The sequence below is a fragment of the Microchirus variegatus genome (genome assembly GCF_963457635.1).
Source record: "Microchirus variegatus genome assembly, chromosome: 4".
Classification (NCBI taxonomy): Eukaryota; Metazoa; Chordata; class Actinopteri; order Pleuronectiformes; family Soleidae; genus Microchirus; species Microchirus variegatus.
In genome coordinates, this window is record NC_139805.1 from 26,517,240 (window position 1) to 26,661,418 (window position 144,179).

The 144,179-nt window shown below is 40.4% G+C and overlaps 5 protein-coding genes across 5 annotated transcripts; 4 read left to right on the plus strand and 1 right to left on the minus strand.

The window, feature by feature from the left end:
- Positions 1-7,495: 7,495 nt before the first annotated feature.
- Positions 7,496-78,742, minus strand: tgfbr3 (transforming growth factor, beta receptor III; the record flags this gene model as incomplete). The annotated part of the gene is made up of 15 exons (XM_083888261.1): positions 7,496-7,718; positions 11,674-11,781; positions 17,243-17,369; positions 18,927-19,223; positions 20,814-20,999; positions 21,434-21,577; positions 23,485-23,640; positions 24,245-24,534; positions 25,033-25,222; positions 28,232-28,379; positions 28,732-28,894; positions 31,444-31,627; positions 43,136-43,273; positions 57,110-57,297; positions 78,682-78,742. 15 exons carry the CDS (start codon positions 78,740-78,742, stop codon positions 7,600-7,602), a joined length of 2,499 nt encoding a protein of 832 aa, XP_083744387.1. The 3' UTR covers positions 7,496-7,599.
- Positions 78,743-87,290: 8,548 nt separating this feature from the next.
- brdt (bromodomain, testis-specific) lies at positions 87,291-105,915 on the plus strand (the record flags this gene model as incomplete). The annotated part of the gene is made up of 18 exons (XM_083888262.1): positions 87,291-87,312; positions 89,047-89,317; positions 89,417-89,554; positions 92,116-92,254; positions 97,890-98,011; positions 98,771-99,121; positions 99,214-99,342; positions 100,157-100,357; positions 101,105-101,289; positions 101,394-101,671; positions 101,781-101,891; positions 101,985-102,110; positions 102,882-102,952; positions 103,672-103,732; positions 103,833-103,945; positions 104,350-104,543; positions 105,541-105,763; positions 105,850-105,915. Exons 2-18 carry the CDS (start codon positions 89,126-89,128, stop codon positions 105,913-105,915), a joined length of 2,700 nt encoding a protein of 899 aa, XP_083744388.1. The 5' UTR covers positions 87,291-87,312; positions 89,047-89,125.
- A 2,844-nt stretch (positions 105,916-108,759) lies between these two features.
- On the plus strand, positions 108,760-117,516 carry ephx4 (epoxide hydrolase 4; the record flags this gene model as incomplete). Its single annotated transcript, XM_083888145.1, has 7 exons — positions 108,760-109,002; positions 110,945-111,030; positions 113,573-113,730; positions 113,837-113,965; positions 114,840-114,943; positions 115,932-116,080; positions 117,276-117,516. 7 exons carry the CDS (start codon positions 108,760-108,762, stop codon positions 117,514-117,516), a joined length of 1,110 nt encoding a protein of 369 aa, XP_083744271.1.
- A 2,616-nt stretch (positions 117,517-120,132) lies between these two features.
- btbd8 (BTB domain containing 8) lies at positions 120,133-139,922 on the plus strand (the record flags this gene model as incomplete). Its single annotated transcript, XM_083888263.1, has 18 exons — positions 120,133-120,236; positions 120,423-120,602; positions 122,013-122,140; positions 122,617-122,734; positions 123,812-123,901; positions 124,461-124,541; positions 124,629-124,725; positions 124,932-125,020; positions 126,524-126,626; positions 127,862-128,044; positions 128,126-128,299; positions 129,832-129,961; positions 130,768-130,829; positions 132,534-133,077; positions 134,028-134,115; positions 134,429-134,544; positions 134,627-136,405; positions 139,435-139,922. 18 exons carry the CDS (start codon positions 120,133-120,135, stop codon positions 139,920-139,922), a joined length of 4,554 nt encoding a protein of 1,517 aa, XP_083744389.1.
- A 1,763-nt stretch (positions 139,923-141,685) lies between these two features.
- Positions 141,686-144,042, plus strand: cUnh1orf146 (chromosome Un C1orf146 homolog; the record flags this gene model as incomplete). Its single annotated transcript, XM_083888264.1, has 5 exons — positions 141,686-141,733; positions 141,971-142,064; positions 142,613-142,784; positions 142,901-142,979; positions 143,929-144,042. 5 exons carry the CDS (start codon positions 141,686-141,688, stop codon positions 144,040-144,042), a joined length of 507 nt encoding a protein of 168 aa, XP_083744390.1.
- Between the last annotated feature and the right edge of the window lie 137 nt (positions 144,043-144,179).

A 144,179-nucleotide genomic window follows, 5' to 3' on the forward strand; every position in this document is an offset into this window, starting at 1 on the left:
AGTTTGTTATGATTGAGGTTTTTTAATTATCAACTGTGTCATTTTAAGCTACAGAGGATGTTCCCCCTTTTTTTAAAAAAACTTTCCAAAATGGAACCACTTTACTATTTTCCAGCTCTAGTTAAAAGGCCTGATGCACACACACACACATGCAGCACCCATGTGCCACAATCAAAACACAGTGTGCGAGTCAGCGAAATGAGAGCGTTTTATGGAATCTGGCAGCGATATGAAACAAAGTGCAGTTATATTTTGGTGCAGCGGAGGAACCAGCTGTGATGTGAGGCTAAAGTTAGCATAGCTCGGTCAAAGGCTGCAGTTTGAGCCCAGATGGAGAAGAAGGGGAAGAGGTACCCTACGTTCATCAGGTTACCATGAAGTTTACATTCAAAACGTGCTGGTTTATTTTCAGCAGTGGGAATTAAAGTATTGAGGGAAATGTGTTTGTTAGCCAGAGGGAATTTAAAGTAAATGTCCTGATGGAAAGACTTGGAATGGTCCAGAATAAAAAAAATAAAGTAGATTACACACAAGCTATCTCCTAAAAGTTGCTAGAAGTCGCTAAAGTCATCACTTGTGTATGTAATAGTCATGGACGCTGAAAGAGAGATGAATAACACAGTGACAAACCATCCTATAACATGTTTAGAATACAAATTAACTTTCTTCTGTTGATTTTTCGTCACAATTTGACTATAAGTCACAGTAAAACGATGAATACTCGCTAAATATAGCGACAAAGTCGCTTAGTTGGCAACACTAAAAACAAAAGTACACAGCACAGCCGTCTTGTTTTTGTTTTTGAAACCAGATACCATATTTGGATCAAAAAGGTGGAGCTTACTTCAAGGGTAAAGACAGGTAGCCACTACACTTCAAACTTTTAGCTACTTTACTGTTAAAAATCAGCCAGCTAGTTAGCATTAGCCTAAGCTGTGTATCTTCAGTGTAGCTCCTTACCATTTCCGAGGTCAGGAAGGCTCTCTGGACTAAATTAATAAAACTTTAATTAATTAAACTTATAGCTACTTTACTGGTTAGCATTAGGCTAAGTGTAGCTCCTTACCATTTCCGAGGTCAGGAAGGCTCTCTGGACTTGGATTTCCATCTCCGACAGTTGGAGCAGCCTCAGCAACAATAACAAGGGATTCCAAGATGGCTGCCGCTATATAAACAAATCAGTCGTATACAACAAAGAGCATTGTTATCGACTGGTGTTGCTGACAATGGCTAACAATGTGTTTGCTCGCCAACTCCACTGGAATGTGAACAACCTCATTCTTACTGTGTTGTTTAATTTAGACATGTGTGGAGATATCAATCATAGCCACACCATAAAGAATCTGCTGCTTTATGGTCCATTTGTTCCCGGTGGTTGGGAACTTACACTCCGCAGAAATTGACATTATAAATCAAGTAAGAAGTAAGTTCCTTTTCTTACAGTCTTCTACAGAGAGTCACTCCCTGATAGACTTGAATCCTTTATGATCAGACTATGGTTCAGATTCAGTTAATGCGTATGAACAAACACTACATAGAGACAGACTCACAGGCCGCTGCATTATATTACTGTTGTTTTTAATTACCACCAAACTGTGTGATAGGTGTGACTGTATTTTTTAACTGACTCATTGCAACACGATATGCAAGATTTGCTTTCTTATGATTCAGTAAAAAAAAAAAAAAAAAAAAAAAGTTTTAAATGTGTTTTCTTGGTGTGCAAACTGCAGGACACGACGTCGACGCGCTGTTATTCTTCCAGCTGCGTTGCATTTATTTGCGCTGAGACAGGAAGAGCTGCTGTGAGGGGAGAGTTACATGAACGTCTCCCAGAAAAGTCCCAGAGCATCTCAGCTTAACTTAATTCAAGTAATCGCGTTTAGGAATAAAGGTCTGGTCTAAATTATCGCGGCTCTCCTCCTCAGCTCCAGTGTTGGGAATGCTGGCCCAAAATTGGAAGAAGTCGGTCTTTGTTACGCATTATTGTGTGAGGTAAGTGCAATCACTGACTAACTGCGTCAGCTGCAAAACAACAAATGTGTGTTCCAGAGACCCACAGTGAGCGGAAAAGCTGTAAATGAAATTGGGAAAGTATTGGCCCAGTCCCTTTGTCTAAATTTTTCTTACCCCGAACAATACCTCTGCAAACTGAGCGAGGGACAGTTTAAAGAACTTGATAAATCAACACATAAGCAGATGCAACATGTTTTTGCCAGACATTCAAAATGACACGGTGAAAAAACACCCCACAGTTGTCAGCTATTGTAATATAACTGTTGTGGGCTGTGTCTTCACAGCACTGGAGGGCCAGTTTATGATTAAACTTCAAACAACAGACGAGTCTCATCAAAGTCTCAAAGAGATTTCGACAAAAACAAGGCGGAAAAGGCCATGAAGTGGGTCACAAGGATTTGAACCCGTCACCCTAAACCTGAGCTGGCACAATGAGACACCACTGCCCTTTGAGCCTCGTTTCTCTCCAACTATAATCACAGAGGTTTCCAGTCGTCTCCAGGGAGCGCTAATCAAAAACAAAGATGGAGGAAGGGGGGGGGGGGGGTCGAACTGGTGGGTTCCACTCGTCTCAGTGGTCTCCATCCAGAGGCCCACATGGTCCGTATCACGTATGAGCTCAGAAGTCGTGACTTCACTGCGGTGGAAGCCGAGGCCAACACGTCGTTACGTCGCAGCTCATTGTTGTAAGCCAGACCTCCTCAATACTGTACAGGAGGTCTGTGAATGCACCGCGGGCCTCACACGAGAAGAGAGAGAGAGAGAGAGAGAGAGAGGTGGGAAACTTCACACACAAAAAAGCTCAACAAGGAAAGGTATGGAAATTTATTTGACATAATTGGGTATAGAAATATGAAAAATATCATGCATATTTACAGTGTATAAAAACAAAAACAAAAAACACAGGAAACAAAAGAACAAAATCAAAGTTTTACACATTACATCGATCCCACGATCAGACGCTTCCATGTTATTGCTCAGAGAGAGAGAGGGGGAGGAATTAAATGTGGACTAAAAAATCACAACATTGCAGTTTATCTTTAAAGGGAAAGTTCAGGGTTTTTTTCTTCAGTGGTGGCCTTTAACGTGCTGTTTTGGCCTTGTAATACTGAAAAACTAAAGAGTATATTTTGAATATTAACTCAGCTCTCAGACTGCCTTTTTCTTACAAAATCACAATATTTACAGTGCCTAACAAATTTGTAGGGATATAAGTTCAAATGTTTGGCAATAAAATTGGTGATTATCACATTGTAATGTTATTATCAGATTAAATTACCATCATTATCACTACAATATTACCCTATTGTTACTGTACTGTAATGTAAAATGTTACTTTTTTATTATTTTTTGAAATTTTATTCAATTCACGTTCATTAAATTGCAATCGCAGCGTCCAATCACATCAGATCGCGTGTTATTGCGTCAAAATTGGCGGTGAATTGCACCGTTTTGTGATCCACTTCCAGTTCTCTGTACTCGGAAAACCACCCCAAACTATCTCTTTAAAGTTCACACAAACAGTTACACAAACACACAAATTTACACATTCATATAGACAAAAACATGAGGTAGTCACATGGTTTTAAAAAAAAATAAAATAAAAAAAATACAATCAATGACCGGTTGAATGGATGTGTGCTCTGATAAAAGCGTTGTATGGTGATGCAGCGTCATCACTTCCTGTCTTTTACCCGCAGCTATGAGAGACGGCAGGGCGGAGCATTTTACCAGCATGCAGTGGGGGTGACTTTCAATAAATGGTCTAAAATGTTTCCGACGGCCCGAGAAAACAAAAGAAGATCTGATGTTGCTCAAAAAAATCCAAGTGGTTCTGATAAACGTTAATAAAAAAAAAAAAAAAAGATTTCTCAAGTGTTTGTTGTTTCCAAAAACTAAATTAAGAGAATGTTGGATTTCCTCCCAGTCCGTCTGAACACTTTTATTGCTTCATCCTCTTTGGATTTGATTTAAGCGTTGATATCAATTTTTGTCGTTTTATTGTTGCAATTTGAATGATGGCATTATTTAAAAAGACAATTGCTGGTTTGGGAATCTGTGGATTTGTTTAAAAAAAACATGTCATTGCTGCTGGTAAAAGATAGAAAGTTGATATTTAACACTGAAATAAACCTACATCATTAGCACAAATGAGTTGGAAATGTAATATATTGTTTAATGGCTGATACAAAATGTATTTATTTACTTCATGTGAAAACATGATTTATAGAAAACAGTTGACTTCATGTAACAGACGTTATTGCAAAGTGGCAAATTTAAGTATTTCTTCAATGTACAGAAGAAATGAGCATATTTTGATGACATAAACGTCTTGGTGGTATTTTTTGATTAAGATTTCATTTTAAAATTTTGACCTTTATTAGCCAGTATAACAAAAATGTATTTGATTACTTATAAAAGTGCCATTATATATATATATATATATATATATAATATATATGCCACAAAGCCTTTATGAATAATCCACAATAACTCATCACTATGAGCACATCCACAATTCACAGTACTGACACACAAGTTTAAGTGACAATAAAATTCTCTATATATTTCAAAATATAATTTTATACACACATATATAGTATGTAGTATATATGTAAATATATATATACTCTGTTCCCTCTGTAGAAAGCTTTGTACATGTTTACATACGAAAAGAGAAAAAAAGCTTTGAGATCGCATACATTCAGTTTTTCTTGTTAAATCTCTCTCTCTCTCTCTCTCTCTCTCACACACACACACACACACACACACACACACACACACTCTTGTACTTGCTGCATACTGAGGACCGGGTAAAAGTGCTGACAAAGTGAGGACCAGCATTTCCACTTTATAAATCAACACAATTACAAATATCTACTTCATGAATGACATCAACAAATAACTATTTGGTGCAGTACCATAAAATGTCTGCAGGTGGAGCCCCAGAGCAAAAAGTATGTGAAACACCAGGGCTGGAAAACGGGTTTTTGTTCTAAATTGAGGACCGCTCTTAAAAACTGATACATGTTTACAACCTAAGGCAGTGATTTGAATGAAAACAAAGTGAGGACCGGCCAGAATGTCCCCACTTCGTAAAAATGTCCTCACTCTGTTGGTTAAAAACCCTCACTGGTCCTCAGTATGCTGCGAGTACAAGAACACACACACACACACACACACACACACACACAATAAAGGAAGGCACTTCAGCAAGAACATTCATGCTGATCAGAGATGGTGGGGGGTGTCGCGGAAGAACGTCTGAAAAATGTTTCAGCTGAAGCTTATTCAACGCTGTCAGTGCCAAGATTCATACACAAAAGCAGGTAGAGCTACACAAAGACAAACACAAACACTGCTCTGTCTGAGAGGCTACAATTAGCTGAATACTCAGTGGATCATTTCAGTTATACTATATCAAAGGATAATGGGTAAATTATCAAATAGAAGGATTTCAACTTTTACAATTAACTGTTAAATGATCAACACAACAAAATCGCTAACAAAAAAAATAGCATTTAGTGGCAGCCCAGCTGTAAAGGGACAGACAAGAAAGAACCATGATTAAAAATGTGTTTTCTAAAATTACATCACCTTGTTTGACGTGGTGAAAAACTTGAACTTTACACGATCCACGAGTCCAAACGTACAAAACCCTAATGTTCACCCTGGTTTCGTTTTCATGACACTTTGAGATTATTTACAGTATTTACACAGATATTATGTACACATCTCAAAAAGAACAGTTGTGGTATATTATTTGCTTTTTTTTCGAAGATCAAAACCACTCTCACATCTGTGTCAAGTGCAGCGCTAGGACTGGTGTCGATTAGCCTTAGCGTTGTTTGCGGGGGAAACTAAAACATGAAAAGAAACATCACCAAACTAATGTTTTTCACTTCTCTGCTCACGCGGAAATTAAACACAGGAAACATCACGTGTAAATTATAGTTCCTCACTGGTGCTGCTTATTATAAAAGTAAAAAAAACTGTTTGAAGAAAGTAAAATGCATTTAGAATGATGCTGTCAGGGACATATGTGAATATTAGCGTATTCTATGTCGTCGCACTCGAGTAAAGTGTGATCCAGTTTTCAGAGAACTTCACAAGACAGGTTATTCATGGGCTAGCTTGTTAGCTTGCGGAGTCCAGAGGCAGCAATAGACAGGAAGTTAGCAAAAAAAAAAAAAACAATGACCCAAAGACACCATTGCTGTATGCACATTTAACTACTTTCAAATTTTAAGATGAAAATTTGACAACTAAGTTTTGTTCTGCTAATGCTAATGCTAAGCTACACCAATCACCTACTGTATTGAGCGCTGTACTTAACACACAGATGTGAGAGAGGTAAAATCTTGGATTAAAAAAAAATCCTATTCTAATTTCCCAAACTTTTCTATTATTAATAAAAAAGTATGTAATAAAAGTTAACCCACAATGCCCCTGTGGAGTTGTGTAACACCGATAAACTTGAGCGTCGGCTGCTCATTTACGGAAACAAACAGAAAGCTCTGGTGTATATGAGTTACTATGAAATGTGACATCACATCAGCATCACTTTCACATATTTTTTTCATTCACATTTTTTGGCAATTACTCTTCTCTATACATTAAAACACAGACACAATGTGGCATCTTTTACGAAACCTCGGTTCATACTGCACTTTTATCCCCATGCTAAATAGTGGTTGCTTTGCTAATTTTGTCATAAAGAGTGTCGTTAGAGTGCAACAAAGGGATTACATATACGTATTAGGGCTGCAACAACTCATCAATGATTAAAATAGTTGGCAACTCATTTAATAATCGATTAGTTGGGTCTATGTTATTACACGTACAGTTGCTATCCGCTAATGTGGGGCAGCTAACCAGAGCCGTGACAGTAAGCACCAGATTAATCGACTATCAAAATAGTTGCAGCCCTAATACATTGTCTCACACATATATATATATATATATATACATATATATATGTATATGCATATACACAAAGTTTATGTAAAGACAAAGGTGGATGTACATTTCGCTTTAGTTGCACAGAGTGACACACATCGGGGAAAATCCGGTCCAGAAGTCCAGGTGAAGACGTAGAAAGCAAGTCCTGGTGTCTTCTACGAGTGTGGACGTCACGTTGTACGTGAAGCTGTTTCTGTCTCACTTCGCAATGAGTACAGTTAGCTTTAGCATTAGCCCCAGGATGCGTGTTTTAGTCATGCGAGAATCGGGACTACCGTGCAGCAGTCGACATGTGCTCGCTAATACTGACATCACTCGCTAATGCTCAGCCTCAATAAAACTGTGTGAGGTCAGAGCTACGGTTTGTGATGTGGTCAGAAAAACACAGCATTGGATTCGAAGGAAATGCCAATGAAATGCCTGGTTCTGCTGGCTATTATTTTAAGTTGTTCTTCTTTTTATAATAACTTTATATTATATATATATTTATCTATATATATGTATATTTTTTTTACCGCCTTCTGACCATGTCCCCAAAATAAAATCCTTTCACGGAAGGAAAAAGAACAAACCGGTCCATGTGAACCCGCCAGGCCCTTCCAGTGTGGCGGACGTGTTCCTGGGTTACGCCGTGCTGCTGCTGGAGCACGGCGTGCTTTGAGTGCTGCCGATACTGTGAGCCGCGCTGCTGTTCTCAGAGATGGGTTGAGACTTCTGGACCGGCTGTTTACCGCCTTTCTCACCTAGACAAGGAGCAGGAGAAGGAGAGAAAAGTAAGAAAATGAGAAATGACTTTGGAGCCACAAATTGCTCTTCTCTGATTTATGCAATTTATGCGTTGGCAAATTCCATTATCACGTTCATTTTCCGTGCTAATTTTTCTTTATTTTGATAACGGATGGATTTATTGAATATAAATGTTGTCTTACTGGGAGGAAATGGAGGTGATCAATCCGTCTGTTTAAATAAATCTAATAAACTGGCATATGTACTACAGAGTTTGTGTGGATGGAGATGTTTTTCATTTTCAAAAGACAAAAGAAAAAGATCATTTCCATTTCGTTCTGTTTCCATGTGGCGAGGAACTAAAATGCAGTCTCCAACACTTAGAAAAAAAGTGCTAACTAGAACCATATGAGGTTCTTCGGCTTGTCCTCATAGGAGAACCCTTTTTGGCTCCAGGTAGAACCTTTTTATAAAAGTTCCACCTGGAACCCTTTTGGAGGGTTCTACCAAGAACCCTTTTAAAACCCTTTATGCAGGAAAGGGGTTTTAAAGGGTTCTCTGGATTAAAAATGGTTTTACTGGAACCATTAGTGTTACCAAGAACCCTTTCTTCGGGAAAGGGTTTTTCAGAAGCAAATGGTTCCAGGTAGAACCTCAGCCCTCGTAGAAGGACCCTTTTGGAACCCTTATTTCTAAGAGTGTACTAACTTTTCCAAACTCTCTATAATGCTGGCGTATGGTGGACAGGATTCAAATCTGTCGTGTGGAAATTGCCTGGATGAGTCTGGATGCTCCATTGATCATCTGTTCTTTTACATTTTGAAAGAAAAATACTTCTGTTTGCTCCGACTGTCATTACTCGCCATAAATCTAGCGATGCAGTCGACATAAAAAAAACGCTTCTTCACTCACAGAACCCGTGCAGATTGATTCATTCTCCTTCGAGTAAAAACAAATGTGCACAAAATAACTCTTGGGCTGCATCTGACTGAACTTTTATCATCTTTGTGTGTAATCTGATGCAGGTTCACAGCGTTTCCATCCACCGAGACCCTAAAGATGTCACCTCAGAAACAACCAGTCACATCCGCCTGACAGATGCGATTTCAGACAAAACGAGACGGAGTTGATTTTTATCCATTATCTGGAATCAATTATCCTGACTGAAGTCGAACAAACACAACAAAGGACCTTGTGAATGGAGCTCCTAACAACTGTGTGCTTTATTGGTCATCGAGTACATTTTGTAATTTTGCTCTGCAGAAGTAAAAGTGCTTGTATTTGTTTTCTCTGATAAACAATGGGCAGTTATTGAAATGAGGCCCAGTCTGCGATTAATTCAGGTTTTTGGCAGTTATTACTGCAGCCTGTTTCTTCTTTGATTCATAGCCTCTTTGGAGCTCGCACACTTCAAATAAACTGTGTCAGATAAAGAATTGTTTTCCATTTTTCGATCCATATTTTATTGCGTGCAGGAACTAGAGTGTGTGTACAATATGTATGAGTGCTTGAATATACTGTATGATAAGCATATGTGTCCACAGGCGAGCCTGCGTGATCCCACTCCCTCTTCGGGGCCCCACAATTCTGCTAATGTTTACCAGAGCTGAGCTGCCAGCACTCTCTTTCCCCTCAAAGCATCCAGATCTTTTTTTCAAAACAAAGGGACTTGGATTCACCTCATTGGTCTGAGGAAATAGAAATTCCCTGGTCCAGTATTATCTTTCTAGATAGCAGAGATAACGGCTGCTCCCATCGTCACAGGGACATGCTCAAAAACACACAAACTGTGTCCAGTCATGGTAAGAAAGAGACGTCTCACTCTGAGACAATTTGACTGGTCCTCTCGAAGGAGAAAACAAACTTAGAACGCAGATTCTCAGAATCACAGTCAACACTTTGAGTTTTTTTCACTCACAGCCGATGACAGTTTTCAGTCTCAGCTTACATGGAGACAGAGATGTGGAGGGAAATGTGCTGATGCTGTGTGGACGGATTTGTTTCAAATAACATTACCAGCGCTGCCCATTAGGGTTGTAAAAGAAATCTAGTTCCAACAACTATGACATTACAGGCTTTTCCACATACACAGATGTAACATTATTTATTAATACTCATAATATTAGTCAGGTAAGGTTGACCTAGCTACTGTAACAGCTAAGCTAACAGGTGAGTCAGTGGATTTCTTTGTTACTTTGCCTTATATGGTATAGAACCTGATACACGCCCACCCGCGTTGAGTCTGATGTGCTTCTAGGCTGTTTTGTTTGAACTTAAACAGATATTTAAAGCTTTCTTTTTGGATTAAAAGTGACACTGATACCAGTGCAGGGGCTTACCAATACCAATACTTATTAATACTTATTATCGATGCTACTCTTGATAATTAAGGGTAAAAAACATAATCCGCAGAATCAGTGTTTCTGTTTTTTATCATAAACTACTGACCTGATTACCATGAAGGGACTATACAAGATAATACCAGTACAATAATATATTCAATCCGCAAACATCAGCCTCTTTTTGGCTCTTTTAAGTTAACACCGTCATCATCCGAGTACTTACTAAACAATACTGCTAACCCAACTGCCTGGTTGCTGACATGGCAGCTGTATGTGATCTCACTATTGTTTCATGTGTGATCCCACATATGTTTGGATTTCAGAGAAGACAGACAAGGTTGGATTTTTTTTCCCTCTTTCTTTTACATGTTATTTCACAGCTAAGCAGAGCAGAAGTGACTTCATCTCTGGCAGAATGTCAGACCTATTGTACACGTCAAGATAACGAACAAAATGCCAAATAATGCTGTAGGTTATGGGGTGTTTAAGCATTTATAACTCTAATTACCTTATATGGAATTCATTTTGTGTAAAGGACACACACAAGTAATACAGATTACATGTGTATTTGTTCTCAAGAGGCCAAACCCCATTGTGAGATCCTGAGGGAATAAACCCAAATCTGTTTTTGTGTTTTGATCACTGTACACAGAAATAAAATACAGCTTGAACTGATATTTTTGGTAGTTGTTTGGGGGTGGCTGTTTTTACATTCTTGGGGTTTACATAGAACCGCCAGTGTTGCCATTTAGGGTAAATTCGGATAAACAAGCCCCTCCAAAGTTACCCTACACTACACGCATAAACAGAAACATGTGCTTGAATTAACTCATCGTGGTTATGTGCACTTTAATCATAACTTGGTCTCTATATATATTCACTTTGACACTGAATATAACGGGAAATGTTTTTCACTGTTGATAATGTTGTTTCTGTTATGATAAGAGCCTATATGCCATCTAAACTCACATATATCAGGGAGAGTGATTTACTACACCAACCGTCAAACACTAATGAAATGTGACTCTGTCTCAAGCTGTTAGATTAAACAATCTCATTGTTGTGTTTAAACTGAAAACTTGACTTTTAAACACCACTACATTTATTAAAGCTGTCCAGGGAGAGCACATCAACTCCAGGGCTACAGGTCAGTGGCATAGTAGATGATCAGTCAACCCTAAGGCCAAACAGAACAGGGCAGCTCTGTGTAGCAGTGAACTCATTGGACTGCTGGGAACGCATTTCCTCTCAGGGGTCGGCAGGCTAGGGATGAGGGGAAAGTCTTGGCATCTAATGGACGGATTGTGTGTCTTTTCCTCTCAGCGCCCGCTACACCCAACAAGGGGGATTTCCAGCTCGTCTCCAGCCATTGTACTGAGAATATTCGCTGACCACTCCGCAGCCCCCAAAAACATTCAAAGGCAGGAAAGAGAAGAGCTTTCGCTGCTGACCAACAGGATATATTTACAGTAAAGGAGTGAATATGTTATTGTGAGCTGACCTCTGTCAGCAACAGGATGTTTGGCAATCTCAAACGGCACATTTCTGGCACTGAGGCGCTCGACGCATTCCTGCTCATTTTATCTTTTCATTAATGCATGAAAAGGTGAGCAGCAGGTAAAAGACCTACCTGTGTGAGAGTAGATAAACCATAGGGCTCCGGTCAACAGAGCGCCGATGATGAAGGCAGCAAAAGCGATTCCCACCACTGTTGGAGTGTCCAGCACGTACATCGTGTCTGTGAAGAAATAAACAGCACACATTTAAATACATGTTAATGGATATGGATTCCAGCAGTTGTTAAAATTCAAAATTCAATAAATAAAGAAGACAACATGAATAGACGTGTAAATAAAGTGTGTGTATAATCTAGAATTTTGTTATGCTTATATATTTTAATGACTTTAATAAACAGTAACAGGGTAATGTCAGGAAATCAGATTGTTTTAATATTCAAGATCCAGTTTATCATGTAAATTATATGTTTTTTCCCCAACAGGAGTCTTCACTTGTCTCTAGCCTATTAGCTTTTTAGATAATGTTAGGCTATCAAGCCTGACCCACGTTTTAAACTTTAGTTAGCTCCTGTTACCAAACAACAAAAACGCTAATTCACAGAGACAGTAGCTCACCACTCTGCTACCTAGTAAAATGCTGCTACCTACATCGCTGGCTAACTAGCTAAACTAGCTAAACTAGCTGCTATCTTATCTGGTCACCAAGATTGGATTTTCTTCGAAATAACGAAGCTAACAGCAGGTAACAGACACATTTACAGTTAACTCGAAAAAATGTTAGTGACAGTTAGTGATGTTTTTAAATCTGTGAATAACAAATGCACAGGAAGTCTTCAGCTAGCTGGTAGCTTATTAGCGCAATGTGTGGCTATAAGTGAGATGTTAAGGATTGACTCCAATGTCACTGCACTGATATTTTTAATAATCTGCTTAAGGTTAAGTTCTAATTTGTCAGTTTGTACTATAGTATACAGTATATTTAAATGTATTCAATTATTTCATGTCCTATTGTACAGTATATCAAATACATCTTAATATACATTATGCATAATGCCACTAACCTGCAGGATCCGGTGGTGTTTGGGGAACTTTGTTTGTGGGAGGAACTGTAAAATGGAATGGGAAAAAAGGATGTTAACATCACATATGAGAAGTAATCAGTTCTTTAAAAAAAAAAAATTAACAACACATGTTCAGACTGGGCTGGTCAGCCAGAGGCCACAGGATCAATGATTTGGAGAAATTGCATTGAGATGATAAGAAATCCTCTGGAATGTGAAACAAGAACATGAACACGAGGAAAAGCAACTCGTCTTTAGCCAGCAGCCTTCTTAGGGATGAACCTAGAGATGCTGGCTAGCTAAGTTCTGCACTCAAGCCATCTGGAATGGCTTCAAAAGTGAAATTAACCGTAATGATGACTTAACAAACAACACAATGGCGCTTGTGTATGGGCGAACTCGAGAAGCAGGCCTGGTACACGTCCAAGAGTCTGGCACAATGGGTGCTATTCTTGGACACGACACCGACAGGTCATCAGAGAATACTTTAATTTCAGAGGGGACGATAGCCAGAGGACGTACTCTCTGAAGGCCACCCTCCACCTCCATTCCTCCAGTCCACTGCTATCTACTATGAGTTGTTAGACTAAGAATAAAGAGAATGACCAGAAATGCACACTAAAATAAAATATACAACTCCGCTCTAAGAACGTCTGTGAGTATCAAGCTGAAAAACATGATGTACCTTTTCAAATAATGCCTTGATGTCTATGGGGAACAATATGCTCCTGGGCCTCTGTCAGGTACTGAGTTATGTTCCCTGCTTTTAACAGAACCAGGCAGGGCTCCAGAAGTTTAACTCATGCCTTGTGTTTGCAGCTTTAAGCTGCAGCCAGCCGAAGGTGGACGAGCACTGATATCTGTGCGAATGTCACTTTGTTTACGTCAGTTCGCCTGCTGCGCAGTGAAAGAGCGGTCCCTCTGCTTAATGACTTGTTTTGGATCAAACTCTGAAACCAGTGACATCACTTCAACAGGACTCTGGACAGTGATATTTCAAACCACAGCCATAGTTCAAAACTGTAGGCTCAGGTCCACGAGGCCATGAACATCACATACTGTACTGTGGAACAGATAATACACAGAACTCAGATGTTATTCTTATCTTCAGTGCAAACACATGTCGAAGCACAAGTTTAAATAAATATGTTTTGAGTTTTACACAGCGATGCATACTTTTACTCCAATATGCATGCATCTGCCTTAATCCAGATCTACTGCTTTGCATTGCTTAACACCTTTGAAAATCATTTGTGACATTTTTTGACAAATCACACACCATTTTTAATATATGCTCCAGAGAAAGTGTTCCTTTGTCACCATGTAACCACATAAGTCACTATTAGTTTACATTGTGTCATGCTAACTGGTACAATCAGCTTGTTAATTTGTATCTTGAAAGGTTTATATGGAGTTGTTGATAAAATTGAGGAGAAAGAGATTCTGAAATCTGTCTAAATATAAAAAATGCAACACTTAAATCAGTCTTTGTCTTGCTACTTAAACCTCTTTTGACATTTCTGTTGATTCTGTTGGGTATCTCGTGACGATTTTGAGTTGCTGATGACTAAGAAATAACACATTCTTGCTCCATACGCATACACTTGTTCCTGAAAGTGATGATGTTTTGCTCTTCAGGCCTTTTTCAATATCAGAAACACTGTGACTGGCACTCATTTTGAATAAAGGTCACTCCTCCGAGTCAGTTGACTCGTGCAGGCAATCACAATTAGCAATTAGACAATTACGCAATTAGCTTTCCGCTGTTGGGAGGGAGCAATCAAGTCCAGGCTAATTTGACAGTTTTAACATACATAGAACAGAATATACCAATACAAATTATATATATATTTATTTATACTTTATATTGGAAGTGCCAGTCAAAACACATTTTGTTTGTTAAAGTCTCAAATCTTTGAAGATCTAGTGTAAATTTTAAGTTGCTCTATCAAAATTCTGAAAATAATTTTACTTTGAATTTAAGGTCATTTAAATCACTCAAAACAGTAAATATTAGATACAGACTTTTCCAGACTGTAACGTCTGCCAAAGTCATTTTCTGGTGAGGTACTTTTACTCCAGTGCAGTTTTCCAGTGTGCCATAAATGACTGGTTTTATGTAATTATTTGAAAAAAAAAAAAAAGCTATGTGACACACATCCAAAGAATACAGCAGCACATGTGGAGCAAAGAGATATTTATGACAGAAAAATCAGCTACTTAAGATAAGATAAGCAATCTGAAGTGCAAACACATTCATTTTCACAGTATAGTTTATATGCTGCAGCCTGTCCAGTGTCTTTAATGAAATATCTGATATTTAAGGCTCCTTCTTGCATAACTCTCTGCAGACTTAAAGTAAGTACTACATCCACACGCCAGACTCTCAAATAAATGATACCGTTAAACTTTTCCTCAATGTTACCCGGGAAAAGAGGGATAAAATTTATGACGTGAGGCAGTAATTCTACTTTTGATGGCAGGGCTTTCAGTCTGTTATTTTTTTCCATGCACCAAGTTGGCCACAAGTGGCCTCCTTTGATTTGTAGGTGGACTTAATTTTTTTGGGATGCAGTCCATGACAAAACTGCAGCCCCTGAAAAGGCTGCTTGTTTTGTTTGCAGTCGTACCATAAGCAATGCCCTTGTGTCACAGGGAACTTTGAAACTTTGCTCATTGCATATCTGTGTTTACTTATTTTCCGACCATGGAAAATAAACCTGCGGCACTGGCATAGCGGCGTGCCAATGCATCCTGCTGCCCACTTATTCATTCACTCATTACAGCAAATGTTAGGTTCTCTTTACCAGTATCCTCGCCAGTGACTTCTTCTCCAACTTCAACACTGGCATCTCTGTGCTAAAATCTGACTGCATACATTTACGTGAGACAGCAGCTCTGCCCAGTGGTAAAAAAAAAACACACCAAAAGACCATTAAAATGTCATAAATACACCCATTTCTGTTCAAAATGTTCCTGTTGAGTTGAGACAAAATCAAACCAGAGCCCAAGTGATATCAGATGTTTGCGGCTCGTACCAGTAAAATAAGCCATGTAACTTTTATCAAAGCTCCACCCCCAAAACACAGGAAGTCATTGTCTGTGGTAGAAATAATGTGGGTGTTGTCTTTGATTTAGCATTGTACGCCTCTGTGAGAGCCTGCACAGGGAGGCAATATCAAAAACTTTGGTACTCCGGGTGATTTTTCGTTAGCCAAAATTCAGTTTGGACTTTTTGTTCTGTTTTTCTTTAACATTGGGTTTTCTGTTCCTTGTTTCTAGTTTTATTTTTGTAGTTTTTCCTTTTATTTTCTAACCCGTCTTGCCTCCTGCTTCCTCACTGCCTCGTCCTAATGTTTCACCGCTGTTTGATTACCCCTGCCTCAGTGCTCGAAGTGGGCCAGTACTTTCCGGTACACAGCACCAGCACTTCTTAATGTCACTATGGAGGACAGTATAACAAAAGGACACCAAATAAAATGGACTGCGAGCTAAACGCACACAGAGACAAATGAAATCCTTTCATGCCAGAATTAATGGTCTGTGAAAGTTCTCAGTCATCCAGGTCGTAGTCGTCTTCAGTCAGAACTGAAGAACCCTCTTGAATGAGAGGTGAAACGTCTTCATACTTAAGCCGACAGCTAACTGCAGAACTAATCGCAAAACACTTCTCAAATGTGCCAAACAATCGAAAAAATTGGATTTCAATATGTTCTTACTTGTGCACCGATACGATAAATCTGCCTCTGACCATGCTGATGTTTATGGTTTGGACTCTCGCTCACACACTGACTAAAATGACGCGAGGCGTATAACATCCATGAGTCAGTGAAGTTGACTCAGGCTAACCACACTTGTTGGTCTCTTGTTGGTGTCATTACTCAGAGGGGACATTTCGCTGGGAAATCTCTGGCCGTCCACTGGAGTTGGGGCATTTATGATATCACCTCCTTTTAGGTTTAGATCATAATCAGTAAAATGTGGCGGTGGTGACCTAAGACTCCCCCCCCAAGATACGATGAGTGTAAGTATGAATAAATGAGGAAAGAGAACTAGTGCTGATGGAGGGATGGAGCCTTTAGGTTTCTGGCTTGACTCCCAAAGCCAATGGGAGAGTGCCACCACACCCCTCACTCATGCACACACTCCTCACTGCTCTAGTGGAAAGTGGAGGCCACAGTGAAGGTCTTAAGTGAAAACAACTGGAGCTCGATGCTCTTTTTCCACCACCTCCTCGGCACAGCCCGGTCCAGAGCAGCAGAACTGGGCCTCAGCGTTCACCCACTCCCCCCTCTCACTGCTGTCAACAACACGCCGGTATACATACAAACATTATATACACCCAAACATGCACACGCTTGTGTACAGATGTTCAATGTAAACACACACGCACTAAATGTGCACACATACTTAATGACAACCAGATGTGGGGAAGTAAATGTGCAATGCTTTGTGGTTTGGTTGTAATCTCCAAGTGCTGGACAGAGGTTTCTCTGGCTCGTTCGCCCTCAGACCGCTTTCTCTCTTTCCTCCGGGCTCCTTGTCACACTCTCTTTACTCAAAGCTCATTGCATAAGCTCTAATTTGGTGTAATGTGCATTTTTCTTTTCCTCTCACTAACCTGTTAGGCCTGGTCCACCAGAGTTGTCAACCACGACCAGCGGCTTGGTGCATGGCTTGCTGTTCATCATCATCAGGAGGATGTTTTCCACACTGAGAGAATCGCAAGAATCTCTGGGTTGTAAACACTGTGTGAACAAAAGGAGAGAATGAAGATCTTAAACCTGTCAAGTTACAATGTTAAGTGTACAAATCTGTATTGTCTGTGTACTGATTGTTTGACAGCCCTTGCCCTGCTCACTGAAAAACATGGCTTCCAGCAGCAATTTTATCTATTTAACCAAAGTTTAAACTCATAAATCCTTCGACGCACTCACTGCTTGTATTAGGTAAATAAATACAAACAAAAGCACACAATCACAGAATAACACAATTAACTGATTCACTGGTGGAGGCCAAAGCAGATCAACAACTACTGTATGCGTTGATGTGGAAAACTTACTGTATATCTAGGGAGTTTGATACAGGAAGTGAGCAGATTACTGTTTAACCACACGATCTCGCAATGAACATAATAAGATATCGTAGACTGAGGCAGGCGCGATTCTGTTGCCTCAGTGTCTCAGAATTGTTCTCGTGGTGGAGGGCAGGCACAGAAGACCTCATAATCAACCAACCAAACTTTGGTTTCCCTTCTAAAACTGCATAGTAAAAAAATGTACCCTCTACAATTTACTACACATTTCTGAACTTCGAGTAAATCTCTTCCGTCATACCTGACGAAAAGTATGGAAATGAAATAAATTACCCACTTATTAGCTTAAACTCCACTCTGATCCTTATCATATCACAACAATTAGCTCCACAATCACAATTCAGCCTCGAGCAAACGCTGCAAAAACTACTGTTTCAAGTAAAAAAGAAAGTAGAGGAAATAACGTTGTATGAGTTGGACGGATAACAGAGTAAGAGAAAAATGAATATAATGGCAAAAAGCGAAGCTTATTATTTTTTTCCCTGTAGCTGGATATTTGGCAGACTTTGAATAGATAACATCTTTCGTTGTTAGCTTTGGGTGCAGACTCAGTGCTGTCCAGAGTAAAAGGTGCTGCACTATGACATTAACCTCTGCTGACACTGTACAGCCCTGGAGATCCTGCAGCTGCTTTAATTGGCATGTATTATAATACTTTTTTTATATCATTTGATATTGATATATATCACAATATCAAGCTAAGGCTGGGTGATATGGCTTATAAATAATAATAACTCGTAAAGCTGTATACGGGTTGTTTCTCAATGACAACACAATGTAAATGCACCCTAAAATATCTACTTTAGCTTAAAATACAGTTCATACCTTTCATTTCAGATAATACCTATTTCATTTTTTTAGCTTTTTAATGTTAAATGAAGGACATTCACGTGTGTCAGAAACAATGAAATCGCCTATTATATGGTCAAATTCTGCTATAACACAAACAATTAGGCTTTTTTAAATATATTATTTTTGATTCCATGTATTTTTTTAATCAAAAGAAATATAGTATTTAATGTAAAATATTTAGTGTATTTCAATGATTTATTCAATGTAATAAATGTGATTATAGTCAATGCAACAGCTTTTTAAACCAGGAAAAGTCATCACAGACGACCAAAAAAATCTAAAATGATATCTTGTCTCAGGTCACGATATAAATATAATACTATGCAAAAGAGTAAAAGTGATTTTTTTTTTTTTTTACCGGCGGCAGTCTCTGGTTGCTGTGGACGCCCTTGGAGCACAGCGTCATCTCACAGTGCAGGAAAAGCAGCGACATGTTCAGTTTTGAGTTGAAGGTGAAGCTGAAGCTTTTCTTCTCCGCCTGAGTGTTGTGAGGAGCAGGGAAATCCATCGGATCGTAGATGGTGACGGACTCGTCTGTGGAGCACACCGTCTCGATTAGACTATAATCTGAGGGTACGCTGGGCTTGGAGTTAGGAGAAATGAAGCAGGATATGATGGTGAAGCCCAGATCAGGATCAGAAGTGGCTGATGTGACCTGAAGAAAAGGAGAGAGAAAGAGAAAAACATGTTTTATTCAATAAATAATTCTCATGAAAAGCCAAAAACAGGTGTCATGAATGAATTATACCTCATTTTTTGCATTTATTAAATGTCCAATGTGTAAAATTTTGGTGAAATTTGTTAAGATTTGTTAGAGATTACATATGGTAGAAATTAAAGATGCAATAATTGCACTTATATGTAAATATAAAGTCAGGAATACACCCAAATTAATGATGATAATAACAGTTTAACGTCAATCGTAATTTCTAAATTTGTTAGAATCTAGTGTGTCTGCAAACCACATCAGTGAGCACCGCTCTCACACTGACACAACACATTTCTTAGTAGTATTTAAGTTCCAGTTAGGCTGGTAGTATTATTTTTCCATGCATAACCACAAGACGAGCCCTCGACTTATTATTCCTCCTCTTTCCAGCTTTTGGGTCGTCAGTGATGGAATCCTCATTAAAGTTTTTAGCCAGAGTGGAAAAACACACACATTAGAATAATGTTTCATTAAAGCAGATTAAGGCTTATTATGTACAATAAGATTTAGGTTTGATTGTTGATGACAACATGTGTGCACAAGTGGTGAAGGGGAACAAAAAGCTGACTCAATGAGCATCAAAGTGCACTTGTGCCTCTTTTGGCCACGGCCTCAGGTCAGGTCTCAGCACAGTGTGAGTTCTGGTGTGAGGGAGGCTCACGCCAGAGCTGCTCACACAAGAAATGTCTTTGTAATCTGCTGGCTCTGTGTCCACACTGTCACTGTCAGCGTCTCCTGCTGATATCATCATAAATCATGTCTTCAAAGGAGCCCGGAGCACGAGTCTTTGCCGTCTCTTGCACGACCTCCATCAATTGCACAGACACATAGAAACACACGATACGATTAATGCCAAAGCAATGACAGCGAGTGTTAGCTTTGTTAGCCCCAGCTAGACTAAATACAAATTGACCTTCGCCGATGGCGCACTAGGAGATGACGGCAGGGAGAGCTCAGAGTCAGACAGAGCACAAAAAGGATCGTTTTTGCCGATCAGGTCAAAGAAAACAGATTCAAAGAAGCATACTGCATAAAAGTGATAGTTCATGTTTTTTCAAGAGTGGTTGTGTAAGGTACGGAGACAAAATCAGTGCTGAGACAGGGAGGTTTACGACTGATTTTAGCCACAAATCCAAAGACTCGACGATTAAAATCTAAACCTGCTAAAGCCTATGCTAACTTAAGAATGTGTTCACTGCTTTATCTCGCTGTTTGACAGCCTTTTTCGACTGGAGACGTACGTTTGTAAACAGCGCAATCGCTACACAACACTGCATTTTTAGCTTGCAAGATCAGAGGAGATCTGAACGAAAGGTTTTTAAACCTTGAAGTCACAAAATAATACACTTTTAACCTAACTGGTAGATACAGAATTGTATCAACAACTCCTGTGCGGCATGATGTACCCATTAGAAAAAGGCTCTTTAATGGTGAGATAAAGTGGCAATTATTCTCAAAACATTGCAGGCATTAGTGACAGAGATTTTATTGGATAAGACTTTGAACAAATGTGTGTAAGAAATCCAAAAGGCGTACCTCCACAAAGACTTGCTGATTATGTGAGACGGTGTAAAAGGTCTGACGTGAGGGGATGTTGGACGGCAGCGTGTTGTACAACTCCATACTGAACGTCACGTTGTTGACTGGCTGCCTGGACGGTCCCGGTACAAACTTGGGAAGGATTTCTGTGGTTTCCTGGTTCTTTTTGTATGTGCAATTAAACTAGGAGGGGAGAAAAACAAAGCCAACACAAATATCAGCAGGGTTCTGACATTAGATTCCACCGCTAAGCACTCCGTACATGACTGAGTCGACTTCACAAACAGGAAAGATACTGAATAAACAAGATCAATAAGTGGGAGACAAGCAACATATGACACTGAGGAAAATAAGTCAGGAGAGAATGAGAAGACTATGGAGAAATATATCAAATTGGAAAATGTCAGATCGAGTTCATGAAACAGACATCATGGAAACAAGGGGAGATTTCAGCAGCCAGATTTGTTTTTTTACAAGCACCAAGGGACACTGGGGTTTCTTCCAACTGTGCATGATTTAAAACATGATTTAGATGATCATTCGTCAGTGGTCAACTTTCACCCTGTGAGTGCAGAGAGAAAGAGAAGAGAAGCCCAATCACAGGTTCACTGTCTTACCACGATGACAGACTGGTGCTCTGCGGGCTCAGTAAACGTCCTCTCCACTGGATCCCTGGGGAACTGAATGTCTCCAGATTCCAGATCCAAATAATCCAGAGGGCCACCACTCCCATCCTTCGTCTCAGCGTGACTTATCAGAACCTGCGGTTTACACAGTCTGTTACTCGCAAAACATAAGCCACTGCAGCTAGAAAACATTCATAAATAATAATCATGCCCTTACATTTCTACATTTAAACAGATCCAGCTGCACACAGTGTTGCTTCATTCAGGCAGAGATTTGCACGACAGGGAAGTGTGGTCACCGAAATAGTGGTCTCTAAAATAACCACTGATTACGACTTCAAATGTGGGAATGTTTTGAAGATTCACCATATTAGAGTCAGAGATTAGTATGTATGTTGAGGTAGATTTTCAGTGACACTAAGTCTGAGCCAAGCTTGTTTTTAGCGCCACTGCCAGAACACATTCTCTGTGAAATGTGGGGAACTAGACAATGGAAACGTATCAATTCAAACTAGAGGTCAGAGGTCATCCCTGCGCCTGAGAGTTAACACAAAAGATGGCCTTGGACATGTTCCCTACTCATCAATCTGAATACGTAGTGCTCCAGATTTCTCCCGACAAAAGATTTCACAAGGTCGGCGAGGAAGTGATTAATCTCTGCTCATTAGAACAAACATGCTGAATGAATGCATTCCATTATAATGAAGAAAACCATGCCTGTCAGATGTGAATGTTGAATGCCATAAAAGCACCAGTGTAAACAACAAAGTTGAACAGAAATGTTGTTCCTCACTTTCCCCCTTTTGCATTCACTTTTCATGTAACTACAAAACTGGAGCAACAGTGCATATTTGTCAGGGGTTTTTTTTCCATTCATTCTCATAGGAGGATAAAACAGTTTTTGGACATAATAGTGGAAATAGAGTAAAGATTTCCCTTTTGCAGCTCCTCATGGACATTTAGGTAATTTGAGGACACACTGTCAACCTCTGTAGTAAGATAGTGACTGAAGAGCTGTCAAAAATAACATACATGTATACTCTTGATACAAGATGTCACTGTTTTAACAAGCTCACGTAGCTTTGGTTGTGCGCTGTTCTACTCTAAAACAAAATAAGCCAGCGTTCATTTTGTAACTGTAAGTTAGCTTAGCTTCCCGACATCTAGTGGGAAACTGTGTTCACTTTCTGTAAACTAGGATAACTAGCGTCTACTTTTCAACTACAAAAATGTAGACAGTTAGCATAGTTTATGGGAGGTCAACAGGTATGGAGTGAGCCATTTAGCATTGCTTACTTAGCTTACTGTGAACACTGTTCCCACTAGACATTAGGAAGCTAGGTTCACTTGCCTCCGTTTTCTAGGTTAAGGTGTTTCTACATAGAAAGTAGAATGTAGTTAGCCTGGCTTTCTAGCACAGACTGTTGTCCAATAGGTTTAATGAAGCTTTCATTTCCGAGGTGAATGTGTTTCCAACTGGAGACTTTAGCTTACCCAAGCTTGTTCATATACTGGCAACTTATATATTGTTCCCTCTAGGTGTTAGGTAGGCTCACGAGCCTCCATTTTCAGGGTCAAGGTGTTTCCAGTTGATAAACGGAAGCTTGTAAGGCAAGCTTGCTAACATAAACACGCTTTCCGTATTGGTATGAATAAGCAAAGCTAACTAGTATCCATTTTCTGAGCAAAGGTGTTTCTAGTTGGAAACCAGAAGGTAGTTAGCCTAACTTGCTAACACAAAAACAATTTTCAACTTGGTGTAAGGAAGCTAGGCTAGGGTTAGTCTAGTTAGCCTAGCTTGCTAACACAATTACTGTTTCACTCTAGTTGTCAGGATGTTAAACTACTGTCTGTTTCCTGAGAACAGGTGTTTCCAATAAGTGATCTGTGGCCATGTTTACAGTGTTTAAAAGCTCTGACCATTGCCACAGTGAGGAAAGTAGCAGTAAAAATAAATAAAACTTTTAATTTTTATTGTAGCTACACTTTGGAAATTGATGACCTGTTTTAAACCACATTGTAATAACAGCTATTATACTCACAGAGTTGATGTAAAGGGCCATTGGGCCTCCCTGCATGGGATAAACTGTGGTCCGACAGCCAGTCAGAGTAGTTTCCAGCGTGTAGTGGGTGGCATTGACTGTTGCTTTGCATTCTGGGTCTTGGAGCGTGAGGTTTGCATGAATAAATCCATTCGCCTGAGGAAACATCAAAAAATGCCAACACTGGATGAAGATCAAAAGCAAATTCCTATATTAACTCATTTCAAAAATAGGGTGTGTGTTTTTTTTTTTTGTTTTTTTTTTAAGAAATGAAACTTGGTTGTGTGAGACTTGAAGTTCCCAGGAATAAACAAGTCCCACAAGGTGGTCTAGCTCCAGCCCGAGCTTCCCCTAATTACAGTCTATGCCAGTTTCCATTCTGTGATGTGGGCTGACTGAGCTGTCTCGGAGTGCAGATGCCAAATGTTGGGAACAGTCCTACTTGCTTCAATGTCAGCCTGTGTATACCACAACACAACATTTCTTTTTCAATAACCTCACAACATAGGTGTTTACAGTGTACTTTCCTTTTCTAATCACAGTGTGAATTACTCATTTATTCAGCTTTATCAATTATTAATTATCTGGTAATTAATTGGCTCTCTTGGCTTTTGGCAGCCCATAGGAAATGAGCTGGATGGTTGTCGGTTTCATTTCCAGGAAAGGTCAAGGGCTGGGGTGCCACTAAGAAAATTACATAACCGCCTTTGCTCCCTGGGTGAAGATAAGTGTGATCGAAATAATCATGCTGTCCACTCACAAGCAATTTCCCTCTGTCCACAGTGACCACCATCCTCGTGTCCTCACACTGCACACTGAGGCCAACGTTCAGGACTCCATGATGCTCCTCGGGCTCCTCGTTCTCCCAGGGCCGGTCATCGGCGGAGGACGGGGGCAGCTGCAGGAAGGGCAAGCCTTCAGCAGCAGGCAGCGGGAGGAGGAAGGGGAAGCCTGTGCGTCGTGAAGCAGTGCCCGGCCCAGGATGAGGACTGGAGTCGCGCAGAATGGAGAACTCTGGGGGAAACATACTCTCCAGAGGATCCACTTCATCTGCAAGTCACACAAGGTGAAAGCCTCATGAGGCTCACTTTATAGGCAGGCGACTATGACTATAAAACCATCAATTTCATGCTAGTTTCTTTAGATGAGAGTTAAATGTACATGTGTTGTATTGGTAAAACATCTACTTCAAAATTAAAGGTCTAATATGCAAGATTCAGTGTGAAAAGACATCAGGATGTATTGTGTAAATACACTGTATAGTCATGTCAGGGCCTGTTTTGATGGCTGGTCCAGCTGATGCATTTGAAGACCCCTTAGAAATGCTAAATGTAAACATAAAGTAGCCTGGGTGCAACAGTTGTTAGATGGCATTACTAGATACAAGAAAACTACAAACATCTGATTGGTTGTATCTAGCATCCCTTTTGCAAAAAATTGCAAAAGCAATTGAATACTGAATACTGGACGTTTAACCAAACAATTTAGCTGAATGTATCCACATATATAACCCAAACAGATCATTCACACGCTGTTATTTCCAATTACCTGGCTCTCTGAGCCGGATGTTGAAGTTATTGGCTACCGGAGTGCTGGTGTATGACGTGACTGGACTGTAACCCTGCTCCTCTGCCCACTTGATCAAGGCCTGTGGCCCTGATGGTAAGTGCTGCTTGGGGTTTTTTGACACCTGCATCATCCTCTCTGTATTGGAGTTCACACTCACAGTGTCAGAGGCCTGTGGACAAGAGAGAATACACAACACCTTTTAATTTGTCTCTGAAAAATAAAGTGCGTTTATAGAACAAGTTCACTCCTCAAGAAGGAGCTCAGACACAAAAGACGATGAGTTACTGCTCGGGACCTGTCACAGATATTCAGGTTCAAGTCCAGCCCTGCATGTATCCATGACTCACATGTTTGAGCGTGATGAGGTAATGGGCGTGTCACAGCTCGATTAATCCTGACAAACGAACATGTTACTTTTGCTATTTAATCCCATCTTCTCCCGCTTCCTAATCCTCCTCTTGCGAGGGAGTGCTGATACTCTTTTTTAAGTGTCTCTGACGGGAGCGGGGCCTCATTTTTACAAGCCGCCATGTCACCAAGCAGTGGTCAAATACTGTGCTGTATTTTAGAACGCTATTAAGATTAAGATTAAGAACCCTTTAAGTCAATAAGAAATTCAATTCTGCAGTGAGTTAGTGAACACACACAGCACACAGTGAGGTGGAGAACATGCTAACCCAGCGCAGTGAGCTGCCATGCCAGTGAGCGGCGCTCGGGGAGCAGTGAGGGGGATAAGTGCCTTGCTCAACAGCACTTCAGCTGCGGACTGGTCGGGGATTGAACCGGCTACCTTCCGGTCTCCAGCTCAAAGCCCTAACCACTAGGCCACAGCTGCCCCAATCACAACGTGTATCACAACGTGTCTAGTTTATTTGGAATAATTTGTTTATCACAGATGACGGATCATCTTGAGCTCAATGGTGATTGGACAAATGTGGACAAATCATAATCATAAATCATTGAGACAGCAATGTAAGGGTCAATAGATAACATGATGGGACAATGGACTCAAATGACTAACTGTTTTTAAACTGTAATAAATAATCTTAAATTGAGTTACAGTTGTACTGACATCCTTCCTATTGTGCACCTCTATCTGAACTGTTCAACCATCCGTCTATGTTGTTCTGTGGGTTTTCACAGACTTCACGTTTGCATTACACCGACTTACTGTACAGCTGTGAGCAGGCAGCTGAACAAACACACTGGCAAAATGCAGAGTCATGGCTCAGCTGCCCCTGTTAAGAGTATCACCATTACACACGAAGGAAACCCAGGGCCTCCCCACACACCTCAGCTGAAATCGGTCGAGGTTCTACATGTTCACACAAGAGAAAGGGTCAGTTAAAGACTAAAAACCAGAAGTCACCAGACTCAGCACAAGTGAAATGGTATTTTTTCTTTCCATTCTTGGTTTAAAATGACATTCCTGGAGCATATTAAAGTGGCTGGAAAGCTGCCAATTTCCCTGTCCAGATGATCTACAGCTATGCTGTATTTCCTACATTTACATAGGTGTCGTATTCTCATGGATTCTAAAGGTCCTAAGAGACTTGAGCAACATTTATGAAGATTTAATACCAACACTGTATACTAATACTCAGAGTTTTAAACTATTTTTTCTAAGTAAAGGCCCCTCTGATGCGTTTTTGTCTTGAATGTGTGGCTCGGACAGAAGGTCATGTCAGATCGAAGCGCAACACAATGCCTGAGGAGAGTGCTGCTCATAATTCACATTACGGTGACAGCTCGAGACTTGTGCTGACCCCCACACAAATCCCTCCCAACAATAGCGGGGGCGTTCTGATTTGAGGCTGATACGAACAGATTATTTGGCCAAATTATCCTGTAGTGTAAGGTAGAGGTCAACCAATTAAACATTTTATCGGATAAAGCAGAATAGACAGGACTGTGTTGTCCACCAATGTGGAAATAAGATGGGGGATAGTCATAAAAACAAGAAGTATAAATAAGAGACGGTTGTAAAAGACCCCCCCCCCCCTCCATCTTTCAGTGAAGAGTCGAGGCAAAGATTTCTGAGATTTACCAATGATTTGGTTGCTGTTGACATAATTTTAGAGAGCTTGTTTTTGTTTTTGCAGCTGAAGTGGCCATACCAGGCAGGAGAGTGAAAAGTAAGGATACTTTCAACAAGGGATTTGTACACCAGTTCTAAGATGTCTTTTCCAACACTGGGGCCCCTGAGCTTTCTCACCAAGTGAAATCCTGCCCGTTTTTACCACCTGCTTGGTCATTGACACATTTATTTGCAGCCGACTTGTCTGACACCATGATTCCAGGACTTTGATTTGTGCAAAGTAGTCTGCATCAACAGCTGGGTAATATCCCTGGAGGGACCCAAATGTCCTATTTTGAATTGGTTCACATATGACATTTTACAATCTATCCACTCTACAAAGGCCTCTACAGGCATAGTTGCTACTGCCTAGCCTAGCACAAACATGACTATATTTGCTAATGGGTAATTTTCAACTGTTGCTACATAACTAGCCCATGAGACCTAGTGCAATTAATGCAGGATCCGCAGTGTGAGTTTAGAGGAGCAGCTACAAGATGCATACAATGACCAGCGGAAACAAACACACACTTAACAAACACTTGCTGCCACCTTGTGGTAATATAAATACTTCTAATTACGTATTCATTAGCTCTTGGAGAGATATACACTTGATAAATAAAATACTGCTCAGGTTTGTGTCTTTTTAATACTGTCATGAATATTGATACTGCAAAGTCTTCTCAAGATACTACTATATTTTCACCATTAAGATATCAAACGTTGATTTATATATTTATTTTTTTAATCACTTAAGATTCAAAAATCTTCTATGACTACTGTGTGCTATAGTAGTGATAGTGCCAAAAATATGCGATGGCCTTGCTGCTCCAGCCCCAGCGAACACGATGACAGTCCCTGGAGCTGCTGTGATTACATTTTCACAGCTCTTCCTAAACCGCTCATGCAGCAGGGACCTGGGCAGCAATTCAACACATTGGGGAGTGAGAAATTCTCAAGGCCAGCGGTGCAAAGCCGACAACATTTCTGTCTGTGACACGACTCGTAAGCTACAGTGAGGTGTGATAATACTATCAAACTTCAGCGGAGAAGGCACAAAAAAGGGAAAAGCTTTTCTATGTTGTGATATCGCAATCTCACCACTACTTCCAGCTTGCCAATCAAACGGTGGGCTTTGATGACCCAGTTGACTGCCTTGGTGCACTTGAGCAGCAAGACAACGTCGCGATGCAGAACGCCGTCCTCCTCCAGAGGCCGTAGATCCACAATGACATCCACCTGGAAGGCGCTGCAGAAAAAGGAGAGAGAAGAAGAAGAAGAATCTCTCCGTGATTGTGTTGACAATACATTATCACGCCTGCAGTGTCTGGCCAACTAATTAAAAAGATGGACATCTTCCCAGACGAAGAAAACAGACATATGCACAACAGAACGCATGGAACTGGTGCTCTGAGATTCAGCTTAGCTATCAACATGTTTATGCACTTCTTTCTGGTTTGCACAATAATCCCTCCACTGGGGGAGATATATGAATGCTCATTAGCGGAAAAATATGGTGAAACTAGTGTGGGTCAGATGGCCTCTACTGCATCTCGAGGATGCAATATTAAGCGTGTGATGAGATAATTCAGGATGCTCACCTGCTGGAGTTGGGGGCCTGGAGCTCGATGATGTGGATCTCTTCGTCTTTGTCGAGACCAGACAGGACGCAGCCCTTCGATGGCTGTGGCTCCACGTAGCCGCCGAGGTAGTTCAAAGACAGGAAACTGGTGTCAATCTTGCAGGTGTCAGAGAATACTGGATCTGAAACGGTGACAGCGGTGTTTGTGTTAGTGGTCGAGGTTTCTCTGCAAGGCTACTCCGATCTCCTTGGGGAGAAATAAAGGAGTCCTGTTACCCCACCACTGCTGAGGGGGGTCAAGGTTCGAGGTCAGATGCAGAGCAGCCCCAGAGCTGCTTCTGGGGGGATTTCAGGGTCGTGCTTACACAGACGTCAGTTTGGTGGATGTGTCCTCTGACAGAAATGAAGAACTGCTTCCCTGCAGCTGGTATTCCCATTGTAGCTCATTCAAAATTGCAATTCAAACGAGGGCGACAGGGATTAACTATGAAACTACTAGTAATACTTATACACAGAATTCAGATAATAAAAGATAAATCTATTTCCAGACCCATTTAATGTCAAGTCTCTTATTAAACAATAAGGTTTCTTATTAAACAACCTGTTTGTGTCATTTCCGCGCGCTGCGAAGCCGAGCGACATGAAAAGTAGACGCTTGCCTGAAGAATTCCTCAGAACTTGGCAGATGAGATCGATCAAAAAATGCAGAGACTTTGGATCTTCAGTAATGGGATTTGCAGGTAAGGTAAGGCATGTTGCTTTGTGGACGAAGCACAACTATGTCCCAATTTTGGCATCCCCAATCGCAATCCTTTTTTTTGTTGAATTTCTGCATATCTGAATCTCCCTCTGATACTATATTTGCTGCGTTAGCTGAGTAAACAGTTAATTTACTGGTCAACACCGCTCACACGCTCACACCTACAGTCACTTTAGTGTAGGGGTCTCAAACTCGCGGGCCGTGGGCCATGTGAGGCCCCCCAGTCGATATCTTGTGGCCCTAAACTGATTTTTAAGTTTAAGGCGGCCCAAACTTTTCACAATATTAAATTCAACATTTAAGCCTGCCGGGTGTTTTCATTCAATTCTACAAGGCTATAATGTTATTTTGAATAATGTTTTGCTTCTGTTTTTGTTATTTTCATATTCATTTTGCATCATTAATTATGTTTTTGTTTTTTTTAAACTATATATAAAAAACACTTTTACTTTGAAATGGTGTGCAATATCATCCTAAATATTTTTTTAAATGCAACAACATGATGGATTATCGAGATATCATTTTATTTTCTAATCACTTTTTTCACTTGATGGCCCCCTCCTGACCAGACTAGAAGTTCAATGGTCATTTTGAGTTTGAGGGTCCAATTTACCTAATCCCCATATTGCATGTTTTTGGACTGTGGTAGGAAACCCGCAGAAAACCCCCCCACACACAGGGATGTAGAAAGGCCCTTGTTCCAACCTTCCAATCTCCTTGCTGCAAAGTCAAGGGCGCGAACCACTACACCAACCTTGTGGCCCCTATTTCCATAACAGAAAAACACCTTTTACCAGAATACCTCCAAGGTAACAGAACAAACATATTCCTAAACACATTCAGTAATATGTTCTGGTATTTCTTTTTTTTCTTCCAACTTTCACAACTCGTGAGTTTTTACCGTCAGAACAAACAAGAACATCTAAGCTCCTTCTCCAACACTTCAAGAAAACACAAGACAGATGCTTCCCTATTTGGTAAGCAGAGCCTTAGAGAGAGAGTGTAAACTGAAAGAGGCTGGCACCTTCCTCTGAGGAACTCTTGTGGCACTTTTAAGAGACGTGGAGTACGAGAACATGTCTATCTTCATGAAACGCCAGTGAAGAAAGGAAGCAGTGGAAATCTACAGCTCCCCACTCGAAGTAAACATCGTGGCACTCTGGGCTCGTGCCAAACCGCAGCCCCCTAATGACACGAGCCAAACGCTTGAAGGCTGAGCAACCACTCTCTCTGCTCTCCACAGCAACCAACAACATAGTGAGAGAACTTATCAGCGGGAGGAGTGGAGCCATCGTGTCTCTCTCCAGACATGATCTTTGCTTTATTTCCACACAGTGAAAGATGCTCATTAAAAACGCGTCCTGTCTGGGAGTTGATGTATTAGGGAAGATTGTGTTGGACATGCTCTCCGTTTGCTGTGTTGAGAATATACGCAAATGTACAAGAGTCAAATGAACATGATTTATTTTGTCTTTTTATACTGCTAACTTAAGTGTGATGAGTAAGAAGTTATTGCAATCTGATTTTGTTATCGTACTGTTGGAAATCACAAAGTTAGATGATTTCAATCCACTTAATTCTATTGGAAACATTCATCATCACCACATTTTCCTAGTTTTTCCTCCTTGTTTAACATGTCACGTTAATGCAGTAATAATTACCTGCATGTTTTACTGCTCTCACAACGTTTGACATAAATGTGACGCCGTGCTCCGCGTGTCTCCGGGCTACAGCTCAGAAATACCACAGACAGCCTGTTAAATAGTGTGAAAGGGTAAACGCCTGTTAGAGGAAGTAAATTCTTTAACCAGAGCTGTGCATGTAAACCTTGAGCTGGGGCTGAAACACAAAAGCTGAGTGAAGTCGAAGGAGCTGAAGGGGAGCCTGACGGGGTTATGCCTTCGGGGGGCCCACGTCGAGCTATGATGGGAGAATTTGAGGAATCTGGCAAACACACACACACACACACACCTTCGCCGACTTTGATGTAGATGTCCTGAGTCATCCTGAGCTCAGAGAAGGAGGTGACTGCACGGTTCTTCTTCTGGGCCCAGCTGAGGAGGTGCTCGTTGCCGTGGGGAAGAGTCTCCTTCTGGGTCTGGCAAGAGAGAGAGAAGTTTCCTGGCTGAAAGTGAACCTCGGAGCCCTCTGGGACCTTGAGGAGAAAAGAAAAAAAGCCGGGGCGTTAGAAGACAAACAAGCTATTATCTCATGCAATGTGGGGGTGTGAATATCAAAAGGAAGGAGATAATTGTGCGGTTTCTTCTGTTGAATGAGCATTTAAGCAGGAATAGACAACAATTTGGCTGGAAAAGTCCATTTAGGAGGGTTTAGTGTCAGAAACTGAATATACTATGCACAAGTATGTTTGGATCAGGGTTGATAGATAGATAGATAGATAGATAGATAGATAGATAGATAGATAGATAGATAGATAGATAGATAGATAGATAGATAGATAGATAGATAGATAGATAGATAGATAGATAGATAGATAGATAGATAGATAGATAGATAGATAGATAGATAGATAGATAGATAGATAGATAGATAGATAGATAGATAGATAGATAGATAGATAGAATAAGATGTTTATTTGTTCTTTAGGCGAGGGACTTGGATTATGGCTGGACATAATCTCATGCATAATTTCTGCATTTCACAGTTTGAAGCAGGAGCTTCCTGTGCAAAAAAAAAAGGGACAACCCTGCAAACATAAATCCAATGCCATAAACCAATGAAGGAGGAGGAAATTGCAGAGAGAGCGGGAGAGAGAGTTATGTGTTTACAGAGAGTGTTTACATCCTTTCTGGTATGTGAAGGCCACCGTAGGTCCTTGACTTGTTTGGGAGAGGGAGGAATGAGATCTGGACTTTTTTTTTTTTAATGACGTTAAAACTGATTGCACAGTGTAATAGTGATCAGAGAATGTGTGTGTGTGTGTGTGTGTGTGTGTGTGTGTGTGTGTGTGTGTGTGTGTGTGTGTGTGTGTGTGTGTGTGTGTCAAACTTGGCCACAGTAGCAAAAACAAAGGCAGACACATTGTGGTGTCGGTCACTCACACAGTGCTCGTGTACTGTACTTTTATAAAAACATATTAGTCATGGGTTTAGAAGACATTAAAGGATAGTTCAGGTTTTTTTTTCGAAGTGTGGTTATATGACGTAATTATGCAAATAAGCATCTGAGATCAATCTGACTGAGAAGTAGCAGGTGAGAAAAAAAAAGGCAGTTGAGAGCTTCGAGAAAACACAAAAAAAACAGATTTGAAGCCACTAAAACGAATACTTCACCGTTTTGCATTTAGCTTTGTTTTACTAGAATAATTTTGAAAATTGTGCTTCCCAACCTCAGTTTCCCCTGAGTCGAGTGATATCTTCATTTTTTTTTTTGTTATCTGCCCACCAGTGACAGTTGGTCCTGTTAGCGTTACTGTTAGCATTGGGAGGCACAATTATTTAAAAATACTACCCCTATTCGAGTAATACAAAGCTAAATTCAAGTATTCCTTTAACAAAATATGCACACCTTATAAAATCAATGTCAGCTAAAGCTAGCTATTATGTTCAGTCCTTTACCTTACTGTTACAGACATTTTCTGACAAGAAAGTGAACTTTGTGTCACTTTAGCATTTACTCCTCTGCACCAAAGTACATAAAGAAATTTTTGTTCTGATTTAGTGAGATGACACAAACACGGCAGCTTCAGCAGCTTCACTGTCCCCGTGAGCTAAATGAAGATAATGTATGCCTTATCTGACATTACTTCTATTCGGTTAACATTTGTTCAGTTGGTAAAAAATCAGTGCTTTCTGTCTCTGGCTGCTTCTCAGCTCAAGGCCAATACCTCACACAACCTTACCGCACACCTTACTATATCAGGTGTGCAGTAAGGTTCCTGGGATACGATTGCAGCGAATCCAGCTGTAAATTATGATAAACAGAAACATTCAAAGAAAAAAATCAGGGAGGAGGAGTCGCCGCCTCATGAAGTGCAGAGAAGTGCCGATTTGAATTTGACAGGGGAAACTGTCAGAGTCGTATTTAGAAAGGGAACGCCTCTTTGGGCGCTTCATGGAGCTTGGCCCCATATGCTTCATTTCACAGAGATAAACATTCACATGTGCTGAAAACCTACAACCTACAAGCAAGACGAGTCCAAGCACATAGTCTAGACGGTCTACCTCATTTTTATTTCCAGCCTTGTTTTCTCTCTCTCTCCTAAGGTATCCGTCCTATCTGTGTACAAGAGCTGAGACGTTACTGGCACAAATGAAATACTCTCCTTAATCCAGGAGGGATATGTGAGATCATTTCTACGTGATGATGTTATTAATTCTTTCTTGCATTGTAGAGGTTTTTTTTTAGGTATTTCAGACATAACTGCTGAAATCCCTTCTTGCACAACATCTGTCTGACCTCTGGATCGCTCTTTCCCCGATGTTCCTGGCATTGTCACCAGAGGCAGTAAAACACAGCGAGGCCAGCGGAGACGGACTCTGTCGAAGAATCCACGTCGATTTTATTTTTAGTGTGTTTGCTGTGATAAGGAGCAGCGGAGGAGCGTTGGCCTTGGCCGAGGAGGAGGAGGAGGAGGAGGAGGAGGAGGAGGAGGAAGGGGGGGTCTCTGTTCATGAATCCTTGCCAAGCTCAGCAGAGTTTATCAGTTTAATTGCGGGAATATGACTGTAATTAGTTGCGAAGAATTAGAGAGGAAAGCCTGAAAGCCAAATTAGCTCCAGGCCTCCCCGGGCACGAAAAACCTCAGGAATTTGAAACAGGGAAACAAGGAACCTACTCTACTACTTTAAAAAACAATTTCTCTTTCTGTCTCTCTGTCTATTCTTTTCCCAAAAAAGCCAAAACAACAAATTCTGCCACTGGCCTTAAATAGAATACATAAATATAAATACACTACTGAAAGCTATTTGCACAAGCTGTCAGTCTACTGTGACTTTTATTGCAAACACACACACAGACTAGTGAGTTTATAAGTGAAGAAAATGCTACTGTGATCGTGACAATGTGATTGAGTCGAATTACATAAAGTTTATTTTGAATACATTTTTAACATGCCTGCTAATAGACATCATTCTATCACTGCTGTAAATGCTCTCTCTCTCTTTCTCTCTCTCTCTATATATATATACACGTATATGTAATATATATATGTATATCTTGTTTTATTCTCTGTTTTATGCCAGAGTTACACATAAACGCTTATAAGACAAAGCAACACACTTGCAGGTCAAAGTGCATGTTCTGATGTATGATTAGTGGGCATTTTCTCTGGGTTTCATGGCAAAATTATGGAAAAAGGTAAAGGAGGAGAAGATATTATACATATTATATGAAGTATTTATCAATATAGTTTATTTTCAAAGCAGAAAATTACAAAAAAACCATCTATTTTGATAATCAATTAATCAGTTTTTTGTATAAAAGCCAATTATCTTTGGTTTATGAAGAGAGATTTTCTATTCTCTATATTGAAGTTTGGAGTTTTTTGAGACACGTGATGATTGAGGAAAATAATAACTTCTGCCTGACTAAAGAAACGAGAGCTGGTTCCTCGTGAAGTAACCTGTTTGTGTCATTCCCAACAAACTAACGTCATGTGCCGGGAAGTTGAGCTACAAGAAAACTGGATGTTACCTGAAGAATTCCACAGAAACTTGGCAGATGAGATCAAACGAGAAAAAAAAAAAAAAAAGCAGAGGAGACGTTAGCTTCATACCACAGGGACTGAAACTCTGGGCTTTTATGTGCGTAATGGCAGAAACTCATGCACATACTTCAGTAATGGCATTTGCAGGTAAGGCATGTTGCTTCAGCGACTCAAACTGAAAACGGTTGACTTTGATATAATATAAACAAGAGTAATCCTGCAGCATCAAAAACAGTTAACCTACAACATCCCCTGACCTTTTTACCCCATAACGCATCTGCACGTTATATCCATATGTGAAGTTATGAAAGTTAAAGGCACGCCAAATGTTTGAGATTAATTATCGCAGAGCTGTCATCCTCCGCTGCATTCTCACCGAGCAACACCCGGAGTCTGGAAAATCACAAATGAGAGGTGTTGCAAACGGAACAGAGGAGGCTGATGGAAAGGGAAGAAAGGGGGTTGAGCATGCAATAACTCTGTGTTGATATTAATGTGATAATAAATGCTAGTAGCTTCTCTCTGTTGGTTAGACGTACAGAGCTAATCAGGCCGCTTGCTGCAGACGTGCATGCGTTGCCACGAACTGGCACGCTCGGGCCGCGGACAAAACAATACCATATGTCTCTCTGCCGTTGCTGTCTCCAAATAAAAACCAATAGTGGCTTCCCCCTGGTTTCCATTAATAATAACGTTGGGGAGGAAAATGTGCAGGGAAAGAGCTAACGACAAAAAATCAGGAGTGAATAGGCAATGTTTGGCAAACAAACAATAGGCAGCTGAAGCCAAAAGAAAAAACTTGAGTGTGCTCTCATAAAACATTTGCTGCAGATCAAAACTTGATGCAACACAACCCTCCTGTCCACAAGTATATATACATTTGGCCACAAAGTCAACACAGCACACTCTCTGCACATGTGACTCGCTTTGAATCCTCGGCTGCGTCCCTTGGTAAAACAAAATTTGGCCCCATTTCAATCTTCACTATTTCATGTCATTTTTAGCCCCACAGTGATTCCGGGGCCTGCTGCTGCTGCTGCTGACTGACTGACAGGGAATACTGCAGAGAACATGTTTTACAACAAAAGTCTGGATTCTGGCATTTTTAAAAGCCGAGCAGGGTTCGAGTGGCCAACAGCAACAGAGTGAAAGAGCTTCTTCTATATGTCTCTGAAGCTTTTCCAGGCAGCCCATCTGTGTCCACCGAGCAGCGCTGACACTGCTGCAACCAGGAAACTGGCGGACTCCTGATTCACAGTCCAATTAGCCCCGGGGAAAAAAGGCCTCTCCGGTGGAAGGGCAGAGTGAGGAAGGTCTGGCACGGGCGTCTGTTCTGACGTGTTAGGACCCAATGCCAGTTCGTCTCCGCTTCACCTGAGGGGTGCCGCTCGCTCGTATAGTGTGGGAAGTTGGCAGCGCCGCCCTCTTCACAACTGTCGTCATAATACCTGTGCATACAGTAAATCTGTGGTCGATGCAAGGCTCTTTTCATTTAATTAAATGTTTGCTTCCCGTAACGATTGTCCCATCATAACATAGCAACCATAAAGACTTAGAGCAGGCCAAGCTTCAGGTTTCACCACATGCTGGCGCGCTGCACATAAGGCTGAAGAAACAAAGATACTCAGCACTTTGGTACGGTGCAGGGTGGTGGTGTCTTTTTTTTCAGCTTTTTGAAAGAGCAAAAAAGAAAGAACGTGTGAGGACACGCTCTTATTCGAGCGTGTTTACCGACTCCAGCTAAAGTGTTAAACGTTAGCACGTCCAGCTAACTAGCCTAACGTAATAACAAAGCATCCCTACTTAATAAGTGATCACAAAGTCTATTTTGAAATCAGAAATTGAGAATATTGGTGACGTAAGGGAAAATTCAGATGCCGTTTGGTTATTGTGACCACACCTCACAAGATTTTGAAGCGACGCATTTGACACGACAACATATCGCAAGCTCGTGCGACAGATTTTGATCACGTTCAGTGTGATCACGCAGCACATAGTTCACATGGTGTGCTTCAGGAAGTAAACACATTGAATTTGCATTTTAAAATAATAAAATATTTCAGTTGATTACTTATTGATAAATGCACACTTTTATTTTGAATCCCCCTGAAACAGTAAACCTAGCAGAGGCAACAACATCTTAAAGTTAAACTTAATAAGTGGGAGTCATTTAAAAAGGGATCATTTGCAATGTAGTTCCTCCAATATTCCTCCTCTGTCTTAATGATGTATAATAATTATGTCTTAAAGGTTCCATATGTAAGAATGAGGCCAAAAACGGTTACTACATTCAACTGGCATGTAACTGGCAACCCGTGGTTGCTCGGCAGCTGAGACTCTACTGACTGCAATGATTGGTAGATGGCGGTAGGTGGCGCCACATGTCAAAACATGATTTCAAAACATAAACATGATTTGCAGTCTGCAAAATATATTTTTTGATGCAAATATTTTGGCTGTACTGTTGTTGTTGGTGAGTTCAGTTTGTTATATGAACATTATTCCTGAGTCTCTGTGACATATTAGGAGGATTTTATGGCCGGTTACTTTAGATTTTTTACATAATGCACATTTAAAAGCTGTTTTTTTTTGTTATATGGTTCTATATGGATATATTTGTTCACCCCACAATGTGAATTCACCTCATAGCAGTAGCTACGTGCTACCTGCACACGGCTACAAGTAAATAAAGGTGTCTGAATGCTAAGTTCGTCGGAAAACACACTTAAACTAAATGCTTCCTTACCAGTGGTGATTGCTCTAAGACTGGACCTCTAAAATGTCATCAACTGTGTTGTATTTACATTTTCAATATTAAACTTGTACTAGAAAGCGTTTACAACACATCACAAGTTCACACTCAGAATCAGCTGTTTATCACGGATGACGGATCGTCTCATGTGATTTTTGTATTCCCGTAGCAGCCTCCACACTTGGAGCAGCAATGGAGCAAAAACACTAAAGTTATGATCTCTTGTGTTATTATTGGAACTGTTAGAATATATTTGGTTTTCTTTATTATAAAAAAATAGACATGGCAGGCTGCCACAGTGTCTGACATCAATGGAGAAAGTGAACCATGAGCAATTTTGTTCCAGGAACTGCACTGCAGTGCACTTGTAGAGTTACAAATCCGCACACTACAGGAACAAGTGTTTTGAGAACAGTTTCTTCACGTGTTACGACGGAAAAAGATCTCGGTATCTTAGCGCTTGGTGACGGTGAGAATGCTGGGTGTTGTTTTGAGTTTCGTGGCATGTTAAGTGTCACGTCACTGTGAAGAGAACCTGAGAGGAAGAGCGATGTCTGGAAATCCTCTGGGTCACAGCTTCGCTGCAGTCAGGCTGCTGGATAAGATACGACCAGAGGCTTCACTGATGTCATTCAAAAACAAAAATATTGAAAGCTGCAGGGTGTAACTTTTCTTCTTTTGTTTTTTTACTCCTTTCATCTTTCCTTATGTCCTTATGTTATAACCAATCAAAAACAAAGGAGAGACAGGTCTGATCCAGATAATAAGTCAGGGAACCAGGGTTCTAGCTAGCATCGAGATAGCAACAAACGCACAGCGACGCATCGTATTTCACGCCACACATGACATTTCTCACGCTGAGAGGTGATAAAACTTACCGCACATGAATTAGTCATCTATGAATCGATGCTGCATTCATACAGCTGTCTTGAATTAGTAACTGGCCAATCAGAAAATAGCATTTCTTGTTGCTGGGGAAAGACTGAAAACAGGCACAGGAATGAAATCACTTCCATTATATCACTTAATTTATGATAATAGGTGCTTATTAAAGCACCTATAAAGTTTTTCAAGGCCTCAAAATCTGCCTCAAACACTTAAAACACACAACACCATTGATAAATACACACACAGACAATGACCAATGCTGTTTAAGGGGACAATATGGAGCCAAAAATGGGTTTCTTTATTATACATAACATTATCTGCAAACCCTAACCCAAAAACCCAGGAGCTGCTGAGATGAAAATAACAATAATCATAATAATAAATACAATGAATTATCAGTAATGCTTCTTCCTCACAGCAGCTGTGACTGGTTCAGGAGCTTTTCTGATGATTGCTTACTGTATATTTTAAGTTGCAGACTACAGCTTTAACACCTAAATCAGCCCCAATGACAGCAGAGGCCTCCTTTTTTTTTATCACAGATAATAAGCTCTTTATCTCGCCTCGCCCTGTTTTAAAAACCTGGAGGACGAACAGAGAAAGTTCACTACACATTTTCTGAGATCAAGTCAGACGAATAGCTGAGCGTGTGAAGCTACTGCAAATGAATCTTAAAAGTCCACATTCCTCCACAACAGACCAACGTTGTATCACTTACTTCAAGAGTAAATTCACAGCAACATGTTGTTGCTGTGTTTTTTTTTTTGTTTTTCTCATTTCAGAATAAGAGGAGAAATCTGCGGCGTTCACAGCATCATTAGACACGCAGCAGCAGCAGTAGCCTCGGCCGTCACTGGTGCTTTTAATGACGGTCGTCAGCTGCTCTCCGTCTGCCGCCGCTGACAAGCGGACACATTTACTGTGACGCTGACCTGCTGGGCTTCGACAGAAACAGCCATCGCTCTGGCCACACGTTATCAAGACAGACGGGGGGGAAATACTGCACACGCACATCCGTCTGTTTAAAAAATGCATCACAGCTTGTTTTTCTCACTTGAGAACATTTCATTTAAGAAGGCTTTTTCGTTGTGTTGTGTTACTGTGAATGACATAATCCTATTGGCAACAGGAAATCACCTCCATGTATGGTGTTTAAACCGTCCTTGTGTTTGGTGTAATATGATGTAATTTGCAAGTTTTTCAAGTGTTCTTTATAAAGTTTACTAACTGTAATTCAAATTAACTTCATTAATTTCAGTGTTACCAAATAAGGCATTCTGTTAAAGACGGTCAGCCATTCCCTTTTGTCAGTATACTAATTTAAAGCTGCTGTGTGTAACTTTAGGAACAGAAGTAATGTAATGTTATTTGCGTGCTGTGTTCATCTTCTGAAAACAGGCTCTGACAAGCTATACTATCAGATCTGACAGGGAGCTTTGTTGTATACAGCAGCAGAGCAGGGGTGAGCTGGGACAACAAATAGCTTAATAAGAAGTGTTTTTTTTAACTTCACTTCTGAATCTTTTCATGGGTGTTTTCTTTCACTGCCAACTGTGTTGACATCAACCAAATCACTTCCTGTGTGCAGCTCGGAGAGTCGCGTGGAGCTGATTCACTACTGTATGAACTCGTTTTACGACAGATGTCAAAGTTTATATTTAAAAGTTGCGTGAAAGATTAGATCTGCTATCGTAAAGTACTGCTGGTCACATCAGACCATGTAAGGCTGCAGCAGTAAAACTCGCCGTATTAAATTGGCGAACGGCGAGATTTATTGTCCTCGACGCTGGCTTTTTCATTTGTAAGAAAATGAGAAAGGCTCTGTTTTTCTCCCCTTCACTCAAATGGTACTGTTCCTCTTTGTAGTTTTAATCATGTCAACAATATCAAAATAGCTCCATGGAAGTTTATATTAGTACCAGGGAACATGAGGGGGGGGAGGAGGAGGTGATGGGTACCTCCATGGAGTAGGAGCCAGCTCCCCTGGAGAGTCAGCCATATTTAGTTAAGGGCACCAGGGGGCCTCGCTGGGGAAAATTCATTTAAAAAAAAAAAAAAAGGAGGAAAAATGGCCCTGCTTCAATGCCCTCCTTCAAAGCCAGTACATCACATGAGAAAATCTCAGCAGAGTGAGGCCTGGGAGCCTTAGCTGAGGCTTAACTACAGTTTAGCACATTATGAAAACCTTACAGTACTTTATACAAAAGCTCTGAAGAGTCTTCTCTGTGTCTTCCCAGAGGTAATTATATCCAATTGTACACTAACGCCGTCTGTTATAAAGCAGGATCAGGTACACAAATTGTTTCCACATGCTCACCTTGCATTTTTCCCATTTGCAATGCTAAAATCCTTGCATTACGCAGAGGCTCATCTATACACACACACACACACACTTATACACTCAGATTACATAAAGAACTACATGTCCAGCTCACAGGTTCACTGTGATTCAGCCTTCAGAGTCTTAATCTGCCCTTTGACAAATGACTTTAATCATGCTGATGCTATATTAGCGATAATAGCTTCTGGATCAAGACTGATTGTGTTACAGAAAGGATTTTGTTAAACTACATAGTTGGAGGATGGGGTGCATTTTAATCATCGGTCACAGAATGAATAATTGTTCATTAAGAAATACAGAAAATCTATCTATCTATGTCTTTGTGTGACATTGGAAGCTAATGGAGCTGCTAATGCTATTTTTAAACATATACAGAGGCTATAAGAGTGTGCAATATACAGTGTCGTATATACTTTTTTTCAGCACAACCTAGGCAATCTGATTAAAAAATAAATAAATAAATGTAATTTTCATCAACTTCATAAACCCCCCCTGAACAAAAAGGAAATCAAAATGTTTCAAATAGGATTGAATTTGTTGAAATACGTCACAGTTCAAAGAGAAAAGAAAAACAGTCTAATTCATTAGAATTTATATCACTACTATGCTAACGTGATATAAAATGAATCATAACTTAGACTCAACATCACATAAGAAGACAGGAAAAAAACACAGTTTTTAAAGCATGAATATGTGACCTAATTGTCCATATAAGGACTAGTGGATTATTCCCACGGCAAATTACCATGGGTGAACCGTTAGCACTAAGGATTAAAAATGAATTTATCTTCATGGATTTTTTGGGATAATTCATGGAGCATTTTGTTGCAAATGATGTAAAAACTTGATTATAATCATTTTAAATGTCATGTTCTGCCATAGGAATAAATGATATGCATGAAAATGATAGTTTTGTGAGATAATCAGTTATAATTTAAGGTTTTTGCTCGGTCACACAGAGGATTTTGAGAATTGATGATATGTCAATAGACTTGAGACGATGCATGTTGCGATTTGTCGCTATAGAAATCATATATACATGATTGCTGCCGTTTACAGACACGCTTTAACAAAGCGATGCAGACTTGCTTAATTTTTTTCCCTCCTGTGCTGACTGGAAACAAGCTGCTCTAATTCAAATGATAAACAAAGCAGCTGAAAGTCCTCAGGATTTCGGCTAATCATCAGTAGGCGTTAGGAGTCGTCGACTCCCTTTTTTCAGCCCAAGCCTGGGCGGTTTGGTGTTTGTTACCACACATTCCCCGTCGTTAGGGCTCTCGCGGTTTACGGATACGCGCTGAGATATGTGAACAGCTGCCAAACTATCAACAGGAAGGTGGGGAGGAAGGGAATTAAGGAGGGATGTGGCTCTGTGGTCTACGGGCGAGTAAATAATGCTGATGAAGCACATTTTCACATTTAAAGATAAATACATTAGACGCCATGATGTGAGGGAGGGGAGCAGTTTTTGGCAAAATAAGAACAGTAAGGAACGAATAGTTCACTCAGACAAAATTATTAACAATACAATGATGATGTCACTGTAAAATAAGATTATAACACCTGTCAAAATAGTGCCGTGTAGCTATTAACATGAAAGCTGCAGTAGCTGGCGATAACGAATGGATGCTTTTCTCTGCAGTGTTTTGAAAATTGAATAATGCATTTTTACACAAAAACACCCTGATAGCTAAGAAAATACTATAAAGAAAACAAGGTCTTTTACCTTGCCTTTTACTCAGTGCTCTCATTTGAAACTTAAATACTGAGCCAAAAAGTGTCTTTGTCAACTTTGTGACAGTGTGCGTGTTCTGGCCACACCATACTTGCATCATGGGAAAGTTTGTGCCAGAGCAGGGAGAGGTCTCCCGTCACAAATTTTTACATTACTTGAAGTATTTTACTCAGCGGAGAAAGCCACTGAAGTGGTAGCAGGGCTTTTTGCCGGAGAGAGGAAATGAATACACCGTTTTAGGAAGTAGGATTTAAAGGCTTTTAGTAATGCTGGACTCACATGAAAGGTATGTTTGATGCCAGGGGCAAGGTTCTCCGTCTTGATCTTCCAGATGAGTGGTTGGGGGGAGTTAAGCACAAAGACCAGGGGCTTCTGGTGGCGCAGCAGAGACTGGATGGGCTTCAGATGCAGCTCCACCTAAGAGAGAGAGGGGGGGTGGAATAAATAAATAAATAAATAAAAAGTCACGTAATGGAAGAACAGTGCAAGTAACCGTCGGGGGAAACAACTGCATAAATGTCACTGAAAGATCACATGATGCTGTTTAAATATCAAAGCTCTGATTTTCTCATGTTTACCAGTGTAACAGAATCAGTTAATGATCAATACACCAGACTCCTCTGTTAATATTGACATTTTAGACATTTTAGACATTTCCCTGGTAGTTGTTGGAGATTAATCCATGTTTTTAAGGATTGTTAAGTCTTTTTAATGCCAGTAATTCTGTTTAGGTTATTTCTCCAATTCATTATGGCCCATTACTACTAGAGTTTTTATTTGTATTGCTTAACAAGAACAATATTTATCAGGCACGTGGTTTGCTGCGGCTGAGAAGCTGAAAGAAGAAGAAGAAGAATATCTATTAATAAGTATTGAAAATGTTTCACTCATGTTTTTGTGATAATCACTGACTTCTTGTTACATAATAACAGGACACCAAACCAAACGGACTGTGTGATTGAAGTTCAAATCATAATCTAAATAAACAATTTGGCAAAGAAAAATGTGAAACATAAATCCATTTTCTTTGTTATTGTAATCTTTAGATGTTGTGAAAACCACCAATATCTTCTGGTATCTTTTATTTACTGAGGATTTTCATAATTTGGCTTAGTAATACCGACTCATGGTCTGTGTGTAAGCACAAACGCGAGTCACTACACATATCACGGTGCAGATTGTTGGTCTTTATCAGGCATTTGTTTATGCTCTCACTTTGCTGATAAAGCCCACAAAGACGGCACGCTGTGTACTCCCTAAAAAAAAAAGAAAGGCCACTCGCCTTGCTCTGATACGAAGGATCTGAGCTTTCACACAGTGGAGTCTTTGTTAACGACAGAGAAAGTTAACATCTCTAAAGCGTGCAAGTATGCCTTTGGTTCTCAGGCTGCCATTAAAATAGATTTACACAGTCTGTTGGTGAAACAGGGGTAAACAAACTGAATGTTTTTGGGACTTTGTGTGTGTTTTGTTTTCACTGTTTGATGCATTTGAATTATTTGGGCCTTAAACCCAGTCGCCTGATTTAATTTAAAGGGTTACTTCGGGCTATGTCTGAAGTATGGTTGTACAATACTGACACAGTACTTTTTTTTTGTACCGCGCTGTCACAGGAAGAGACGTCCGGCACAAGAATCAATGCCGAACTGTAGATCAGTTAAAAGGACTTAAAGGTGCCATATGTAAGAATGTGGCCAAAAACAGTTACTACATTCAAATTCAAAATACCGAGGTCTTTCAGGTTTCGTTTTCTGACGTAACTGGCAACCCGCGACTCTACTGACTGCAATGATTGGTAGACGGCGGTAGGTGGCGCCACATGCCAAAACATGATTTCAAAACATAAACATGATTTGCAGTCTGCAAAATATTTTTTTTAATGCAAATATTTTGGCTGTACTGTTGTTGTTGTTGTTGTTGTTGTTGGTGAGTTCAGTATGTTATATGAACATTATTCCTGAGTCTCTGTCACATATTAGGAGGATTTTATGTATAGTTGCTTTAGATTTATTACATAATGCACCTTTAACAATCCTTAAAAACGTGGGTTAATCTCCAACAATTACCAGGGAAATGTCTAAAATCTCAATATTTAACACAGGAGTCTGGTGTATTTAGCGAAAGCACTGCTATCATCATAAACCACAAGTCACTCGTTTGTGTGTCGCATGCCAAACAAAGTCACAGCAGTTTCATGCAGCCGTGCCGTGATGACTCCGCCCCCTTTTGAGGAGGTAATGGAAAGACAACCTAAACCGTGCCGAGGCGAGCTGGGCCTTCGTCTGCTCTCGTTCCCAGGCTAATCATATTAGTGCCATATTGTGCCGTGTGCGTGTCAACAGTAAAATCCTGTAAATCACTAATTCAACCCACAAGGATTCACATTATTTGACACAACAGCTCTCTCCAATAACTTCACCAGTCACAGCTTGCGACCAAATTAAATTAGCTTTTTTAAAAGTGTTTACAATAGAAAGGAACATAGTGCTTCCACTGTCGCTAATAATTGGAACAAAAGATGCATAATTATAGTGATGGAGATGACAGTTCCATATTCAGAAAACTATAGAGGTTGTCCTGTACGAATCATATTGATATATCACAGTTGTAATAATAAAATAAACCACTTACAGAATGAAAAACCACTATATTTCCATGTGTTGTCAGTTTGAAACACTGAATATGTGTGCCAAATTTGAACAGATTCCCTTAATTCACAATTTCAAGACCAAAAGGTTGGTACGACTGATCATTCTTGCATCTAAACTGTTATTTTCATGAACATTCATGAAAATCCAAATTATATATGATACAACATTTCTGGAGTCTGTAAACACTATCAATGTCTTATAGCATTGCAGCAAATGGTGCAATATGATATATTATTCCTATTGTTTGTTGCCGCTACTATCCACTGTATTGTTTTTCGTCCTGTACAGCACTCGCTTGTTTTAAACACGCTCTATAAATAACATTTGAGTTGCGAATGTGCAAACGTTCCCATGGTTTACAGGAAGGTAAAATTCTGTAGCAACATTTCTCTGCAATCAAATCTTGTTCACTCACAATCACAGACTCTTAACAGTTTTGTCGTCGACAAACGTGCCGCAACACAACACAATTAAATATAGATTTCTGTATTCTGTGTAATGTGACAGGTTCAACGTCTTGTCACTGTGCTGCTGCTGCTGTGTGAAGCACCATCCGATGGAGTGATCACACAGCATCAGAGCCTAATTTTCAGAGTTTCACACGTGTTAAAGCCCTGAGGGACAGCATGACAGAAGAGACCGTTTAGTTCCCTGTGAATGTGATGAAAAGATAATCATTAAAACGTCCCACATGTGAGACGTGGAAGCGGAAGAATCGCTGAACACTCTTCAATGAGGTAAAGCGACGAGTGATCCAAAAAAACACATCAGAAACAGCCTTTTTTTTTGCCCCCAATCACCTCTTACAATTTCATTTTTACAGCCAAATCTCTAAAAAAAAGACGCATTCATCGCTCCTCTGAGAATCACGTCAACCGAGATAGAGTCATACCTGGCTCGGGGATTCTGAGGCCCCACGGCTTTGAGTGATGGAGGAGGGAGGCAGAGAAAGAGGAGAGTCGAAAAAGACGAGGAATTTTCAAAGCCCAGACGAAAACATTTCCAGAAGACGTGAGTCATCCGCAAACACACAAACAGAGAAGAAGACGAGCGGGAGCCAAAGAGAGGAAAACAGGCAAATATTAAAAGGACGGTTCAGAAGTGAGACTGTGTGAGGTGATGACACACACACACACACGGTGCTGCTGAAAACATATGGGGACACAAGGGAAAAACTATATTATATCATAAAAACTATACCTACTGACATCTACAATACATTTAAAATATTATCTGTCTGGAAAGTCTCCTGCAGCACACTACATTGACAAAATTAGTGCCCCAATTTTGAAGGAAGGATTTGAAGGAAGACACCAAAATAATCACAAAATAATACGTTTGAACTTTCTGATGTAGGCAACAGTGAAGCGAGATTAAGATTAAGATATACACTACCATTCAAAAGTTTGGGGTCACTTAGAAATGTCCTTATTTTTGAAGAAAAAGCTCTTTTTTTACAATGAATATAACATTAAATTAATCAGAAATACACTCTATACATTGTTAATGTGGTAAACGGCTATTGGATTATTAGAAAACCCTTGAAAACCCTCGTGCAATGATGTTAGCACAGCTGAAAACTGTTTTGCTGGTTCTTTGACGAAAGGGCAACATTATTATTTGGAATAAAAAGAATAAAAGTGTGACTTTTAATGGAAAACACAAAAAAGTTGTATAGGTGACCCCAAACTTTTGAACGGTAGTATAGTAGACTTAAGCTGAAGTAACTTTTACTAAGATCGATAAACTTCCAATGTGTGATATCCAATATTTCAGAAGGTTTACTGACAAAATTTTAATCTAACGACCCATAAGTGTGTTTGTATATCAGTGCTTTAAAATGAAAATGCCATATAATAATAACAATAATAGCTCTGACATACTTGAAGGCCACCATACTTCACTGATCAGTGCTCAGGTAAGCAGAGATAATGCCGTCTCACCATTAAATTTCACCACACTTCCAAAAAATAATTCCAAAACTATCCATTTAATGTCTTTTTCACGTAATAACACCGATCTAAATCAGTCAAACAGAAGCAGTTGATGTGGAACTGCCTTCACGAGGTTTGCCAACATCAGACCAGAGAGTGTGAAGAGAGACGAGGTGCAGAAACAACAGGCATCAAAGTGGAGGGGGGGGTGAACAGTGTACGTTTACAGTAGAGAGCGCACATTTGCCAGCAGCCATGGACGGAGGCTTGTCTAGACCTATCGCATTACTGAAATCAAACTCCACAAAGGGGACGACAGCTGTAGAGGGATAAGCAAAAGGCCCCATCACCGAGCATACCATTAGTGGTGGTAGCATGTGTAAACAATGGAAATGTAACCAAAAGAAAGAAAGAGAGAGAGAGAAATACAGCTTTGAAATCGGCCCAAAAAGATGAATCACACGTAGGATTTTTTTTTTTACTGCGGAACAAAACCACACGGTTAGAGTTAAATGGCTGTGACAGTGTACTTGTTATGGGTGACACCCTGTGTTTTCAAATGTGTTTCATAAACACTGTAAATGTGATGCTTGCCGCCCTGTAAGGGTGGGACAGAATCAGGGCTGCAGCAATGATTCAATTCATCGTTTTTTTAATGGAGGCATTAAATTAATCACCGGCTATTTTCTGATAATCAGTACTTTGAGTGTTTTAAAACTAGCTTTGTGATTTCCACCTAAACGTGAATATTTTGAGGTTTGAAAACCAAATTTTTTTTCTCAATTGTCTGCATTTTTTAGAGCAATCAGATCCTATATATTAAAGGTGCATTATGTGATAAATCTAAAGCAACTGGCCATAAAAATCCTCCTAATATGTCACAGAGACTCAGGAATAATGTTCATATAACAAACTGAACTCACCAACAACAACAGTACAGACAAAATATTTGCATTAAAAACAATATTTTGCAGACTGCAAATCATGTTTATGTTTTGAAATCATGACATCAAAACAAAACCTAAAAGTTAAAAAAAAAATTTTAGTCAAATTTTGAATTTGAATGTAGTAACCATATTTGGCCACATTCTTACATATGGCACCTTTAAGTACTGTATTAAGATATGATTGTTGGTCACTACTTTCTGCCAATTTGACTCACCAGTATCATGACTTCTTGACTCCCGATTGGCAAAAGAAGAAGGTAACTGATGTTTTCAAAACTAGACAAATCCAAACAGCAACATATATTGTCGTCCTGAGTCCAATATAAGATATAATTATCATTACTTCGGTGACAAATATAGATAGATTTTTAATGGATAGGTCAGCATGAAAGCATAAAAATGGGAAAGAGAAGGGGGAAGACACAATTTAAGAAAGAAATCTCAGTCAATGATATATCTTTCCAGGTATATCGAATCATTTCAGTGTGATGTATTCTAGACTGTGAGTTTCACAGCGATTCCCACCCTCAGCCTCATCCTGTACCGTGAGCAGGAGGGACAAGTTATCAGTGACCTGGCTCGGTATCAGCGCAGCTCAGTGTCCTTGCAGGAAAAGGGAGTTTCCTTTATTGATGGAGCTAATGAAGTGCCTGATGATCCCTACTGAGTCGGAGAAAAACCCAAAACATCCTTTAATTAACCAAAAAAAACGTAAGACTAATCTGATAATCTGAGGAGGGAAAGCATTCACCCTCCCAGGAAATAATAATCAACAAGGACAAGAAGGAAAACAGGGAGCTGTCTCACAATAACAAGTGGCTTGAATGATTTTAAATATGAGATTCAAGAGTCTTTAATATCCATTATATATTAAAATGTGAACATAAAATATAAAAAAATGACTGTGCAATTCAGTGAAAATATATATTCTTACAGGATTTAACAGACACTGTCACATGACCGCAGTCCTGGCTGCTCTTCATTGGCTCCCAGATCATTTTGGAATTGATTTTAATATTTTACTGATGAATTTTAAAGCCCATATGGATCTGGCCCCTAGCTACATTTCATATATAACAGATATTTGTTTCTGTTGGCTGTACATAATAAGAGTCTAAAACCACAATTTATAGGTTTGTTTAACTTTCACTCAAAATCAAAAATCAGTCTTTAATCATCTAACAATGATTAAAAAAGAAAAGGTTTAATTTGTTTGTTATTTGGCCATATCAACCCGCCCTATCCACTCCGCTTAGTACTTTAATTAGCTTTTTTTATTATAATAATAAAAAAAAGCTAATTAAAGTACTAAGCGATGCACGGGGGTTACCATGTGGAATGAGGCGAACGCTGAAAAACAAAGAATGCTGGGCTCAGAACAACAAAGTCATGGAGGACGCCGTACTGCCTGGGACCAATCAGGCTGCGTTATCTGATGTGTGTCTATGTACGTGTGTCTTGTCTGTCTGGATCTTGGTTCTTTCGGGATCACCGAGAGTGTAGAGAGAGAGAAGTGGAGCCGGGGCAGAGGGGGCTCTTATCAGTGCCACCCACATATTTAAGGAATGGTGGGGATGCCACCTGAACTGTGATGGTAATCAAGTGTGCAAGAACTCAGTCGGCAAGAAACCAGCCTGGAAATCATCAGAGAGAGACAGGGGCCTCAGGATAGAAATCTCAAGCAGGACATAGAAGAAAATAAGATGGTGAGGAGGATGAGGTCAGAAGGGCAAACGGTGATTATGTTGAATTTATTTTTCTACAGAGAATTTTATCAATATTCTGCATGTGCCACTTTTTCTCTTTAGCAGTAAATTGGATCACTTCGGTGTTTATAATAACTACTCATACACATACAATAATGAATGGCAAGGCAGACTTTATTCAATTATTACTAACTAACCCTATTGAAAAATATAAATCTACTGTAAAATGAATACTAATATACTATACTGTGGTGTAGTGTGCTCTACTGGAGCATGTTGTCGGTCACCACCACAACACACCCACCCTAGAGAATGGTGCTAGCAAGCTAATGCTAATCTACCAAACTTAAACTGAGAGTCTTGCAGAAGTAAAATACCACCAACATCGATCTTAGATGGTCTGTGTGGGTGTAAGAGAGAGGGAGATGAATGAATGGAACGATATGACGCGTCAGTGTCGTCGCACATCAGTCAAAGGAAACATTTATAGGAACATGAGCTGCAAGTGCGGCTCCTTGTTTTCCGTTGCTGTGTTCCATATACATAGGAAATCGGAAGTCGGAGCGGGGAGTGAGGTCACCTTTGATTCACCGCATTGCAAAGAAATTGCCATTGTTAGCAATAGCAGTTGATAACAACATTGGACAAAAACAGCATAGAAACATCCATCCATCCATTTTCTATCGCTTTATCCTCTACATGAGGGTCGTGGGGGTGTGATAGGCGGAGTCACAAACTGGACAACAATATATATTATTTATAACTGCATGAGAATGGAAAAAATGTGAACAGTGCTAGTATGTGTACGACTGAGTTACTGTTAAACAATTATGACAGACATGCTATTAACGGTAAGAGTAGCAGTGTTGGTATGGGCAGCCATCTTTTAATCCTAACTCGAGGTCTGCAACAATATGCAAATGTTCAATCTTTAGAGTTAATATTTCCAACAAATGAGTTAAATGGATGAAGGTCTTGCATCTCTGCCTGTATTATGCAGTGCATTCAGATCTATGGAGAAAGTTCAGCCCTGGTGTGCAGGTTTGTCTCGTGTGCGAGCTCGACTCATATCTGACACGGCTCTCACCAGCTGTTTGTTCCATGCTGAGCTCCTCCAGCTTGTCACTCACACAGTCAAAAGATATCTGCGAATTCCAGCTGATAAAACAATCCGCCGCTCTGCCTCACCCTGATTCAGAGCCAGTGGCTGTTTGATGTTTGCCTATGGTAAACTGATTAAAAGAAAGACGGCCGTTCAAAGATTATCGTCGGGCCCCTTTTTTGTTTATTTTCCACCCTATCACCAGACAGTTCGCCCAGACACATGCCTTCTGCTTCTTTGAGTTATTTTTTACTCAAAGATTTGAACTTGGGAACACAGAGTGTCTACCTCAATGCCAAGATCTTCATCAACAAATGTGAAGCGGTGGATGTTAGCAGGGTGCTAAAGCCTCCCCCCTCCCTTTCGTTCTCTTTGGCATGTGACAGACAATGAACATGTGGAAAAATGTTTAAACATGATACCTACACGGTCAAACCAGGGCAAGAGGAAAAGAAATCAGCACGCAGGGATGAGGTCATTGTTTTGGTCGAGCTTAAAGTGGCAAAACACCAACACGTTAAGGTCAATCGTCAACGTACGATTAGATATTTTGCCTCAAGGGTTTAATGTTTGGATGGAAAATTTGCTCAAAATATTGTACGTGGCACAGCTCACTATCAATGTAACTCTTGTCTGTTCTACTGCAGGTATCGCTCATTTTACTCAAATTGTAGAAGTTAAGAGTCTTTCAAACCTGGCCCGACTCACTTTGGAGACCCACATCGGTATCTTGATGAAAAGTCTGCTTCTGTTACTTTGATCAGGACGAGTGAAGCTGAAGAAATCATCTTCATTTTCAGACAAATGTGAAAAACACTGAAAAATGCCTCGTCCAGATACAGACACTGTCCATACTTGTCATCGTTTATGAAAGCAAACAGCCCACTGTCTGAAAGGACTGATGAGTAAAAAATCCAGAGTATGAAAAACAACTCTTAGTTTGATTTAAAAGATGTCATCATTGAACAATCAATCACATAAGTGAGGGAAAGTCACGCGCCTCAGCATGTACGAGCTCTAAATCTGAACGGAGAGGAATAAAAGCAATTTCATCCTGAATTCAACTTTGAAAGTGTCTGACTTTACGCTATCGTGACAACTTCAGACGATGATATAAACGAGTGATGTTATCATGGTGCAGCCGTACAACAATAAAAGCTGGATTCACTTTTCAGGCAGCTGTGCTTCAGTTTTTGTAAGGAAACACTTCATTTACACAATTATCGTGCTCTCGTGCTGATAGAAGAGTCACTGTTGCACAGCTGTTGTTCGCTGATCATTTAAATCAGCAGCACCTGTAGCAAAGAGAAGTGTTTCAAGGCAACTTTTATTTATTTATCCCTAATTTGTTTCGTTGTTTTGCTTCAAACACGAAGATGCTTCGCCGTCGTCTGAGCAAACGTGAACACATGGCTTTCACTCGACCCAAAATATTATTGTGGGTACTTGGAGCTGCCTGAATGAATGATTATCATACTTTCTCCTCCTGGCGTGTTATTCTACGGTGACTGCGAGCCCTTTAAATGCCATGTGCAGTCACTACTGAGGTGTTCTGTTGCACTTAATAACACAGCTTCAGCTTTTGCCGGGGGGGGGCGGGGGGGGGGATTGGCCGAGAGCCAAATGTGTGTATTCTGAGTGCAGGTCCAGCTGTAAATCTCTTTCTGCGGATAACCCTCGGTTAATACCCACACAGGCTGGGTTCACCGGCGCTGGCCGGAAACCATTCATTGCTCTCGCGTCTTTTACGCAACTTTAACATATGGTGGTGAAGGAGACTTGAAGCAGGCCTCACACGTCGCAGCTGCACGATCACCGTGTGTGTGTGCAGATGAATTTGAAATGGACCATGTGATCCCCCTTCATCCATATTAGTCCACACACAGACAGAAGCTGATTTATTCCCTCCCTATTATTGGGTCAGGGCTAAGAAGTCAGTGGTGCACATCGAGCTCAGCCACAGGCTCCTCCTGTTCAACAGGTCATCGCTCAGAAAGAGCCATATACAGTCTGTTCTGTGGCCCAGACACCACTTCCTCGACCATCAGCAGAGGTGAAGAGAAGTCAGGCGAAATCTACATAATCACACCAACTGACCAGGCACCTCCTCCTCCTCCTCCTACTGCTCCTTCTCTGCTGACTTAGAAAATAAGCAAATGAACCATGTGCCAAAGCAAACAGAAGAGGAAAAAAGACCCATTACTGTGAGTGAAATCCATTTGCATGTTTCCAAATCATAAGATAAAAACTGATTCAAATGCGCCCTCAATGGCAACTGTGGACGAAATATTCCAGTGTGAATATTTTAATATATATTTTAATTCCTCTAACTCAGCTTAATATATTATAGTCTTTTGAATTTGAATGCTTAGTTTGAATCTTGGTTATTAATTGGGTTAATAAAAATATATAAATCATTAATAAGATGTTATGTCACATTAGATACAAAGGCCAACAGTGATTTGATGCTTGCTAAATAGTGACCCTATATGGCCAACCTATAAATCCCTGAAATTAAACCATATTTAGGCATATATGTAGTGGTTATGAAGATTTATATGTGTCTAGGGATGTTAATCTACAAAATACCGTACTTTATACATTATAAACATTTATAAATCCTTAGTAATGGTGAAAGTGGCACACTTTTAAGCAGATAAGGGAGAAACCATATGGCTATATGAATGGCATGAGAAGTTTATCCAATTTCTATACGCTTATTGTATAGATATATATATTCCAACAATACTGATTTTATCACAAAGCCCCATTGTTCAGCAGAGTATTCCTTTAAGAGTCAGAGGTTCTGGGGTTTGGAACAAATGGTTTGTTTTCAGGAAGTAAGTTCAGAAAACCTTCCAAACCTCCTGGATCCCGACTTCACTTCCTTTCATTTTGATTCATAATTAAGGAAAAGGCCTCATGCTGTGGACTCACATTTGTCAAAGACAAAGAATAAAGGCGCAGCGCGGTGGTTCCTTCTGGGTGAGAGGAGCCTTGCCCATATCTGGCAGGGATCTTGAACCCCGCTTCGTTTCAAGCAGTAATTCATTTTTTTTCCCTACTGCATTATCACAGCTTCCTGTCACGAAAGATCATGGGCAGATTGTGTCAATGAAAGCGTCTGACGCACCGTGTGTTCTCAGACGCAGCCTAGGTGAAGGCTGATCACCGAGGAGAAGGACGAGGAGGAAGATGAGGCTCCTTGCGTACAAACAAGTCGTTCTGTGTCCTCCTCTCAGGTGGAAAAATCAAGGACTAAAGCTCGAGTGGGCACAGTGTCTGTGTCTTATTTGGGGGATTATATCACGATAAGAGCTCCTGCACGGTCATCTCGTCTCACCCAGAGCTGAAGTGACCTTTTGTAGCCAAGGCTGCAGACAAGGAACCAGACAGCTGGATTACTGCCTCCTCCTCCACATAAGTACTCAGATGACCATGGAGGTGAGGTTTGACTAAGAAAATAATTCATTTATGTGACGAGACAAAAACTCTCAACCTTATTGTTCTATAGTTAAAGGCCAAAGTACTTAAATAAGAAACTACTAAGGCCCTTTGTGTCCCTACACTCTTAGAAATAAAAGTGCTAAGTAGAACCATATAAGGTTCTTCGGCTTGTCCTCATGGGAGAACCCTTTTTGGCTCCAGGTAGAACCACCTGGGTTCCACTAAGAACCCTTTTAAAACCCTTTATTCAGGAAAGGGGTTTTAAAGGGATCTCTGGATCAAAATGGTTCTTACTGGAAACATTAGTGTTACCAAGAACCTTTGAAAACCCCTTTATTCGGGAAAGGGTTTTTCAGAAGCAAATGGTTCCAGGTAGAACCTCAGCCCTTGTAGAAGGACCCTTTTGGAACCCTTATTTCTAAGAGTGTACTTATTAAGTTAGAACTTAAGAGCCAGTATTTGCTTCATACCTGCAGAATTTTCTCCTGAGAGCAAGCAAGCTGCTGTCATTGCTTTAAAAGGTATTTAGAAGCAAAAACAAAGGAATCCTTACTGCATTCAACTCAGCGATGTGTTCCATATCTGGCCACTTAAAGACGGCTGATCTTATATAATGCTTGGAGCTTAGGAACGCACAAGACCATATTTTTCTTTTCTTTTTCTTATTCTTTCTATAAACAGGTGCAGACAAAACCTGATTTGACTGTGATTTTTGTGTGTGGATATTTCTGTGTCACCATAATCCAGCTTGACACAAGGATTATCTGTAGATGAAACACAGCAGAGCCCTCTTACTTGGAAGAGCACAGTGCACTCCTATGTTTTGATTTAAGAGCAGATAACGCGAAAAAACATCACTTTTGAAACCTTTGTGCGAAGGGAAGGAATGAGAACTGAAACCGCGTGTTAATTAAATAAATATCTTGTGTGTAAATTATAAGATAGGACTAAACTGTCTGAGGTACTACAGAGAAAGGGAAAGTACCTTCTTCCTTGTAATGCCAACTCACTGACACCCACTCTACACTATGTGTAACAGATCTTACATGTGATGTGGATTAATTGTTTACACCACGTATGAGTCACACATTAGTTACATTTACACAGACACCCACTGGCTAACCTAAAGGCCTTCAATTGCTGCTGAGTTTGAAAGAGGGATTTAAGTGAAATATATAAGGAATATAGAGATTCTAGAGCAGTTTGAGTCCAGTTGAACATTTCAATCCAATCTGGGTGTGCTAATCTGACTTTGAGGAATTCAGTTTAGTACAATTTCAGTCAGACTACAATATATATATTTACATGTATATTCAAAGTCAGGGTTTAGTTAGTAATCTGTTTTTTTCCTCCTAATCTCATATATACATACACTACTGTCCAAAAGTTTGGGGTCACTTAGAAATGTCCTTATTTTTGAAGGAAAAGCACTTTTTTTCAATTAATATAACATTAAATTAATCATAAATACACTCTATACATTGTTAATGTGGTAAACGACTATTCTAGCTACAAACGTCTGGTTTTTAATGGAATATGAACATAGGTATATAGAGCCCCATTTTCAGTGTTTTAATGGTACATTGTGTTTCTAATGTTTCTAGTGTGACTTTTAATGGAAAACACCCAAAAAATTGTATAGGTGAGCTCAAACTTTTGGGGAGTGTACGGTACTTTAAAATGACTTCATGGTACTTTCATCAGTTGTATTGTGGCATTTGTAACATCAAACACAAAACAATTGTTAAAATAAGTTAAACTTTTGGTGTAAAAAGAGGTCTAAAATCACTACTTCACATTAGAGTTAGCACAATAAGCAACTTCTTCCAGAACTAAAGAAGTTTCTTCTTGGAATGCCTTCAAAAAATGTCCAGCTGTCTGTATCTATACTTCTGAAGACACAATGACCTGGATGACAGAGAACATTCACAGACAATTGTCTTCTATAGTAATGACGAGTCCCCTGTTTCCCTGCTGATCCAGTATATTCACACATACTCTGCATGGATGTGTGATATATAGCACAGGCAATGTTTGAACCGACATCAGCAGCAGAATTTGCAACAGCAAGTCTGTACATGCTGCTCCTCACACTGCTGTGACTGACTGATGGGGTGAAGGGGAAACTCGGGACAGTTTAAAAACACAGACGCAGCGTATTTGACGGCCGTGGGCCCGTGATTCACCTTGAAAATATGGCGAACTGTGATGAGTCGGAGCCTTGAGACAGGACCGTGTAACACCTGAAGACAGGGAGTGGTTTCAAGAGCCAACGAGAGGATTTTAGCAGCAGTATCAAGAAATGTGCTGACAGAATTTTTTGGGGGGAAAAAAAGCACATAAACTTATCCATATGCTAGTGTTAGTTTTGTGACCCTGGCTCTCTATTTCTTGCTTTAAAATTGTTTTATTCTTAATTACAGTGGTAGAGAATAGTGAAGTTTTCTTTCACTGGAGGTGACTCACTTCTGCCAGGCTCTTGTCTGGTCCCTCCGCTGCGTGTCCTCTCAGGTTGATGATGTGGACCTCCTGCGGGAGGCTGGTGGTGCCTCTGCTTGCACAGCCTGACAGGGCAGTGAAGCTCTTCAGCGTGGCCTGCACCGGGTGTGTCATCCCCACTGGCAGCAGCTCACACGGACTGCGAGACAAAGGCCCTGTGGTGACGGGGAGGAAAAAAAAGAATCATGAAAATATTGAAAAGGAGGCAGAAGAGCGGTGTTCAAGCAGGGATGAGAGTGGAGTTTCATCTATATGAGGAAATGATCATTACCTCAGTTTATGTTTTCATCAGCTTATCAGGTTTATGTGTAAATTTACCGCACTCACAATTAAATATTTCCTCCAAGATCAAATTTGTTTATGACAAATCACTAATGGTGACATATTTTACAATGGATAGCAAGCAAAAGTCTAGTCTGCAACGGCACGAGGACGATCCGGTGTATTTGCAGCATGCAGAGCAACATGTCTGCACGACGTCCACCAAACTGTTCAAGTTCGAGCACATGTTGATGTGATGGAAAGTCCCACAATCTGAGCATGTGCCCTAACCACAACCATGAGCAGGAAATGGTTATCATCACCAGTGTTGTCCTAAAAAAACGTTTCAGAAAACAGGTACCTGAAGAAAACATCTGATATCACATCCACTGATACCAAGAATTGGATCAGCTAATGCTTATTTTTATACAAATGCACAAAGTCATTCATCTCTTTCTGTCAGTTTCCTGTAATGTAGGTTTGTAGGTCCCTCTAATACAGAGCCACTCATTTACATGTTTTTTTTCTACAAATCGTGGTATTCAATTTCCTGTTTTTTTCTAGTTCAGGGGTTTGTAAGTTTCCATTTTTCCAGACAGTGTTTATACGTTCAGACTGATTAGGTCTTAAAGATCAAATTCTATTAAAAAAATGTTTTCAAGAACTGTAATGATGATGGGAAAAATTGGTCAAACTCAATGTTTCCCATTAATCATCTCCACCGTGGCAAGGCGCCACTGTCTAAATTGCCCCCGCCACAATTTGAACCACAACCATGTATAAACAGTTCCCGTAATGACATAAAAGATCATAACTTGTGCCAAAATGAATTGTAAATTCATGTGCAGCTCCCTCAGGCTCACGTGTGGACAACTGTTATTGACGTATTGGCGATAAAGATGTATACATTAGGCATGGGCAAAAGTATTTGTTTATTTGCTTGGTTATCAAAAGTCAAGTTACGGTCACAATCACAACAATTGCATTTATAAAAACAAGTCTTTCTACTCCAATGAGGACTACAGAGGTTTCTTGAATGCATCTCATTCACTACTCCTGTTGGCTCAACACATTGTGAACCCTGCATTCCTGTCACTAGCTCTCATGAGCTGGAGTTTTGAATGTTAGTATATTTGACAAATAATCCAGGTGACTAATCAAATAGCATTTTTGCAAGAGATGCCCCTTCCTAGTATATACAGTATATAGCGTATACTCAGAATTGACACTTACTCTACTTGCTATGCTATTATATAGCATCTTATCATACTTTATCATAATTGATACATGTATGTATACTTCATACATGATCTGATACTTCTCTGTCCTCCTTCCAACAGAGCAGCTCTCGAGCAGCACGATTTCAGGACACTGAGGCCCAGGTCTCTGATCTGCCTCGACAACTTGACTTGACCATAGAATCTATGGTCAAGTAAATATTAGTAAATCTATTAGATTTACTAATATTTACTGCATTACAGGAACACGTCTACATCAGCTCTAGCATGAGTTTGGAACTTCCTATTCTTCAGCCACAAGCTCTCAGGTGGTTAACCTCAGAGCTGTGTGCGCAAACTTCCTTTCCATCTCATGTTTGTATGACCCACTTAAGACCTGCGTGTAGATACAAGTATGTATGTGAAATGGAGTCGTGGCCGCACAGACACAGCTGTGAGGTTGAAGTGATGCACCCAAAAACAGCACCTTTTTCTTTAGAAATGTGTGCACGCTAACAGAACTTCTGCGGCGGCGGGGTGGGGGGGGGGGGGTTTAGTGCCCGTCGAGGCCCCACACATCACGCTAAAGACACAGAGGTTGCCAATCGCAATCAGATGGAGCATTTGGAAACAATTAGCGAAAGACAGCTCGATAACAATGTTAAATTCTCCACGCCTGACTCAAAAAAACACGGTGCCTCAGCAGTATTTATTTATTTTTCTTTTGCCCAGAACACATAGCCATTGTTTTCACTTTCCACGCTGTCCAATAAGCCCGTGTTAGATCAGCACAAAGCCAGAGATCATGGCATGACTCCCTTTCTCCTTGTAGTGAGAGGAGCACAGATGTTTTATTGTTCCCATATTTGTCTTCTGAGCCCTTCACAGATGTCTCAACCTGGACTTTTCGCTGCTGCCTCTTATTGCCTGTTAAGTTTACTCCAAAACCCACAGATACCAACTCTGGATCTCCAAACCTCTGTCTAACTTTTTTAACTACTAAGCAGTTACCAACATGTTCATGATTCATTGCATAAACAGCTCCAAGTATTCTGCTGAATCATGCTTAACATGACTCAGTTTACATAATGCTGCTGCTTTTAATTTAAAGTTTTCTTTGTCTAATAAGAAATAGGACTGCATACTGGCATTAATATGACATTATGATCCAACACTGGGGTGACGATGTTATAAGGAACATATATTACCGTTCAAAAGTTTGGGGTCACTTAGAAATGTCCTTTTCCACTTTTTTTCAATGAATATATTAAATGAATCAGAAATACACTCTATACATTGTTAATGTGGTAAACAACTATTCTAGATGCAAATGAGTGGTTTTTAATGGAATATGTACATATGTGTATAGTGTTCTAATGGTACACTGTGTTTGCTAATCGCATTAGAAGGCTATTGGATGATTAGAAAACCCTTGAAAACCCTATGTTAGCACAGTTGAAAACAGTTTTGCTGGTTCTCTGACGAAAGTTGACGAAATTTTTTAGTATTATTTTAAATAAAAATCATTATTTCTAACTTTGTCAAAGCCTTGACTATATTTTCTATTAATTTTGCAACTCTTTTGATGAATAAAAGTGTGTTTTAATGGAAAACACAAAAAATGGTATAGGTGAGTCCCAACTTTTGAATGGTAGTTTCTAGTATGATTTTATTTCCCGTAATAGTCTATTATTAGATATATTGTCATAGTTAAGGATTTAATAAAACAAAAAACCACAGTCCAAATCGATACACAAGGTAAAAGAATCAATCGCACCATGATTTTCCTACTCCCCTAATTCAAACATGGCAGTGATTTCCCTGTACAGTGATAACAGCACAGTTTTTAATGGCAAAAACCTGTTGTGCATCACTATTTTGCCCCCCCTCCTCCCTTCCTCCCTCCCTTTCCTCCCATAGGACTGAGGCCTATTCCCCTCGCCGACCATGTCATCACTCCTCACTCCCACAAACAGGTCCGAGGGCACTGCGGCTCACTTTTTCCCCCCCTCACACATGGAGAATAACAAACAACTGCCTGACAAACAAAGAAAAACTTGGCTCTCTCTGGGAGGCTGCCAAAAGATTACTATATTCTCTGGCCAAAGACTTGATTTTCTAACTGGTTAAATATCCAACGGAGGAGGGAAAAAAAATAAAAGTTTACCACATGAAGAGAAGAGTAAGGCATTCGAAGTCTTGGCCAAACCTCATGTAATGTTAGTCATTTGTGTTCCCCTAAGAATTACTCCTGTAACTGTTTTTGTGACCTTTCCTCTAAGCCTTATTATGTTGGTTAAAGGATTTAAGGGAGACGTGTTCAATGACAAGATAAGAAGCAGACTGATGTGTCTTTGTTTTACTGCTCATCACAATAGTATATCTTTACTGATTTATACCACTTTTTTTATGGATGACTTCAGCAGAGAGTGACATCACATTGTTACTGAGCCTCTGTTTTAGTAGCCAGTCTAGCTGTTGTCTTTGAGTACCGTCTGTCACATTTGGACCCTGAATATCAGTGGTTTTCCAACTTTTCCCGGATATTCCAATAAGATGAAACATCACAATAGCCCAACATTACTTCTTTTAATGGTCTTTATGCATCTCTAAGGCTTTATATCCACGAAGAAACAGAACTTTCCCCCAATCCAATGTTCCGTAAACATGACATTGTTTCAAGAAATGACGTCTTCCACACAAAACCCGCCAAAACGACTCTAAACACTAAAGTGCATGCAGCCAGAATTGAGAAGAACATGGATTGTGCAGAAAAAGCATGTGCACTGTATACAAACGTTTTCTAAAAGATAAAGCTTTATTCCAACAAGTATACATTACAATACAATCATAGAAACAGAACAGACCATAGGCCAGGGAGATGAAAGACAACTCAACAAAGTTTTTATGACGACTGACCAGAAAGGACGCGCGTGACGTCATGTTTACGTGCCGCAACACCGTTAACGTTGACGCCGTTAATGCACGTTAACGCGCCCAGCACTAGTAGCCAAATAGCCAAACTATTTTAGCGATAGTTTGGCTATTAATTCACAACATCACCCTCTGTTAGCGACAGCCTCGCTAACTCGCTGTGTTACACAACCTATATTCACGAAGGTTTATTTGTCACGTGCTAAAGTGTACAAGTACAGCAGCAGCGAGATGACAATTGTGACAATTGCGTGTCGTGCAAAAGACGAATAAAAGCATGTATTTAGTAGCAGCCAGAATCACATATGGTAGTTTGAAGTATTTGTTTAGTTGTAAACTCTCTTGCTTTGTTGGTTTCTTAGAAAAGTATCTAAAGTACAGAAAATAATCACTGTGCCTTTCAACTACTTTCAAATAGGTTAATTAGAAACAGTGGATACGTTTTCCTTCCATTGCAAATTTAAGGATTTATATCTTTTTTTACTACCAGTTACGACCAGAACGTATTAAGTTTCACTGTAATAATCCACAATGTTTGTATGGAAAAACCTTCAAAACGATACCTAGCAACAGACAAAAGCTGTCACTGCTAAGTCAGTTATTTTATCAAGTTAAAACCAGCTGATGTCTAATCCGTCACATATGCCATTGCCATCAAGCCTACGACCTACGACGACCGAAGAGCAACGTTGGCCCTGATACAGCTTTGTGTCTTCTGTCACCTTGTCTGTCTCCTTTCCTTCTATCTTCCTCTCTCCTGTGGCCACCTCCTCTATTCCCTCGGTCACTGATGGAGGAGCACAGAGTGGGTCCTGTCCAGCTGCCACTAGTGCCGTTTCACTGGCCAGGCCAAAACGCCCACAGCACAGGAATGAGAGAAACTGTTGTTCACTATGCCAGAAAAACAAGTCCGGCCTGAGCCGACCAGACACTCCGCAGACTATACCACAGAACCCTTCCTCGGCGTGACGTATATATACGGCCAAAATCAGACGCTAAATCTGGTTTTCCAGCTGTAAGAGTAATCTATAAGATTTATTATAGAGTGCTGAAATGCTATAAAAGACATGAGCTAAAGCAGAGAGTGCAACCCCAACTGTATCAAATGATAAAATTTGCAAAAAAACAATGAGTTGAGTCCTTCTGAACAGTCTGCATGACTGCATTATTGCAGAACCCACAGTACCAAATTGCTGGATACAATTCCTGCACAAAAGAGGCTGCAAACAAACGTCTGAAACCACGAGAATGATCCATTACAATGTCGTTTTAGGACTTTCTTAAAAATGCAGAAAATAAAGTGGTTAGATGATTGATTTCCCCCAAAATCTGAACCATGAAATCCAATATAATGCATACAATATTGTGTAAAAAACGAATGGTCCTACACCATCAATCCAGCCAATCACAGCAAACTTACCCTGCAGATGACAGCAGTCGGTTTCAATATATACATAATTTTTTAGCATTCAATGCATTCACTGAGGTCAAGTCCTCATTGGGCTCTGTGTGTGTCCAGTTAAATCAGCTCCTGATGTGCCTCGCTGTGAGGTCAGGTCACATTCACGGCACATGACACCATACAAAAGTGCAATCTCCATCAACATCTGTTTCTCTATAGAAACGCTGGGCTCAAATTTGTGCCATAATGCCATGAGATTAAATACAAAGGAAACACCAGGTAATGTCAATCTCAATTCAAAATTAGCTTCAAACGCTCAAGCTGAGCTGTATAAATCAAAACTTGCGTGATGTGATGTCGGACAACTGGAGTCACGAGACTAGGTTTTCTACCAGTATTTCTACCGACCGAATAAACAGGAGAACGCTGGGTTTGCAGGGATTCTTTCAGTGATGGAGTTAAGTGAAATATGATGTTTTATTCTGAAAAGTAAACCGGATGTTTTATTTTACTACTTCCTCTCCCGCTCATGCCAAATTCTGTAGAATTTATGCGGGAATAGAAGGGCTGTGTATTCACTGTGACCTTCTGCAACTGAGCGGATTTGACGCACAGCCTTTACAGAAGAATAAACCTGAAACAATTAAAGTAATCGACAACTATTTTGATCATCGATTAAGCGGGTTTGAAACTTTTTTTCATTATCGGATCGCAAACACAACGCAACCGTTCCAAACCCACTGCAAAAATGGTCTAATTTGTTGTGAAAGGCAAAAATAAAACAATTTATTTAGATGAACATATTATCTTCAAACACTATAGCCAACACCACACAGTCTTCAGTCCGTGTCTATTCAGTCACAACTGTCATGGACATTAATTGCTATCGCTACAAGAAAGTCATAGTAGCAGGAAACGTCTCGTGGAAATCGAACATGCTTCTTTGCGTCTGCCATTTCAACTTTGCGGTGGGAATTTCTGATTCAATCGAGGGGAAACTCTGAAACCTGTGAACAAAGCGAATGTGAAGTAGACTGGGTACCGCCCACTGAACCTGTGGTCCAAACACACACACACAAAACTATGTGTTAGGATGTTTCTGTGTTGGGGCATTTTAACAAGCTGACATGCATACAATGACTTGAACAAATAATTAAAAGTATATGAGAAATGATTGAGTCAGCACAGATCATCCAATGATACTTGACATGAACAACATGGCCGCCATCAAACTCCAACAAACTCGAGAACCGTTTTCTGCACCTGACATCAGGCTGCGTTCGACAAGTTCTTCGCAAGCAACAGCTTTGACAAAAGAACGTCACAGGTGTAAAACCACATGTAACGAACGAGACAGTGATGTGGCTTTGCTTGTGAAAGTGAGAAAACAGCGGGAAACATACGAGGTGGAACAAAAAAAAGAAAAAATAACACAAGAGACTCAGTTCAGCTCAGATCACAGCTCTCACCCCTGCACAGAGAGAGTAGGTGGGCGCATGCAGGAAGATGAGTTCTTTTACACTTTCAACTCTGCAACTTATCATGATAACAATAATAAAGCGGGTCATATTTTGTTTGATAAAGCTAAGCTTGGAACGAGGCAGGAGATGACAGCAGCAGACGTACGCGTTGATGCGCGTGTGCTGATAGCAGATGAAATGTCAGTTTACATGTAGGAGTTGAATGGAGGTGGGAGTGCTGTAGCTGGCTTTCCATCAAGATCACATCTTTAAAACATGTTACTCATTATTATTATTCCGTTTATCATCATTATGTGTTTTCCATTTTGTCAGAAGTTGACCATATCCAATGTAATATTATATTATCAGCATTGGAATGTATCGTTCTGTGCAAACAACAGCATCAAAATAGAAGAAACAATACATATTCAGGATATTCAATATTAAAAGGTATATTTTTAGTTTTCTCATTCTGCAACGCAGATTGGAAAAACCCAGGTTTAACCTTTTCTTTCACCGTTTTTCATTTCAGACACAGGCTTTTAGCTAGCATAGCATCTGAGCGCCCTGTACTGAAAATAATAAGAAAGTAGATGCTCCCTACTTTTAGGCAGGACGCCCTATTTTTTCCTCCCGTACTCACCGACAACTTTGCTAAATGTGATCAAAATTCGCCGATTCAAGCCTTTGTTTTCCGATGAAATCTCGCGTAATCGCACTTAGCTCACGTCTCGCATTACATTGGACAATTATCCGTTATGCGGCGTAGATGAAAAGTTACAGAAAGCCTGATAAATATAGGAGTGATTCAAAGTTTTTTGGCTTCTTTGGTGGAAATAATAGTCACAAAAACGTCACAATGGGGCAAGAACTGTAGTGGGGAGTGGGGGGGGGCACATGACGAATCTGAAGAAAAACGGAGATCAAAATTTGTATGTTGGTTCCTTTGAATAATAGGAAGCCTTAACGTTTAAAAGGTGGATAAATGTTGGATGTTTGTGGAGAAAAGTGTGCTTAATTTCCACTACTGACATATTTACAGTTGAGAAATAATGTTGTAACAAAGACAAAAAATGTGCACTTCTATATCGAGGAAATTTCATGTAACGTGCATCATGTGAAGGTGGTAAGAAACAAAAATGGACTCCTTCTAAAAAAAATCCTATTTAAAATCCAACAATTAAATAGCAACCTTGGCATTTTGCTGATTCCATTGTTTTCCAATTGGGATTTGATTGTTCAGTCCAGTAGTTGTAGTATGCATCAATAGTTCCTGACACTGTGACTCATTTTACAATATAAGGATATGTTTTAACTGATTTCTTTTTCTCCCCATTTCCCCCGGTGTTTATTTTCTTCTTGTATGACTTTTTGGCGATTAGCACCCAAATATACACAAACTGTTTCACACAGAATGACCAGATCTGTACCACATGCTGGAGGAATGTACTTATAATCTGTGTAAAAACAGATATTGTCTATGTTCTTTTATGATTCTACTTTAAACAGCCTGACAGTGATAGTGTTGGAGCAATGTCAGGACGGAGTAAACACGGTAAATCCACATTAAAGACAAAAGAGACTGAATAAATAGTCACTGCTGATATATTTCAACAGTGTGAGTACACTGGACACTAAATAAACTTTGTTGGGAAGTTAAGCACTAATATTTATGTAATTTCCACCACTTCTTCCATTTCCAAAAGCATAAAATAGTCACGGTATAAAAAGAAATCAACTGATTACTGTAACTGCAGGATCCTCCCTTTGGTGTGTTTATCAAGAGTCACGTCGTCCCCTGCTGTTTTCCATAGAATAGTCTTGTTGTTTTTCCTGACTCAGGGAACACAGCCAAGATCTTGGGTACAGGAAGTGATGTCACCGTGTGTGCCAGTTAGGGACGAATCTGATATTCCCACAAAGCCATTTCCGTAGATAAACAAACAGAACCTTCCCTCGTGTGCGCGTACACATCCTCACATGTCAAGTTTCCCAGTGTCCTGCAGCAAACAGCTGATTACGCTTCATCAGTGGAGAGAAATATGAACACGAAAAACCAGCACTGTAACCCCGTCACATGAAAAGGAGGAGCAATAATGACGCTTAATGCATTCTGAATGCACGTCTCCAATAATGCAAAGACTACAATAATGCCACTTTAATTACAAAACACACAAAGTAGAACATAACCGCCTCTTCGTTTCAAATATCTGCTCCTTATCTCAGATATCCCTGTTCCCATATGAACCACAGGATTAAACAAATCCTCTGGTCTTTCCCCTTTTTCACTGCAGGGCACGATTCCCATGAACCGTGAACCACGCAAACTGCTTCAGGGAATGCAATATTCTGCCCACTTTTTGTTTTCCTAAGGGCTTTGGACTAAAAAATAACTAGTTGTTGACATTAAAGCGCAGCCCACTTGCCCATGACCCTTGAGCCACTACTACAGGAAGTGAGCAAAGCCTTTTCATAAGGGTAGTAGTAAGTTCATTCCACTGGCTTGCCCATGAAAAGGATTTATCTCCGGACTGTAAAATTGAAGGCATTAGAGGAAGACCCTGGAATGGGATGAAGGAAGGAGGACAAGGTTGAGCAACGACTCTGTTTGGGAAGTCGTAAACTCCAGGATACAAGACAACTGAAAAAAGCAGTTGACAGGCAGAAGTTTCAACGGATTATGTTTTATTTAAATGCTTTTTTATTTAAAATACGTCCAATTATGAATATGCAGGAGAAAGCAGAAGCAAACAAATCAAAACAAACAAGGAAAACAAGTTCATAATAACTAATTTATACAAGACTCTTATCTAAATGAATGGCGAGGAGCCATAACTTGTCTTTTTTTGGTGAGTGGGGCAAAACAAAGGTTTTGAATTATACTTTATACCAGGGGTGTCAAACCACTGCTGTGCTGAGGCACAGTGTATAGACAGAATATAGGAATATAATATATTTGCTAGCAATATTGATATATCATATATAATATTAAAGTGTGACATTAAATTACATATATTCAAGCTGTTTTAATTAAGGTCATCCTCGTCAGTATTTGCCAAATGTATTTCTCTGTTTTTGTGCGTCATAAATATGTTTTTATTGTGAAGTATACATCATTTTTATATCAAAACCAGCACTTTTACTTGAAATTCTATCTAATATCATCATCTATCATATCTTGTATTGCCCACTTGCTATTGAAAAGTTCGGTCCTTTAAACTTTTTTTTTTCTCTAGGGTCCTCTAGGCCCCCTCATTGGCCCCCAGGTCATTTGAGTTTGAGACCCCTGCTTTATACTGTTACTACACATTCATATGTATCGTGTGTTCACTACTAGCTATTACGGATCTAATGCTGCAAAATGCATTTGCCAGGAATGAAAGTTTGGACTTTTTCCCCCCAATTTATACTACAATTAATATTACAAACACAGTAAACAGCCATTGGATACCAGTGCTGAATTCAAGGTACAAGTACTACTATCTTTTTTATGTTCGTGATAGTGAATCTGATTATTGTTGCGTGGCAGTAGACACCTGATGATAAATCACAAGCATTAGTCAAAAAAAATAAAGAAATACATGGCAAATTACAAGCAGCAGATGAAGCCACGTGGAAGCAGACATGATGGAAGTGCACGGGCACATTCCTCTCTACCTCTGAAGGCAAACATATACGGTAAATTGGCAGCCTTTGATGAGGTGGATGACAGGGCTAATTCCCAGAGGAACACAAGAGCCACTGTGTGTAAAGTGAGACAGCTGGGAGACACTGAGATTGTGTGCATATAAAGAAAGACTTTACTGGCTGAGCTACCACTGGATGTCTTTACTGAAGGGTGCTGACATGTGCTGTCTGGACCTATGTTATCAATAGCGGTTATGAAACCATGATCCAATCCAAAAAGGAGCGCAGTGTAACGCAGAAACTGCTCCAGAATCAGCTGATATGTTACCTTCAGCAGGTAGCTGATTGCTCAGTCTCATCGCAGGTCATTAAGGACGATGTCAATGAAACAATTCCGCTAAAATTAGAGTTACATAGCTGTGTATTGTGTCAACACTGATCTCGAGTCTTTGCTCAGTGATGTGAGTCTCTCAGTCTCAGGTTCTGATAGTATATCTAGAAGTGATCCCACAACACTTGATCCAATCAGGATCATCAAATATTATAGAAATACTGAAGCCGCGAGACAATGATTTATTGCGGTAATTCAAAATTTACATATGTACACAAAGAAACAATGTTTCACAGACTGACCGGAGAACAATAAGGGAGCGATTTGAGCGTCGTTGATACGTGAAATACCATATGGTGTCAACACAGGGGCTTTTATTCTGAAAATAAACACTTAATATTAATGACAGGCGCTTTCATATTGACTTCCAGTCCCGCTCGGGTTAGAGTTAGTAGTACTAGTTGTGCAAAAAAAATACCAAACACGAGTTCTTCTTAAATAATCAGATTCAAATGAATTACAGTCTCATCCTGACCTGGAACCAGAACAAGTGAAGGCTTGACTGCTAATGACACAAAGACTTTAAGATGCTGCAGTGGCGCCGTCAGTGCACAGTTGCATTATGAGTGGTTTAGGGGGAAGTTTTTCACCGCAGATTGATCTTTAGCAAAGAATATTTATCAATCAGTAGTGCTTAGCAGTGCTAACAGGAGCAGAAACGCCTCTCCTGAGTAAACAAGGCAGAGGAGAACGACGTCTGTCCTGATGATTCAAGTGCAAATCACTCATCGATCACAGACACAAGCAAAAGCCCCCTGTCTCTGACAGAGGCTCGTGGGTGTTTGGAGAACTCGTACACTCACAAAGACTCAGTGGGAGACGCAGGGAGGCAGAGCCTGGTGTCTCTTGTCCTGTCACACTTGATGTCAGCTTCATTTAATGTGTGTAAGATTGTGCTGCCTCACCAGCTCCTGTCATCACAAAGCAATTTAATAACGTTCATATAGGAGTAATGAAAGTTCACAGTGGTGCAGAGGGCGGGGAATGATCTCTACTGAAGGACACTTTGAGCCCAGTGACTCTAGCTGCATGGAGGTTATAGAACATGTTGTAGCGCCACACACAACACTATGAATTAAGCCACAATTACTATTTATATCATCAATTAATTAGTTAATAATTTATTTTTCTTGATTCATAAAATGTCAGAAAATAGTCAAAACAGTTGCTCTGTGATCTGGCATCCTCATATTGTTTTTATCTGGTTTCGTTGGAGAACATTCACATTTAAGAAGCTGAAAAATCTAATAATTTATATTCAAGTAAAACAAATTGCTAATATTACAATCATTTTAAAAGAATATGAAGGATTTTTTAAAGTGAAAAAATTGTTTTCATCGTTATTATGACCTTGGAGATGAACTAGTTTTTAACTATTCATAGACTTTGGTTGTGCCCGCCTTCAGAAATGACGTGATTTGTCCCGAAAGATGCAGTACTCACATGAACAGTAGGGGCAGTGTGGGGGCCAGTACAGCCATTATCACATGTTGTTGATTTAAGTCCTGACATGTGATCGACTAAGTCACAACAAGCTAACGTCCACTCGTGTTGCCACGTTTCTTATTTGTAAAATGCATTTAGGTTGTCCTGTAGGATCTGCGTTCTGTAGAGTGCCCTCTTGTGGAACACTCCAGAAGTATTCATAGTGCTTTCGCAATGCACAGCAATAAAACATGTTTTAGTAAGTCATTTTTTTTAAATTTGCATTAATTGCAAAAACTGTGGTCATTAAATAATTATACTTTTACTTGCATTACTCTTGCACAAATCAACCCAACAATGACTTTGCATCTGAAGCAAATGCTAAGCAAACTGTAGGTTGTTTTGTTACTGCACACGTACAACTACTGTCCTCCATCTTTGATACAACATTGATATATTAGGCTTTCACGACATCAAGTTCAACTTTTTGACTCGAGCAACTAGAGTGAACAACTCAAATTTTGCACACAGGCTGTGCAACAACCAGCGCTGTTAACATTAAATCAATCTATTTGCATCATTGCACTGACTTTGTATTTGTTATGGGACAGTTTGAGATTCTGATGTTATGATAAACGTGTGCACAACTATCACATATTGCATTGATTTCAGTGTGAACACAATATTTGCACACTGTCTGCTTGGTTCTCGACGACCATGTATCATTTCTGATGTTCAAACAAGCAGGTAGCGCTGCAGTTGTTGAGCGTGGCAGTAAAAATGACAGACGACAGCTGAACAAATTTGACCCTAAAAGCTCATCACATCACACAGTCGCTACAGCATGGCTTCTCCACATCCCTTCTGCCAAGCACATTCTTCCCTTGATATCAATCAAAGAGCAGCCGCAGAAAGACGCCTTTGTTCCTGCGAGAAATTTCTGCAAAAACATCATCACTCAGATGTGATATCGGGAGCCTCTGAAAAGCAGCAGGTTGCCATCAACAGACAGCGCGCAGCGAAACAATGCTGGGCCTTTGTGCCAGAGTGTGTGCGAGCCCAGTGTGAAGGAGTCAGGAAGGTGGGAAAGGGCAAGGCATGTGGCGTTTTCACACAGGCTGGAGCGGAGGAAGGAGGGGGTGTTCTATTCCAGTGGACAGCTCGAGCTCTTCAGGGAAGAGAGCGCAAAGAATATGAGGAATGAAAGTGTCAAATGCCACACCACTGTATGTACAACCAAGGTCCGTAACTCGGCAGTTCCCAAAGATGGACAAGAGGATGGTCGGAAACTTAAAAGAAACATAAATAACTACTACGAATAGAAATAGTGTTAAGGGTACTCAGATAAGGATATGATGAATGATAAAGTACTGGCTTAGCACCAGTATCGCAACAAAAACAAATAAACAATACTCAATCGTAAGTGTGATCATATTTTTAAGGGTTTATAAGGGTAGGGATATTTTACTCTTTAAAGGGTAATACCTGCAATTCATTTTCTGAAGCTAGCCCAATGCCTGAGTTTGAAAAATGCCAAGACGTGGGCTGAGAGCTGAGGGAAGGAGCAGTGCAGGGGGATTGGTCTGGTCATGAAATCTGACACTGACGGAGCTACAGCTCTGATGTTTATAAAGGGGGGAGGAGCCTGGTACAATAAGCTGATTGCAACACTGATTGCAAATGGCAAAATTTTAAAATTGTTTGCCCAAAGAGGCAGTAGATAATGTTTTTATCACAACATTTCAATATACTAAATACACTAAACTGTGAAATTATGTACCTGGATCAACAAATACATTACTAGAAAGAGTGGTTTAGTTATAATAATCACAACTATCATCTCTATAACATTTGTTGCTCTGAAAAACAAGCGCTATACTCAAGCTCAGAGGAAAAAGGCCCAATCTCATCCCTGTTTTTGGACAGACAGACTGTTTTTCCAAAGGACAGCTCCAAAGTAGGGACGCGGCCTTTCAGCGAGACTGAGAGAGGGAAGGTGAGGCCTCAAGAGGGGCTGGCCTCGATGATCGACACCCACCTGGAAGCCTTGGCTCAGCATCCCATATTAGGCCTGTTTTTTAAGGCAAACTCCTGTTGTTGGCACCTTTATTCAAGTAATTAAAGAACTCCAGGTTCTAGTGAACTCACACGTCAGACAGTAAAATATAATTGCATTGGCTTGTTTTTGTTTTCCCCTTGCTTCGAAAGGTCAGCTGCACAGAGGGAGTACAGTTTTTTTTTTTATTACTATTACTCTCACTTTCTTCAATGAAGTCACACTGCATAACTCTTTTACTCCAGCTCTCCCCAGCTCCAGTGGCTTTTCTCCCTCTCTCTTTTTTTTCACTGTGGAACACAATGGAAAAGGCACGATCACCCCAGCTGTCTCTCATTACTGGCTCTGAGTGAAATTATTTATACGCCTGCTTACTGGAAATGTGCAGAGATAGAACGGAAAGGGGGATGGATTCGCTTTGGTTCTGCAGGTTTGCGTAAGCGTCCTCCTCATGAGGAGGCCGACATGAAAAGATGAGCCTGGACAATACGAGACCTGTCTGCCACAGTGGGATGGATTTTTTTTGCCTGACTATTATTTCCTGGTATCGTACCCTTGAGGCCAACACAGGTTGTTGATTAATAAACAACCCCAAATCAGGGAAAGCGTGTTCTCAGGAGGCCAAAAGCTCCTTTTTGGGACATTTTTCTAAATCTGAATGGTCTGTATTTACACATCCATACAGTGCTTGTCTGCTTAGACAGACTTGCATGTGTACATTTTAAACATTAACGCATATCTTGCTGTGAGTAATCGCGTCATTGCAAGTCATCATCAACACAATATTGTTGTAATGTCTTTCTCCTTTGTGTACACTGTTAACATAGATCCAGACAGTGAGTCGCCAATGCACACAAAAGTTAACAGTGTGTGGTGCTCTATGGGGATAAAAAACATATTTTACTTCCTGATTGTTGAAAAATGAATAAAATCTGTTATAACACATAAAGTTTTGATGAAATGTAAAAATAGACATTTAAATTCAGACTATGCTACACTCGTAGAAATAAGAGTTCCAAAAGGGTCCTCGGTCCTACAAGGGATGAGGTTCTACCTGGAACCAAATGCCTTGGGTTCTTGGTATCACTAATGGTTCCAGTAAGAACCATTCTGATCCAGAGAACCCTTTAAAACCCCCTTGCTGAATAAAGGGTTTTAAAAGGGTTCTTGGTGGAACCTTTAATTAAAAAAAAAAAAAAAAAGGTGGAACCTGGAGCCAAAAAGGGTTCTCCTATGAGGACAAGCCGAAGAACCTTACTTTGCACTTTTATTTCTAAGAGTGTAGGCTGTTTGGAAGGGAAGTATTCTGAAAACGAAGGGCAAAGTATAGAAAAGTAATATTTGGGGTTTTAGTGGCATTCTGCTTTAAAATATCATGCCCAGCAAAAGGTGAACGACCAAAAAACATATAGTAACTGTATGCTTTAAGTCATTATCTACAATTATATTGTAAATATAAATGCCTCACTTGTATATACACAACTTCCGTGATCACACGCTTCAATCTACTTGTATGACAATTTCATTCAGTTGAATGAACTTAATTCTCTCTCTCATTTCACTTTTTTGAGTTTGTCAACCATTTTCTTATCCCAGTGTAAGTTAGCCATCCTCAGCTTTTAATTAAAGCGGTTTACACAAGGGCGACCTCCGTTTAATAAGCTTGAGATGAAAACTTTCATCGGCCCAGAATGGCTGCCTCCTGCCTGACAGCGATGTTAAGATAAAGGCATCATCATGGGGAGAGCAGACCTCTAATTAGACACACTCAGGGCTCCCGTTGCTATGTAAACAACCCAGCGTCGCTATGCCTCTGCAGTGCATGGCTTCTGCACTCCTGCTCCAGCTCTTCTTTCTCGGAGCACAGGGCAACATCTGGTTTCGCCTGCTGGAAGGGACTTTGTCGGTTTGGCACGTTGTGCGACTGTGGAGTGTGTCGATTTGGACCAGACGACCCACGCCCGTGCCTGCCTCTCTTTCCATCTCTCTCCTCCCCCTCGTTCTTCCTCCTCTCACATTACACTGGTTGCACAATACGTTTTTCTGGCAGTCACCCCCCCCCCCCCTCTCTCTTTTGCTGGGCCTGAGGAAGAATTGTGGGTATAGACACGGACCTTTTGCTCAACTGAAGGAGGGGGGGAAGAGTATTGCAACCACTTTTGGCAGCGTAGCGAGCTCTTGCCTGCCAAGTTTACACAAAAATGCAGACAGAAAGAAAGTTGTTTACTGCAAGTATATATTTAAAAATCCATAAGTTACACACAGGGACTGTGATTATGAGCATCGTCCAAATTCTGACTTTTTTTCCCCCAGCCATTGCTTTTGTTTCAAACCATAATGCAAAGCCTCTTTCACAATACAATATTTGGGATGAGTGAACCACGGGGTGACCTTAACGTGCCAGAAGAAGGTAATAACATTATTCCATTAGTTTACTCAGTTGTATCTTTTACGTCAGTCCCTCTTTCAGTCGATCCCCCCCAGCGATCTGATAAAAAACATATGTTGTAATAAAAGGTAAGGTCCCCCGACAAACATTCGTGGCTAACATCTATGCTAACGGCATCATGCCCAAAACAAGTCAACAAGACAACAAAGGCATTAGCTTTCTTGCATTCCATCCAATGTTGATCAGATCCAAAGCCGTTAAAAGCATGTGATTAATTAGACATGCCTTTCCCCACTGTTTTTTGACCAGTAGGAAGGCGAGGGTTAAGGCCACATTTTACTTCTACAACTGCGTTATCCAACTGCGTAACCACGGAGACCCCTCGAGCCTTCATAGTTCTCCTTCGTGGTGCCGGATACGCACTGCAATTTCCTGCCTGATCAGTAGGGGTCGCTACGCAGTGTTGTTGTGCTTCTTGCTACAGTGAGCAATGGCGGCGAAAGACTGTTGTCTGAATAACATTGAAACAGTGGCCATTTCTCACCTGAAATAAATATTTTCTGTGTCCCGGAACGCAGTTTTAAGATCATTTGAGGTGAGAAATTAGAGAGATATGACGTATTTATAGTTTGGCAGCGACGTTGTCGGCGGTGATCAGCTCCTGAGGACCGATCGCAGCCCTTACCGTCACCGTTGTCCCTTGACGGAGTGATGGCACAAATATTTCTGCAGCCAGAGACGACGTAGAGGCTCTCCCACAGGCGAGATGGAGACATACAGGGGTCTCCGTAACCAACATAGAGCACTTTATGCAGGAGTATAAATTGGGCTTTAGGGTCAGCCCCAAGGGTTAGTTTGAGGCTTAGGGTAAATCCACCCCAAAAACACAGTAATCATTTGGCCTGGGTGTGAATAAACACTTTCTTGTTAAAAAATCCATGATTGCCTTGTCATTCATCAAGGTTCCTTTAAAACAAAAGCACACAATTCTGTCAAAGAAGGTGAAAGTACATCAGTCAGCGACCAGCCCGACGGTGTGCCTCCCATACATCCAAACATCCTGCCGGAGCTTTTCCTGCCAAGTGCCTCAAATTAATATCTGGCAGTCAGCTTCTGGGAGACCCACAATCTGCCCCTGAAGGTCTACAATCTGCTGTGTCCGTCATAAAACACCCAATCTGGCGAGTTGAGGAGAGACGACCACAAAATGGGAGCAAGGACATGGGACGGGAGGAAAAAGGTTATAAAACCCAGAAAAAAGTGGAGCAGAGGCTTGAAATATGGATGTCAAGGTGCTACACCTTGACATCCACCTCTGACTTCTTTAAGAGCTATGCGAGGCCCAGATCCTCGTTGCGTTACGCTGAGAGAAGACTCATTGTGGACTAATGTAAACATTACGTAAGAGCTCCACTGACGAGTTTTAAGGGGCAGATGTGACTGTTTACACAGATGCTGCGAGATGAGATAAATAGAAAGGGTAAAAGAGTGAGAGGCCAAGATTGACCAAAGTGGAAAATGCATTGCTAATCTGGCCAAAAGTAAATAAAATATGATCTTAAATTGTCAAAAATGAACCCATTGGATAAGGGAGATATGCCTTTAAGCCGCTGTGCCACTGTACTTTGGAGGAAAGGGCATCCGCTTGTCTAACAGTAAATACCTGTCCCTTGTGACACGCTACAACAATGCGTCTTACCATTTGAGGAAGAATTCAGGGGAAAACTTCATACGTGACTTCATTGTGCAGGAGATCCTGGCATTGTAGGAGAAATGATGTTTGCTCTGCCCACAGCAACAAGCTGACCACATGGCTATTGTTTGAGTAAAAGTCAGCTCTCTGGAGTGTGGTCCAAACCTCCAGAGAATTGGGAAGAACTTTTGGAATAATAACTCTGACAGGATACGGACTGAGAGCGTGAAAAATGCAAAACACAGTGTGTGTTTTTTTTTTGTTAGTTATGTAGCGTGGCTCCTGCTGAGTAATTATTCCTGTGCTACCGCAGAACAACAACATGGGGTTTTGCAGATTAGAGCAGGAGTAAATTCAAATTCAAAGCCAGTCCCTCTAAAACAGGACCTTTCACAATGTGGAAAACGCCAAAAGGAATGTGCCAAAATTCTCCCTGTGGTTCGAGCCACAGTCATACCAACTTGGCTGATTTCTCATCAAAGCGTAGGGGACTAAGTTTGGTTATTTTTATATTTTGGTCACATTACCGAGCAACAAAAACCACTGTTACATTTGGAAGCCAATGCCAAAGTTAGAGCATTGACAATTCCTAACCAAAAACTTCTAACCAAAAACACAAAGGCAATGTTTTGTTTCCTTGCAATGAGAAAAAGAAAATAAACAAAATCATTATCTTTTTGCAAATCACGCCATATTTGTTTACTTTTGTGGCCCAAGCGTGAACCCCGAATGGTTGCCATTGTGCAATCCACTTTTTAGACTATGTGCAGTTTTACTGAATCTAAAACGCTTCCATGAATTCCATGTACAGGAGATTCCGATGTTACTGCATACATATGGCTTTTGCATGCGTCATAACAACATCCTGTTTCGGCCGATATGTTTCGGTCACTGAATTTTCGATGCATCTCTAATAAATATGTGTTTTCTTTGACCAATTTTTTTGGAAATTCAGATCACTACAGATCAAACATGGCAATCGGAGATGGCAGACTTCACCCCATTCACGCCAACAAGCCTCTGGCGGCCTCTGTTGGTCATACTGGCAAGTGCGGAAGCACAAACAAACAGAGTCACAGGGCCACCAAAAACCATATTTCACTCCCACTCCACGGGGTGAAGTAAATACAGATCACTTCAGGTACCTTATGTTGAAAGGTTTTCATGAAATTATTGCTGAACAGTCGGCCCGAAATCGCTGTGCATTGTGGGTCTGCTACTTCACTTTCCTGACACTAAAGTGGTTCAACTTCTTAAGTGGTGCAAACTTTCTTCAGTCATGTTATGCAAAGAGGAAAGGAACTGGGCTGACGTGTGTGTTCACGACTGCTGTGTTATAAAGATGGGTTTATTAACTATCACTAATTGCTGTTTGTGTGTGAGTATATAGAGACTAATTCCACATGTTGCCTACCCCAGCTTTAAATCATCTATTCCAGTCATTGTACATGTGCAGTCAGAAACAATTAGAGCAATCTAAAGAATACTAATAACACAGAGGCGCCACAACGCCTTAAGAAACCATTGCTCACACTGACGAGAATTACTGGACTATAAAAAGGTCATGCACAAGAGGCGCAGCACTGTAGAGTATTCCTCATCAGCGAGATAAGGATCACAAGTTTGGCCGTGACAACATTCAGAGCCTTACAGGAGTTGTTATGACATAGCCACCCTGTATTCAACTCTCTCTCTCGCCGTTTACTTGTTTGTATTCTCTTGCCAGTTTAAAGATTGTAAATCACTGAGTATTTGGCTGAACGTGAGACACGGAGGTGTTGGCCTGCTGAGTGCTTGTGTTCAGAGACTGAACTTGTCAGCACTTTTTCAGATGTGAAACTCCCCCCTTACTCACAACTCTGACAAGAAGTGCAAAAAGAGTGGGGAAGAAAAAAAAAGTTGTGACTGCCTCAGTGCGACGTCAGGGTTATTTGAAAGGGTACAACCATGGAGATTATCTTTTTTTTTTACTTTTTAAAGACAGAAATAGACTTTCATACAGTGTGTGATCACTGTGTTGTTTTTGAAGTGTGGTCGTATTAGATACTGACACTAATTTACATGAGAGAGCTCTAACACTAATCGGCACGACTCAGGTTGGTATAAGGCACACAGTGGATCAACCTCTTCTGTGTGCCATGATGTAAAATCACTGATTTCCTCTATGGACTTTGGTGCAAGGAGTTAATGGTTTAACAAAGCGAAACAAGCTACAATTTCAAGTCAGAAAACTGATTTTAAAGACATCGTAAACACGAGAACATATTTTAAGGCGAGCCTATTTTTGTGGCCAAAAATATACACTACCATTCAAAAGTTTGGGGTCACTGAGAAATGTCCTTATTTTTGAAGAAAAAGCATTTACAGCATATACATTGTTAATGTGGTAAACGACTATTCTAGCTGCTTAGATGATAAGAAAACCCTTTAAAACATTTGTGCAATTAATACAGTTTTGCTGGTTCTTTGACGAAAGCAAAATTATTATTCTAAATAAAAAGCATTATTTCTCATGTTGTCAATGTCTTGACTATATTTTTTATTCGTTTTGCAACTCTTTTGAGGAATAAAAGTGAAAAGTAAACTTTTGAACAGTAGTGTATATTTTTTCCCTTATGTCCAAAACAACAGCGCTTGAAATAATCTGACCTACACCTTCAAGATGCACTGTGGGAGAAACTTACCTGCAGCTGCGAGGCAACACATCGCAAGAAGTATCACGGGAATGGAAGATCTTAGAGGCATGTTTGTTTTCATCCTCCAGCTTCCAGTGTGAGGAAGGTGGATTCTCCTGCTTCGCCACAAGGAAGTCTCTGTGAAGCGCGGCCTTACAGGAAGTCAGCTTCAGGCTCCGGCTGCAAAGTGAACAAAGGCAGAGAAAGTGAACCAGGAGAAGCAGCAGAGGGTGATGACATATGACACAAGAGAAGCAGCAGCTGAGAGACCGGTGGGTTAATCCGGGGAGGGTTAATTGCGGAGGGTCATGTTTGCCTCAAAGGGCCGAGGTGCACACATCGTCATATGTGAAAAGTGTGTGGTATGACTGAGTGTAAAACACTTTGGAACATGCCACAAGTTATTAGAATAATTAACTGAGACCACCAGGCAGCAGTGGATGCTCTGGTACCACCAAGCTAATGAGCACGACATGATGAAGATGTCTTAATTCTGAACCCTGAACACTGTCCTATTAATTTACTGATAAAAACCTAAAGATGCCTAATATTTCCTAACACAGCATGAGTGTGTGCGTCACGCCCCCCAGTGTTTCAGAGCAGAGAGTGTTGCTGAATTTCAAATGATTTAAAACCTAGATTTTAATACTAATACGATGTATTTTTATCACTTTAAAGTTTAAACCAATAATACACTTTAAAAAAGCCATCTTTATAGGTATGTCTGCCAATAAACCCTCCTGAGTGTTACACACTGGACCTTTAAGGTCTGTATTTTAAATGGGTAAATCAAGCATTGAATGTAGATTACTAAAATATTAATTTGACACCAATTCATTCAGATTTTTTTTCTTCTCATTCTGTATTTTTTGGCTCGACTTCTAGATCATTATCAGGACTCATTCTGCAGCCACAACCAAAACATCTTTGGGGAGGACGCGGGCCACAGACAGAGTTATGCAAACTACTTCACTCCAAGAGTGAAATCGGATCCTTCACGACAACAAAAACTGCAACTGGAACTCAGAGTGACCCGTGTGTGGATGGAGGGTGCCGTTAAAAGGAATCGCATTATGTTCACGGTCTTAAAAGCTGTCAGTGCGACGCACTGCAGCGAAGCACCACAGGTGTGCACCGATCTGACTCATGCACAGCATGCAGAAGAAGAAGTGGTGAGGTGCATCACTTGCGCTGCGGTGTGTGTGCAGCTTGCAGAGGACAAAAGCTCCTTTCACTGAGTGGCATCTGCAAAAGCTGGGGGAGTCAATTTTGAGCATCCTGACAAATATTACACTTTCACCTACACACTAAATAATGGAAGGTAGACTGCGATGGATTTTACACCCCAAAAAAGTTCATGTCGTGGTCCAGGTTTTGTTCCAGCAACAACTTTAAAATCACCTCAAGTAACTTCTCTTCAACCCTGAAGCATCTGAGCCAAGCAACTACTTCACCCAGAGAAGATCTTGAAAGTACATCACAAGGATAATGTGGAGCATACTGCACTGAAGACTGAAACCCCAGCTGCATACTTGTGGTCTCCTCAATGTTAAAGGCCTGGCTTGTATATGTGTCATGGTATATGCATACACGGTAGTTAAATGGTATAAAATGTGTGCATGTGTGTGTGTGCTGTTTTTCCATAATCACAAAGCCGTTCGTAAAGGCAGCAACACAAAAAGCTGAGGCCCCCAATCCTTTGACTAATGCTGCTGCATACACACATACAACAAGTCATCTGCATGTTTGTGGTTATACGACCTGGTGAATAATCTTTAATGAATTTCAGTGTGAAACACAGTGCTGTCCTGATGACCGATCATCACCTGAAGTGTTTCTCACGGAGTCAGCGATGCTTCAGGACACACACACACACCCATGTCTGATGCTTGATTGACGTACGACTGATCGGGACACAGCCTATTGTTTTAGTCATCAGTCACCCTTGGTGTATTGTGCATCCCTAGTATTTAAATATTGATCAAGATGTTTTAAAAAACCACTGATTTTTAGGTGTGTACAGGGTTAGTCCGTCAACCTCAAGTTTATAACAAGGCAATATGTTGCATGTCTGTTGATATGGACCATGAATGCATCATAATTATGAATTATGAATACTGTCGTGATGCCTCATAGATGCGGTCTTCATAAAAAAAACACAATGAACAGGGTTGTTTGGGACATAAAACCACAATAAAAAGACAAAAAAAGATCCAAAAACACAACAATTTATGATAAGATAGCATATTAGCTGTCCTTGCTTGACTTGATTGTTGAGGTGTGTGTCTATAGTTATAAAATCATACCTCATTGCTCATTTGCACCTTGTTTAACTGTTTTTAGTCTCTTCATAACTCATTTATCTATGTATTCTTAGTCTTTTTGTCATCATTTGTCTCTATGTATGTACCTTACCTTAATTACTCCCTGGGTATAAATAAAGTTTTCTTGAATCTCGAAAACATAAACATCATAAAGCCATCAGTCAACCTTGACACTTGAGCTTATAATGACATTAATGCGATGTGCTGATACACAGTAAATCTGACAGTGTATAAGTACATTGAATTATTTAATATAATATAATATCATATAATATATAATTTATTATGTATAAACCATTTGCATTACTTGCATTGAAGTGTTGCACTGCGATTTACATGAAAATACACAGTAAAGCAGTGGTATAATAACTAAAGAGAGTCAATGGAACTCTTTATTTTTAACTTTAGTGACTCTTTTGGTGCTGTATATAGCTGTGTTACAGTGTGTGGGTGTGTGTGTGTGACATTAAACATCCTTTATAGATAGTAGAAAATACTCTTCTACACGCCTCCACTGTGGGTTTCCTCCCACAGCAGCAGTGTGTTGCTCTGCACGCTGCGCTGTTTGCAGAAGTTTCATCTGAAAACTGCAGACACGCTGTGGTGTTTTCTCACACACACTCACATTTGAAATAGCAACCGTTTCAAACAACAAAAACACTGTAAACACTGTACGAACCCTGTCAACGGTAGCTTAGTTTAGCTAGCACCTCTGAGGAGAAGGAGTGAGCTTCTCCTCCAGATGTTCTGCTGCATTTAAGGGCGGTGAAGTCAGCTCTAAAAACTAACTTTAAAACATGTTTTACTCTCTCTATATATATGTTACACTAGCACAATGGCTTTCATTAATTAGTATCACCACTACGACAACGAACTAACAACTCTCCAAGCGTTAGCCATGACAAAAAGACGTACCATGAAGAGTGTCCAGAAAATGTGAACTTAAACTCGGTGTAAGTTTAGACGTCACTGCGCTCCTCCGCTCTGGATGTCCGTGTTCTCGGTGAAAGCATTCCGTTGTAAAGTCAAGAGTAAGTTTTTTTTTTAAAACAAGCGATACAGGTGTAAACAGACGCGACACTTGAGGACAGTGTGCGTTAGCAGCCGCTGTCAGTGACTTTTAAAACCGTTTACTACAATGATTATGTCTCCGCTCTCACTGGGAGCCTGGTGAGGGGGGCGGAGCCTGGAGGGGGAGGCTGAGCCGCGAGAGAAAACAGCCGATGAGGAGCTGGGGATCACGGTCACTGTACGAGCCCCCCGCCCCACGGTCCTGGAGGGTCAGGACCGGAGAGGTGAGCCACACTGATGCCCTTTATCAGGGGCGTTTCAAGAAACTATTTGGGCCGATATTGGGCCCTAACAACAAATATTAGCAAATATCCCTTATACTATACAGAGAGGTTTCCATTTAAGTGTATTGCAAACATTAACCACATTTCACAAATACAGACAGGATCTCATTCCCAGAATGTAAAAGGTGTCCGCCAACTTTGCTAACAGTTTCGCTAACAGGACTAGATGTCACTGCTGGGCACTTTCTCAACTGGGAAACTGTGGTTGGGAAGCACACATTTTCAAAAATACTAGCCCTATTCTAGTCATACAAAGCTAAATGAAAATAGATAATACATACACTTTTTAGACCCACCTGTAGGGGGACGGGACCTCATTCCCAGAATGTAAACAGTGTCTGCCATCTTTGCTAACAGTTAGGCTAACAGGACCAAGTGTCACTGGTGGGCACATAACAAATACAAGACAGAAGATATTTCTTAACTTGGAAACTGTGGTTGGGAAGCACAAATGTTCAAAAATACTAGCCCTATTCTAGTTATACAAAGCTAAATGCAAATATATAATATATAGGCTACAAACTGCAATGCTAATTCCGCAATATTTAGACCCACCCGTAGGGGGACGGGATCTCATTCCCAGAATGTAAACCGTGTCCGCCATCTTTGCTAACAGTTAAGCTAACAGGACTAAGTGACTGATGGGCACATTAAAAAAAGAGAAGATATTTCTTAACTGCACAAATTTTCAAAAATACTACCCCTATTCTAGTAAGACATAGCTAAATGCAAATATGTAATATGCAAGTATTCCTTGAAATGTTACATGGATTTTAGGCAAGGGCCTTGCTTTACAGAGGCCGCCATGTAGCACTGCTACGTGGTTTTACAGCAAAACCGATGGACAAACCAGCCTGCGAATGCGTTTCACATCTTGAAACTCTGCAAACAAAGATATATGACACAATTCCTGGTTTTCAAAGGCCACTGTAGCTGCTTGACACAATCTGCAGTGTCACTACTAAATGTCACCAATTCTCACCCATTGGGCCTTTAAGGGGGTAGTTAAAGACATGAAGTGTGGTTGTTGTATGAGCTACAGTCCCATTTTCAGTCGTTGTCTTGGAACACGCCTGTGACACAGATGCTCGCTCTCCCTGAAAACACTGCTGCCAGGGAGGACACAAGGAAAAACAGATGTTAGCCACTACACAAAGGGCTCATTTAAGACATTCAACACCTGCTTGAGCCGACAGTATCTGAAGAAGATGTCGGCACCTTTGTCTTTGCTGTCAGACAGCCTTTGCATGATGGAAATTGTTATTTTACCGTAGGTAAAATCAGTGTTTTTAGCTTGCAGGGACCCTCGACTCTCTACTTGTGATGAGTCTGTCACTTGAAGGTTAACAGGATCATGTCAACATATGATCACAATTCTTAGTTGATTATACAGATAACAGTCATTCCATCATCATATGGAAGAAGGTACATATTTGTCCTGTGGTGCTTTCCATTAGAATTTGAACCAGGTTGCAGTGACCCCCCTTCTTCTTTCTCTTTGCTGTGTCCCTCTCTCTCTGCCACTATCATACGGACAGAAACGAGAAGGATCCACTGCCTCAGATATCAGACCTTAACTCCAGCTGGCTCCTAATACCACACAATGAATCACGCTGAAACTTGGGTTAGTTTCCTCACATGTTCTCAGTTTTTTATTGTGAAAATACCTGACAATAGCAGGAAAGCGGATGCGATTTCTTAGTGTTGTAGAGCATTCTTTTTTGTGTGTAATACTGGATTTTATGTCCTAAATCATTCAGCAGTGCAAACATGATTAGTTATCAGACATCATCCAGTCACCACTTTGACCTGCAATATATGGGCAGGAAATGTAGCATAAATGTTATTAACTATTAATTATAATGTGTGGAGTGAACAGGTTCTTATGGAAGCCCATTTCTGCCAGAAACAAATAAATAAAAAGGTAAAACTTAGCCTTGAGTTATGTAAAAAAAAAAAAAAAAAGTGAGGTAAAAAGTCATAATTATGAGATAAAAAGTCGAAATTATGAGATGAAAAGTCGAAATTATTAGATAAAAAGACATAATTATGAGATAAATTTAAAAAGACATTCTACTCACAGTCCAGTCATGCTGGATATACAAAAATGTGTTTTTTGTCGCCCTCTTATGGTCAATTAAATCACACAATTCTTCTTTTAATTATTACCTGTACTTTATTGAAGAATTGTAACAATTCAGTTCATACATAGTAAAATAATATAATATTAGTGTGTTGTCATAAAAAATACTCCACATTTACAGATGTATTGAATTAAATTAATATAGTCAGCACTGTAAATGAAATGGATTTTTTTTTTTTTATCAATAGAGGAATTATTACTGCATTGTATAAAATGTTTTATATTGTTGTTTACCATAGAAAGGAAGTATTACTGCTACAGTCATCAGAACTGGACATAGTGAGGCAGCATTAAAACATGTTCTCCTGAACTACACCCTAACCCTTTTGGGCATCACGTTACTTCATAGTTTCCAGTGTGCTGAGGCCAAAGTATTTGTCCATAGTTCCAATTCAATCAACCTGTTGCAGTGATGATTAATTTAATTTCACAGGAGATGACTAACAGTCAGCTTATAATGTTTAGCCAGTAGAGGGCAGTAAAAGATAGTATGTTGTAAGAGGGAGGCTTGAATCTGACTTGTTGTGCCTTGTTGCCTTTCCTTCAGTTGTTTATATTCACTATTGCAATCTGTTGCTTCAGACATCATCACACGTGTTCATTGTGGCACTTGAATAAATTTATGTAAAGTATGTTACTTGTTTTTAAGTTGATGCTTTGCAACATGGAGCAGATCTTATGTACTTTTACTGTCGGGATACTGTTGCAATATCTTAATATCTATATATATCTATATGTATCTATAAATATGGATATAGATTTGTGCTGTATATCAAGAAGATTATGTGTTCTCACAAGCCAAAAATGCTAACAGAGACAGTTAGTGGTTTGAAAATGTCAGTTTCCAGTTGCTAAAGGCCGTCCAGAGCTGAGATTAAGCAGCTGTCGTATTATTAAGGTATCAGTGACTTAAGTAGAAGCATTAACAAGCTAAAATTAATACAGTGCATAAGGCATTTGTAAGAAGGCTGATGCATAGGCAAAAAAATGATAAAACAAATACTCCAATACAGTAAAAGTCTATTCATACTGTGGAAGGGAGTCAACTTTAGTAATTTAGTTGTTTTGGGAGTGTATATTCATTATTGAGAACCAAATAATCCCTGTTACTGCTCATATTTGAACTATCAGGGGGAGAGTCTCTTCCTCTATGACCGCCTCCCTTCTGAAAAAGCTTCCTGCCATTGTCAGGAGAACAGACACTGTGTGTCACGAGTTCTGGGCCCATTCAAAACTCATTTAGGACAACTGACATTCGGACAAACAAAGCATTACTTTCCATTTCCAAACTTTCCCCCACATTTTGTCACCTGTGTGTATTGTGGAATTGACATGCTGAACATGCTCCTCCTTGTCTTTCAGCGTTTATATTCACCTCCAGAGTTCTGTGAATAAAATACAATAGTAAATATTAATATATTTGACAGTGTATTTTGATTTAAGCATTTGAAAATGAGGAGAAAATGGAACCAGCTTTTCTAAGAATTTGCAGCAAAAAAGTTTTTTAAAAATCCATGTATTCCTTATGAATCTTCAAGCTTCCATGAATTATTTAATTTAATTTGCTTTTAAAAAATCTGAGAAGCTCCTTGCACAACTTTCCTCAAACCTCTGTCTTTTTTTTACCCCATGCCGCCGCCTTGTGGTCAAAAGGTGTACATTATTAAGATTTAAGAGCTAAAAGAGTGAAAATGCTGTATTTTCCATACAAAAACAGACTCTACCTGTTACTCAGATCTTTTGGAGTGCAGGGAGAACTCCTTTATAAACTTCTATGACTCAGGAGTGGATATATAAGAACTGGATAGAGCACCACCTCCCTCTGTGGCCACTCTGAGTACTGCAACAAAAAATACACACTGGGCCCAAAAAGCAATTTTTCCCATTGACCACAATAGCAAAAGAGACGCCTGTATAAGTCTCCACAGGACACCTCGAGACGTGGACACGGGCTCTTATAGATCTTTATATTCTATATTTTTAATTCATGGAGTTTCATATCTGTAAAACATTCCTAAAAGCCACAAAAAGCCCAGAAAAATCTTATTTCTCAGGGTGACGTCACAGCTGTGTAAGAGCACAGCCAAGCGCGCTCATGTGGCGTCTCGGGAACGGCGCTGCTGTCAGTGAAACCGTACGATATGAACATTTTATTGGCAATGTGAATAAATGAAGGCAATGATGGGTTTTTAGTTTACATTTTACAAAGTACGTTTTAGTTATATATTCGTCCGTCATCAGCTTTTATTTTGAAACGCATTATCGACGTATTAACGTTCTAATCGACGTTAAGCAACTTTCCTAGTTCCGCTTGTGCTCTTGAACGCCCCGCCCCGCCCACACTGCAGTGCCCGCCCTTCTCTCGTCACTTCACGTTCCTCATGTCCAGTGTTTGCAGCCACACACACAGCAAACTGAAAATGTCATAGCTTCATCACACTAACACTCGCAGCAGTGACTTTACCCCCGTGGGCTGCTGTCAGTAACTCAGTCACCACACCGGGTTTGACCAAACGTCTAGGATAACCTCTGTGGCGCCGGGACCGGGTTGCCATTTTGTGCGGAATACGTTAAAACCCACATGAATCGAACCTCTTTGTAAAATTTTGTCCAATTCGCAGCAGACACAGCGAGTTGCTCGTTTATTGCTCCGGTCGCTTTTTTTAATTAACAAAAAGCCCAAACTGCAACACGTAAAAGCTGAGTTTAAACCAATCACTTCTAGAGCGTCGAGCTGTGCGGTATAAATGTGAGGCTGCTAACGTAGACACACGCGTCTGTCGCCGGCGAAGAGTAGAACGCAAGAACCTGTGAAAAGGTAAAGCACGGTATCGCCTCACGAATGCACCGCCAGCTTTAAATCCACGCCGTTTTTTTAGTGCAACTGTCATTTACCGTCAACGTAACGAGGCAAATGTTTGTTTGTTTTAGCTACGAGGCTAGCGGTGAACCTGAAGGGTTGTGTCAACCGTTAGCCTGGCTGTAGCGCTAGCTTGACGTTAGCAAAGCGCAGCCAACATTGTATGCTACAAGTGTTAGAGAATACACATGACGCGACTTGACGAATTGTTAAATTGGTCTCAGTAGACGAATAAAAACGACGCAAATGTGTAAAGTATTGTGTTGTTGGTTGACGAGTGGAAGTTAGCTAGGAAGGCAGCTAGCTAACTAAGACTAATGTGTCATTATTCGTAAGTGATAACCTACGAAGAACGTGCAACTGTTAGCTAATGTCGCTGCGTAGGTGACTGACTTGACGGTCGCGTCATTTTAGCGAATGAAATATGGACACGGCTTTGACGTCTGACTAAAAAGCACAGGTCAGACATGCTCTGTACGCAGTGTATGTGTGTGTAAGCTAACGCTACATGCCAACTTAGCAGTGGGTGTGTCGGAACTACACGTGTTAGCCAGAGCGCTTGTCAACACAGCAGCAAGCGTGCTAGAGATTGTTCTTCGTGTGTGCGATCCTGATCTTAAATCGAATACACGTTTATATTGTTGTCAACCTCAACAAGCTAACTGTTTCAAATGCTAGTATGTTGATAAATCATCATTTTGAAATTAAATAACACAGCAGTATTATTAATCTCTCCACATTGCTCACTGATCATGTCTCAAGTATCTGATTAGGTCACCAATCTCCCAATTGAAAGTTACCGATGTTTACTTTTTTCAAACATAATCAGGTCATTATTATTATTATAATAATAATAACAAGAATACATATTCATTGACCATTTATGACCCAATTCAATCAATCAATTGTATAATTCATTTTTGTGATATTTACATGTACACGTCCCCAACAAAACAAGCAGTGTAAACAGTCGTGCTGGACCTAAATGGATTTGTGTATGAAAGTCTTGTGTTAATTGGTTATATTTACAATAAATAATAAAGTAAATGAAACTAATATGAAAACTGTAATGTAAATCATTTGGGTTGGGTTCTGGTTCTTAAAATTTAGGAAAAAAACATGATTACTATGTGGGACATTTTGAAGGCAGGTTGGATATGCTTGGCACTAATTACCATATATAATATAGTAAAGTTGTACTTTAGAGACTGTTTATTTGAAGATCAAACTTTTTTGTAACAGTGGATTAATGCAGATTATTAATTATCAAATCACTGCAAGGTCTTTCAATTTTAGTATTTCACTTTTATTGGTTGTGATTATTATTCAGTGGATTGCACAGCCCTTTTTGGGAGGAATTTTAGAGCTACTTTTATTTAGATTGTCTCCATAATCGATCAATCTGTTGATAATTTTCGCGATAATTATTTTGTCCATTAGATGTTAGAAAACGTTAAATGTTGAATAATGAGGTTCTCAATGTCTTGTTTTGTCATTCACATTTATTCACATTTAAGAAGCTAAAACCAAAACAGAAATCTTCTTGTTTTAATCATGGAAAAAAGCTTCAAACAGATTAATCGACTATCGTTGACGAGTAATTCAGTAATCAATTAATAATTGAGTAATTTCATTGCCTTTACTCATTTGCATTTTTTTTAGTTAAGATCCTGAAACCGCTCCTCTCTTTAGGGCAGCATGTGATGATCACGGAGTTGCAGGAAAACAAACTCCAGTCGGTTTCCACTCTTCTCGGCCTTTGGACATCAAAATGTGTGACGTTAAGCCCTGCCCCACTGTGAGTGGAAATCCTCCTCCACCCGTGGTAACCAATCCCAAGAGGCTCGGACGTGTCACCAATCAGCTCCAGTATCTGGAGAACGTGGTGATCAAAGCTCTGTGGAGGCATAACTTTTCCTGGCCCTTTCGCCAGCCAGTTGATGCAGTGGCTCTGCGTCTCCCTGTGAGTAAAAAAAGAAAGAAAGAAAAATCTAATTAGCCCAGCCTTCAGCTGGAAAAGAAAGACTTTGGTGTATTTATTCCTCTGTTTGTTGCCTTTCAGGATTATTATACAATTATTAAGAATCCTATGGATCTTGGCACCATAAAGAAGCGTCTTCACAACACATACTACTGTGAAGCACATGAATGTATAAAAGACTTCAACACTATGTTTACCAACTGCTACATGTACAATCGGGTAAGAGGATTCTTTTTTTCGTTGTGCTGTTTATATGCCAAAGTGTGCAGTAAATGTCAGGAATGATTTATTTAAGGAGAGTCTGTAATGCTGCCCTCCACAGCTCAAAGTTCTTCATCGCAGTCCAGCATTCCTTTAATCACATTTAATATTCCTTTAATGTACAGTGTTTGGGTGGGTAACGCAAGAGATTGGGGACGAATATATCGCTAAAAAGTAGGGATGCACCGATTGTGAAATTCTGGGCCGATGTTTAAAATAACAACTTGGCCGATGCCGATGTTTTTTCTTTTTGTTATTTATTTTGTCTTTGGTGCCACAGAAACATTACTGAACTATTTTAAGTCTTTCAGCTCTTCATCATACTATTATTTAATGAGGACAAATTCAATAAGACAAATTTATGAAACCTTTGATGTCAATTTTCAGTTGACATTAACCTTAATTAACATGACAAGTTCTTTTCTGAAAAATAGCCCAAAAGCCCTTTTAGACTGTTGACAAATCAGTGAAAATATTTATTCAGCACTTACATTGCCCAACAAAATTATTTGAGTGGTTCTAGCCTAAGTGACACAAACTTTGTCAGGGAGAAGTTTTTTTTCAGTACCTACATCGCCCAGAAATGTTTAAGTTTAAATTTAAAGTGTAAATGTTAAAACAATTGGAAAATAAATAAATTTGCCTCTTGCGCTCTCTCTATTGCGCGTCTCATCCTCGGCACCGGCCGCAGGCAACAGGTGCGCATGAAGTATTGCTCGTGCGCGTTGTTTAACATCCTCATCAAAGTAGCTATCTTTGTATCTGGCATCCAACAAGGTAGCAATACAGAACATGGGATCACACTCGATTTGATCGAAGTGTTTATTTACAGCATCTAGTAATGCGGTCTTTGTTGTTTTAACGCCATGGTCGGTGTCTTGCTCAGAAAACGTCTCAGGGCTCTCACAGAGGGAATGACGTCGGCAGCCGATGCCTCTGATGAGCTAACTTCTCTCGTCAATTGTTCAAACGGGGAGAGCAGTGTTATAAAGTTTTCAATTAATTGCCACTGCTGCGCACTGAGAGTGGCGGGGAGGTCGTAGTCTGCGGTATATGTAGCAAGTGCGCGCTTCCAACTGGATTTGCACAGCCTGGAGACGCGAATAGGCGAGGGGTGAGTGTTTAAAGTGGCCGACGATTTTTCTGCAAATAGCCACAACATCTGTGACGCTGCACTGTCCCACCTCTTGAAATATTAGTTTTACACGCATTGCAAACTGCATGACGGAGATCGTCCTCTGAGACAGTGAAATATTCCCACACGGTCGCCATGCCCTGTGTGGGCATAGTTATGTCCCCCCCAAGCAGAGCGTTCATGCGACATTTAAATCAACATAAACATCGGCCACTGCCATCGGTGAATGTCATCTTTTTTTGCCGATGGCCGATGGCAGTTAATGAGCGGAACATCGGCCGATGCAGATGGTCGGCCGATGCATCGGTGCACCCCTACTAAAAAGAGCTACTTCCATCTTGTGTCCCTTCTTTTTCTGGCAGGATGTACACTAAGGAGTGCAATGCTGCCCTCCACAGTTCAAAATTCAAATCTGCAGTTCAACAGATCACGCAGGTCTTTACCATAGTTGGAATTTCTCGTTTATTCCTCATTCTTTTTACCCTCACCCTTCCGTCTGGATTCTAACTCCCTCAAAGCTCTGTTCTTCATCACAGTCCATAGTCCCTCCTTCTCTCATATTCTAGTCCGAGAAAAAAAAAACTGTTGCCATTCTCTTTTGAATTGACCACATGAAAATAAATCAGATTTAATAATCTCTCTATGTCCATTGTCCATGCCGGCACAGACCATCTTGTTTTTTTTCCTGTCCTCTTGCCTATCAAAGACAGGAGTCCTTTGATGACTTTGAATAAAGAAAGGTAGTAAATGCTACGGACTCCCACCGCCTTAAAGCAGTGTGATCGCTGTGAAGATCAACTACTTATCATATATATTTTATATTAAGTTATTTGTGTTCTTAATCGCTTTAAAACAAAGATTGTTTGCTTTCCGTAGCCCTTTTATGTGTACTTTAGGGCCACAATTTTCTACGGCAGCCCAGACAGACAAATGGTATGTTATCCATGCCCATATCTGTCAAATTTGGCAGGTTTGGTGCAGTGCTGAACTTTGAACTGTAGGTGCAGTGCTGAACATTTTCATCATTGTTGTTATGCCATTTTTAAAAAATTTTCCTTCATTATCATATCATTATCTGCTGTTTTTGTTTGTTAGTTTTTCCACTCTCTCCTCTTCCTACATTTTCAGCTGATTTGAAATATTTATACTTTTTGGAACTTTTTCCATATATTGGAAATCAATTGAGAGGGCAGATCAAGGGCAACAGCAAATATTTTAGAGGGCAGGTCAAAGGCAGGAAAGATTAAAGAATGCTTGCATCAAAGCAAAGGCATGAGTACTTTCCTGGCTCAGCATTCCCAACTGCATTGTCTGTGGAAATGCACATGCTCCTCGTGTTGTTCACTTTCTCCTAAATGTACAACATTTGTCTTTCTTTTCACAGCCTGGGGATGACATAGTGTTTATGGCACAAACTCTGGAGAAGCTTTTTTTGCAGAAGATTGCTCAGATGCCCAAAGAAGAGAGTGAATTCACAACAGTCTCTGCAAAGGAACCAGTGAGCATGAAACAGACAAATGCAGGTACACTGTGCAATAGCGGTCACCTGAGATTTTTTTTTGTCACTTAAATTTTTATTGACATTTTTTTCCAACATTTAAAACAAATACACAAAAACTGAACATATTGCCTGGGAAGTGCACGTTATCCATCCAGTCCTGTAAAATGGTGTATCTTTCAATTATTACTCCAGTCCAGTGTCATCGTTTAAAGTCCTGTATTGGGTCCATTTTTCCCATTTCCTGTCCAGTTGTGCTCCCTGTAGCCTCAATATATGTGTCAATTTTTCCATCAAAAATATATCTTCCACAATTGTTATCCATTGATCTTTCGTTGGTGGCGTTTCCTTTCCCCATTTCCTAGTGATGGCTTTCTTGCCTGCCACCAGCAGTATTTTGATCAGGTAACCATCATTAGTAATATCAATCTCTTCTGTGAATTTACATAAATAAAGCACTAGACAGGTCTTAGGAATTCCATATCCTAATATTTGCTGTAGTTCCCTAGATAGCATTTCCCAGAATACAGTTATTTTTTGGCATTTCCAAAAGATGTGACAGTGGTCTACATTCAAAGATCCACACCCTCGCCAACATTTCTGATGTCTGTGCAACTGCTTACTCTTAATTTTCGGTGTAATAAAAAAACGAATCAGATTCTTCCATGCAAACTCCCTCCAAATTCGTGAATTAGTGGAGGAGTGATGAATCTCCCACATTTTGTGCCACTCCTCATCTGTAATTTCTACATTGAGATCTGCCTCCCATTTCACCTTAATATATTTAGTTGTATGTTTGTTGTTAGTACTCAACCCTTGATATAAAGATGAGACTATTCTTATGCTACTGTCCTGATATGCTTTAGTTATGATTCGGATGACATCATTCACTCCCCCAGAAGAGTCCAACTTGATCTCCTTTTTATAGTAGTCCCTTACTTGAAAATATCTAAACATTTCGTGAGAATCCAATTCATATCTTCTTCTGAGATTTTCAAAACTCACCAGCTCCCCTTTTTTCTCTAGAACACACCAAGCAGTTATTCCTTTTTCTGCCCATCTTGTAAATCTTTGATCATATTTTGCTGGGTAAAAATTGCTGTCGTAGGCTACCCATTTTAATATTTTAACATCACTCTGGATCTTGTACTTTTTCAGTACTTTAAACCACAGATCTAATGTGTGTACTGTTATTGGATTCATATTAATCTTAAGCTCCTTATATAACTGATTATCCCCGACCATATTTTGAATCGGTATTTGGTTTACTTCTTTTTCTATATCTTTCCATTTTGCTCTAAATTCCGACCTACACCAACAGTATATAGGTCTCAGTTGAGCAGCGTAAAAATACTCCATCAGTTTCGGAAGCCCCATACCACCTCTATCTTTGGGGAGCTGGAGAGTTTTATATCTGACTCTGGGTTTTTTACCACACCAGACAAATCTAGAGATCATTCTATCCCAATCTATGAACTGGCTTCGAGGGACATCTATTGGCAGGGATTGGAACACATATAAAAATCTCGGTAGTATATTCATTTTAACAATATCAATTCTTGAATTTAAATCCAGTGGTAAGGTAGACCATCTTGTTATATCATTCTGTATTTCTTGTTTTAGATGTTTGTAATTAGCACTATACAAATCAGAAAGATTTTTAGTGACCATAACACCCAAATAATTAATTGCTTTTAAGTTCCAGTTCAATTTGTATGTTTCCTGGATCTCCCTCGATGGGATATAGTTGAGTGCTAAAATCTGAGTTTTAGATACATTAATTTTATATCCTGAGAAATATCCATACAGTTCCAGTTGCTTCATCAAATTAGGGAGCGTTGTGTTTGGTTGTTCGAGGAAAGCTATTATGTCATCAGCAAAAAGCCCAATTTTATGTTCCTCACCCTTAACTGTGACACCTTTAATCTCTTTATTTTGCCGAATTGCTTGAGCCAAAGGCTCTATAAATATCGCGAAGAGAGTCGGCGACAAACAGCATCCTTGTCTGGTCGATCTTTGTAACATTATTTTGTCGGTCAAATTTCCATTAATTTTAATTCTAGCTGAAGGTTCCTGATACAGTGTTTTAATCAGTTCTACAGATTTATTATTGAAACCAAATCGTTCTAGTACTTGATAAAGAAAATTCCAATTAACACAGTCGAATGCCTTTTCGGCATCAATACTAACCAGTACAGTGCTTTGCTTCCTTTTTTGTGTTTGGCCAATTATTTGTAAAGTTCTCCGGATATTGTCTTGTGTTTGGCGACCTGATATGAAGCCTGTTTGATCTTCGTCTATTAATTCTGCAATAAATGCATTTATTCTTTTGGAAATAATGGATGTATATATTTTATAATCTATATTTAATATTGAAATCGGTCTATAGCTTTCACACCTATCCTTATCTTTGCCTGGTTTTAAAATGACTGAAATAATTGCTTCTCTCCACGTTTGTGGTGCTTTATTTTCTTTCAGAGTCCAGTTAAAGGAGGCCTGGAGTGCTGGTATCAATTCTTCCTTAAAAACCTTATACCATTCTGCAGAGTAGCCATCACTCCCTGGAGATTTATTATTTTTCAATGAATTTATCGCCTGAATAATTTCTTCTCTTGTAATTTCTGCTGTTAATCTTTCATTTTGCCTAGAGCCAATTGATGGTAAATCTAGTTGTTCTAAAAAAACTCGCATTTCCTCTGCATTTGCAGCAGGTGGCTGCGTATATAGTTTTTCATAGAACCCCTGAAATATCCTCTCTATACCCTCTGGTTCGTGTATTAGTTCATTGGTATGTGGATCTCTAATTTTTTGTATCGTATTCACAGCTTGCTGTTTACGGATACGTTTTGCTAAAAGTTTTGTCGCTCTGGGGCCAATTTCATAATAATTTTGCTTCAAATATATGTTCTTCTTACCGTATTCATCCAATAGTAATTCAGATATCTTCAATTTGGTGTCCTTAATTTGTTTATATATTTTTTGATCATTTGTCTTCTGGTACCTTTGCTCTAATTCTCTCAATGTTACAGAATGATTTGAATATGCTTCTCTTCTGATTTTCTTAATTAATGAGGTTCTAGCTATTATCTTCCCTCGAACAACCACTTTCAGAGCATCCCATATTGTGTGAGGGCCCACTTCTCCATTATTATTTTCCACCATATATTGCCTAATATCCTCCCTCAAATCTTTCACCAGTCCTTCATTATTTAACATGCCTACATTTAGTCTCCATAGTGTCTGTCTTTTTCTGGCATTCAGATTGATTTTTAGAAATAATGCATTATGATCTGATATATCAGCACCTCTAATCTTACACTCAATCACCCTGTGTCTATCCCCCACATTTAGGAAAAAATAATCTATTCTCGAGTGAACATTGTGTGTTGCAGAATAATGTGTGAAATCCTTTTCAATAGGGTTGAGACTTCTCCATATGTCTATCATTCCCATCTCTTCTAGAGATACCTTTACAAATTTTGATATCTGTTTTTTTGTTCCTTTTAAACTTGTTGTATCTAAGCTATGGTTCATAACTATGTTAAAATCCCCCCCACAGACTAAAGTACCTTTCATTTCGGTTGCAATGACATTAAACAGGGACTTAAAGAAGTGTTTACTGCTCTCTGGGGGTGCATAAACATTTACCAACGTAACCAGTTCGTTTTCTAGTTTTCCTATCACTAGGACAAATCTTCCCTCTTTATCTTGGATTTCCTTTTCACAAACAAATATAGTTGAGTTTGGGATTAATGTCATAACTCCCCTCCTACGCCCTTGTTTATATGTACTATAGTATGAGTTCCTAAATCCAAATTTTTTAAATTTTTCATGTTCTGTCTGGGACAGATGAGTTTCCTGTAGAAATATGACATGTAGTTTTTCTTTTTTCAATTTCGTTATAACTGTTCCTCTCTTTTTAGGAGTATTTAGACCATTTACATTTAAGGACATTATTCTCAGATCATTACATACCATATTACTTCACTATTGTGCGTAAGTGCATTCCCCGGCAACTCAAACATTACATGAACTTGAACATTGAACAAATTATGAACATTGTGTGACTTCCACGCTGGGATCCTTCTTCTTCTCCCCCTAGTCCCTGTTGGTGGGTGGATGGGAAATCCTCTCCAGTGAGGGCCCATCCCTAGACCTAGAGCTGTGACCAGCATAGTCTAGACAAGTCCAACCTTTGTATCCCTCGTCCTGTCGGTAATATTTCTTTACTGAACTGTAGATCTGAAGCCCCTTTTTTTTATTAATTTTTTTTTTTTTTTTTTTTTTTTTATTAACCAACTCAACTAACCTAATTTAACTGTCTCGTTAGTTCCACGTGAATTGAACTGGGTCAGTGTCATTTAAAGCCTTGTTACCTTTTTACACAGACATGATGTTAAATATCAGGTCTCCTCTCGTACTCTTGCAACTTTTCCTTCGCACGATGTGCCGGCGTATCCTGCTTCGGTTTGCCGTCTCCTACACGCTGCCATCCCGGAGCACATCGAGTCATCTCCTCCGCTCGCCCCGCGTCCACATCTGGTACATCCACGGTTAATCCCCTTGCTCTCATGTCCTGCGCTGCATCCCTCGCGTTGTCATAGCTCTTAACACCGCTGTTCCAGTAGATTCTCATTTTCGTGTATGGGGTCTGAAAACGTATCCCCTTTTCTTTCAGTGCTCTGTTGACACCCTGATATGTTTTAAGCTTTAGAACAATTTCGATGGGGTAATCGTGGTCAAATTGGATTTTCTTGTTCTCCACCTGTATCCCCTTCTTCTTCCAGACTTTCTGTAGGACCATCTCCTTGGTTTCAAACTTAAGGAAGTTGACCACGACTGCTCTCGGAGCACCGCCCGGACCCGGTTTTCGTGTGAGAGCTCTGTGAGCACGTTGAATTTGTAAATTGGTTCCTTCGGGGAGTTCCAGCTCTTTCATAAGAAGTTGGTCTAAATAGTCTGTAGTGGAGTTTCCTTCTGTGTCCTCAGGCAGTCCAAAAATCCTGACATTATTTCGCCGGGACCTCGCTTCTAGGTCCGTTAATTTTCCTGCATCTGGCGTGTCTGTTTGGTTAGTTTCGATAAAAGACCGCTTGCCTCCGTGTTATACTCCTCCAACTCCGCTATGCGGGCCTGTGCCTCGGTTATGCTCGTCTTCTGCTCCTTAAGTTCTCTGTGATTTTCTGTAAGCTTCCGCTCTATGTCTTGTCTTAAGGTGGCGATTTCTTGTTTCATTTCACTTTTGAGTTCGTCTTTAAATGTTGTCAGCTCGTTACGGAGTTCTTGCTTGAGGTCTCGTATATCGTTGCTGATGCTGGCGAGTCCAGCTTTCAGCGTTTCGGCGTGGTCCATTTTCTCTGACGCTTCACTTTCAGGTTCACTCTCGTCGGAGACCTCTTCTTTTGTAGGCTGTTGTCGAGTTTTCTTGGAGGTATTAATGTTTCTCCGGCTTCGGCGACCACTCATCCCAAAGTTAATGATGGTTTTATGTCGAGTTACTTAAATTGAGTGGATTTATTATTACCGACTTGGACGAGCTATAAGCTATGCTGTCTACCCGTCCGCCATCTTGCAGGAAGTCCAGTCACCTGAGATTTTATCAGTCTACGGATTAATAACTGGACTGTTTTGCATAATCATTTCACCTCCCCGTCATGCAGGTGTTTTGAAGCACAGACCCATGGTCTCTGAAGTTGTTCTTCAACAGACGGTGACAGTCATCCCTCCTGACATGCCTCAGCTCATCCCACCCATGCAGCTGTCAACACAAATTGATGCAGCAGTGAGTATTGTAATGCTTTGCCAGCTGCTTGAATGCACTTTAAGTACAAAAGTCACCTGTCAGGAAAAAGGTGGAGTAGTTGCTTCTGACAGTGACTGCTGTCACTGAAGTCCAGTGAAGGTTAACTTCCTGTCTATTCCTGCCTTAATTGGATGAATGGAAGAATATGTTGTTAAAGGTCCAGTGTGTAGAGTTTAGGTGAAATTGCTTTCATTTAATAGAAATAGAAGATAAAATAACTATACTTTAATTTTAATGATTTAATGGGGTTTTTCATTACCCCAGAAATAGTCTTTATTATTGATATTAGTAGTCAGGTCAGCTCTATGGAGGCTGCCATTTTGGACCATGAAGTTGTTGTTATTGTTGTTTTTTTGTTTTTTTTTACAAAAGTCTGCAATGCGCTAACTAATAATCTTTTAGCTTTGATGCTAACCGAAGGCTGCAAGTTTAAAAATTAACCATTTATTTTCATCTGCACACAAATATGACATTTTGCTTAAAATAGTCATTATTTTTAAATAACCTCTCATGCACACTTCACAACTTAAACAACATAAATTAAAGACTCAAATTTACTTAATGACACAGGCCCTAAGCATTAAAGGGGGGGACATCAGGACTGGACCAGCCCACAAACACAGAGATCATAGCAGACCACCCATGTCCATGACAGTATACAGTACATTTTAAAAACAATGGTCTGTTTAACTACTACACTGTCATCTCCCTCCTTTCTTTTATGAATGAAATGTTCAGATTAAAAAAGGTTTTAAGAGGAGAGCAAACTCGCCGCCCACCTCCACCTCGGTGATCACCACCAGCGAGGCTCCTCCTGCTAAGGCGCATGTAGCGCCGTGCAAGTCGTTCTCCAGGAGAGGCAGCGGCCGGCCCATCAAACCGCCGAAGAAAGACTTGCCCGACTACGAGGATTTGAAGGTGGGACTATCTAAGCCACTCAGGTTCTGCAACGACATCCTGAGGGAGATGCTCTCCAAGAGGCACTGCACCTATGCGTGGCCCTTCTACGCCCCCGTTGACGCACAGGCGTTGGGTTTACACGACTACCACGACATCATCAAGCAGCCTATGGACCTGAGCACCATCAGGGTAAAAATGACTTGAGTGACGGGGAGTGTGTACATCGTTGCCCTCGGCAGTCAGATCACTTTTCCCTCACACGATCTTGTTGCTTCCTCCAGAAAAGAATGGATCAGCGAGAGTACACAGATGCAAAGGAATTTGCCGCAGATGTGCGACTGATGTTCTCCAACTGCTACAAGTACAATCCACCTTCACACAAGGTTGTCTACATGGCAAGAAAACTACAGGTAGACCTTTACTTTCTTTCATGTATGCTTTAAAAAAAAAGAAGATCTATAAGATCTATAAACCAGTGGGTCCAAACGACCCACTCACAGGTCATGGGAGGTTTATTTGTGGGCTGTGTTTTAAATAATATACATAAAACTATGTAATTCATTGACCATGAATGTCACGGAAAATTATCTGTTCTCAAATTCATCTGATATTAGGTGTGTATTGTGATTTGGGTCATGATAGTTTGTCACTTTCAAAGAACAAAAAAAGAGGTTCCTTGTGTATACATTTTGGGAAACACAGCTACAAACCATGTTACAAGCATTTTCTTTGTTGAAAAGCAATCACAGAAATAATTTTTTCATGACTTCATTCATTTTACTTTTTTGCCAGAGGCTATTTAATGTTAAAATATCTCTTTTCTTTCATCTTAATCCCAACAATTTCATACTCAATTAATAATCACAGTTATTTTCAGTGAACACCAGAAAATATCTAGAAAAATTGTCATAACAAAGACAGTGGGAGATCAGGTGTGTTTACAACAGCAGAAGAAGGGAAGCTGGTTAACACGTGGAATAATCTGATTATAACCATCTATTGCACTTTCTTAAACAATTATTTGTTGTTTTCAGTCCATAAAAAAAAAACAATTTACAGCTTTCCTTAACTCTCGACTTCTGACATCATAATTATTGAATTCAAATGGCTCAAGAACACACTGAAGTCCCTTAACTTTACATGTCAGATTAATTGTAGCAGACCTCATTTTAAATATTCACGCTGGCCTACTTGCATACTTCCTGTTTGTGTGTGCACCCACAGGAAGTATTCGAGGCTCGTTATCCGAAGCTTCCACAAGAACCGGACATTTGTTCTGCTCCTCCTCATCAGCGAGTCAACATCGGAAAAACGGACCGAGTCGGCAGTTTGTCGACCTCTGCGAGTTCGTCGAGTGACAGTTCGTCAGAGGAAGAAAGTTCAGAGGAGGAGGTAGCCATGCAGCTCGCCAGCTTAGAGGAGCGGGTGGGTATCACACAGGCCAGCGAGTATAGTCTCTTTTTCTTGTACTATGGTTGTTTGAGGTACTGACACAAATGGCGTGTTTCCACCGGCTCGACACCCCTTTTAGTTCCTGCTCTGGCGAGGTTCCAAGCTAGCTTATCACGAGCAGCGAGCGGCATCACAAGTCCTCCGGTCATGGAGGAAGTACTGAACAAATAGTTTTAATTAACTGATTCTAATGATTCAGTTACGCTGAAAACGACTGCTTTACAAGTCACTCGTTTGTGTGTGTGTTGCATGTAAAACAAAGTCACCGCAGTTTAATGCAGCCGTGCAGTGATGACTCCGCCCATGTTGAGTATGTACTATTTTTGTAGTGGAAAACCAACTTGTGCCGTGCTGAGGCGAGTTGGGACCATGGAAAAGGGCCAATAGTCAGTGCTGACTGAGCTGCATGCTCCACTTCTCAGAGAACCAGCATAAGCTCACTAGCTCACTCTCCTGCACCAAAGTCCACATCATCAAGGCCCACAGAAGTTGTTGATCCACCACTGCCTCCCCAATAATGTCTTATTTGTAATTTTAGGACTTTGGTGTTTGAAATCTTTCATTCATGTTTATCCAAGTAACACTTTTCCTAACACCATGTTCAAAAAGAGCGGGTTTGCTCCCTTCAAGGCAACAGGGGTGCACAATCTCAGCTCTGTGTCAGCGCCATTGCAGAAATCTCTATAATGGATTTTACCCCGCTGTCCCATTAAATTTCAGTTGAAAGCTGTCAGTGATCAGCTAAAGAGACTCTCTCAGGACCCGCTGATGAAACCAAAGAAAAAACCCAAGCTTAAAAAGGAAAAGAAGTCCAAAGAAAAGGACACCACAGCTGGACTGAAGAACAAATCCTCTAAACACAAACCTGTAGTGGAAAAAGTCCCCTGCATGAAGAGCTCTTCTTTGTGAGTAATCCCACATTCATTTGGACCTGCTTATGCTGCAGTGCCCTCTGTGTTGTGGATTTAATGTCAAATTGTGTTGCATGTATGGGTTGGCATGGCAACAGACACAATATTCACCGACTGCTCATAAAATGTGAGGACGAGGTCCCGGCGCTGCCGATGACCTGCCAGGAGAAGAAGCAGTTGAAATCGGACATCCGCAAGATGCCGGGCGACAAACTCGGCAAGTTGTTGGAGATCATTCACACGCGGGAGTCTCGTCTGAAACACTTGTGTCTGGAGCAGCTCGAGGGCGCCCTTGAGATTCTCAAGCCTGCCACACTGAGAGACCTGCAGAGATTTGCTGTTGCGTGTCTGAGGAAAAGCAGCAAGAACATCAGCAGTAAGTACATGTGTAAAATTAAAGAATGGCTAGGGATCTTTGATCGGTGATATGGGTAAAAATAATAGCTATATTATTTTATAATGATGTCCTTTTTAATGATGTCCAGCTGTCAAAGAAAAGCCCACAGCAGTAATACAGAATGGGAAACCAAAGACGGCTGGGAAATCTGCGGTCATCAATAAAGAGCAGCACTTAATTATAAACAAAAAGGTTGCAGGTAAGACCCGAGCGTTCAGAAACAGTAATAACCATCACCATTAAACTGTCCCAAGTGGGAAAAACTACAGCTCACCTCTCTGCTTTTGAACAGCTAAGTTCATCGCCTCTCCTTATCTGAGCTGCCTCAGTGACAGCAGCAGCAGCTGCAGCTCATCATCCAGCTGTGGCAGCAGCGGCAGTCATTCAAACGCATCTGACAGCAGCGACTGTGAATCAGGTGAGCTGCTCTCTGCCTTTTGTTTTTGCCTTTGCCAGCAGGAACATCAACGATGTTGATCTGATGTTGACGTTCAAGACCTAAATTATTATTATTATTATTATTATTATTATTATTATTATTATTATTATTATTATTATTATTAATAATAATAATGTGCATTTGTTTCAGTGCCAAAAATAAAGAAGCAGAAAAGCAGTGAAATGCCCCAAAAGGTGACAAAGACAAAGGTAAATAAACATATTATTATAATAATAGTAATAGTTTACTGAGTGTTATTATAAGAATATTCGCAAGAAAAACTTTAGACGATGACGAGTAAAAACTATTGAATCTCTTAAATCAAAGGTTGCACGTGTGGGCTGCATTAAGCTGACAAGCAAGCCAAAGGTTTTGCCAAAAGCTCCAGTCCAGACGTGTCCGCTTCCTCCTGCAGAGGCTAAAGTTCATGTGATGCATCACGATGAAGACCAGGCCTGCAATAAGCCCACTTTATGCCCTCCAGGTAATAATGCTCGTGTGTGTGTGTGTCTTGACTGTTTTTACTGGTGTGTTGTATGAATCAAAAAGTGCATCTACAAATTCCACTCTTAAATTGAAAGGAAGTTCCTTTATACTTGGCGAGTGGAAACTGAAGAAAGTTCAAATGTATATTGGCTCTCAGTCTTTCATTTCTTCTCCCTCTTCTCTCTAACCCATGTTGCATTTACTGTCCTCTCTTACTCCATGTTCTGCTTCTTACTTCTGCCCCGTGACTTAAATGTCCCACAGATTTGTCCACCCTTCTGTCCCCCATGGTGTCTCCAGCATACATGACTGAATGGGCCGCTGCCAGATTTGAGGTACACCGTTAGCTTTGATCGTTTTTTTATGTTGTGATATTGATATCTTTGTTCAGATGAATCTTGTAGCCATACTTTAATTAACACTATCTGAACCAAAACGATCAGAAGGGTCTTTTGTTTTATTCACATATTTAAAACTTAATTGGCAAGTGGAATGTGAGTAAACTAAAAACAAACCCATTATCTAATTATAGATACGTATTAACATCAACTTCATATCTAGCTTTTTGTGACAGTTGTAATTAAGCTCGATCACATGAGACGTCAAAATATAAACCACATTTTGATGCAAGCATGAGACGATGTTAAATGCTGCAAAAGTGTACATGTTTATCCTGAATTCTAGCCATTTGTAATGTGCTCTTTCCGTTTTAAATTTAAGTTTTAACATTAAATTGAAGCAGTCTTGTGTATTTTTTTTTTTGCTTCAGTGAATCAGAAATGTCCACATTTAATTAGTGTTCTTGGTGATGGGGCTGAAGGCTGAAATTAATCATTTTCAAATCACAATCTCAATTTCAAAACAATGCACTCTCTCTGTTATTCATCGTTCTGTATTAACCATAATGCATAAATGTTCTTGTTCTTAAACTACAGTGTAGGTAATATTTTTATGACATACTTTAGTGTGAAATACATTTCAAAAGTGATAAGAACTGAAGCTTGACTGGGTGCATTGCAACAACAATATTAAAACTAAGACTTCCTCTTAACAGGGTCCACTGCTGTCCCCACTGAGGGAGAGTCCACTACAGTCCAGAGACGACACAAAGTCAGGTACGTCTCTACAAAAACCTTTACTTTGGGAGGGGGAAAACAAAGCTAAACAACTACTAATACTTCAGCTAAACCTGAAGCTCTGATGTGATTGTCTCAGATTATAGATTTCCCGATGAAGTCCTGGACAGTCAGTTAAGTCATGTACCTTACACCGACGCAGCAAGTAAAGCCGTCGAAGAGGAAGAGGAAAAACCTCAAATACCCAAAAAGGTGAGAATTGTTTCATTAAGTTTACAAATTCATAATATTCCTCCTGACATGTTGAAACGATTCTGCAGATCAAGGGCACCAACTTAAAATGAGTGTTTAACAAACTCAAGTTCAGTTAGTCTTTTCTTTTTTTGGAAAAAATATCTTTATAATTATGCCCAATTGTTGTTATTATTATTCATGCTTGTTTATTTTTTAAATTTGATTTAAATGTATTTGGGGAATTTCGAGCTTTAATCTTAAATCATGCAACACATTTTTCCACCACTAGAGGAAGTTAAAGCATGATAATTGATGCTGTGTGAGGCCAAGACCAAAATATAAACCTCCCACAGGTTCATTGGGCAGATCCATGTTGGTGCTGCCCACCTCACTTTAATTAGACTTTAATTTTCCTTATTTAGGACATTGTTCTGAAAAACGCTGAGTCATGGGCCAGACTGAAGAGACAGTCTGTCGCCGTCTCTGCCATCAAGTCGTCGAGGGAGAGCTTTCAGCAGTTCCGTAAGGCTGCCATGGAGAAGGAGGAGCGTGAGAAAGCGCTGAAGAAGAAACTCACTGACGAAAACAAGGAGAAGGAGGCGCCGGAAAACTACAGGTATTTAACACTTGGGGGTTTTCTTTCTGCTGTTACTGACTTAAATAGAGTCTTGTAATCCACTGTGTCGATTGCTATGTACAAGTGGGATGTTATGTTACAGGATCTTTCTACAGCAGCTTCGCTGGCTCCCAATAAAATTCCATATCACTTTCAAAATCCTCCTTGTATACATTAGTCCGCCTCAGATCTCCATAACACAACTCAAAACTCATCTGTTTTAGAGCTGCAGCTCTTTCGATTATTCTCTCGATTAATCGTTTGGTCCATAAAATGTTAAACACTGATGATGATGTTCTTGAATGTCTTGTTTTGTCCACAAACCACAATGATTCAGTGTTAATGATTTCTTTGTTCTGTGGAGCAAAGAAACAAAGAAAATATTCACATTTAAGAAGCTGAAACAATCAGAAATCTAGTATTAATCATGAAAAAAGCTTAAAAACCTAAACCTAATCTGTTTCAAGAAGCTTAGAACCTGAGTCGCTGTCCCTGTGTCCCATGGATTTGATGTACAGTGTCCTGAAAGGAGCTTTTTAAATAAAATATATTATTATTTTCCCTTGGAATTTTCAAAATTGAAACTTGATAATAGACTGTAGCAGCGATTCTCTGCCTTTTACAGCTGTAGTTTACAAACGGATCAGGTATATAAATGTATTGTTAATAATATTAAGGACTACTGTGGTCGCAAAAGGAAGAGCATAAACAGATTTTGTATTTTTATTATTATTTTGTATATTTACCTGTATAATTATAAGTCCTTTCGGGCCAAATGAAACCCCCTTTTCGCTGTCCTGATCTAAACTAATGAGTTAAAGACAGACTGAAGGAAAAGATGCAAAATAGTAAATACAGCATTATCACTGAGGGCTGTTGACACAGGAGTGACAACAACTGACAATGGGAAGGTTGAAAAACCCCACATAAACCCACTAATTTCAGTGAGAAAGAGGCTGCTACCTCTGAATCACAAGGTCACTCTCCATCCTACCAGCCTACCAGATCAATGCGGAGCTGAACAAATCCCACAGCCCCCTCAAGAGGAGCCCGATTCCCCCGAGAGTGCTCACACAGACGTCACCACAGATGCTCCTAAAGACGTCGAGCAGCCAAAGTCGTCGCCCAGGGAAGCTCCTCCCGTAACCACACAGTGCCCCATTGACAAACAGCGGGAGATTGCACGGAAGAGGGAGCAGGAGCGTCGCAGGCGGGAATCGGTGAGTCCTCCCTCATGACTGTGTTTGACTCCCCTTTTTATTATTTGTGCTGCTGTTTACTTTTGTGTCCTTTTTTTTTTTAATAGATGAGTTGTATCGACATGACTATGCAGCGGGACATCATGGCGACATTTGAGCTCAACCTGGACTAAAAAAAACAAAACGAAAAAAACAACACCACCACCTGGGATTTACTTGAAATCTATGTGTCCATTCACAGCAGTGGAGAAAAAAAAACTTGATTTATTAAAGTATAAGATGTTAGTAAGTGTTTGCACTGATGCACTCTTTGGGTTTGGGATTGTTGATGCCTGTTTTTTTTTGTTTTTTTTTCTGTTCTTTGCACACGTATGGATGTCATCAACTGACAGCTGGCTGCTTAATGCGTCCGTACACTGCTGTAAAAAAAAAAAAATGCCACACTGTTGTCTTATTTCCTGAAAAGTGTAATGTTAGGATGCTGTTATGTTAAAGGGATAGTTCAGGTGGAACTGACACATCGTCGTCAAAAGCCTCACCTGAGAAAATGTAACTGGTGTTTGCAGCTTGCAGAGACACAGGAGCTACTGGTCTTCTGCTGCCTTGTGTGAGAAATTTGTGTTGTTTGTGATTGTTGACATTTGAAGTTACTGCATGAAGGCAGCAGTGGATCAACAACTCCAGTGGGAGGGAGAGCAGTTTAGAAGAAAGTGACACAAACGTCCATTTCCAGTCAGTAATGGCTGAAATACAGTGAGAAATGCATGTCATTTGGTACTAAGCTTTTTGTTAAGTGGCAAACATCAGTATTTCCTTGTATCCTCTGCACACTGGTTGTGTGTCAGTACTTCATACAACCACTTTTCAAAAAAAAAACTGACCTTTCCCTTTAATTTATCCGTAGACTGCTGCAAAAATGTCACATTGTGTTCTTGTTCGCCAAACAGTGCCGTGTTATATTGTCCTTGTTTAGATTCCTCTGTCCACCAAAGACACACACAAGTCCTGTGAATTATTATTATTTTGTTTTTTCAACAGACATTGAAGTAAGGTTCTCACTTCTGTTGCCAGTGTGAAGCTGACTTTGTGATCTAATGTTCCAATATGTTGCACCACTGAAACATCAGCACTGACTGATAGAAAATGCACTGCACTTTGTTGTTCATACAGTTCTGCCTGTTCCAATCCTGTGTTGTTTTGGACATTGTATCCGTGTATAGTAGGTTAGCATTGAAATATGCTAATAAAAATAATATTTTTTTCTTATCTGGAATAATAAAAATTATTTTCACTAAGCAACTTCCATCAATTCATTGTGCATCCTGTTTTATCTATTTATTTATTCTGCACCATTGTCTCAGTGAGTTATATTATGTGTGTATATATCTCTATACTACATGTTTTCTGCTTTATCTAGCCCTTGGAGCCGCTGTCCATCTGGAACAGAAGTAACTATAACTATCTTAACATTTGTCAGATTATAAACGTTAGATATTTGCAACTATTTTGTCAGATGTCGACGGAGAAACATTGGGGTACGAGTTCCAGACGGACAGCGAATCCAAGCGCTCGTGGTGACTTCCGGTCCATTGAGCTGTCGCTCCGAAACTCAGTAGCCAATCAGCAGGCAGCTTCCTGAGGCCCCGCCCATAGTCAGAATCACAAACAAAAAACCACAGTGCAATGATTTTCTTAAAAACAATCGTTTAAAATTTTTGACACAAATCTAATTCCGTAGGTGGATTTAGGCAGAGGTGCAGCTTGTGAACGGGCAAGGTAGGCAGCTGCTTGGGACCCTAAGCTGATAGGGGGACCCCAACACTCGGCGCCTGAGGGCTGTTTTTACTGAAATGTGCAGTGACCAGCCACCTCCCCGTCCCCCTTAAAAAACAATGGGTGATTTGCAATGACATCTCAGTAGGAAACCTCCCTAAAGGGGCCCCACCTCACTTTAACCTGTGTGAAGTTATCGTTCAGTAAGTTGGAAAATATAAATGTAATGCATATCTTTTTTACTCAGTTTATATGTTTTTTTCAGTTATTTACAGTATATTATTGTTCTTTATATTTATATTGCTTTATAATGTGGGTTATTTACAACGTATTTTTTTTTCAAACTAAGTTTATATAGTTTTTTAAAAGCTATTTCCAGTATTTTATTGTTCTTAACATTTGTTCACATACTTTTTAATTACAAGGTTTTTCCATGTTATTTTTCGAGAAAAAAAAAAAATATTTTGAACTCATACATTTTTCGTTGGTGTCAGATTATTTATAACATAATGCTGATGAACACTGTTTGGAAGGAAGGGCCCCCCTGGGAATTTTTGCTTAGGGCCCCTACAGACTCTAGAATCGCCTCTGGATTTAGGCAATTAATGAAGTTTCCTTAATCTCTGATGACGTCATGATCAGTTATTATTTGATAAAATACATTTATCACACATAGCCTCTTTAACACATTGTTTGGTGTATGAATGAATGTCAACATTTTATTAAAAAAAAAAAAAAAAACGGAACTACCCCTTTAACACTGTTGTTGCCATAACAGCGGCGCTGTGCAGTGATTTCAGCCGCTCTGTCCTCACACTCTCTCCGCTCTGCTGCAGAGACTGACGCCGCGGACGGTGAACGGTGTCGGTCACGCTTTATGTTGTCATCATCAACAACAACAACAACAACAGCAGCAGCAGCAGCAGAGTCTGCTACTCATCATCATCAACAACAACAACAACAAACGCCGCTGTCACACGCACGCGTGGTATCTGACGTGATGGTCCTCCTGCTGTCGGCAGCGTCCCATTCAGCCTCAGCCTCCTCCGTGTGCGGGGATCCTCCCTTCACTCCACACACGCGTCTGTGCTGCGGCTGCTGCTGACGGACACAGCGGCTTTGTCCCGGCACACGCACACACACACGCACGCACGCACACACGCACACACGCAGGCGCTGATCGATCGGTTAATCGATAAGGTATAAGCGGTGATCCGGATCCACTCCCTGCGCGCGATGTAAAGATGGCGAGAGTGCTCCACAACTTGATGGTGTTTGCGCTGAGTCTTGCGCACAACATCAGAGGAGCGGGCTTCTGGTCGCTGGTCTACGGTTACTGCGTGCTGTGCAGCGTGGTGGCGCTGTTCAAACTTTGGTGGAGCGTCCTCCTCAGGCCCACGACCACCTTCCAGTGGACCGTGCGCGACTGTCCGCCCGCGTGTCTGAATGACACGTCCTTGGGAACCCACTGTTATGTTCGCATCAAGGTAAGACACGTGCACGTGAAGGTGAAAGTGTGTGTGTGTGTGTGTGTGTGTGTGTGTGTGTGTGTGTGTGTGTGATGATTTGTAATCAATGAATCTGTTGATTGTTTGCTCAATTAAACGTTCAGTCACTGATCAAAAATGGTTAAATTTCAATATATTTTTCATCAATTAATGGATGAATTTAAAGGTGCCATATGTAAGAATGTGGCCTAAAACAGTTACTACATTCAAATTCAAAATACAGAGGTCTTTTAGGTTTCGTTTTCTGACGTAACTGGCAACCCCGTGGTTGCTTGGCAGCTGAGACTCTACTAACTGCAATGATTGGTAGACGGCGGTAGGTGGCGCCACATGCCAAAACATGATTTCAAAACATAAACATGATTTGCGGTCTGCAAAATATTTTTTTTAATGCTAATATTTTGTCTGTACTGTTGTTGTTGGTGAGTTCAGTTTGTTATATGAACATTATTCCTGAGTCTCTGTGACATATTAGGAGGATTTTATGGCCAGTTGCTTTAGATTTATTACATAATGCACCTTTAATTATTGTTTATCCGAATGGAAGTCAATGGACAGTCCTCTGAAGAATAGCTGCACAAACCACTGTGTGTGTGTGTATTTGTTGACCTTTTTCTGGCATCAACACTGACCATTAGTTGTCATGGAGACCAAAACCTGGTTCTAATGAGACTGGTTAATGTTAGTGAGCTGTGGTTAGAAAGTAACTAGATAATGGTTAGCAACTATTCGTCCATATATTATCTTAATAGATGGACTTTCTGTCATAAACACTGACCATTAGTCATCATGGAGACCAGTCATAGTGAGGCAGGGTGGTTGGTTAAGTTTAGGATGAAGATTTGAAGAATCGTGGTGAGGTTAAGGTTGTCGTTAACTGGTTATAGTTAAGATTAGGGATGGATACAACTTACTGTTCAAATGAATGAAAGTCAATATAGTGCAATGTCAAGCTGTGTTAACATCCTGTCATTAAATACCAGAACATGTGTGTGTACACTCTTAGAAATAAGGGTTCCAAAAGGGTCCTTCTACAAGGGCTGAGGTTCTACCTGGAACCATTTGCTTCTGAAAAACCCTTTCCCGAAGAAAGGGTTTCTCAAGGGTTCTTGGTAACACTAATGGTTCCAGTTAGAACCATTTTGATCCAGAGAACCCTTTAAAACCCCTTTCCTGAATAAAGGGTTTTAAAAGGGTTCTTGGTGGAACCCTCCAAAAGGGTTCCAGGTGGAACCTTTATAAAAAGCTTCTACCTGGAGCCAGAAAGAGTTCTCCTATGAGGAAAAGCTGAAGAACCTTATATGGTTCTACTGAGCACTTTTATTTCTAAGAGTGTATGCTTGTCATTATAAACAACTGTGGTTGTTTTACAGTGCTTTACAAATAAAGTTGGATTTAATGTGCTGTGGAGCCTTTAAAAACAAATTGATTGTGTTATCAGACGCTAAAAAACGGTATCTACGGTACTTTCAGTAGCAGCAGAAGCTTGTGAACAACAACAGATATTTACAATCCCCATGAATTGACCGCAGTGACAGAAAAACAAGCTGTATTTTCTCTTAAGTGTCCAAAGTAAAAGCAGCAGTATCATGATACAGTATATTAATTACAGCACTGGATCATGATCGATGATGCATTAAGATGCCAGAAGCATTTTAATGTTTTATTGATCTGGTTCTCTGTCAGACAGTACCAATCAAAAAACATCTTGCCTACGCCAGCTTTAATTTCTATACAACACATTGATTGTAAAGGTGAAGAAAATGAACCATCATTGTCTTGCTGTCCTTGTAATTATCCCCTTGTTTTGCACACGGCTGCACATTTTTAAAGCTGCTGAGTTGCTCGTTTGAGTCCAGTAATAAGTGTCCGTCAGTCTCTGCGTCCTCACGTCTTAATGTGTGTCTTCTTTCCCTCTCAGGAGTCTGGTCTTAGGTTCCACTATGTTGCTGCTGGAGAGAGAGGAAAGCCACTCATGCTGTTCTTACACGGCTTCCCCGAGTTCTGGTAAGGTCAAAGTTCAATTCAATGTACTGTGGTGAATAGCAGCAGATTATCTGTCCTGATGGATTCGAATCAGATCACAGACAGTTCAGGTCTAAACACTCCCAGTCCGTCCTGAATGTGTCCTTGGAGTCAATAAAATCCCCATTCAGAGGTGGTCAGTCCTCAGTCAGTCAATTTGTCTGCAGCAACCTTAAAGCTCACATAGAGTGGTCCTGTTGCACATATATGTTAGTTATGGAGGTCTACTTACATACATTAACTTGTTTTTATGCTCAAAAACCTCCTAGTTGCTGTAAACGAGCCGATTGAAATCCTCTTTTCTGACGGTGTACTCATCCGTGATATTTCAGACATAAATCTCACACCCAGAAGACAGAGTGTGTTGTGATTGGCCAGCCAGTGTAGAGCCTTCCCAACTGTCTTGTGATTGGCCAATACCCGGAAGTGACATAATCAGCACACCCGCTCTCAGAAGCGCAGCTCCCCCCTCTGGAACGGTGGATGCACTGCTACTCATTATCAAAACATTGTTTTAACAGTGTTTAAAAATAGCTTCTTCACGACTCCCCCGCAGTCCCATTTATGACTTTGACCCGGAGTCAGAAGACACCTTCGCTCGTGAAACACCGCCACAACGGACGTTATTCTTCTTCTGCGGTTCAATGCACGCAACCGGATGTGCCCGGACTAGTGCCCGGAGCAGGACGATCTGCTGTTCAGGAGAACTTTACGTAACCGGACCGGGTTTTTTCAGAGATCTCACTAAGCCCGAGATTACAATAAAGCACAGCATAAACTTCAGGGCTTCGTAAACGAGGTAATGACGCAGATACACACTAAAAAACTGTGTTAATTTGAACTTCCGGTCTAGGTCCACTTTAACATAATCTCTGACGGCCATGTTTTCTTTCTTCTAATGGTTAAAACGTATTTCATGTTACAGCAGCATGAGTAGAGCTTTAAATTCCCTACGTCACCTCTCTTGAATGTCTTCTAACTATGAGGATTCCCTGCTTCTACCATTTAATTTCTGCACCTGACACAACACAAATCCACGCCAGAGAGAAGTTGCAGCTTGAACGATTGAATGAGGGGAAACTGGGTCCCAAGCATTTGTAGCTTCCTCCTCCTCCTCCTGATGTGAAATGAAAAATGGATCCTGGATTGAGGCCAAATGGGTTGCCGGGAGCTGTAAGCCTGTCGTCCATCTCGACATCGAAGCTGCTGACAGGACCTGAGAGTAACTCTTGGTAGATGGAGCTCGTTTGCTGAATTCTTCTCCAAGGAGAGATGGAGAGGACGCTTAACACTTCAGTGAAATGTGCTAATTCCCCCTGACAAATGAAAGGAAGAGTGTGTGTCTGTGTGTGTGTCGCAGGGTGGGGGTTTAAGTTCACTTTATAAACCTCATCTATATTCTCAGATCTGCGGTTTTACTGCTGGGATCTTGTCCTGACTCATCACAATCACAGCCAGGCTTCTGCATCCATCCTTCCTCACAGTCAGCAGAGGAAGAGGAGAGGGATGTTATGTCTGATGAGGATCCTCTCCGAGATCTTTAAAGGTCCAATATGTAACATTTAGTAAGGTTAACTGGCAGAGATAAATACACTATACACACGTATGTTTATGTAAATGTATATTTACTTTTAGTAGGCTTAAAAGAAGACCTAAGTAAGGGCTTGCTTTATGTTTCTACATCAGCAAGCCCAATATATAACGTACATTTCACATTTTGAGGTGGAAGCTAATGCAACGGAGAAAGAACGGCTCTCTACGCAGAAATCCAAATCCATTTCCTAGTACGTATGACCATAGGATATGTAAACATAGCATTAGCTGGCTAGGTAGCATTAGCATCACACAACCATTAGCCCCTACCCACTTTATTTTTAATATTTGAAGAGGCAAGAGACAACTTTTGCTGTATGTTATCTCACTGTACAAAATCTTTACATCAAGGTTGGTGTAAAGAGTTTTTTGTAGCCTTAGAAAAAGACTTAATTAAAGGCTTGCTTTAGATTTCTACAGCAGTCCAAATATATAACATATTATATTTCACATTGTGAAGTGGAAGCTGACCTACGCAACAGAGAAAGAACGGCTCTCCACATACAAATCCAAAGCATAAACCAAGAATGAAGAAGGAGAGAAATGGCAGAGTGAGTGGGACAAAGTAATTACATCCTTTTTGGTATGTGAAGGCCACCATAGTTCCCTGATGTTGTGCAGTCATCCTTGACCACCCCCTTGCTAACTTCCTGTCTGTCGCTGCTGTTAGCATTACCCCCCTCTCCACGGCCATGACATGATAATAGGTTGCACTCACGGTAGATGCATATTTCCATTTCCTGTTATGACCATAGGATATGTAAACATAGCATTAGCTGGCTAGGTAGCATTAGCGTCACACAAACATTAGCCCCTACCCACTTTATTTTTTAATGAAGTGAAGAGGCAACGTACAAAATCTTTAAATCAAGGTCACTTCACACAGTGAAAATCAAGAAAAACACTCTCTGCTTGTCGTTGTGTCTTTCAGGTTCTCATGGCGCTACCAGCTGCGCGAGTTCAAGAGTGAGTTCCGCGTGGTCGCCATCGACATGCGGGGCTACGGCGAGTCCGACCTTCCGCTCTCCACTGACAGTTACCGCTTCGAGTTCCTGGTCACGGACATCAAGGACATCGTGGAGTATTTAGGTGAGAGAACTGACGTCTTTGTCGTCCTCTCCCGTGATTCGCTGTAGCAACAATGTTGCTTCTGCCTTCTGCTGTAACAGTCGTCTGTGTGTGTTTCTCTTTCAAGGTTACAACAGATGCTGCCTCGTGGGCCATGACTGGGGCGGGACCATCGCCTGGCTCTTTGCCATTCATTACCCAGAGATGGTGACCAAACTCATCGTCCTGAACTCTCCTCATCCATCTGTGTTCACAGGTACAGTTTCACCCAAAAGTCATCATCGTCATCATCATCATCATCTCTTTATACTGCAAAAGCAATGCACAGTTTTTCCTCCCCGATTTGTCCTCTGCTTTGGTTCCTGGATTATCGAAATTAGGATCTCATTAATTAGGAAATGACGTTCAATTGCGTGTTTGCTTCCATCTGGCAAATCATCTTCTGCCTTAAGGGGAAGAAGATGATGATGAGAAGTTAATTACATGGATAATGTGAAGCTGGAACAGCTGGTTGAACAGGGCGCAGAGAGTCAAAGACCTTTAACTGCCTTCAAGTAAACGATCGAATAACTCCCCTGCATTCTTTCTCTGAAAACACACCTCTCACAATTTCGACTTTTTTTAATCACATAATTATGACTTTTTATCTCTTAATTTCAACATTTTATCTCATAATTTCGACTTTTTATCTCTTAATTATGGCTTTTTATCTCATAATTTCGCATTTTTATTCTCATAATTTCTATTTACATGGCAGATCTTTTTCTTATCAAAGCCAAGTTTTACCTCTTGGGCTTCCATATTGATGGGATGGTTTTCTTCGCAAAAAATAATTTTGTCTCTGTTTTTCTGAATGAACCAAAACCTGAAATAACTTCTGCTCTGTTCTTCAGAATTATTAACAATATACTGTTATAATCTGTAAGATTTGTTTTAAATTAACTCCTTAATTCAGGTAAACAGCATAGAACAGTTAATCAAACTCTGATTATAATAAAAGTATCTACAGCTAAATACCACAACAAGCATGTACGTCGCTCCTAGAATAGATTAATGTTCAGTTGTTTTTTTGATGACTTTATGAATGAAATGAGTTTGGATTGAACTTGACTTCACTCTTCTCTTCCTAGATTACGCTCTTCGTCACCCGAGCCAGTTGCTGAAATCCAGTCATTTCTTTTTCTTCCAGCTCCCTCGCTTCCCAGAGCTCATGCTCTCCATCAATGATTTCAAGGTGCTCTGTTATGTGTGTGTGTGTCTGTCTATTTTTAGATATCAGTGCAGTCTCTAAATATAAGATGCTAAAAATAACTCTGAGGGAGACATTATTAAATCACGTCTTGAAGGATATAAACTGCTGCTGTACCATTTAAATATACAGTTTAAATTGCATCATCTTGTACGGAAACGTATTGCTGCCACACATACTGGGGTGCTCACTATTGCGTTATAACGAGAAACTGTTACGTTATGACGAGAAACTATCACGTAATTTTAAGATAAGATGTTTTCTCGTTATAACGAGAAACTATCACGTTATTCCGAGAAAATATGTTTTCTCGTTATAACGAGAAACTATCACGTAATTTCGAGATAAGATGTTTTCTCGTTATAACGAGAAACTGTCACGTTATTTTGAGATAAGATGTTTTGGTGTTATAACGAGAAAACATCTTATCTCGAAATAACGTGATTGTTTCTCGAAATAACCCGATAGTTTCTCAAAATAACGTGATTGTTTCTTGTTATGACGTGATGTTTCTTGTTATAATGTAATAGTTTCTTGTTATAACATGAAAACAATCTTATCTTGAATAACCTGATAGTTTCTCCAAATAACGCGATAGTTTCTCCAAATAACATGATAGTTTCTTGTTATAATGTAATAGTTTCTCGAAATAACGTGATAGATCTCGTTATAACGAGAAAACAATCTTATCTCGAAATAACTTGATAGTTTTTCGTTATAATGACAAAACAAATTCTACAGGTGCTACATTGCTAGTTTTTCCAAATTTTCCATGTTTTCATACTGAACGTTTCAGAGGTGGAAGTACAGCGTTTACTGCTGAGCCGGCAGAAAGTCTGCGTGCCAGAGGTTTGACTGAAGGTCAAAAGAGATACTGAACTCACATTTCAATGATGTGAATCTTCTGCTGTAAATGTCTGCTGCATCAGATGCCTCCACTGTTGTATAACCTCTCTCTGTGTTCCCTCTGCAGGCTCTGAAGGCTCTGTTTACCAGCCGCAGCACAGGGATCGGGAGGAAAGGCCGCTGGCTCACAGCTGAGGACTTAGAGGCGTATCTTTACGCACTGTCACAGCCCGGAGCTCTGACTGGAGCTCTCAACTACTACAGGAATGTCTTCAGGTGGGAAGAAGTTTATAACATAGGGATTTCAGAACATGAGGGCTTTCGGGGCATAGTGTAGGTGTGTAACCAACGATGGCTAGCCTGAGATACGTTTGCGTTTTTCACCTGGAAAGCGGTGATGTCAATTAATACCACGTCCAGAGTTGCGATGTAAAGGGAACGCAGCAGCATATGGACGCAGCCTCTGCCATGTAGAGCTGTAGTCTACATGCATGAGTGACGCTGCCATCTGCTTTCCTCTCAGGTAAAGACAGTTCGTTAGTGTATATCTCAGAATAGCTTTTGTGTGATTATGTAAAAGAAATACCACTGACCCACGATACCCAGTAAAGTGGCACAGTGTCTGTTTCTGCTGGTGTCCGTGTGCTGACAGCCGTGTTTTCACTGAGAGACAGAGTCTGTGTCTCAGGCTTATTATCAGTGCAAACTGCACTCACAGCTCAGTCAGCACCTCATATGTGCTCTCTTCAACAAAATAGAAAACCAGAAGTCAGCATACAGCGAAAAAACAATCTCTTCTGAGTTTGTCACCCCACAGGAAAATGTGTCTCACACACACTTAATCAGGGTTCTGAGGTTCAGCCTCATGTAGGACCAGGTTTTGGTCTCCATAAGGACTACCGGTCATGACAAGGTCCGTGTTTATGACATAAAGGTGGTGTATAGAGCCAAAAAGAAGAGAATTGTGTTCATGTCCCAATATTTACGGACCTGACTGTATATGCTCACAGGAACCGTGACAGAATGAAGAAAGCCAAAATCGCTAAGGAAAGAAAATGAAATTTTTCATAAAGCAGACTTTAAAGCAGACCTAGACCGAAAGTTCCAATTAATGCTGTTTTTTAGTGTTTAGTCACTTCCGGGTACTGGCCAATCACAATCACAAGACAGTTGGGAAGGCTCTACGCTGACTGGCCAATCACAACACACTCTGTCTTCTGGGTGTGAGATTTCAGTCTGAAACACCACGGCTGAGGAGAGCGTCAGTAAGGAGAGATTTCTATCGGCTCGTTTACATCAACTAGGAGGTTTTGACCATAAAAACAAGTTAATGTATGTAAGTAGACCTCCATAACTAACATATATGTGCAGCAGGACCACTCTATGTGAGCTTTAAACTAAAGAAAACTTTAACAGATTCGCCTACACCTGTTTTCATGTGTTTTTTTCTCCTCTCTCTCGCTGTCCACAGCTCCCTCCCTCTGAGCCAGAGTCACATCAGGTCTCCAGTGCTGCTGCTGTGGGGGGAGCGCGACACGTTCCTGGAGCAGGAAATGGCAGAGGCCTGCCGCCTCTACATCAGGAACCATTTCCGTCTCAACATCATCTCCGGCGCCAGTCACTGGCTCCAGCAGGACCAGCCTGACATCGTCAACACCCTCATATGGACTTTCCTCAAGGAGGGAGAAGGACGCAAAAGCTACAGGAACTAACTAACCCATCACCCCCCTTTCCTCACCCCCCCGGAAAATGCCTGTGACAACGTCGTGACACCGCAGTCATCCCTCCAGGTCTTTCATATTTCAGATATTTTTTTAAAGGCTGTTAAGAACACAATGAAAGCACACTTCACCGGAGAGCATGGCCAGCGGTTTTCTGCCAATCCACAATATTATTTTGCACATGACGTCCGCCTTAATGTTAGTCGGTCACAGCGTTACAGAATATTGTTATTGGTGGTGCCTTTTTAAATTTGTGTAAAGATCTCCAGAGGGACGTAGTCGTGGCAGTGTTCGCTTTACTTGTGTGTGTTTGTCGTCGCACCACACGACTGTGGCCACTTTAGGAGCTGTAACTTTCCCTCTCCCCTTATCAGGTAGGATTGTGTTGTTCTCCCCTCAAACATGCAGAGTATGTGTTTTATTTCTCTTGATCTTCCTGTAAAGAAATGTCAGTGATGGTTGACTATTGTACTTATTTTCTATCTTTTTCCTACTCCCTGCATTTTGAAATCTACTGAGCCAGGTCGACACCTTTTGATTTTATAAATAAACTGAGTAAGTGTCAAATCGGTTGCTCTTGTTTTTGTCTTCTTGGGGATAAGAATAATAGCAGAGAATAACCATGTTTTTGTATTTGTCTCAGAACAGTCACTCGGGAAGAGATGAAAAAACTCCAGGAATAGTTTTTGGATGTTAAATATAGCACAGAGTGACAGCAGTGACATTTTGGACAAACAACAAACATGTAGTGTGTTTTTAGTGAACAGTGATCCATCCTCCGCTTGCAAAGTGGCTCCCCCTACAGTTATTAAATGACATAAATTGTTACAACTGTTGTAAAATATATGACAATGACTTTGTCCTCAAACTTCCTCCAGGAAACAAAGCTATTATATATATATATAAATATATATGTGTGTGTGTGTGTGTGTGTGTGTGTGTATGTGTGTATATAGATTTATAATATATATTTTGGAGGACGAAACCTGACATATCAATAAATAAATGCATAAATAAATAAATACATACATAAATGCATAAATAAATAAATACATGTAGGTGAACAGAAATGTAGAAGTAAATGTAAAGCATTTATTTATTTATTTATTTATTTATTTAATTAATCATTTAAGCATTTATTAATGTATTCCTTTATTTATTTATTGATATGTCAGTTTCCGTCCTCCATAATATATATACATATGTATATATATGTACATATACATGTACATACATAAATATATATATATATATATATATATATATATACATACGTATTATTTATTGTTATGCAGTTGTAGAATTGCCAACATTTTGACACACTCCGTACCACATGGTGGCGGTAATGCGCCAAATCGTTGTTTTGCCAACCGCCATGAAACTTTAAAAAAAAAAGCAAAAGAAGAAGGAGGAGAAGCATTATAATCATAAGAAGAAGAAGAAGAAGATGATAGTGATGGTGGTGGGGCTTCCTTTGCCGAAGAGTAGTCGGCTCCTTGTTGGTTTTTCGAACCGTGTGTGGTAGTGGGCGGAAGACAGCGTGGAGCAGCAGCGGCGGCGGCGGCTGAGGCAGCGGTGGCGGTGGTGGTGAAGGATGGTGTTCATGTCAACAACGTCGGTCAGTGGGTCAACGTTTGAATGAAACTGCTCTGTGTTTAAACACTCTAACATGTATACATTTGTATGAGCGCCATGAAGGTCATTTCTACGGGTGGATACGTGACGGTGAGCTTCAGTAAGACACCCACTAGTAGACGTTCGCTCATGTTAGCTAGCGCTCGGCTGTCCGCGAGAGGTAGAAACGAGGAGAGATGGTGAAATGTAGGTCATGACACACGGTTAATGAGAAACTGTTAATACTCCTGTCAGTGTTTTTAGATAAAGGCTGAGTTAGAAAACTTGAAGGTGTGCTTTCAACTGTGATATATAATTTAGTTTATGTTAGTTTAATTAGTATGTTTTATCTTACAGTACGAGTTGTTGTTGTCTTGCTCTTCTCCATCTATTGATTGTGTACGCTACGGTGGCCGACAGGGGCAAACGCACTGCAACGACCCAAAACACTTGCAGAAGGAGAGACGAGCTGCTGTATATTCGTCAAACGATGCAGATTCAAAAGCACAAACGTAAACAAAAATAAATGCAATGCCATGCAAAAGAGAGAATAAAAGATCTGCAGAAAGCCTAGATAGATAGATAGATGGATAGTTAGACATTTAATAGAAAGTATTGTTTGATCATGATATATAACCTGAATGTACGGCAAGTGGAAAATAAACATGCACTTCTGAGACTATGTGAGTAAAGAATAAAACATCACACATACAAGTCACGCCCATTGAAACCTGCCCACAGCTAATAACTTTGAGTGGCTTTGAAATTAAGTTTTAAATTCTCCATTACAGGTTGTATTCTAGCACGACCTGACACAATCGATGTCTTGCAAGTTTTTAGTTGACCTCTGTTCACATGGCTTCCTGTTAATGTACACTCTGCATACCACGCGGGACTTTATCTGGAGTGCCATATGTCTTATCTACTGTATCTTCGCACAAGCTGAACTTTGTGTGTATTGTCTCTGTCTTATAGTGGAAACAACAATAAACCATGATCACCACTGAGGCCGCGAGAGAGTTCCAGGCCAAAGAGCGTAAATACAAGAAGCAGTTGAAGAAATGCTTATCATGGGCTTTGTCTGAAGATCTCAACAGGTAAGACATGTGACGGTCCCAACACGTGCCAATGTGAAGACGTGTCTTTGGAAGTTTTCCCTCTGCGGGCAAAGACGTGATGCTGACACTAACTGTAGTTGTTTTTATTTATTGATGATTTGTACTTTCTGAACTCATTTAAGAGACTAATTGCTCCTGATAAAGTGTCATATGTGTTTCCCCCAGGTTGTTACAGGAGGAGCTGGAGGCGGACGTCACTCTGTTTGCCGGTTCACACTCTCTGCGAGCTCACAGAGCCATACTGTTGGCCCGAGCTCCCCATGTCTTTCAGGGACAAACACGTGAAGATCCCACCGTCATTCACCTGCCTGGATATGATCAGCCTGGGCTGAGAGACTTCCTCAGGTACACACATAGCTGTGTTTTAATTTTAATTTTTGGCACTTAGACATCTTCTGGATGATGAACTCAGTAGGAGTTCCTCTCCTCTTGGTGTTACAGTATGAGTGTTTGTCCAACAGAGGGCGCCATAGGCACCATCTTTAATCTGCAATGTTTGCTTGCATTTGTTTCAAGGATCAGTGCCAATGCTGCATCTGTTGAATAATAAATGGCACAGCACATTTTAATGTCTATGCTACCAAGCATTTCACGTAGGACTAGGACCAGTGTTCATTTGTCCTCCAGGCTTCACCGTGTTTACTCTTTGAGTATTTGAGCCTCTGATTTGTGTCCAAGTCTCATCAGAAACTTGACCTAATTTTGCTGCTCTCATGCTGGTTTGAAAAAGTTAATGTCTGCAGCCTGGTTAATTTTTCCCGAATATTTATTTATTTATTTATATTTCTTGATACTGTAATTAGAAGTAGATCTACGTTGATCAACTGTTCTCTGCTGGAGAGCGGTGGTCGGAAATAACACCACAGAACAAGAGTGACACTACTCAAAGGAGAATTTAATTTATTTAGCATAATTTTTTACTTTTTCAATAAAATTAAAAGTGGAAACATTCCATGGAAATTAATGGGAATAAACTGGAAATTATCCAAATTGAACGTTGGGAACTTAAATATAGTTGGTAAATAATGTAGTGTAGCATAAACTTGGCTAAAACAATCAGTTTTGATGCAAATACAGACAGTTGAATATCAGTGCTATCCATCACATGCTTTGAATATATTTCTAGATATTACAAGCATTACCTCCTTAATTTTTTCCAGTGGCCACTCGTAGTACTGCAGTTAAAAAATACTCAGGTAGCCCAAAAAGCAATTTTCCCATTAACCACAATAGTAAAAGACTCCTGTGAAACAGTTCACAGGGCACCTCGAGACATGGACACAGGCATTTATAGATTTCTGTATAAAAACCCAGAAAAATCTTATTTCCCTGACTGGCTGTGGGGCAGCTGGTTGAGTGGTTCCCTCCTCCTGACCAAATCTAAAGCAGGTATGTGAGATATTAGAATTAAATGAAGGTAGTTTTGAGGGGGAAAACAAAAGTCTGGTGTACACTATTAAGCTGTAGGGAAAAGGGTGTTTGTCTCATTGACAGTGACTATGGAAACGAGCCAATTAACTTGCATCCTGACAGAACACAGCATCCACTTGCAGCATATTTTCATAAGAAGTTGGGGTGTAACTGGTCGCCTCTGATTTCTTTATAGAAATATTATGAGGTCTCCAGTCGCCAGGAGATGCTTTGATGAGCTTTTGCTCATTTCAGACTGTGGCTAACTGCTGTGTCACATTTGCATTCAATGGTGTGAAATGTCTAGTTTTTAATTAACCTTCCGAGTCTCCCACCCCTCTGCAGGCGAGTGTACACGTCCGACCAGAGCACACGCTCAGCCGTGATCATCCCAGATGTGGAGGAGGACGTCAGGCCAGAAACGACCGAGTGTCTTCCCGACACAGCAGATCTTCGCAGTTCCACTGACTCAGGTAAACAGGTCAACAACATGCTTTTAGCGGGCTGATGTGACTGTGCAGCTGCCATCATGTAAACTCGGCCATAATCCATTTAACAACTAATCACATTTGGATCCTTGTTTCTACTAATTGCTCCATGGCCATGCTGCCAAGTGGTGAGATGTCAGCTGCAGCTGGGTTTTGGAGTATGGATTAAACCAATTGTTTTTGATGCACTTTCCTGGTACTTTTAGATCTAACTACATTGTGTGATGCTGTCAGCCATGCATAAATATGTTGCCTTTGAGGTAATTAAAAAAAACATTATAATGTTAATTGTCACTGTTTTGACCGTTTGCCTGCCAACAACCATGCTAACAGCCATGTTTTCCCTGAAAGCAAGCCTCCATATTTCAAAAAAACAAAAACTGAATGAATTCCTTAATGCACACTTGTGTCTTCCTCATCACCGACTCTCCTCGTTGTCTCCATCTGCAACTTTTGTCCAGACGCTGTTGTCCTGATGCCGGCTTCTGGCCTCGGAGCCGACCTGCTCGATCTGTACCAGAGGGGAGAGCAGTGTGACATCACCGTCCAAGTAGCCGAGCACAGTTTCTCCTGCCACAGGTAGATCTTTTTTCATGATGTAATCTTAGCCCTCTGTGTGTTTCGTTGTCTTTAATGTGTCGTCATAGTCGTCAGGCGTGATCAGAGCATGCCCGCTTTAGTGTTTTTTACAGCCACTAGTACTAGTAATAAAACACTACAGAGGTTGCACATCTGCTGGTGAATGGTCAGTTGGTGATGCTGAGGTTGTCGTGGCTGTTGGTAACCATGGAGACAGGTACCTCCCAGCAGACAGGCAGCAGAAGCTTGTCAGCAGAAGAAGATGAAGAGGCTGGGCCTGTTTTTCTGTTTCTCTGCAGCAGTGATCTCTAGGTCAGCTCAGTCTCCTTCACCTAATGCTGAACCAGGACCTGGTTACAGTACATACCAATCTTTGTTCAACATCAATATTAACTCTTTTCTTGGGTTTGTTTCTGTCACTTATTTTCTTAACATCCATATCTACCGCTTTATCCTCCACCAGAGGGTCGCGGGGGGTACTGTGCCTATCTCAGCAGACATTGGGCGATAGGCGGGGTACACCCTGGACAGTTCGCCAGTCCATCACAGGGCCACATATAGAGACAAACAACCATTCACTCACACACTCACACCTACGGTCAATTTAGAGTGACCAATTCACCTAATCCCCATATCGCATGTTTTTGGACTGTGGGAGGAAGCCGGAGAACCCGGAGGAAACCCACGCACACACGGGGAGAACATGCAAACTCCTTGCAGAAAGGCCCTTGTTGCGAAGATGTTCCAAATGGGGCTCGAACCCAGGAACCCGGGTCTTCTTGCTGCAAAGGCAAGAGTGCTAACCACTACACCAACCGTGGGCTCATTTCTTAACATTAACATGCAATACAGATAGCACCTTTATAAAAGCAGGATGTACATGAAGTTGGCATAATCAAAAACAGCATCAGACATCAGTTGGATATCCACATAAAGGTGATATGCTGTAGCACATTCTGCAAAGTAGTTTAGATAAAACAGGCATATGGTAACTAAAATCACGCCTGCTGCATGATGTTAAATATAAAAATGGAGGATGAAGCTGACATGCTACCACCTGCTTTATTGGGTTTCTAGGGCGGTGCTGTGTGCGCGGTCGCAGTACTTCCGCGCGATGCTGAGTGGATGTTGGATGGAGAGCTCCAGACAGTGCATCACACTGCAAGGGTAAGAGCAGAGCATAATAATACACCTACACTCTCATAATCATAGCTCACTTATGAGTAGCTGAGTCCTCACTCCTGCCGGTATCACCCACCAGCCCAGCAACACTCAGCCGTCTCCTCAAACGTGACCCAGTTTAATTTTTTGTACCTCCAGGGAATAATGTGCCACTCCTCGCCTTAGCTTCACTGACCTGAGGTTAACTGGGGAAGACGAGGCTATTAATGTAGAAGAGTGGCTGTGATGATGACGTTGTGGCAAAGTCGCCCTCAGGCTGCGATCACGTGCTGCTGCGTCATGTGAAATGTGTTTACAGTCGATGCATAATAGAGCCATGCGGTGGAACACGTGGCTCGCCACCGTTGCCTCACTGTGAGAAGATTGCCAGATTGCATCCAGAATTTTTTTTTTTTCACACATTGTTCAGACCTTTATATTGTGTTGCTCTGGTGTAGACAGATAGGGCCACCCACACTATATGACTGGACTTCCACATAGAGTATTAAATTGTGATTAGGGACGATTTTATATATTAACCAGTTATATCTTTTAACCCTTTCAGCTTAGGACCCGATGAGATGGAGATTCTACTCCAGTACATGTATGGAGCCATTATGGATCTACCGCCTGGAGCCAACGCCAGGTACTGAAATGTAATAAACCAGTTTTAGAAAATGGATCAAGACCTGAAACCTGACCTGCATTTGGTGCCTCCTGTTCTGTCCTGCAGTCAGGTGATGCTGGCAGCAGACATGTTGAGTTTGGAGGGGCTGAACAATGTTGGGGAGATGGTTCTGATCCGAGACTACTGCCACTTCTTCCCCAAGGTCAGCTATGCATCACATACTGGACATCACGTGTTTATAACCTGTGTTTTCTGTATGCCCTGTATTGCAGTACATATTTCCACTATTAAAACGCGCTCAGAATGATTTAAATCACTCAAAACTCAAGAAATAAACCAGACGTCATTTGTAATAACTGTATTTTAAGCATGTAATACACGTCATATTCAGTTGTTTGTCCTTTGCAGTCAGTTGATGGAGTTCAGAGAACAGTTCTCGAGTGCCTGTCCCTCACACACGCCTTTGGCCTTCAAAACCTTCACATGCTTTGTAAGAGGTGAGTCGTGTTTGTATCTTAATTCCTTTAAAGCTCAGAGAGACATTTTGTGCCATTCTGTTTTTTGTTGTCAAGCTGTTTTGTCTGTGTTGAATGAATATAGCTCATATTTGCCAGAGGATATTCATTTCTGCAACAATTTTGAACTAATATTGAATATTTTTACAGCAGTTTTTGGGAAGGTGACATTTTCTGCCACCCATACGTGTTGTCAAGGGTTAGGACTGTTGCTTGCGAATTTGCAATTCAAATCGAAAGCACATTCTGTAAGAAAATTATTTTTTTGTCTTGATTAAAACGGTTGCATTTAATGGTGAGAGTCTTGATTTAGCACTTATGTGCACTGTGAGTTCTCCTGCAGCTGATGCTGCTGCAAGCTTTTGCACGCTGCAGCGTGCTGGCAAGAAACGTGTGAATGTAGGTCAGGGGGGTGTGATGTGATGTGCTGAGCGAGGCTGGGAGCTGGCTCTGATTTGAATCTGTGTGTGTGTGTGTGTGTGTGTGTGAAGGTGCAGCCGTGCATTGTGGTCTCTGCTGAGTCTGCTGATTCGAGACATAACTGTGCACCGAGCAGCAGGGCATTTCTGACCCCTCTCTTGTCGGTTGTAACTTGTTCCCTCAAGCGAAGCTGCATTAACCCGCTGCCACTGTGTGGAGCCTCAGAGTTTTCTGAGGTTTGTTCACAGAGGCATGGTTTTATTGTAAGTTTTTCTCTATTACACTGCTCAAAAAAACCTCTAAACTCATGTTGAATGTGTTTAGACAGCATTCACTTGCAGTGCATGCAGGTTTGAATTGTTATTGGCTACAATCAGCATTGGTGAACACAAGAACATGCTAGTTTCTTCTTCATCGTCCTCATTTTTTGCAAGGTTGCATTGTCCTTTCTGCCCACTTGCAACTTGCAGCTGTTAGCAAGTAAAAGATATAGATAATAAATCTATGTCCATATGTCCAACACATAAATCCATGGAAATGGGTATTACTGTCTCTATATTGCTATAACTTCTGGGAAAAACCTCAGGGAACATCATAGGATATTATTATATTTATGATATTATTATTTTGTGTATTTGTCATTAATGGATCATGACAATTTTGCTCTGCGTGCTGTGCCGTCCAAAACCAAACAAGACAACAATTCCCATTATCCCTGGCTGCTTCCTGTCATCATAAAACAAGGTGTTTTTATTGTATTGATTGACAACTAGCAGCAGAATTGACCATGAATGTGCCATGAATGTTTGTTACAAATTAGGACAGAAATTAGGACATTGCATTTCATCATTTGGATGGAGGTGAAGCACTGGCAATACAGCAAGGTGAGGGAGGTCCTCTTATTTATGTGGTGTTGTTGTTGTTTTCTTCCTCCAGCTCAGGTGCTTTTATTACATCACAAATTCACGTGTGGGTTATGCAGGAGTGGGAAAAACCCCACTGACAATTGGGATGGTGTTCATTTCTAATTTTAGCCTAAAAGAGACTAATGTTGTATCTTTCTAGGTGGGTTGCTGAGCATTTTATGAAGACCTGGTGTGAGAGGAACTTCTCCCTCTTGTCTCCTGAGCTGCAAAGAGCCTGTTTCACCGCTGTGATTGAAACCATGGTGAGTAATGACCTGCTGTTCTCTGCACAAACATCATCAATCCATTCACCAGTGTTTTCCTACCGAAAGGAAATGGACTTTATTTGATTTTCAGTTATTACAGCTGGGCTAATTTCGGAATGGGATGTGAATGCAGGCAGATAAGGAGTGGTCAAGGCTTGTAATTGGTAATTGAGTCTGTTGATCACTGGTGCAACAAAGGTAGTGTGAGTCAAGTAAAACAAGTGTGCGATGCAAAATAATAGCCGCCACAACATCACTAAGAGTTGTTTTTTTAGGGCTGAAAAACTCCCCTTAATGGAATTTTAGTGGTCTCACTTGGGTTATACCCAATTATACCCACTAATTTCAGTTTGAGAGAGGCTTCAGACGGCTTAAGTTTGTAAAGCTCTCACTCTCCCACACTTAATTTCTTCTATGGTCCTTGTTTGGTACATTTTTGTCACTTGGCTAAATCCTCGCAAATGATTTCAAACACAGAGGTTTAGCAAAGACACATTTGAACTCCCTGATGGAGGCAGGTGCAGAAGTTTACAAAGAGACACAAACTTTTTTGTTTGCAGTAACAAAAATGCTTTCTAATTTGCACTTTTCCACTATAGAATTCCAGCATGACTCTTCATGCATGGCATGGCTTGACTCTACTCGGTGTGGTATCATTTTCCATTACTATTGTACCCCTTCAACGTTTTACGATTTTGTTTTACGCGCCAGACTTGCTTCCCGCTCGCGTTTGCCTCTTTTGACAGTGCGGTTGCTAAATATGTCAGACTCCTCTGTTAAATACTGAGATTTCCTTGCTATATGTTGGGAATTAGCCTGTTGATTAGCTTTAGCAGGATTTTTAAGTATTTTAAATTGATCTTCAGTTCGACATTGTTCGGTTTGATTCTTGTGTCGGACGTCACGCTCATGACTCTTCCAGTGACGACACTCTCTGCCACTATCGGTGGCCAGCAGTCTGTTGACATCACATTTTTAGTGTAAGCTCAGCTCGATTGGAACCTCACCAGAGCAGGCACTAAAAATAAAAAAAAAAGTAGCAGATACTATTGCTAATGGAAAAATAAAAAAAATCTGGAACTGTGGTGGTGAGATAATGTAGTAAATACATGAAGATGGCATACCCTTAAGCTTTATTGGTGAGCCCTTATTAGCAGCCACATTTTCAGGTAGTGTGCCTTCATGACTATGTATCAGACTATCCCTTTAAGATAATTGATGTTTCCATCCAGACTGTACAGAATGCAGTAACCGTACTCTGTGACACTGAGCAGCTGCTTGGCAGCCTCCCAGAAGTGAAGTGGGCTCAACAGGTGAGAAGTCTGGCGACAGAGTTACAGGAGGAGAGCCTGCAGGTCATTGTCCAGCACCTGCCTATGGTTTCCCACACTCAGGCCTTTCACGACCTCCGCAGGGTAAGATCCATTAACCTCGACTTCATCGGCACCAGTTTCTGTCTGTGAGCGAGTTTTCTTAGCGTTCAGCTTCGTTTACAGAGGGAAGAGTTTACCCAGGAGCCCGCGCTGCTGAGGAAGCTGTGTTCGGCCATCAGAGACGGCGTGACTGTGGAAAACTGCTGCAGCCTGCTGAACGCCGTGAACGCTCTGTGTGGAGACGGCACCGAGGAGGAGGAGACTCTACTGGAGCAGAGGTGGCAAAGACAAGAGGAGGTAGTGTAGGAGGAGTGTGATGGACGGTTGGTTGAATGAGGCTTAAAGGTGGTTAGTTTGACACTTGCTCGCTCTGTGACGTCTGCCTGAAGGTAATGGATCATAATCATACTACTGATGTGGGCTTTTTGTTTGATTTTGTCAGCTATTTTATAGGGCTGTCATTTTTTTATTCGAAATTCAATATTCTTTTGAACATTGGCTGTAAAGTTAACATGGAAACTGTGATTTCATGCAGGCTTCTATCTCATCTCAAACTCAACGCCTATTCAAGGATTAGGATAGGGTGTGCAAAAGGTTTCTTACCACAAGTCTACAGTACAAGCCTGTACTGCAGTATATTTTTAATTTATTCAAAGGAATTCAAAGTAGATCGTTGGAGAAAGTGACAGTGTTGCTGCTTTATCTTATTATTTAATGAATTGGTCATATTAGAATATGCTTTGTCCTCTTTGCGTTTACATGACTGGCACTTGTACAAAAATAAGATAAACGTAAATGCTGCGATATCCCTCCACCTATTCAAGAAACAAGCAGAGAAGCAATATTTATCACCATTTTAGTAGATTCACTTCAGGAATTTAGGATTTTATACAAATGCAAGTATTGGCTATAAGACTCGACAGTAAAAAGATGAAGATCCAGCTAATTAAGTGTGTGTTTTTATAAAATGATTCTATTGAGGATGATGATATTGTGTGACTTTGAGCAGGCGACTAACCTGGCCACACATGTTAAAGGCTTATAACCTTTGTAAATACTGCACAGCATGGGAGAATGGATTAGGCCGAGGGAAACTGTGACGTGTGCGAGCAGCCTCCTCTAATCAGGTTGTGGATCTGCTGGCAGAGTGTGTTTGTTGTGTTTTGCTTGTTCTTGTGTTTATTCTTGTGTTTTTTCCTCTTTAGGACCCTTTCTGTTATAATAAACACTGACCTTGTCAGGATAAGAGACTAAAAGGCAGAAACCCTCACTTCTGAGGAACTGATTAAGTTAGGGCTTAGATTTGAGTTGTACTTGTGTTATGGTCTGGGTTAGACGTTAGCTGGTTATGGTTAAAGTTATGATTAATGCTTTGTTTAGAGCTGTATCCAACAGCATAGAAGTCAATGCAGTGTCCTATGAAAAATTGCTGCAAAACCTGTGTGTGTGTGTGTGTGTGTGTGTGTGTGTACGTGTGGTCATTGTGGTTGCAGAGGGTAGGGTAGCTCCTCCCTACCTCACAGCCCTGTTTTTATAATCAGCCATGGAAACGGTGTGTGCATCAGTCGCTGACATCACTAATTTCTCTCAAGGGAGCGCAAGTGGATTCTGACAGAGGAGGGAGGGACAGAGGAAGGAAGGAAGGGTGGGAGGAGGGAGGGGTATTTGTTGCTATGGTGAAAGGTTTTTCAAGCAGCTGCTGATTCGCCTCTGCGCTGTAGTGCACCCCTTCCCATTCTTCTACCCTGTCTCTGTCTCTCCCTCTCTCCCTCCCGTCCTCTCTCTCTCTCTCACACACACACACACACACACACACACACACACACCAGCCGTTTAGACAAGAGATCTGCACACTGCAAGCTCGACTGTGGACATTCCTGCTTCAAACCTTTTACGCCGTCCGTCACACGCAGGGATGGGAGACTCTGTCGTCCAAACACAGAGAGAGGATTCAGGCAGGTGAGACGCAATCTTTTTCACTCTCTCAAATCTCGCACGGGATTTTCACACTGCAGAGTGGTGGATGTGTGTTTTTTTTTGTGTGTTTTTTTCTTGCCCTCCCAACCCAGCCTAGAAGCCTTGGCACTGCATCGTTGACGGAGCACATGCTGTCGTCTGATTTAACACTCAAAGCTCCTTTCTGCACAGCTGCCCGAGCACTGCTTACCTATTTAATGTTTAGCCTTGGTGATTCCTTCAGTATCATTGCTTTATTTGATTTACCTTTAATTTCTTGGCCATCAAATGCAGGATTCTGTTGTTTTTTCTTTGGTGAAAGGCTTGGTTCTGTCTGCACATGATTAGAAATGCTGATAAATACCAAATAATACATTGCTTCCTCCTCGTTGTTGCTCGAGTGATGTGCAGAAATGCACTGGACATGAATAATTTATTCAGCTGGTATCAGAGTGTGACTATGACTGGTGCATTTCTTGCCAATGTAATCCAATACCTGGTCTCATATGAAACTCAATGTTTGTTTTTAGTTGAATGAGATGAATCACCGGACACAGAAATGGCCATGTAGTGAGATATGAGATACGGCCGACTGATCGGTCTGCTGATGTCGTGTTTGCATCCTTGTGATCAAACCGTAATCACATGATGTGGAAATGGGACTTTGTGAATGAAAAGAATGGCTCAGCTAAGGACAGACCTAAGCAGACCCTATGTAAAGAAAATAAATCTGTGTTCCTTTTGCATTTGATGAAGAACCTAACTCGCCACGTCTCCCCTGATTCCACCTGGTTTTTGTCTTCCTACAGATGCTATTGATAAAGGAGACAGCAAAAGACTTGCTAAGAAGCCAGTATTCACTAGCTCACAGGTAATTTAATGATTATTCAAATATACATTTAAAGGGCCACCACTCAAAAAATACAGTTAAATGTGTTCATCGATCATCAGTTTTGACAGTTTGATCTGTGATACGCGACAGAGGACGTTGGGATTGCAATAAATAAATAAAATTGACAAAAAGTCGACGTCAAAGTTGCTTCTTTCAAAGAAAATAAAAGCCCAACACCTACTTACTGTGTTTCAGTGGAATTTTATGAGTAAAAGATCTGGAAAAAGCAAATAAACCCCCCCCAAAAAATGGTAATTTAGACATTTCTATGAAAACCTTGACTTTGTCTTGTCTGATGTGAATTTATGAGTGCGTTTCAGCTCAGAGAAAATCCATATGCAGGTTGTATAATTCCCATCAGCAGTTAGAGTTCATGGACATTAAATGCTCTTCCCCTGCATGAAATGAGCAGCTGGACTCTGAAACACATCTATAGTGCTAAGATAAGCCTGAAAGAGGTGATCCAGATGGGGATTACCAAGATATACAGCATGGGAGGCTGAGATTATTCGAGCTGCAACAGTTCTCACAGGAAGTGGTTTGTCATTACATGAGCCGTAGGTCTTGTGACCTTAAACCTAAGCTCTGTAATTTGAAATAATTTAAACTCGGCTTTCTAGGAGTGTTTATTTCCTGCTCCTCACGATGCAATACGTATCATGATACACAGTGACTTTGACCATATCCTAAACCCATAATTTACTACAAGCGCAATTTAATCATCATGAAGTGTAACTCCTTCAGAAAAACTGGAGAAGAGAATTACGTTTTCCCCAAAATCTGATATTATAGAAAAATTAGCAATTGATTAAAAATGTTTAAACTATGGGATCATACTGGGACACACTGTATTTATTTGTGGTTAGAAAAGAGGAATCATTTGCTGGTTATTGTTGCTGTGTATGAATGAGAACATGTGCAAACAGAATGATTCTGTCGCAACAATCCTGCAGAAAAGACTCGTCCCTCAGTTTTTACACTCGGTATATGAGCTGCTTTTTTCCTGATGTGGCAGAGTATTCCACTGACAGCCACCTAACATTATATGGATTCTACAGCTCACACACAGTTCGTCACTGAGTCTGCATATGCCACAATAGTCAGAAGTTATTGAGCAAGTCATGGGAACAAATGGAGGATAAAGTAAAGCCAAAATTAAGTTTCACTCCAGACAACACATTTGAAGGGACTGGGATGTATCACTGTGGCAGAGCTTGTTATTTTTAGCTTTATTCTAGCTTTAGATGAACTGCACTGACATAAAAAGGAAACCATGATTTTTCCACTTTGTTCAGTTCAATTTTGGCAAGAGCTGTCAAAATTAGACTTTATACTAAGAGTAGATGAAGAAAGGGGGATCATTTTCCTCTGCACTTTAACATCGTCTTGTTATGGAGTTGAACAGAGCTATTCTAGGTCAGTGTTTCTCCAACTTTATATAAGGGGGACCCACTTATTTGACCAGAACAAAATGGTTCATAGATGATACTTATTTGTCTGTTTGCACAGTAAATGGTCTCGCATTCACCGTTACAGTCTACCAAGGGGAATACTCGTTGTTTGCAGCCGTAGTCCCGACCCAGTCTCTGGGAATTACTTGTAAACTGTATTAATATTCTCAGGCTAATGCAGTGTGACTGTCTTCGGCTCATTTACTGATTAATATCTTTGTTTTTCTTAAAGCAAAGGGCTGTAAAATGCCCTTCATCTGCACCTGAGAGTCCTCCTGTGCAAAGGACACGGCAGGGGGTGTCTGAATACAGAACGTTATCGTCCCGCGCTGATAAATCAGCCATGAAGTCGGATGGACTGGCAACAGGCAACAAACAAGGAGATGGTCACTCCTCTTCATCAAAGACTGTGAAGAAGCCAGGAGATCGGACTGCAGCAGCAGCAGCAAAAGGGAAGGCAGCATCAGCTGGGACACCAGTTGTCAATGGCACTGGAGCAGCTGGAGCCAGAAGAGAGGTGCCCAGTGCCAATGGCTCCAGAGGCTCTCACGGGGCCAAAGAGCTAGAGAAGAAGCCAAACCCAGGCGCGAGGCCTAAAACCTCTCCCCCGAGCTGCACGGCACCAGCAGCAGCGAAGACTCAGAAAAGCTTGGCAGGAAAAACTGACGGCACTGTTGGCAGCGGCCGAGCTCAGCCCATCGCTTCATCTGCTTCAGGCAGCACCTCGCCAGAGAACGGAGCCAGCAGCCCGCGCAACAACGCTCACTCCGCTCCAGGTTTATTGACTTCTTCACACTTCATCACCCACTGTAACACAACTTTACAGCGTAGTACATCACTGCAGCCATGCTGAAATGTCCACAGGTGTTAGTGTAGCTGGAGCGAGTGGTCGTCCTTTAATCAGGCCCACTTTTAATAACTGGCATCATTCATCAAAAGAGGACTACTTATTTATCTACATTTACACATTTATTCTGCTCCTAATGCTCTTAAAACTTACTAGAGCTGAACTATTTGTGAAAAATATCCAATTGGAATTGTTCTGTCAGATAACTGCTCTATATTCTAATGCAAGTATAAAATGGTTTCCTGCGTCACATTTTATAATTTGCACAGCATGTAAAACAGTCAAAAATAAAAATGGACCTAATCTTTAACCCTGAAAACTATTATTATTTTTTCAATTAAAATACACACTTCTGAGTTTTAGGCTTAGCTAAGGAGAAAAACTCCTTAGCTGGAACTTGAAAGGACCTACAGACTTATTAGTGTGATGAAAGTCGTGCTGTGGCCATGGAGGATTTTTGTCATGGTTGAATGTTGATTTATCAGGAAACAAAGAGCATGAGGCCGCCCTCCTGCTGACATCAGAGGTCAGAGCTCTAATGCAGCTGTCACACAGGGCCATGACTAATCACTTTGAACGTCAGTGTTGTAAATCTGTCTTATACCAGTGGCCCTCGTCTGTGTGTGCTGTTGGTGCAGATGCAGCCTGCAGCCTGGTTCCTCCACCCTGAAATGCAGACACTCATACACCTCATATAAACGCGCTTAAACAGGATAATTGTGCTGTGTTCACTTTGTAGTCACTTTTAAAGGTTGCACCGTTCAGAGGTGCTGATTACAGTGATGTCATGTAAAGTTGAGTGTTCTCAAACCGGTCCATTGTGACAAAGTGCTGTTCACAAACACTTGCACATGTGGTTCACAGTTTTTTGTGTCTTAGGTGCGAAGCCCAAACTCCAGATCAAGGCAGTGACCAAATCCCCGCAGATGAAACCTGCTCACAAATCAGATGCAGCAAAGACGAGCAGGTGAGTTTCAATCCTCAAGCATCAACATGGTTATCTTCAACAAAGTATTACGTTTAAATGACCACAGTTTTCTAAATAAATAAAGTTGGGTTGGATTGGATAGCGTGGCAGACTTTATGGTGTCACATGATGGTGGCGACACACATCTTAGTTAAGCCACACTTACCTTGTATTCACGGTTATCAGATACATTTTTTCCCCATTTTCCCAGCATTCCCATGGGTCTGTCCTTGAAATCCTTGAAAGTTTGTGAATTTGATCAAAATGGTAGTTCTTGCTTAAACAGTTGTACCTTTCGTGTCCCCTGCCACAGTCCCACTATTAAGTCGAGTGTGAGAGATGGCAGCAAAGTCAAGGCTGGTGCAGCTGAGAAAGTGTCCACTGCTGCCAGACAAGACGGCAAGGGACGAGTAACACCAGACCATCTTGGTAAGACATTCAAAATCAGCTTATTTTATACAACACTAGACAAATATTTATATTTCGTTTATATGTTTTATCTAACATCTAGTCTCCAAGCATGGATCCTCCATGAAAAAGCCAGCTTCACCCAGGAAAGAAGACGGCAAGGATGGCTTGAAATCCTCAACAGGACCCAAAGCAGGCTGCGAAACACCTAAAAAGAAAATCGTGAAAACTGCAGCAGACGTCGGAGCCAAATCGGCGAGTGTTAAGCCGGTCAAAGCCAGTTTGGAAACTTGCAAGCAAATTCCAACTGTTGCTGCCAAGTCTGGACCAAAGCTGAACAGCACTAGTGCAGAGAAGACCTCACCAAAATCTGGAGGAGCCTCCAAAACCTCAGCTGCTGCTGCTGCTACCACTAAAAAGTCAATAACTAAAGGGAAATGTGCAGTGAATGGTAAAAATACAGATTCTAAATCTGAGCTTGGTCCAAGTGAAAACATCAAGCATGCTGCAGTGCATGAAGAGAGTAAAGAAGCAGCAGCTCACAGCTCACACTCCAGCCTTCACTCGGAGCAGAATCTCCAAAAAACTGAAGACAACAGTGTTAGACCAGCGCAGAATAACGTTAAACCTGCTCTCACAGAGGTTTGCAAACAAACTGAAGGGAATAAAGTGAAACAGGGTCATGTCAGTGGAGGGCAAGTTCACGACGTGAGCTCCCAAAACTCCCAGAGAGACGCTGAACCACCCGCAGACACCCCCTGCAGCATGGGAAGCACTCTCACCCCATTAGAGGACTCCTGGAGCAGCGTCCACCCTCAGGTCAGCCCTGAATCTGAGACTGGCAGCATGCACACCACGTCCTCCGACGACATCAAGCCCCGCTCAGAGGACTACGACGCAGGAGGCTCGCAAGACGACGACTTCTCCACAGACCGGGGGGTTTCCAAGTGCGGCACCATGCGCTGTCACGACTTCCTGGGTCGCAGCAGCAGCGACACGAGCACTCCAGAGGAGCTGAAGATGTACGAAGGCGGAGTTGGGCTGAGGGTGGAGGTGCGGCTGCGTGGCAGAGAGGCAGAGACGACCAGCGAGGACGAGGGAGCGAGGCGCCGCCCTCGTTCCTTTATACAAAGAGATGAAGTAGAGGAGAAGAACTCCGAGGTCGAGGCAACTGTGGCGGCGAAAAGTGTCCCCGACCATCAGCTCTTCTCCTCCGAGGACGAAGAGGAGACCGAGGAGGAAAGGTCAGAGGTCGAAGTGATTCCAGGTCAGGCTTCGGTGGCTCCAACTGAGCCTCCGCCGCATTTTCAGGGAATCGTCAACCTTGCTTTCGACGACGACGGTTTCGACCAGGAGAATGAGCAGCCCGACTACCAGTCCACCTCTAACTTCCGCCGCTCGGTGTTGCTCTCTGTTGACGAGTGTGAGGAGCTGGGCTCGGAGGAAGGAGGCGTGCAAACTCCGCCTCCGAAGTCCGATGACGCTGCGACTTCCTGTGACGTTTTTGAGTCCGAATCGACAGCTTTTCAACCAGATTCTGACCCTTCTGTCGATCAACAGAACCATCTTGAAAACGCCGGTATGAAGGATGAGAAAGAGGAAGAAGAATCCCTTGCGTTCCTTACCGAGGTCCAGGAGTCTACGCAAGGTGCTGCTGACCACATCAAGGTGGACTCGGTGAAGGACGCCGTCACTCGAGACCTCCTCCCTCCTCAGGAGCGGCCCTGCCACTTGGACCTGCGAAACACTGAACAGTACAATGGCGGCGTGCGGAAAAACCACAGCAATGCCTCAGAAAACAAGAAAGCTGATATACATCTAGACTTAAATGAGCCTCAGCTGACAGGTGACTCTCCTGTTCATGCTGCACAGTCTCCAGCAGGTAATGTATGACCTATGGATCTTTCCTAGCCCCCAAATCCAAACCTCTCCGATTCCTAGACCCCCCCCCCCCCCCAAGCTTCAGAGAAAAAGGGATATAAGTGAATGATCTAGTTTAATAACTAGTTACAAACATAAATCAGTGGGCGTCATATTTTTGTAGCTCAAAGTTGATTCCCATTCTCAACCAAGCCGTGATTGTTAGGATGGAAGTTTGCATCATCAGGGTCCTTTTCATAAATATGAAGAGTGGCCTCATTAAAAACTGTAAAAAGCAATTATTTTGGCTTTGGTACTTCAGTTTCCTTAAAATAAATAAATAAAGTAAAATAAAAGGGGGAATAGCAGTGTACATGTTACATGAAGACTGACCGCAGAATTGTATTTATCTAAAAATAATCTGCCTCGTAATAGAGGCATGTGACCTAGTTACACCAATGCTTTTTCATTCCCTTTTTTTTGGGGTCATTCTGACCTGTTTAACATGTTGTAACTTTAATACTTAATTGTATTACATTTTTCAAGCCTCAGTGATATTCATTGATTGGTTGAAGTGTGTGTTTCTTAAAAATGTAAAACACATTTCCCAGAAATCTTTGCACTTTTCTTTTCGGAGGAAGACGCTCATTAGCGCCAACAACAGTGGTTAATGTTACCATTTATAGCTAGGTTTAGCCATTGACGTGGCATTTCATTTATTATAACCAGCATGTCCACAGACCCTCGTGGAACATTGATGAATGTACAACTTAATGAACTATAGGGCCAAAATCCCAAAATCCCATGGTACACAGTACACACCCTAGGTGATGCAAATGTCTCAATACTACCGTCAGAGCTTTTGCTGCCATATTGATTCCCGATACAGGCGTTGGCACGGTTGTACCTCATGATATTCTGCTGTGTCTTTTCAGCATATTGAAGCTGTAATCAGCTGATAATCTGTCTATGAATCATAATACAGCCCCGCTGAGGTGGTCCATTTAAGAAAGATGCCTTTTTCTACATTAGACTCTGATCAGCTCAATAGTTTAGCTTCTTGCATCTAAAGAGCGGAGCCATCAGTGCCAAGTCTAACTTTCTTGGACACAATAAGACGCTTAATAAGTGATTAAAACAACAACAAGGAAATAAAATACTACAGCTCTATGCTTTCAGCTGCCATCTGGAATTGTCAACTCAGGGCATTAGGAAATTGAACATCTTTCAATTTCACAACTTTAAGGTGTACTCCACTTCCAAAATCTTATGTAACTGGGAAATTATGACCTCCCAAGTACAATTGGAATGCATTATATACCTCATTTTTGTCACACAATTATTTTTACCCTATAATTTCCTTCTGCTTTATTGTATTTTTTTTTTTTTTTGTCATTTACGTCACCGCAGTTTAAAATACTGGATGCTGTTGATTCACACCAATGTAACGGCTCAGTATTGAATTTAAGAGATTTCTTTTATGTTAAAGCACTGATTTCTCATCAAATGAGTGGTGTGTGACTCCCTGGCATAAAAAAAGAAGTTAATATTAGACATTAAACTGCCACTGCTTCTGAGATGTGAGATACTTTCCCTTGCATCTCCTTGCTGTTTTTCCTTTATTTATAGAATGCACTTGGTTTTTTTTCAGTTTGCAGTTGTTTTTTGTTGTTGTAATTTTTTCACTTTTGCATTACGCACCTGCATGTGCTATTAAAATCGCTGATGTCATTCATTACTTTTGTTTTGTTTCTATGTGTTTTCTTTTGTTGCCCCCCCCCCCCCTCACCGTTTTGTCGTAACCCAATAGACTGCCTCGACACAAAGATGTCCATGAAAGGAAACTTATTGTCTATAAGCTTTTTGTTGTCTGTAGCCTCTTATGTACAGTATGTAATGTCTCTCTTTATTCACTTTTCATTCTCCAAAGAAAAAAAAACCTGCTGCACTTTTAGAGTCAATCCTGATGCAAACGTGAAAAATCGTGTGTTTTTTATGGGCAGTATTTGTGAAGTCTTGTTTGTTCTTTCAAAGACCTACGTGTAAAAACGCATCACTCTTTACTTTAAAAGAAAAATTCACTGCGACGCATGGCCTGCTTTATTAGAACGGGTGAATAAAGGGATGCATTGACAAATTTTTTCATCTGTGCTTTACCTTTAAGGCAACTGTTTACACACAGAGGTTGGATTCTAAAAAATGTTGTTTTTGTCATGTGGCAGTTTTTACATGGCTGTGCGAGATACTGACGTCAGGAAAAATGGGTTTTAGCCACTTGACAAACCTCTCCTAAAGATTCTCAAGAGATCATAGACTTAAACTGGCACTATTTTTCTTAAAGGTGCCATATGTAAGAATGTGGCCAAAAACGGTTACTACATTCAAATTCAAAATACCTAGGTCTTTTAGGTTTCGTTTTCTGACGTAACTGGCAACCCGTGGTTGCTCGACAGCTGAGACTCTACTGACTGCAATGATTGGTAGACGGCGGTAGGTGGCGCCACATGCCAAAGCATGATTTCAAAACATATAAACATGATTTGCAGTCTGCAAAATATTTTTTTAATGCAAATATTTTGTCTGTACTGTTGTTGTTGGTGAGTTCAGTTTGTTATATGAACATTATTCCTGAATCTCTGTGACATATTAGGAGGATTTTATGGCCAGTTAACTTTTGATTTATTACATGATGCACCTTTAAGTTAGCCTTTTGTTTAGTGTCTAAAATCAGTTTTTCAGTCATGTTTGACGATGATGTCAACCAGAACCTCACACACCCACACGTCTAAACCGTCCCTTTAAATTGCCACAAAATAACAGATTCATTGATCCTATCCTACCGTTCTTTCCTCACCTGACTTTTTTTTTTACATTTTTTAAGAACACGGTTGCATTAAGGGTAAACTCCAAGTAGTCTTGTGTTTTATTGTAGTATGCAGTGACTAGTCTGTGAAATGAAAAGACACAAAAAAAATTAAATAAACAGAACTGTGGAGTCGTAAAAAAAACAACAACAGTTTGTCATTTTGCAGTATTGTCAATTGCTTTTAGGGGACAATGGTTGTGACAGATTGGATCAAAGCTGCAAACTTGAGCGCCGGCCTTCCAAACTCCTGTCTCCCATTTACGAGCTGGACGTGGGAGAAGCCCTCGAGCGCTGCTCTGACAAACGCAGGATTGTAAGACTGCGAGAGGACCAAGAAGATGCGGACAAAGGCAGTTACTTTGCCGAGCGGGACTGGGGCCTGCTCAAGCAGCTGCTCTCCGACCACGAGTCCAATCTCGGAGTCATAAACCCGGTTCCCGAGGAGCTCAACCTGGCCCAGTTCCTCATCAAGCAGACTCTGTCCCTGTCCCGTGATGGACTGGACTCGCAGGCCTTCCTGTCCCCAGAGAAGGAGACCTTCAAACGCTGGGCGGAGCTCATCTCGCCCGTGGAGGACTCCTCCACCAGCATCACCGTGACCAGCTTCTCCCCAGAAGACGCTGCGTCTCCGCAGGGGGAATGGACCATTGTGGAGCTGGAGACTCATCACTGAGCACACTGAGGAGAACCTGCTGGACAGTTGACGTCTTCTCTTTGGACTTAATTTATTATACGTTAGATTCATATTTGGACTCTGAAGCAGTCTGTTTCCATCCCACATCATTCCATGGATCATGGACTGGTTCCACAGTGGGCTGTTGTGCATGCTGATATTTTTCCATGTTTGATTGTTTCTTGTTGCTTTGAAAGCTCCAGGGAAAAAAAAAAGAAGTCAAAAACCAAAACTTTTTTTCATGACAGTCCTCTGATGTGGTTAAAGTTTTTGGCCTAATGGCTTGCATTTAGTGTCATTAAAAATAAACAGTTGTGTCACTGAAAAGACACGCTCTGCATTCATTTAGGTTCATCCTTTACAGGTGAAATGTTTAACATTTAGCAGATATGTGTGTTTGTATAAGTCTATAATTGCTTTAAAATAAAACATTGTTTGGTTTCCGTAGTGTTAGAGAATATGTACTTCAGATGTATCTAAAGCAGCTACAGCATGCTTTTTGTATTTTTGGTAGGGTACAGGTGTAAATAAATGAACAAAACTAATTCAGTTAAATTGTATTATAGAGGACTTTGGCATATTTTGATTGAATTAATTTTAAGGACTTTATATATAGTTGGATCTAGAGCTGCAACTAACGATTATTTTCATAATCGAGTAATCGTTTGGTCCATAAAATGTCAGAAAACGTTGATCAATGTTTGTCAAACCTGGAAATTACGACTTTCTTGAATGTCCTGTTTTGTCCACAAACCAAAACGATTCAGTTTTTAGTGATTTATTTCTTATATGTAGCAAAGAAGTTAAAACAATGAGAAATCTCGTTTTAATCATGAAAAAAGCTTAAAACTGATTAATATAATCGATTAAACAAGTAATTTAGTTGGATCTCATTATAAAAGCATATGGGTGTTTTTTTTTTAAATAAATAAATATTTAATAGATATAGATAGATTTGACTACAATAAGAAAAGTATTAACATAAGGTCCAGTTTCGTGAGCTAAAAGAGTATAATTATGAGAGCTCAACCTGGCCCAGTAAGATAAAAAGTTGAAATTATGGGATAAAAATTTTGAAATTATGAGATAAAAAGTCAAAATTATGAGATAAGTCGAAATTATGAGATAAAAATGTTGAAATTAGAGACCAAAATGTGAAACTGAAACAAAAAGTCATAATTGTGAGATTAAAAAAAAAGTCTACATTACATATTTTTATTATCATGGCTAAGTTAAAAAATATATATATATATTATTTAATAATAATTATTATTAATAAATTATTATAATTTTCAAATAGATTTAACATTTGAATTGATTCCAAATACAATAGTAGCTTTTGGGTTTGTCCCACAAATCCACTGCTGTGGTTTCCAGAGCTACCGTCATGTTATTGTTATTAAACCTTCTGTCCAGTAGAGGGCAGACAAACACAGCCTGACAATAAACACTTAGAAACGAATGTGTATAGAACATAAAACCACCTGCAGCAGGTTCTCCTCCTGTAGTGAAGGCGACCGCAGCAAACGTGCCAGCGGCATTCATGAAACTCGATAGCGTACGTCAGTAACGTCCACGCTCACTCCACACTCACAACAATACATACATGTTATACGATACCACAGCGACCTCTTATGGCTGTATGTATACACGTCCACTGTACACTGGCTGCAGTGTGGAAAAGCTAATGTCTGTTATTGATTAATGATTAATTAAAGGTGTTTAATGAAGCAGTGAGAACAGTAATATAAACACACAAAGACATGACTGCTCCGTGGAAAACAACCATCATAGTCAGCACCACACTACAGGTACAACTTAATTGCACAAACAGCCAATGTTTGAAAGTTTAAAATGCTTAAACGCTTAACAGCTAGCAAACCCCATAGTATTAACGGTGTTAAGCTAATGCTTTAGCATTATAGCAAACAAACAAAAAAGAGAATATGCTTAAATACAGTAACAGTTAAAGTTTCAAACTTCTTTTATGATGGCTTTAAATAAGTTAATTGACGTATTATCGTTGATGAAATGTGTTATTGGACTAGAACCACGATGTTAGTAGTATGCTAACAGCACAGCACCATCGCATCCGGTCCTCAGACAGCGTTGAGCACGGAGCCTTTATTTTCCCTCTGTCAGGTAAGACATCACAACTCAATTCATAATATCATTATAATAATTATACTATTATGTCGCTATTTTTTACTGCCATTTTTTAAAACTCACAACATAATTTTATTGTCGTATAATATTTTGTTATGTTTAAAAAAAAACAAGTTTTATGTTTTTTCATAAATGTGATTAATTTCTGCTTTCTTTGCTCCAAGTAACAAAGAAATCCTTCAAACTGAATTATTTTTTTGGTTTTATAATATAAACTATTTTGAATTTGTATTTTTATATTCCTATGTTTTCTATATTTTTATAGCTTATTCTACTCCTATTATGTATTTGACACTGCATCTGACCTTTTTGACGATGTGTAATTCCATGGTGTGGGATTAATAAATTGTCATCTAATCTAGTAATAATAATCCGATAACCTTACCCTTATATGGATATTTTGGATAATAATAATAATAATAAACCTGACTTACACTTTTTAAGTCACAGTCACAAAAATCATAGGTTGTTGTGGATCTTTTGTCAATAAACAAAAACATTTGTTTTTTTCAAATTTTCCTCAGGAATTGCATTTCTATTGTTGGACACTCAGGACCTCCCCGAGCATTTTGAGGAGTCTGGACTCACTGAGAGGATCAACAAGTTTGTGCAAGTTCACCGGAACAGCTTTCTCATTCTATTTGCTCCTTTTATTGGGAAAAAGGAGCTGACAATACTGTCAGAGATTCAATGCAGGTAAAATGATCTCTTCTAACCCCCCAAATTTTTTTTGTTTAATCATGTTAAATCGGCAAGTCGGCAGCCATTTTTGTTATACTGTCCAGTCTGACAACTGTTCTTTTCTCTTTCAGATTCTTTGGCACCAACCTCAGGATTCTGCCCGTACGAAACAACACTGAGGTCGTCAAAGGAATGCTAACAATCGCCAAGGTAAATATAAAGACAGAACACAAGCAAAGTTAGTTGAAAAATGATGGAAGCCCATTTCCGCCAGTGTCAAAAAACAAAAAGATCCCACTATTTCAAAATAATGAGATACTATCTCGAAATAATGAGATAGTATATCAATATATTTACTTAGTATCTCAATATATTGACTTAGTATCTCAAAATAATGACTTAGTATCTCATTATATTGAGATACTATCTTGAGTTAATATCTCAAAATAATGAGATAGTATCTCAATAATTTGACTTAGTATCTCAATATTTTGACTTAGTATCTCAATATATTGACTTAGTATCTCAAAATATTGAGATAGTATCTCAATATATTGACTTAGTATCTCAAAATAATGACTTAGTATCTCATTATATTGAGATACTATCTTGAGTTAATATCTCAAAATAATGAGATAGTATCTCAATATTTTGACTTAGTATCTCAATATATTGACTTAGTATCTCAAAATAATGAGATAGTATCTCAATATATTCAGATACTATCTCATTATTTTGAGATAGTATCTATCTCAATATTTTGACTTAGTATCTCAATATATTGACTTAGAATCTCAATATATTGAGATAGTATCTCAATATGTTGACTTAGTATCTCAAAATAATGAGATAGTATCTCAAAATAATGAGATAGTATCTCAAAATAATGAGATAGTATCTCATTATTTTGACTTAGTATCTCATTATTTTGACTTAGTATCTCAATATTTTGACTTAGTATCTCAATATATTGACTTAGTATCTCAAAATATTGAGATAGTATCTCAATATATTAACTTAGTATCTCAAAATAGAAAGTATCTCAATATATTGAGATACTATCTCATTATTTTCGAGATAGTTGGATCTTTTTTTTAAAACTGGTCTTCCATAAAAAAAATGAATGGTGCAAGTAAACCTTTGCTGGTTTCCTGTGCAGGCCACCAGTAAGCCCCATGTGGACAGTATCTGTGAGCGCATGTCTCATGCTCAGGCTCACATCGTTGAAAACAGTCCAGTGTGGGAGATGCTCAGAGACATCCAGCTCAGTTGATGAGCATGCATGCAGCATGTTATCACAAAGCCCTGTAGTTCTATTTGATGTTGACACACTTTATAGAGTGAACATAACAAATGTGAAGGTTGAAGATGTTTGGAAAAAATAACCCAGAGGTTTTAAGCGATGCTTAA